Here is a 126,956-nt window from a genome sequence, read left to right as displayed (position 1 = left end):
CACTATGGAGTATTATGCCTCCATAGTGTATATGGACCACATCTTCCTTATCCATTCGTCCGTTGAAGGGCATCTTGGTTCTTTCCACAGTTTGGTGACCATGGCCATTGCTGCTATAAACATTGGGGTACAGATGGCCCTTCTTTTCACTACATTACAGAGTGAATTCTGATGGATACGAAGACATTTAAGATTGGGGAGATGAAGAAGAACCAACCATGGATACTGAAATGGGGTGCTGGTGAGGGAGGTGATGAGTCGAGAGAGAATAGTATTCTAGAAGACAAGCTAAGAAAGTGTTTTAAAAGAGAGGAATGAATGATCGGTTGTGGAGCAAGGATTGCTTCATGAACTAAACAAAACTTTTTAACTGCTATCTGTTTCTTCTTGAGGAGTTAGGTAACTGGTGGGTAGATCGCTGTGCTGAACTAGGTTGCAGTTAGAGTCTAATAAAGAAATCTGCCCCACCACACCCACTACACCTGCAGACACAGAAATGAACCGGTTAAGATTAGTTGACCCCAGCTGAAAACGAAATCTTTTGCTGTATTCATTCATTGATGGAGCCTGGGGTAATTTCCAATATTAGAGAGATCTTCATGTAACGAACACTTATTGGGGGCCTAGTTTTGTCAAACACTGATCAAAGCAATGAGGCTGTAACAGAAAATAAGGTAAGTAGCTTTCCAGCTGTCATAGAGTTTACATTTCAATGGAGGAAACAGACAAAACATAAATGAGGAAACACACAAATTAGTAAGTAATTTCAGACAGTGGTGAGTGTTGTAATGATGATAAAGCAGGATAATGCTTAGAGAATGACCAGGGGAATTACTTCTGATTGTATGCTCGATGAAGGCTTCTCTGAGGAGATGGTAATTGGCTAAGATCTGAATTACTCAAATTAGATAATTTTTCAGGGAGTTTCATTATAGCTCTTTGACCTTGCACCACTCTTTGACCTTGCACCACTCTTGAACTGCCCTACAGAATGGGGAGCCCAGTGTCATCCCGTTGTCCTCTCCATGGCCCCCTGAGAGCTGTAAATAAAAAGGAAGAGCAAGGATATCACTTGACTGGCCATATCCCTCTGGCATCCTGCTATCCGAGAAGTGAAGGGAGGTGCTGGGTGATATATGGACCACATCTCCTCGAGACTCATCAACAAATCAGATGGTAGGAATCACTGGGATGAAGACACTGGCTCAGAGCGCCTGAAGAACTTACCCAAGGTCATCTGGTTAATAAGAGACAAAACCAGAATATGAGCAATGAGAATAGGAACCGAGGGCTGGCTGTTTCCAAAGACCACCTTCTTTCAACTAAATGACCCTGCCAGGGTGCCAAACCAGACATCGGAAAATACAAACCATTAAGAGATACAGGGCAGAACCAATTCATTTGTAAAATTCTTCTAAGGAGGCAAGAGAGAGGGAAAGCGAGATCAATAATGCTGTGTTGTATTTTTAGTGATGGGCAGTGAGAACAGCACACAACAATTTATAGAAAAGGAAAGGAATTTGTATTCCCTGGGGCTGGGAAGTTGTTAGACATTAATAGCAAGAAAATTGTTAGGGAGATGACAGGAGGTAAAGGAAACGTCCTTGCTTTCTCCCCTGCAAAAACCTCACTGCAGGAAAAGTGGGAGAGAAAGTAGGATTGAAATTTGAAGCAAATTTGGGGTAGGGAAAAAAAAAAAAAACACAGGAGGGAAAGATGAGAAAATTTGAAAGAAAACAATATGAAATGAAAGAATTTCAGAGTAAAAAAATAATGAAAAAGAAGCTTACCTATTGTAAGAAGAGCAGAATGGCTAATTAACAAAGGGGATGAAAATGGCCTGCAGATAATATTTATCATCTTTCCCAGTTTTCCTGTGGCTTTATTTGTGCCCATCTGTCAGCTTAATCTTTTCCAAGTGTCTGCTGCCACAAACACAGGCCATTAATTTATTGAAAATATTACTGAAATTTGATTGCTTCTAGCCTTCTTATTGTTTCATTTTTAACTTAAAAAAAATGTGCCTATCTGTTTGCCTATTTGTGCTTTCATTTGACAAGTGGGGGTTATGCCCAGGCTCAGAAACATAGTCTTCCCAATCCAAATCAAAAAGAAAGCTTGGGAAACTTCCCTGTGGCCAGAAGCACACCCATCTAAAGTCTAACTCTTCACACACCCCTGGCGTGGGTCATCTAACGAACCTGAAACATCCTGACATAAACAAAGAAAGCAATGGCAATGTTGCATATATTTGCCTTAGCAAAGAACATAGGTCAGTGGCTGGGGCTTTCTACAAACCCATCCAGCTGACATTAACAAGGTCATCCATTAGACTCCCCTAAGATCCATTTAGAGGATACCCATTTTCATTTCCAAAACAGGGACCAAGAAAACCTTTTTATCAACCCTGTGACAGACTAATCTGAGTCACCCCAATTGAAGCCACTAACAACTATCAAAGGAAGATAATTGCAACATTTTTAATGTGGTATCATCAGATTTTTAAATTGGGCATTGAGTACCTATGACCAGAGTTGTGAAAAAGCAGCCCTGCAAAGGGCCTGAGGCCCTGATTTGATTTCTTGGGCTTGCCTCCAGGCTTGCCCCCAAAGAACACACAGCCCACCCAAAACCTCCAGTTTGTCAACTGCCTCTGGCCCCGGGAGGCATTGATCTGTGAGCCCATCCCCTCAAGGATTACCACCTCACACGCCCCCTCCACCCCCCAACCCCACCCACCCACTCACCCACCCACCCCCCCCTGCCCCTCCCTGGCTGGCTGGCTGCAGATGTGAGCTACCTGTGCTTTCCCAGTCCCTCCCCGGGATCTGGGTGGGAGAGCTCCCTCCTCCCAATGGGCACAATGCCTGTATCCCTGCTCATGCTGGGAGCTACAGCCAGGCCATCACGGCCACTCTTTGGCTCCCAGTCACTTGCAGGCAGTCTGGTGTCTAAGACAGGGAGAGATTGAAGAAGCGAGCAGCTTTCGGAGCCTTTGTGGGGGAGGGGAAAAACTCTTTTTCCCTCTATCCATCTTAGGTTCATTGGCTGAAGCCCTTGAATCAAACTGATAAAAGACAGATTAATAAGAGAACAACAACAACAACAACAACAAAACATTTAATTACGTGTGTATGCTTGGGAATTTCACAAAGAAATGAGACGCCCATAGGCAGCCAGTTGATGGAGGGTTATATACCACCTTAGGCTAAACAAAGGAAAAGGGGTTTGGGGCTTTTGGGTTGGGGAAGCAAGTTGTGGGAAGTTGACAAGTAAAAGTATGGTAAACAAGGGTGGTTTGGTATGGTTTGTTACACAGACTTTCGTGGGTACCTACTCCATGGATGAGAATTGTTAAAAGTTCTCTTCCTCCATTTGGCAACTGGTTAAGCGTGAGAAGACTCGAAGCAGGACTATACAGGATTCCAGATAACAGATGACTATGCCGGGGTTGGGGGTGGGCACTGAGCTAGGGACAGATGAGGAAGGCAAGGGGATGAAAAGGGACTGGGGCTGGGGAGGAGGTCACTGAAAATTAGTTTAAGTTTAGACATAATGAATTCAAGAAGGCGGTGGGACATCCAGGTTGAATATGTTCCACGGAAAGTAAAAATGTTAGACATGATCAGAAGTTACATATTGACATTCATTTCCCTTGTGTTGAAGTGAGGGCTGGAGCTTAGAAATGAGTGAGAGAGCCAGATGTGCAAATAGAGAATTAAAACTGAAGTATGAAATCCTGGTCAACACTGAGCATCAGGCACCTGGAGGAGGAAGAGAAGCCAGAAGAGGGGAGAGAAATTGCCAGAGATGAGACAGAGAGCCAGGGCCCCACAGGATTATAATATTTTAAACATGAGTGTGTTTATTTTCTAGGAACAAAATGCCATAAACTGAATGGCTTCAAACAACAGAAATTAATTGTTTCACAATTCTGAGGGCTAGAAGTCCAAAACCAAGGGCTCAGCAGGGCCATACTCTCTCTGAAGCCTGTAGGAGGGAATCCTTTCTTGCCTCTTCCTTCTGGTCATGACCTGCAACCTGTGGCACTTCTCGGCTCACCTCTGCAGCACACCCATCTCTGCCTCCATCATCACCGGGCCTTCTCCCTGTGTGTTCTGTTTCTTTTCTCATAGGGACACTGGTCATTTTGGATTAGTGCCCAACCTAATGATCTCATTTCAACTTGATTACTTCTGCAAAGACCCTATTTTGAAATAAGTTCCCCTTTACAGGTAGCAGGGGTCAAGATTTCACATAACTTTTTGGAGGGACACAACCTGTAAAAATTAGCAATCTCAAAGGAGGGGAAAATGACTGGTATCCTGTGCTTTTAAGGAGGCATAAAATAACAGAGAGAGGGTCATTTTGAGAGCTGAGGAGTCGACATCACAGTAAAGTGGTAGTAACAAAAGTCAGCTTTCAACAGCAGAACAATAAAGTAAAAGAGGCAACAGGTATAGCCTACAATTTAGAATGTGGCCAAGAAAGCCGTAGGGTAGGCCTGGTAGCATGAAGAAACCAGTCTTCACTTATGGTGTCACTATGGCCCTTAGCACAGAAGTGCCTTTACCCGGATCCCTTCCATGTTACTCTATCATTTCCCTGCCTCAAAGTTCATGCTCTCTTGGGGGCCACCCACAAACATCCCTTTCCCTGTCTAAAGGCCACCCTGGCTCATGTGTAGGGCCCAGATAACTAATGTGTCAATGAATAATGAGCCCTGGGACTCACCCACCACCACCTCCCCCCGACCCCTTTCATGGACGGCTTTTTACTGACTCTGGTATTTAAAGGAAGACAGAAGATTTCCTAAGATTATTATATTTTTAAGGTTTAAACATGAGGACTATGTAATTAAGGCTCTACACTTTTAGACAGTAGAATGAGTCAACCCAAAAATTCCTAGAGAGTGTTCAAGGAGGGGGGATCAGATGTACAAGCCCAAGCAGGGAAGTGTGGGAAGTGACTGAGGACCCAGACCAGGGCCATAAAGTAGGACCCAGCCTGAGGACGGAGACAGCAGCAGGATCCAGGCTATGAAGCAAGACCCATGCCCACAAGGTGGATACAGATTCTCCCCACAAAGGACCTCCTTCTAAGGTGGGAGGATGGATTACAGCTTCCATTGCAGGGTCATCTGCCCTGGTTTTCCTCCTCTGGGACCTAATTTGTCATACATCTTCCTTATTAAAAACAAAACAAAAAACCACAAACAATAACAACAACAACAACAACAGCCTTGCTGATACACTAGCCCCCAAATTGTGTTCATTCTCTCCGTGTAACATAAATGTGTGTTAACAAGGAACACATATCTGGTATATGCAGAAGACTCAAAAGTGAAGACCTTCAAGTTGGATCAAATCTTGCACAACGGTGGGCTCTGAAGGGATCCAGAATAAGCCACCATGGCCTAAAAATTGTTTTGAGCCAAAGGCATCTGGGTTCCTGAAATCCCTTATCTGCCTAAAAGCAGAGCTTCCCAAAAGAACTTAACTGTCATAAATCCCCTCCCCAGAGTGGCTCTTTCTCTTCTTAGAGAATAGAAGTTGGCATCACACCCAAGGAGGCATTGCCACAAAATCCTCCTATCTCCCAAATATTTTCCTAAGTGCCCATTTATCTTTCAAAAACTTCCGTTGTTTCTCCATAAGTGCCCTTTATCCATTCCCCACTAAGAAGTCAGTTGTTTTCCCAGAAGTGTCCCTCTATCTCTCCCCATTCCCTGTTAAGATGGCCTATCAGCCCCAAATTCTGACTGCCTCCCTGAGCTGCGTGTCTCTGTGAACTTCCATGGATACATATGTAATTAAATCTGTTTATTCCTCTTGCTAATCTCTTTGTCAGGTTAATTTGCAGGCCTTTGATGACTAAAGTTAAGAGGGTAGAGGAAAAGTTTTTCTTTCCTGAGAGTACTTTGGAAACATTTTCCTGCAGACCATGATAAAAGAGAGTTGCTCTTGGCTCAGGTTGACTCCAAGGATAGAATTAAGTCAACTTAGGAAAAAGCTTGGGAACTGATACTCAGGGTTAATCAGATTTCCCCAGAAGGAAAGGACATATTACTACCACTCTTCTCCAAGACCTCTAGGCTCTCCCAATCATAAAGCAGCTCTCTGAACACAATGATCCATCAGCTGTCTTGGCTAACCAAACAATGATAGCCAGACCCTCAAAGATATCTAGATCCTATTCCCTGGAAGCTACAAATGTTACCATATACGGCAAAAGGGTTTTTGCAGATGTGATTAAGTTAAGGATTTTAAGGAGATTTTTCTGCATTACCTACACTTTTACATGGGCACCGAATGTACTAAGAATCCTTATAAGAGGGAGACACAGAGCAATTTGACTGTGGAAGAGGAAGAAGGTGAGGTGAGATGGACAACAGAGATTGGAGTAATATAGCCTCAAGCAATGTAGCCTCAAGCTAAGAAATGCTTGCAACATCCAGAAGACAGAAGAGGCAAGGAACGTGTTCTCCCCTGGACCCTCCAGAAGTAACTAGCCCGGCCAACACCAAGATTTTACTTTCATAAAACTCATTTCAGACTTCTGATCTCCAGGACTTTGAGAGAATATATCTGAGTTGTTTTATTTTTTATTGTTATTTATTTATTTACTTACTTACTTACTTTGAGAGAGAGAGTGAGAGTGGGGCTGGGGGAGGGGAGGCTGAGGGGCAGAGGGAGAGGAATAGAATCTTAAGCAGACACTGTGCTGAGCACAGAGCCTGACACAGGGCTCGATCTCACAACCCTGAGATCATGACCTAGCTGAAATCAAGAGTTGGACGCTTGGAACCTCTCTGACTACTCCTCTTTTCCAGAGTCTTGACTTGCCTTTCCTCCCAGTGAGGCTGCTGCCCCCAGCCCATGCATGATAATGGCGACAACTGAGGTACTGAATATTGGTTAAAAAACAAAACAAAACAAAAAAACCTCTATGAGAATAAAACAAAAGAAGTCTATGAATTGCCAAGTAGTCCAGGAGAAGTCCTCCTACAGTCCAAGGACCAGATTACAGCAGGAAATGCAGCCAGAAAGAATCACCTGGAAGGAAAAGCTACAATCTCAAATGAAACTACCTGCTGTACTTTTCAGTTGTTAAAGGAAGCAGGTATCAAAACTGCTTTCCGCAGAGAATGTGGAAAGACAGCTTTCACTGCACCTAAGTGTGAAATGATTCCAATTGAATGGGTTTGTAGAAGACCCAGCAACTGGGTCTTTTCTCAAAAGAAATCCTGATGTCCAGGAGCGATGTAAGTCTTACCCACCTAGTGGAGCTGTTTTTCAAGGATGATGCCAATAGTGAGCCACAGTGGTCTGGGGAACAGCTAATTGCTGCAAAACTTTGCCTTGCTGGACTTGTTATAGGCCAGACTGAAGTCACACTACACAGGTTATTTTTTGTAGATTGGGGAAATCCTGGTTGCCCCAGAACTCTACACTGATTGATATCATGATGGAAAATATGTTGATGTAACCACCAAAGAAACTGTTCTTGCTGATGTTATCGACAATGATTCCTGGAGAGTCTGGCCATCAGGAGATCGAAGCCAACAGAAAGACACACAGTCACATCGTGACTTCAAGGAAGCAACGCCCGAAGGGCTCCAGATGGTGAAGACAAATTTTGAGTGGGCTGTAGAAAGAGTGGAGTTGCTTCTGAAATCAGAAAGTCTGTGTAGAGTTGTAATATCGATGGGCTCAACTTCTGATCTTGGTCACTGTGAAAAAACCAAGAAAGATTGTGGCAATTTTGGGGTTGCATGTGAACTTTGGGTAACATCTGCCTCTAAAGGACCACATGAAATTCTGAGGATAAAAGCAGAGGATGAGGGGGATGGCATTCCTACTGCATTTGTGGCAGAGGAAGGCAGAAGGAATGGTTTAGGACCAGCGATGTCTGGTAACACTGCATACCCCCTTATCAGCTGCCTCCACTTACTCCTGGGGAGCTCAGAATGTGTGGTCTTCTCTTGGACTACCCAGTGGTCTTGGCTGTTCAACCATATTTTCTCCAGAAGGATCAGTTCAGTTTGCTGCTCATGTATTGAGTATTAAATGTAGTAAACAACCATTTGGTATGGGCTAAACTGCGAGCAAGGATATTCAACACATGGATTTCCTTGAAGCAGGCTGACAAGAAACACCTGAGAGGGCAATTTATAAAACATTATTGCTTTGCGCATTTTTTAAAATAAAAACTATACTTTTCTTGTTTAGTTTCAGAAAAAAAAAATCAAGATGAAAAGTTTTCAAGTCAATCAAAGAAAACAATAAAATTTACTAGTGAGTTAAAAAAAAAGAGACAGTTGGACACTTAACCAACTAAGCCACCTGGGCACCCCTATTTGAGTTGTTTTAAGTCTTCAAGTTTGTGGTAATTTTTTACAGCAGTAATAGGAAACTAATGCACAAATTAGCCTCATATTTGGAGGCCCCCAAAGTTAACTTAAATGAAACTCAGGCTCTCCCTATATGTGATCACTTAATCTTGTCTGTTTAAGTTAAATGACCCAAGTTTCCAATTCTACCATCCTTGCTCTGGTGGAGTCTTCTCATTCTCCTTATCTCTCTCCGGTACACCCTACTTAATCCTTCTTCCCTTCCAATACAAGAAGATAGAAAATCTGTGTTCCACTTAGTTGAGAATGGAGATAGCAAACAGGGACAAGAAAGAGACAGAGTAAGTTGCTTTCAGGATGAATCCAGAGGGGGTGTTATTAGTAATTAAGGGCTTGCTGGTAAATGTTCTGGCACATTAGTAAAACTTTGGCAGGTTCACTACATCAGCTATTATATTAAACACCTTGTTTTATAATGTTCATAAAGAGGAGTGCCATTTAAACCTTGCCAGGACCTCTTCTGAGAAAGATTTGAGTTCTCAGATTTTTGGAAAAGGAGTCTTCCAAATTTCTAGCAAAACAAATTAAGGAAGAAAACAGAGCTGCTCAGCTACTTGCCTTTTTTCTCTATTCACACCTTCTGATTGTACAAGTTTATGTAGAGGAGTCAGGAGTTAATGTCTTAGATCAGTCTCTGGCTCATATTAGCAATGGTTAAATGTTATATTTTTATTATTACTATTATTAAAATTATTTTCTCTAATGATTCTGAATTAGCTAAAGAATTACCCCCTTCTTTCCAAAAGTTCCTTCAGGAATGTTAGAAAATCAAAAAGAGATGCACAAAGGTCAAACTGGGCTTTGCTTCTCTTTGGGAATTGCCTCCTGCTTCAAGAACAACTTTTTACATATGCATCTTGCATTAAAATGGGATTTTTCTTTCCTTCTCTCATCTAGGTGAGAATGAATAAATCTGTTGTCCTATCAGAAATACTTATATTGACCTCAGCTATAGATAACTCCAGACTCTTCTAAGTGATCTGTCTTGCCCAAAGACAGATCCATAAGACTTATTCCAACAAATATGATGGAAATCTGGATTTACCCAAAAATTCTAGAAGAAAAGCTCAAGGAACAGTGTTCTACTCTTGGTTGCATCCAGGATCAAGACTTACTGGGATATGTGAAAACCCAAGTGGTCTGGCCCCAGCCACACTTTGAATTTGACCTCTCACATGATGATGCTTTCCCATCTCTCGGCAGTACACCCCCACTTCCTCCTTGCCCACATTACTTTAGGATCTTCCCTCTCTCTACATACTCCCTTCCCCTTCCCTGAATTTCCCACCTCCAAGTCCACAGTAGGCTTCTCTGTGCCTTACCCATTTTCTTCTGAATGAAAAGAGTCTTGGAAAAAGGAAAAGGAAATAGTGCTACAAAGTTGGGATTCATTTTTGAAAACTGTACATACATACTATGTATAAAATCAAGGCCGGGAATAGAGTCACAACAGATCACAAGAATGATCTAATATACATTCTGTGTTATTAAAGAACCTAAAATTTATATACAAAGGTGATATTCTCAATGGTCAGCTCTTTTGTAGCCTTATTTAATCTCAGCCTCCTTTCCATCTGAGGCTGTGTTAGGGGCCAGGACTCCAGCCTTGAAGTATAACGTGGGCTCACGAGCTATCTCAGCGAGTATCACTGCACTTCCAAAGCACATGTGGCGGGAGCGATTACTTGTTTTTCCAGACACCATCTCTTTTCTCTCCTAAAGACAATTAAAATAAATTCTAAATGGAGAAATACTATGTATCAATCTACATCACCTGCCTTATGTTGCTATGTACTTCACTCAAGCGTGACTCCCACACTGCTATTTCCAGTTTTGTAGGAAGCACAGCAATTCACTGGCCATAACTTTAATGAAGGAAAAATTATTCTGGATAGGAGACATAGAAACAAACAATCACTGATATGGCCATTCCACTACTTCATGACGGGGTTATCTTTAAAACTTACTCTATAACTTGCTAATGCCAAGTATTTGCAGTACTCCATACTCACTAAAATGTTAGATGTCTACCTGTTTGAACTAGCTCTCCCAGCCCCAATATCTAAGTCTCTTTTCCAAATGCATTACTTATCTATTAATAATAGCGTAAGCTGAGTAAGCTTTCCTTAAGACTAATTTAAAGAAATCAGAAGATAAATGAACTATGTCCTTGTATTTTATGCCACATTGAGTAAATAACCATGCACAAATCTTCAGGAATACAGTTAAAAATAAGAATGAGTACACTTTCCCCAAAATGTTTCAAGGTTGTCCTTGACAATTGTTTCAAAAGATCAAGAGCACACATCTAATCCCAAGACTCTCCTGTCTTCAATAATTCAGCTCAGTAAACCTTTATCAATCATTTACCATGTACAAATGACTAGGCTTGTCGTTTTAGTGGGCATAAAGATGAATAAGACATGGTACCTGCATAAGAAGAACTTATTCATTTCTCATCCATTAAGATATTGACGTCTTTTCAGTATCCAATTTTATTTTCTGTTCCTGACAACACTTGAATTAGATAAAACCAAAGCATGTCTTGCCCTTTGTGGCATGAGCTGAATCTATAGTCAAAACACTAATCTTAAAATAGAGGAGGAAGAAAGTATTAACAATTTTCTTTCTAGGAAGTCAGTTTCTGTTGTATAGACTCTCTTTTCTCAGAGAAGTTTTTTTTCCCCCAAAAAAATTCTTAGGTGAGTTCTCAAATATTTTTCTCATTATAATTTTCTTCTGGTTTGCTCTAAGACCAATAGGTAAAATCTTGTGCTTTATTACGTGAGAGCAAGGGAATCTACCTTCCTCCTAAGGAAAACAGAAAACTGGTGAGAAAAAGCTGCTGAAGGAATGAACCCCATCGTGTCTTGGAGAGTTCCCCTTAAGATGAAATTTTGAAGACAGACAAAATGCTGAAGAGTTAATGGCCAGAGACAGCCAATTCTAAGGAGCTCTAAGGAGATTTGGTGTTTAAATTTGAATCAGAAGAGCGAAATAAAGAAAATGTGGCCTATGTTAGGAGGGCTGGGGTTGGAACAACATTCTTTTCTTTGATACCCTGGAGTCCTTTGCCTGTCTCAGCCAACAGTTCAGCTTAGTGCACTGTCATGAGAAAATGCTCTAGTTTGAGTCTGGACTTGCTTAAAGGCTACATACAACCTAGCGGACTTGTTGATGTATAGGGGAGGAAAACAATTTAACTTCTACCTTTCTTAGTTCTTAGCTGGGCCCCTATCACAAAAGACAGATTAGCAAGAGAAAAATTTTATAATGTATAATTCATGTATACATAGGAGATACCCAGAGAAAAATGAGTATCTCTAAGCAGTGGCTTACAACTCAAGCTTAAATACCATGGTCAGCTAAAGACAAAAGAAGAGAAGTATGGTGGAGAGGAATGTCAGCTATGGGGAGGTTACTAGGTAAAGCACAACAAACAAAGGTAAGGTTTGTTATTCAAATTTAAATCAATGCTTTCTCTACTGACCAAAAAAGAAGATTCTCTTATAATTTAGAGCCATTCTTCTGTTCCTGATATAGTGATACAGAGAGGGAGATAAACCTTAAAAATGGAGACTTCCTTTATAAATATAAATTTCCCTTTAAAAAGGGTAACTGCTACTGTGTTTTCAGAATTAAAAAAAAATTTTAGGGGCACCTGGTGGCTCAGTCATTAAGTGCCTGCCTTCAGTTCAGGTCATGATCCCAGGGTCCTGGCGTTGAGCCACGCATCAGGCTCCCTGCATGGCAGGAAGCCTGCTTTTCCCCCTCCCACTCCCCCTGCCTGCGTTCCCTCTCTCACTGTCAAATAAACAAATAAAGTCTTTAAAAAAAATTTAAATTAATTACTTAATAACTTTAATTCGGGAAGTAAAAGTAACAGAAACAGTGGTTCATAAGGCATGTCACACAAGGCCTGTGTGCAAGGACACTGCCCCAGTTCCACACTCCCCCCTCAGGCACCCTATTAAGTTGTCATTCTGGATGGTCACAAAATGGTGGAAACACATCCAAAATAATACATTAGTATTAATGCAGTAAACATTTATGAGGCTGGGTGGAAAAGACAAAGGGCAGAGAAGATAGCAATGTTGAAATGATAAAACTTCTACTAACAGCTAGCATCCTTCCAATTTTATATTAGGCTATTTGATTTGGACACTCTTTTTCAATGTAAAAACAGCACACATGAACCCTTTTCAGCTTTCTGCTCAGCATCTCCCAATGTTGTTCAACCCTATGCAATATTTCATAAAACAAATTATTTAAAATATTTTTCAACAATGAGAACAATAAAGAAAAGAGCCATGAAAGTAAGAACGTCAGTTGCTATATCTGAACGATTGATCCAGGATACCTGATCAATAGGAATACATTCATAAATATTCAGAACCGGAAGTGACCTTGAAATTTTTATTGCAACCATTTCATTTTATCAGCTTCAAATACCAAAGCTCAGAGAGGTTAAATTGCCCTCACTCGTGTCTCCAGTATGCAGTAGAAACTGCAGTAAAAATCAATGAACTAAAATGAAACCACTTTCCTAACATATATGCCCCCACCTGTTTACAACGAGAACAGCACTGCTAATATCACCAACGTTGCACCATATTCTTCTCTTCCTTGCTCCACGCCCCTCTTAGAGCTCTGAAGGAGGAACAGGTCATCAAGAGAAACAGAAAAGGAATGACAGACATCATCTCCTTCTCCCATCTCTCTTCTTTCAAGTATCCCAGAGGTAGCGCGAACGCAGAGAAGTCAGAATGTTATGCCTGTCAGGCATGGGGGGATGTCTCCTTGTGTGAGTGCGCTGCTTGGGGCAAGCAGTTGACACCAAAGAACAGCACAGGAGGGGAGACCAGGCACTGGGAGCCCAAAGTGGGCCCAGCAGCCCCTGTGCTACACAGTCCCAGTGGGCACCATGCACGATGGCTCCGGGAGTTAAGCTGGGGGTGGGGAGTGATGGGGGGGGGTGTATTTTGTGCTTTCATGGGACATTATGCATTGTCTAGATTCTAGAGGATTATTTTGGGTTATATGACTCCAAGGGGGCTATTTTACAACTGTGAATTGCATATGACTGATAGCAATGCAAAATAACACTTGGCTATAAACATACAAATTCAGTCCCGTCCCTAGAGGTTCCATGGACTTCCCTTCTATGAAAACATTCTTGTACTCCATAGATTGGTACTTTTTAAAAACTTTTCCATTGAACTTCCACTGATCTTTTCCATTGTAACACCTCACCAGTTTGAGTTAAAGAAAATCTTCAGCCATGTGTTCATTTTCATATCTGTATGAGAGTTGTGATTTTTATCCTTTTTAAAATATAGTCTTGGGCACCTGGGTGGCTCAGTGGATTAAGCCTCTGCCTTCTGCTCAGGTCATGATCCTAGGGTCCTGGGATGGAGCTCCACATCGGGCTCTCTGCTCAGCGGGGAGCCTGCTTCCCCCTCTCTCTCTGCCTGCCTCTCTGCCTACTTGTGATCTCTCTCCCTCTGTCAAATAAATAAGTAAAATCTTTGAAAAAATTTTTTTAAAAAAATAGTCTTTAAGCATCCAGAGGAAGAACCTACCTGGGTCCTTTCCTGTGATGCAGCCACAAGCATGCAAAACTTGATAGAAGGGAAGGCCCAGCTGCTACAGCTCACACCTGCTCAAGGTACATTAGCATAACAATAGACACGTCACCCTGGAGGCTCGGGCTTTTTTCCTTTCTCCCCCCTAGGCTCCTTAGAGGTGAAAATCTATTATCCTGGGGAGAGTGTTTTAATTCACATCTAAGTGACTAGACCTCAAACTGAGTTTGCATCTTCAATCCACTGGGGCCTGGATTCATTTGCAAGTAAATAATATTTAACTTTCCTTTCCGAGCAGTCCTTGCTGTCAGTGACAACAAGGAGCTCTGGCAAAATTTTCCCAGAACTAAAGGGTGAGCTTTGGCTTTAAATGCTAAGTAAGTTCTTTAAAAATAAAACTAAAGGGGCACCTGGGTGGCTCAGTGGGTTAAAGCCTCTGCCTTCGGCTCAGGTCATGATCCCAGGGTCCTGGGATCGAGCCCCACGTCGGGCTCTCTGCTCGCCAGGGAACTTGTTTCCGCCCCCCCCCCCCCCCCCCCGCCGCCTACCTCTCTGCCTACTTGTGATTTCTGTCTGTCAAATAAACAAATAAAAAATAAAAAAATAAAAAAATAAAACTAAAAATGCTGGCCCCCTTCCTATAATATATAACTTCCCAGCCCCCTTCCCCCTGCCTGGTCTCCTTCTACTGGAAGGCACAGTATCCTTTATATCCTTCACTAAAATAAACATATTTGGTACCTGAACAGACCAAAGCTTATCAAGAATCTCAGCCTGTTGGAGGTACCTGGGGGCTCCTGGGTCTTTTGCTGAAACTCAGCCACTCAGAAGAGAAGACAGGCTAAGAGAAGAACCAGGATCTAAAAATTAGTGGTTCCAAATTCATCCTCGGTTTTCCTACTACACCCTAAACCCGAGGACAGTGGTCTCCAGAGGGAAATGTAGGAAGCAATTATTCAAATTAACTTTTCTTTATTTTCAACTTCAAAATAATATTTATTATGGTTGTTTTCAAATGTTTTGTGTATATCTTGCAATATAATATAGCAGGATTATATGTATGTAATTTTTAAATGAGTGAATAAATAGATATGTCAGGGGTGTATGCTCAAAAAATACACAAGGATGACCAGTCAAGACTATTTAGAGGCCTTTTCTTTAGTGATACTATTGAACATTAACTAAGCCCTATGTTCCCTAATAGCAGGGATGGTAGAGGAATTCTCTCACCATTTTGTGTTCCCAGAAAACATAAAGAACCACCAAGGTAAATAAAAAAGAAAAAAAGAGAGAAAGAAAAAAAAGAAGAAGAAGAAGAACCACCAAGGGAAGAGCCGTCTCTGTCCGGTGATTTAAAGGCTATAAAATAATGGTTAGGACCAACTAGAAATAATTACAAAAACTGGAATAAGCAAAGGCAGGTTCTGAGATGCTCAGAGCTGATAAACCCTTAAAATTGAGTTGTTTTGGACTGAATTGTTTCCCCTAAAGTCCATACATTAACATCCTAATCTCCATTGTGCTTGTATTTGGAGATAAGGACTTCAGGGAAATAATTAAGGTTAAATGAGGTGTTAAGGGTGGGGCTCTAAGCCTATAGGACTGCGGTCCCTACAGGAAGAGATGTCCCAGGTATCTCTCTCCCCCTCACCCCACAACATACAAGCACAGAGAAAAAAACCTACAAGAACACAGTAAAAAGGTAGCCGTCTGCAAGCCGAGAAGAGCTTCAGGCATCAACCCTGAAAGCACCTTGATCTTAGACTTCAAGCCTCTAGAACTGTGAGACAATTCGTTACTATTGTTTAAGCCACTCCCCCTCCCCCCAACAATTGTAGTATCTTACTAAGGCAGCCTGAGCAGACTAATACACTTGTCCACTTAACCTCCACTGATCAAAAATAACTATTATAGGGTAACCCTCTTGGGTCCCCTCCCTCTTCAGGAGCTTTGCACTATCACTCAATAAACTTTGCTTTATTATCACCAAAAAAACCCAAAACAACACTTTCCTTACAGCTACTTCTTCTCAGTTGCCTTCAGCTCAAAACAGCCCTCCTGTCAAAGCGGCATATTTTGTGGTGACATGTTCCGCTCCCCTCTGCAGGAAAGTCTTTCCATCTCCAAAAAATATATGAAAATTCATTCCAACCTCCCACCTTCCAGCCCACAGTGCAAAACACTTGTGACCTTTCTTTCAGTAATTACAGGTTTCTAACATCAAATTAGAAAGTAGGAGTCCTGAAAGTCAAAAGAGCAATCATCTTTTAAACACTAGAAAGATACAAAGGAAGGGGCCGTGCAAGTGCACGTGTCTTTAAAAATATCTAAGCCAAGAGGTGCCTGGCTGGCTCGGCTGGTGGAACATGCTGCTCTCCGACTCAGGGTTGTGTGTTCAAGGCCCACGTTGGGTGTGGAGATTACTTAAAGATAAAAATCTTTAAAAAAATTTATCTAAGCTGACTGAACCTAGACTGTCTTTCAACTTCTTTCTGTCATTCGAGTCTACCCGTACCTTCTCTGGAGAGATTCCGGATTTCTCTGTAGCCTCCATGGCTTCCCTACTTCCCAAACTCTCAGCGTGTTCCTTTTTTTTTTTTTTTTTTAAGATTATTTATTTATTTATTTGACAGAGAAATCACAAGTAGGCAGAGAGGCTGGCAGAGACAGAGGAGGGGAAGCAGGCTCCCTACTGAGCAGAGAGCCCGATGCTGGGCTTGATCCAAGGACCCTGAGATCATGACCTGAGCCGAAGGCAGAGGCTTTAACCCACTGAGCCACCCAGGTGCCCCTGCGTGTTCCTTTCTTGCTCAGAATTTTTTAATGCCTCAACATCTCTACAATGGGGTTTGATACCATCTCCAACTTCCTCGGCTCACTCTCCATACTCAAATCCCACTCCATCAAGCCTTCCCTGACCTTCCTCTCAATTCCTATCACACACACTTGTATTAAGCATCAGGCTGTCTTAGTCCCTTCGGGCTTCTATAACCAAACACCACAGTCTCGGCATCTTATAAACAACAGAAATTCACTTCTCACAGTTCCAGAGGCCGGGAAGTCTCAAGTCAGGGTGCCAGTGTAGTTGTGTTCTCGTGAGAGCCCCCTTCCTGGTCATAGCCAGCATCTTGCTGTGTCCTCGCACAGTGAAAAGGGTGAACGATCTCTCAGGAGCCTCTTTTGCAAGGGCACACGTCCCATTCCTGAGGTTCCACCCTCACAACCTAAGCACCACCAAAGGCCCCGCCTTCCAGTACCATCGTCTTTGGGGTTTGGATTTCAATATATGAATTTTGAGGAGGCACAAAACCTTTTCATTGGCCTAGTGATTCCAAATAGAGTCACTGCCAATTGGGGAGGACGTATCTCCAAATGGCCCAGAGAAGCATACTGAGGGAAACACAGTGTTTCCCTCAGTGTGGACAAGGACTGGGCTTCTGGATGACCGGAACTGTTGAGGAGGCAGGTGTGTTGGAGAGAGAGGATGAGCTGGTCCATCTCTCAAACCTAGTGCCTCTCGTCTAGGGATTTCACTTTCAAGGATGGCTTGATGTCCATTTTAATAGCTCTCAGACCATTAGTCTGGGCCAATTTCTTGTAGCCCTTCTTGATCTGAACATTTATAATGTCTCACCCTTTGGATTAGATGCCATAAAGGGATGTTCTACAACTAGTATAAAAAATCAGGCTAGAGGCAAGGGCCCACATCATCTAAGAAGCTGCCTCTCTAGAGATGGTAGTAAAAGCAACTGAAATCTAAAATAAGAACCTAATGCCTCACCCAGGACCCCTCTTGGAGGACTCCTACCCAAGTCACAGGACCATGTTGTGCCTCAATCTTCTTATCCCGAAGAAGGGCACATTTACTCTTGGCCTAGAAGGAATTTTATAGGCTTGGGTTGCAAAGCCAGCCTGAGAGCACTATTAATTTCCCCTGGAACCCTGGTCTCCAGGCACATGCTAATGCTTGCCCATGGCCTTCGGTCTCCGAAGCCCGGCTTTTCAGAGCCACTGTCAACTGGACTGAAAATATTACCCTGTAGGAACTACAAGTTTCATGTTGCATTTTGAGCTCCTGAAATGGAAGTTGATAAAGCGGGTGTGAACAAAAATGACTGAAGATCTCCTCAAGAATCTCCATTCCCAGTTGGCAAGAATCCTGGAGGAGAGAATCTCTGCCTGGTTTCTTCTGACTCCCTTCAACCCCCTCCCTGGAGACAGGTTGCAAACTAGCCTTTGCCAAAGCCATGCTACCACATAATGCTGTTGCTGCAATGGCCGTGACCTTAATTACTATGGCCTATTATTCAAAAACACTAATTGAGTCATGGTCCCATTGCAAATGTGACTTAACTTGTGTTTTACTGCTTTGCTCAGGTGCCGCAAATAAAAAATAATGGCAGTTGTAATTAACTCAGAATAGCCATATACCCTGCCCCTCCACCCGTGACGGGTAAAAGTTCAATTAAAAAGTAAAGTTATTAACAGAGTAGGGTTTGGTCACACATCTGTCATACAGAGTGTGACAGGACACAAAAGTTACCCCATGCCACTAATGAGAGAATCCCTAGAGACCCGTGGTAACTTTACTTTGGGGCTTGCAAGATAAACAGCGCTCTCCATCAAGCACTTAAAATTACTTCCTATACGGGGTCATGGGATTGGTCACTTTCCCAAAAAAGTCTAAATAGAGGTGTCTATTTCAGAGTCATGAAGGACGCAGCAGTAAACTACTAAACCAAAAGAAACAAAAGGATCATGAAGCAAGGCCAAGAATATAAGAACCTTTGAGAAATGTCTGCACACTCCCCAGAAGTTTATTAGGAACCTTCAGAAAGATAGGCGATACAATGAGATATTTCTCACATCCGCGAGGATGGCTGTCATGAGAAGGAAGGACAGCCACGAATGTTGACAAGGATGTGGAGAAATTAGAAAATCTCACGCACCACCAGTGAGAACGTGCGATGGAACAGCACTGGGAAAACCGTTCAGTGGGTCCGAAAAAGTGAAATGAGAAGTATTCAAATGACCTAGCATCTCCACCTCCAGATTCATACCCAGGATTAAATATGCCCACACAGAAACTCGTATGTGAGTGCTCACAGTGGCACCATTCATGACAGCCAAAAAGTAAAAGCCACACAAATGTCCGCTGATCGAGGGCTAGATGAACAAAATATGGTCCATGCATACAACAGTCTGTTCTTCAGCCAAAGAAAGGAAAGAAGCACTGACTCATGCTACAACCTGCTGAGCCTTGGAGATATGCTAAGTGAAAGAGGCCAGTCAAAAAAAAGTGTCGGGGCGCCTGGGTGGCTCAGTGGGTTAAAGCCTCTGCTTTCCGCTCAGGTCATGATCATAGAGTCCTGGGATCGATCCCCGCATCTGGCTCTCTGCTCAGCAGGGAGCCTGCTTCCTCCTCTCTCTCTCTCTCTGCCAGCCTCTCTGCCTACTTGTGATCTGTCTGTCAAATAAATAAATAAAAAATCTTTTAAAAAAAGTGTCTGCCTTTGGCTCAGGTCATGATCCCGGGGTCCTGGGATCGAGTCCCACATCGGGCTCCTTGCTCAGCGGGGAGCCTGCTTCTCCCTCGGCTTGTGCTCTCTCTCTCTCTGTCTGTCTGTCTCTCTGACAAATAAAATCTTTAAAACAACAACAAAAGACAAAAGGTCACATATCATATGATTCCATGTAGCCAAAAAGACCAGAATAAGTAATCTGTAGAGACAGAAAGTAGAATAGTGGTTGCCAGAGGCTGAGAGATGGGGCTATCATGGAGGAAAAGCCTTTTTCATTGGCTGGGTCCAAAAATCATACTGATACAAGACGGATTAACCAGAAAAAAATTAATAATGTATGTACGCACAAGAGTTTCACCCAGAAATGAGACGCAAGGCAAAAGCCAAATGATTGAGGTTTAAGTAGCATCTTAGGCTAAACAAAGGAAAAGGGGTTTGGGCCTCTGGAACGGTCAGGGGAGAACAAGTTATGAGACAGGGAGGAAATATATGGTAAATGAGACTTGTCTCATTAAGCACACGGAGTCTCTAGGGTGCTAAGAATTATCTCTTGAGAGCAGGTCTGGAAGCACCTTTTCAAAAGAGGAAATTTATAGTTAATTTTAGGCAGTTAGGAGTGGGCAGTAAAGAACTTTTTTTGGTGGGTCTCAGTTGTCCTTAGCACAAAATAATCTTTGTGCCAAAGGGCACTGTCTTCACTCAGCCTGTTCTGTTAGTCCAGGCGCCCCTTATTACCTTAGCCACTCGAGGATTGACAGCACTGCCTTCAGGAAGCGGGGGGATATGAGCCAAGCAAATAACTGAGACGATAAAGACACAACTCAGAGTGAAAACAGAAGAATCGATATGGGCACAGCCCTTTATGTTCTTGCCTGGGTGTATATATTTTATCGGTATTGCAAACTTGAACCCACACGTAGGGAAATGTGCATCTTTCTTCCGGTCACAAGTAATCTGGCTTCTCAGAATTTTTAGGATTTAAAAAATTTTAGCTACATGTCCAAACTGGTTTAAAGTGAAATCCAGTCTGATAATGTACACAAGCCTTTCGGAAGTGTCCAGTATCTCTTAGATAAAGGTGCTCAGCTCTCGGATATCTTCCCTTTCCTCGGGCTGATCCCCTACAGACGCCTTGATGTTTAAGGGCAATGTGACAGCTCTGTCAGCATTCGGCGGCTCGTAGAGATGATGATCTGGACTTTTCTGGCTTGAGCACTGCTCTGGGGGTGCTTTCAGGCTCACCAACACCCAGATTCACTCAACCCTCGCTGCACTAGACCTCCTGCCTTTCCTGCAGCCAGCTTGCGGTCCCGATGGTCCTCTGTTCTCACAGACCTCCCCAGTCCCAGCCTCAGCGCTGATGTCCTGTCACTCTACCACTGTGTGTGGCCCAGGGAAATGTCCCCCGCTCTCAGCTCAGCATCCCACAGCAAGGATCCTGGGAAGCCTAAGGTAATTCCACCCAGGGCCTCCCTCCCTACTGGAACCGTCCAGGGTGAGCCAGGCAGGTCTGAGAATGGATCCAGAGAGATTTTAGGGTTCTAACGAGCATCTTGTTTTGACAGAACCCTTCCTCTGCCTTTGGCTTTTTTCTCTCCTTACTTCAGCCAAAGCCAAATGAGGCACAATTCTGGGCATATACAACCCATTTTGGGTATGCTTACTGCCCTCTACAGAGCTCTTCTCCACAGTCCCCTGGGGCTAAAAAAATCAGGCTTTCCTCACTTCTATAAATCTCAGTTCTCACTGTTCATACTCTGTCTACCCTCCTTAAGCAGAACTCTCTGCAAGGGGTTATCCAGGATTGGGCTGTGTTAAAGAGGAGAGGGGAGTGGAGGTGGAATGAATCCGAAAAATCTCTTCATTCTCCTTTGCATGTCAGGGGCTGAAGGCTATCCCACCTTTCCTGCACACACTCTGTCATGCACTGAATCTCCCTGTCCCACGCACTCTTCCTCCCTCGAGCCATGTCAAGCTGAAAACTTCGGGCCACCTAAGCCAAAGTCTGCCACTCAGAAAGGCAAAACAGAAACACACATTAACACTTTTCAAAACCTTCCCCTTTGCCATATGTACACACCTTTCAACGGGAGTGTTCAGTAGTTAAGACTATTACGGAATGAGGTGCCTGGGTGGCTCAGTGGGTTAAAGCCTCTGCCTTCGGCTCAGGTCATGGTCTCAGGGTCCTGGGATGGAGCCAGATTGGGCTCTCAGCTCAGCAGGGAGCCTGCTTCCTCCTCTCTCTCTGCCTGCTTCTCTGCCAACTTGTGATCTCTATCTGTCAAATAAATAAATAAAATCTTAAAAAAAAAAGACTATTAAGGAATTGTGGAATAGTTTTGAGTACTCAAGTATTCAAAAAATGATACCATAATGTATCATTTTTCTAGATCAACAAATGCATTTCATTGTGCTAATAGCCGATGCTCTTGTACTAGGATGAAAGGTAGATGCATATAAACGGGAGACATGTAATGTTACGTGTCCATAGGTGTGCTCTGGAACCAGATAGCCTGGATTCAAATCCTGACAGCCACTTTTTTTGGCAAGTTGCCAATCCTGTACTTTCATTTCCTCATTTACTAAATAGGGGTAATAATTTATTTAAAAAAATTTTTTAAAGATTTTATTCATTTGGCAGAGAGAGAGAGACACAGCGAGAGAGGGAACACAAGCAGAGGGAATGGGAGAAGGAGAAGCAGGCTGCCCGTCGAGCAGGGAGCCCAATGCAGGGCTTGATGCCAGGACCCTGGGATCATGACCTGAGCTGAAGGCAGATGCCCAATGACTGAGCCACCCAGGCGCCCCTATTTTTTAGATTTTTTAAAAAGACTTTATTTACTTATTTCAGAGAGTGAGAGAGAGAGAGCGAGTGAGCATGCAAGCATGAGCAGTGCGTTGGGGGGAAGGGGCAAAGGGAGAAGCAGACGCCCCGCTGAGCAGGGAGCCTGATGCATGGCTCCATGTGGGGGACTCCATCCCAGGACCCTGAGATCATGACCTAAGCTGAAGGCAGCTGTTTAACCAACTGAGCCACCCAGGCACCCCCAAGGGGTAATAATTTAGAAGGTGTTTTTAACAAATAACAGATGTAGAGATGCCTGGGTGGCTCAGTGGGTTGAGTGGCTGCCTTTGGCTCAGGTCTGGATCCCAGAGTCCTGGAATCTTGTCCCCGCATCGCATGGGCTCTCTGCTCAGCGGGGAGCCTGCTTCTCTCTCTGCCTGCCACTCCCCTTGCTTGTGCTAGCTTTTTCTCTTTTTCCCTCTGCCTCTGCCTGCCACTCTGCCTGCTTGTGCTCTCTCCCTGACAAATAAATAAATAAAAGCTTTTAAATATACAAATATAAACATATAAAGGAGTTAGAACAGTTCCTAGCACGTAGTAAAAAATATAATAAATATTGTTAGCATGTAATTGTGGTATGAATCTGACTCCCCTATATCCCAATAAATATGGGCCGGGTGCTGTGCTAAGCATTCAAATTCCATGCTGAACAAGACAGATACAGTCCGCCCTGGGTATGTACCAGAGCTCACGACAAGGACCCACACAAGCTTGTTGTAGCTAGACAAGATCAAGGTATGTTCCCTCAGGGATTTCCTCTGCTATAGTTATAAGCTTCCTGGAGGCCAGTGGGGTCACCGCACCTGAAATGTCGCCCCAGTGGGCATGTATGTTCTTTGCCAACGCTATGTGGTCAACAGCCTTTCCGCTCCCTGGCATCCCAGGGTCTTTGGTTCTCCCTAGGTGCGCGGACAACCCTGCGACCGAGTTCTTCCATCAGTGAGACACAAGGGGGCAGTAGCGGCACTTGGGCTTTAACGAGGAGTGACTTTTAAAACCGGGCCCTAAAAAGAAAGGGAAATAAAGATGATGCAAGGCCAGGTAGGAAGGGGGGAGAGGAGAAAAGAGGAAGAAAGGAGGGAAGGAAAGAGAGGAAAGAAGGAAGGACGAAGAAGCAGCGCAGGGTAAGGGCCGAAGACAAATAGTAATGTTTTGTCCCCAGCCTCGCTCCCGTCTGGACACGAGGCAAAGCGTGGATCAGTGCACCCACGTGCACACTGGGGGACACATCTGCTGTGGAGGGAGGAGAGAAAGGCCAGTGGCCTGGAGCCTGCCAGGAGGGCCTGCCCCTAGGGAAGGCTCACCCACCCTCCAGACTCTTAGAGCCCCCCTCCACCCCAACCCTCCACCCCCAGCAGCTCTCTTAGCACCCAGTTCGTCCTTCCCACTGGCCCCAGGAGGCAGCCTGGAAGCTGCCATCTGCGTGAGCCGGTGTCCCAGCCACCACACCCCACCCAGCCCCAACACGCCCACAGGCCATTTTCTTTCTAAGAGCTTTACTACCAGGAAACAGATAAGAGGTAACAAAAATAAGCAGAGAGCGAATTACCAAGATAAAGGCAATCTTTTATAGCGCCTGGAGGAGAACCTCTAGCTCTTACTTTCTTTTCAAAACTAGATTTTTCCAGAGAGAGCTAAGGTGGCCAAATGTCCGGGTTTGTCCTGGTTGGACCAGGATGGGGGGGGGGCGGTGTCCAGAGATGGGAAACCCTCCCCACTAAGACTGGAAGAGTCCTGCTCAAACCAGGAAGAGTTGGCACCTTCCAGGGGGCTCATGCCTGCCCCTCCGCTCCTTCTGACGACGATTCCAGACTCAAACTTGCGCAGTCACCCGGTCAAGGGCTTAAGGAAAGGTGGGTGTTCCGGCTTTTCCTGGCACCCATTGTCTCAAGTGTGTAGTTGACATTACTCGAGACCATTATGAAGGGATCACTCAGTAGGTGATTCTGTCTCCTGGGACCCCTCCTGGTTCTGTCCAGGTCCCTCACCCAGAGGGGAGGGAGGGGTAGGGCAGGGTTCCTTCAGCTCACCCGCCATTTTTTAGGGAGGGGTTACATTCTCAAACCCAGGAAACGCTCCCATCCCTGACTGCCGCACAGCATTTTGCAAACTTCTGTTTCCTGAAAGGCTATCTTAAAAACCATCTCCTAAGTTAAACAGGATTCTTTGCAGCAGGATTTCCAGAATGGTGATATGCTAACACCATGCATTTCCTCCAGGGACTCAAGGCTGCAGCCCCTCCCAAACCTCATCCCTTTGCTTCTGGGAGTTATAGAATGGCTTCTAGAACATGCGTTCTGAAGAGCATAGGACCCTGGAGTCTTTTTCCTACCGGAGCAACTGTGGGGCTCTCTCCTGGTGACACCAGCACTCTTTTTCATAGAGCAATCACACAGGACGCTGGAGGAATTTCCCTGACGTGGACCCAGGGCCAGCCCAGCCATGCCAAGCAGGGGTCCTGGTGTGTGCCTGTGTGCACACCCACACGCTTGTGTGCAATCTGCCCTACTCAGTTCTTTGCATCTAACCCAGTTGCCTGTAGCATTCTCTGCTGGCGTGGGGAGGGCAACATAAAGTCTTCTAGGGGCTTTGTGCCTGCCTGACTTCCTACACTTTTTATAAAAATTGTGGGGTCCAATTGGGTGCAAATTCCGGCCAGTATGGTTCTCCAGTCATCCCCTCGTGCACCAGCATATGTAGGATTTACTTCAGGTTCCTATAAGCAAACAGTAGTTTTGTGATACTCTTGCTTAAATATACTCGAGTACATATGCCCATGTTATGTTTTCTAATAACATTAAAGACTGTTGCCTTGAGATTAGTTCAAAGCAACACATATGTAATAGGTTTTCTTTTTCAAATGATGTGTCTTTTCATCCCCCCACCCATCCACATTTTGTTTTTGCCATTTTTTAAATGGCAAAAACTCCAACAAGTGCTGATTTATATACTGAGAACCAGCTCTGGAAAGTAAATCGGGAAATGCAGTTTGAATTCCTTAATTTATTTATTTCCCCCTCCAGCTAATGTTGCTTGTTTGTTATTCTGAATCTTGAGCGTTGATGCTAAGAAAGAAAAAGTGTGCCCTCCTGCGGGGCGTTTATCACCTGTAAATTTCCAGGAGAACTTGTGCCTCTAATCTGCGAATTTGTTTCCTCCAGAGCAAATTGACTTTCATCGAGGTGACTTTGGAGACAGGTCCGTTAGCAGGTTGGGAGAGGTGGGCTCTGCAAGCCCCAGGGTTGCAGAGGTCTGCAGAGCTCCCAGCTGGCTGGGGGGCCACCTTGCTGAGCACCCCCAACCCCCGTCTTCCCCTCTCCTCAGAGCTGCCTCCATAGTACAGTAGTCCCCCCACCAAACAATCCAAGTTGTTTAATTAAAAGATTACCAGCTCCTTATTTCCTAAGCGAAACAGAATGGTAATTGTTCCCACTATAACGTAAATAATGGAGATCAGCCTTCCCTCCCTGTCCTGGCGAGGGAAATCGCTCTTGGATGGGCTGTCAGCCTCTGCCGCGCAGCACTTCGAGCCTCACCTCGAACATGTGTGCTATTAAAGCTGATTTCTGGCAAGTGCTATTGGTGGTATTTATTTCAAAGGAGCCAACTATTTAAATCGGGTTAAAACAAACAGGTCTTTCACTCTCTGAGCCCCAACCTACAATCTTTGGCTCAACCTTCCCCGAGTTTTGTTTGGATTTTTAAAAAATTGACAACACCCTCTAATAAATTCCCTCCTTCTGTACCAACTGGTCTCAACTGGCACTGGAAAGGCTGAAATGCCAAAGAGAAGGTTGAAACTGTCCGGGTGGCAGCTGGCTGAGAAAAATTAACCTCCCCGGGTTTCCTCCCCAGGTTTCAGACTGATTGAGGTCACCTTTTAAAGAACAACCCGTCCCCTCTGACCACCTGCAGACAGGGTGGGGAGGTGGGGGGTGGCTCCTACCAGCACCTCCCATTACTAACTGTGGCAGCCGTGCTCTGGGGCTCGGGTGTTCTGCTGGCCCGGGGAGAGTGGATGAAGGCAAGGTTGCACGGTGAATGTCAATGTCAGAGACTGTGACAGCTCCAAGGGACCCTGGAGAGGATGGATTCCTGCCCTTTCTGGAAGAGGAAGCTGTGGCACTTTCCAGAGCCGCAGAGCTTGCTGACTGTGGGAAGGGGAGCCACGTGGCTGTGGCTTCTTGCCAATGCTGCTCTTGACCACGGAGACCTACCCACTGCATCTCCCCAGCTTGGATTTCTTGGGCGGGGGCGGGGCAAGGAAGGGGCCAGTGGGAAGGAGACCTGGCCGTTAAGGAAGGCAAACCAGTCCCCTCCCTAATCAGTAGCCAACACTGTAGGGGAGGAGAAGGCAGGACCAGAAATGACGTAGGCTTAAATGTGGGCTTTCTCTGCCTTCTCCTTTTACTTTTCTTTTTGAATTTACTGTGCAAAAGTTTCAGTTCATTACGCACCTCAGTTCGTGGCATGTTATCGTCTTTGTCCTCTCAATGGCCCTCTGTTGCTTTGTTTGATCTCTTTTTCTCCAAACTCCAGTCCCTTCCCCCGATAGGCCACCATTCTAATCTGTTTAGTGTGTCTCTTTTTATTTGTACCTGTTCTTGCAAGAACAGGTGTTGTACATGAAGATATGTGTACAACATGAACTTGTGATGTACATGAATATATGGATAGATTTCCCTATGATGTACATGAGTTTTTAATTTCATTTTGAAACAATTATAGGCACATAAGACACTGTAATCAGAAAAATAGTTGCAGGGGCACCTGGGTGGCTCCAGCAATTAAGCGGTCTGACCCTTGGTTTCGGCTCAGGCCATGATTTCAGGGTCATGAGATGGAACCCCAGCTCAGCCCGGAGTCTGCCTGAGATTCATTCGCCTTCCCTCTCCCTTCCCCTCAAGTCCTCCCTTCCCCCCCACCCCGCCCCCACCACCATGCTCGCTCTCTTTCTAGAACAAATAAAAAAATAAAATCTAAAAAAAAAAAAAATAGTACAGAGAGGCACATGAAAAGATGTTCAACATCATTGCTCATTAAAGAAATATCAAAATCGCAAAGAGATACCATTTCACACCCAGCAGAATGTCTATTATTTAAAACAGACAAAAACAAAACAAAACAAACAAAACCAAACAAGTGTTGGTAAGGATGTAGAGACATTGGCAACCTTCTGTATTGCTGGTAGGGAAATAAAATGGTGCAGCTACCCTGGCAAGTGGTTTGGTAGTTCCTCAGAAAGTTAAACATAAAGTTATCGGATGATCAAGCAACTCCACTCCTAGGTATGTCCCAAAAGAACACAACACAGGGACTCAGATACTTGCGCACCAGTGCTCATAGCATTACTCACAATAACCGAAAAGTGGAGACAACCAAATGCCCATCAAGATGAATATGGATTTGTTTTTAAATGTGGTGTGTGCCTACGATAGAATATCGTTAAACCATAAAAAGGAATGAAATTTCGATCCGTGCTATAACATGGATGAATGTTGAAGATGTTACGCTAAGTGAAGTAAGCCCCACATGAAAGGGCAAATACTATGTAATTCCACTTACATGAAGTACTTAGAGTAGTCAAATTCATAGACACAGAAAGTAGAGGAGTGATGAGCAGGGGCTGGGGGATGGGGGGATGGAGAGTTATTATTCAACGGGTATAAAGTGTCATTTTGGGATGATGAAACTGTTCTGAGAAGGATAGTGGTGATGACTGTACAGCAATGTGAATGTACTTAACATCACCGAACTATACTTTTCCTTTTTAATCACCACTGGTGACTTCTTCTTCTTCTTCTTTTTTTTTTAATTTATTTATCTGAGAGATTGAGAGAGAGAGGTCAGTGGGAGAAGCAGACTACCCGCCGAGCAGGGAGCCCAATGTGGCATTTGATCCAGGGACTCCAGGATCATGACCTGAGCCGAAGGCAGTCGCTTAACCAACTGAGCCACCCAGGTGCCCAACTGAACTGTACTCTTAAAGATGACCAAAATAGGGGCGGCTGGGTGGCTCAGTGGGTTAAAGCCTCTGCCTTTGGCTCAGGTCATGATCTCAGGGTCCTGGGATCGAGCCCCGAGTCGGGCCTCTCTGCTCAGCGGGGAGCCTGCTTCCCTTCCTCTCTCTCTATGTTAAAAAACATAAATAAAAATAAAAAATAAATAGTAGGGAGGTCCCATGTAAGCTGCACCCAGTGGTGACATCTTACCTGACAATCATGCATTCTCAAAACCCAGATATTGACAATGAGGTCAAAAAACCAACTAGACAACAGATCTTAGTTAGATATTACCAGTTTTTGCATGGAGTGTTTTTTCTTTTTTCTTTCTTTCTTTTTTTAATGTCTTGATGTATGGTTCTATGACATTTTATCATAGCTTTTTATAATTAACACCATAATCATGGGGTATGTATATATGTATATATTTTTAATTTCTCTAAAAATTATGGTGGTTTTTTTTTTTTTTTCAAAAGAATTCTCGTTTTTAGAGATGAGGAACTCACTGTTTTGTTTTGTTTTTAAAATTTTATTTATTTATTTGACAGAGAGAGATCACAAGTAGGCAGAGAGGCAGGCAGGGAAGGGGGTGAAGCAGGCTCCCTGCCAAGCAGAGAGCCCGACACAAGGCTCCATCCCAGGACCCTGGGATCATGACCTGAGCTGAAGGCAGAGGCTTTAACCCACTGAGCCACCCAGGTGCCCCCAAAATTATGGTGTTTTAGTTCTCATGTTGCTTCTTACTTTTTGTTGTTGCTGTTGTTAACTAACACTGCACTCTTAGGATTTGTCCTGGGTCTGTATCTGAGCCATTGCTTCTAACTTGAGTGATAACCTATAATATGTATCTATCACATTTTACTCTCATTTCTCCCACTGGACATCCAGGTGGCCTCCAATTCTCCATCACCAAAAATGAGATGAGAACAAACATCTTTGGGTCTATCCCATGGTGGTGTTGTGTGGGAATTTCTCTGTGATATATTCCTAGAAGCCAAACTGCTGGGACTTTTTTTTTTTTTTTTTTTCAGTAGGCTCCACACTTACCATATAGGCATTTTATTATCTCATATCATCACCTGAAAGAAGTACAGTACAATACAGTACAGTACAGTACAATAAGCTATTTTGAGAGAGATCACATTTGCATACCCCTTCTTACAATATACTGTTATAATTGTTGTATTTTATCATTAGTTATTATTCATCTTTCACTGTGCCTGATTTATAGATTAAGATTTGTCATAGGTATCTACGTATGTATGCAAAAAACATGGTGGTTTCAGGCATCTGTTGGGAGTTTTGGAAGTTCTTCCCAGTGGATAGGGAGGACTACTGTATTCCTTTGTCCTTACTTTCCAAACGACACTTGGGACTACCAACTTTCTAATGTTTGCAAGTCTGATAGGAGGGAAGTGTTGTTTTAATTTGCATTTCTCTGATTGTTAATGGTTTTGATAATCTCCTCATAAGCTTATTAGCTTATTTTATTATTTTTTTAAAGATTTATTTTAGAGAGAGAGTATGAGCAGGGGGAGGGGCAGAGGGAGAGGAGGAGAATCCCAAGCAGATTCCCCATTGTACACAGAGCCTGATGTGGGACTTGATCTCAGGACCGCAAGTTCATGACCTGAGCTGAAATCAAGAGTTGGACACTTACCAACTGACTCACCCAGGTGCTCCTTCATAAGCTTATGAGCTTTTTAAAACCGCTCCTCTGTGTCATGGACTGAATTGTACTAAACCCAGTTCCTCAGATTATGACCTTACTTGGAAACGGGATCATTGCAGCAGCTACAATCAAGTTAAGGTGAGGTCAGTGGAGTGGGCTCTACTCCAGTCTGGCTGGTGTCCTTACGGGAAAGGGAACTTTACACACAGACGTGAATATGTACACAGCATAGACTGTGGGAAAAGACACGGGAAAATGCTGTAGGAGATTGGAGCTGTGCTGCCACAAGCCAGCCAATGTCTGGGATGACCACAAGATGGAAAAGGCAAGGAGGAATCCTTCCTCTGCAGGGGCCAGACAGAGTACAGCTTCACTGATACCTTCCTGTCAGACTTTTGGCCTCTTGGCCTGTGAGAAGACACAATGCTGTTGTTCTAAGCCACCAGTTTTGGCATTTTGTTATAGTAGCTCTAGGAAACCAAACATTCTCTGCGATTTGCCTGTACATAGCAGTTGCCCATTTTCCAGTGGGGATCCTGCCTGTGGGCCGGTGGATGCTGCTTACGGCCCCGGATTTCCCTTTGTCGTTTGCTCTGCTCTTCCTCTCCCGCAGCCCCACCGCTCCCCCGGGCTGCTTTGAGAACAACATTTCAACAAGAGAAGAACAATCTAGACAAAGAGAGGCGAAAGGCGATGAGGGAGCAGGGATATTTTGGGCAGAGGAGGTTTTGTGACACCTCCAAACAAACACAGGAAGGCAGTCCCGGATGGGCGGAAAATCAGCCTGGAGACAGCAAGAATCCCCTGTGATTCCCTAAGTGCCTCGAACCCTTTATTTCCAACCCTCTCAATCCCCCCTATAACTAAAATCAGTGACTGAGTGTCGGCTGCATCCCCAAGCCATTCGGGGACTAGGACAGGTGCTTCAGGCCACTCGGTGTCCACCTCCAATGAAGCCGGAAGTTTGCCTCATGCCCACACACAGGGTTTATGCAATAAAACGAGTTAGGTCTTCTTTTAAGAAAAAAAAAAAAAAGATTTGAGAGAGAAAAAGAGAACTCGTGCATGGGTGGGGGTGGAGGGTGGGGGAGAGAGAATCCCAAGCAGACTCCATGCTGAGCGCGGAGCCCCTCGCAGGGCTCCGTCCCAGCACCTCGAGATCACAACCTGAGCTGAAACCAAGAGTCGGAGGCTCAAACGACGACCTCACCCAGGTGTCCCCATGTTAGGTCTTCTGTACTCCATCTTCTGGCTTGGTTTCTTTGAGCCCTTCAGAATATCCGACGAGGAAGGCCATGGAATATCCAAAAGCGGTTTGCTTTTTAAAAGACACTTTTGTTGCCCAAGCTGAGTGATGTTGAACAGAAAGGCTGAGGCTGTTTGGAAGAAGGCGGTCCTGGCAGGTGTGGGTGGGACCAGGGCTGCAGAAGCAGGTGCTGCTAAGTTACATTCTGCCCCAGATGTGGTTCCAAGACGGGCCAGTTTCATCCATCATTAATTTTTACTTCCTTAAACTGTGCCATCTCCTTGCTTTCTCATGGTATCTTCCCCAAGAGGCCTCTTCAACTTCTCCTCAAGTCCCCAAACACACAGCACCTGGATTTCCGGTGTTTGAACTCCCTAAACAGCAGCCCCCCACTTCCTGCCTCGAACGTGGTGTGGGGAGATGACCACATATAGGGTCCTACGCACAGGCTGCTCAGCCTTTACTCCACACTGAGAAAAGCAAGAAGACTCTCTCTATATACCTTTTGCATATGAAGATTTGAATTTTTTCTTGTTCCCCTTCTTCTTTTTTTTTTTCCTGCATGTTCTCTCTTTAAAAAGGTCCAATGACAGAACTGGGAATACTTACAGAGCTCTTGCAAGTTTCAAGAACTCAATTTAAGTGTAAGTGTTTTGGTAAAGAACCCTCCCTTTAAAGGATACCATTCATCAGTTTAACAATGAGTATTGCCTGTACTTCAAGGCACTTGGTGGCTGTTTTTTTTTAATAAAATATTACTGACGAACCAAACTGATTCACCCCTATTTATATGAAATTTAAGGTTCTGTATTAGGTTTTATAGTCTTGAGGTGGGGACTCCAGCACAGGACATAAAATTTAGAAGCCATAAAAGAAAATGTGAAGATGTGAATGTATAATAACAATTTTTTTTTTTTTTAAATTCTGCCTGGCAGGGCGCCTGGGTGGCTCAGTGGGTTAAAGCTTCTGCCTTCAGGTCCAGTCATGATTCCAGGGCCCTGGGCTTAAGCCCCAAATTGGGCTCTCTGCTTGGTGGGGAGCCTGCTTCCCCCTCTCTCTCTCCCTGCCTCTCTGACTGCTTGTGATCTCTGTCTGTCAAATAAATGAATAAAATCTTAAAAAAAAAAAAAAAGATTCTGCCTGACAACAACAAAAATGAGGCAAACAAAAGCAAATTAAAAGACAAGAGACAGACCAGGAGGAGATCGGGTATCACGTATAAGACACCAGGTCAACGGCCATGCTGTCTAAAGAGCTTCTACAAACTTGAAGAAAATACCAAAAAAAAAAAAAAGAAAAAGAGTGGGGGTGGGGAAGAAGGCAGGGGATAAGTACAGAGAATTCGTGAAGGAAATACAAGTGGCAAAAGGATTTGTGAAGAGATATGCAAGTTACTAAAGAAATAAAAATCTAAAGTAGAACACTTTCCTCCTTACATTGAGAGAAAAAAGTTTCAGTGTGTGGAGGAAACTGGAACTTTTATACACAGGTAGTAGACATATAAATTAGTATTTTTTTGAAGGCATTTTTGTAGTTTCTCTTAAACTTTAACATATAGGTACCTAGGAATTTAGAAATCCCTATCTAGATATGCATTCTACAATAATGCTTACCATGTATACACCAATACATTTACAAGGGGAATGATCAAATAAATTATGGTACATTCATTCAACAAATACCACGTACCCCTCAAGAATGGAGCATCACTGTAAATCCTGACCTGAGGGGTGCCTGGACTCAGTCGGTTAAGAGTCTGACTGTGGCTGTGGGACTGAGCCCCACATTGGGCTCTGTGCTCAGTGGGGACTCTGCTTGTCCCTCTCACTCTGCCCCTCGCCCTGCTTGTACGCGCATGCTCTCTCTCTCTCTCTCTCTCAAATAAATAAAATCTTTAAAAAAAAATACTGATCTGAAAGATGTCTGTGATACATTATTACATGGAAGAATCAAATTGCAGAATAAGAGATACATATGTGATGATTCCACTTTTTAAATAGGATCATTCTTAAAATCATTTTTTAAATGATTGCATTTTTTAAAAAGTGAAGACAGGCACATGGGTGAATGAATGGGTGATAGTAATCACATGGGAGTTTAGTAAAAGGGAATGATACATCGTAACATATTAAGCGGCAGAATTGTCCGTTTACAAATCTTATTTTATGATATCGAACTTCCCGTAAGATAACCTGTTGCAGGCATCCCATAACCCCCCAGATAACAGAGCAAGCTCTTCCAAGTCCTGATCTAGGACATTCATCTCTGTAGTCCCCAGATCTGGCTCAGGGGCTGGATAAATGCTTCGTTGGAGGCGACGGGCCTTCGCACTTCCCCACTCCGCGCGGCTGCACAGGTGCATGCGGCTTTCTCACGGTGCAAGCTCGGCTTGAGTCTACTCCCAGAACCAAGCTGCAGAGCAGTTTGCAGAAAGCGGAAGCCTAAGGGGGCAGAACCGCACCCCCCCCCAACCAGGTCGGGTCCGGCTTCTCCTCACTACGGCTGCCACAGTGGCCACCAGCTGTCCCAGGCTACAGACTCTCAGCCCCGTTCACTAGGAAGAGCCCAGAACTGAAAGACAAAGGGTAAGTTTGGTGAGGGCCAAAGAGGGGACACTGGGGGGACGGATATCAAGAGAGTTGAAGTGTGTGATGTGGAGGCGTGAGGATTTTCCCAAAAGCCGCCAGGAAGGAACGCACGAGAGGCGACATCTACGCACAGAACGAGACTCACAAAGGCTAGACGACCCGGTCTTGCCTTGTAACTGCTCCTGGTCTAGTCACGAAGCCCTCTTTGAAGATGACAACGAATATGCAAATCTTTCTTGAGGGAGAGCCGCAAACATTAATAAACTCCTGGAAAGAAATCTCCGAACTGGATTTGCAAGCTTTGGCTCCCGAGCACGCGCCGCTCGGTGGCCTTCAGACAGATGTCTGCCATCCCAGCGACTCGCCTCCCTCTTGCGTTTGTGGCATATTATCAAGAGCTAACGTTTGTCCTGGTCTTACTCCGTGCCGTTATTCTGAGCACTTTGTGCATGCTCTTTTCATCTCCCACCTCCCCCAAAACCCGTAAAGTAGGATCTCCGTTCTACAGTTGTCAGTGTGGTTCAGTAGTTAGTCTGACATCACTCTGTTACACACACCCCCGACACACCCACAGCGTTGCCTCCCCTACTCAGGAGCCCCCAAACCCCTTTCCCTTCTGCCTTTTTGCAATTTGATCTGCAGGCCCTAGACATTGCACCTGGGCGGGTAGAGCGAAAAAGATTTTTTTCCTCCCCTACACATCTAAGCTGGGACCTGATGGGTACATAGGAGCTAGCCCAGCTACAGTGGCCGGGGAGGAGAGGCACAGAGAAGGAGATTGAGAGAAAGCCCGGAGGTCAGTAAGGTATTAAAAGGTATCAAAAGAAATTGTGGTCACCTATCGGCGGAGGAGGACAGTGTTGGGGACAGACATGCGGTCAGGGCCCAGCTCACCGTGTATGTCAAAGGCCCAGCTTGGCTGGTGGTCTAACGTGGTGCAAAGTCCTCAAGGACTTTGAAGTGGAAATGGGCAGGCAGGGACCTCAGTTTCGGAGCGATAGTGTTTGGCATAGAATGGGGCTGGTGGGGGGTGATGGGGGCGCCTGGCAGGAGGCAGGGTATCACTTAGGAATCTATTCCAGTTAAGCCTGTGAAAAATGCCAGTGAGCCGAGCCAGGCGGCCAGCAGTGGGTTGCAGGGAAAGAACCAAATTGGAGGCATTTAAAAAGAGCGGCGAGCGCGTAAACGAAGGACGAGAAGCTGCGAGTGAGAAAAAGACGATGTGGAAAGACAATTTTAAAAGGAACAGAAAAAAAAAGGTAAAATCATGTCTCATAAGGATATAAAATGAACACATGTTAAAGATTTTATTTTACTCATAAAGAAGGAACCAGGCAGATGTTATAAGGGGTTCCAGGGAGAAATTGAAAAATAGACACATTTATAGATGAGGAATATTGAAATGAATAACCAAACGGAGGCGAAACCAGCTTCTTCCACAGGGAGGAGCGTTCCGCCCACCTCTGCAAGACAGAACAGGATTGCCCATCTACAGCTAAGGAATATTCTGCAAGCTCTCGGTTACGTCCAACTTACAGAGTCATACAGCAGGCCCCAGGCCATTGGGACACTCGGAGCTGTGTCCTCGGGGCAATGCACCATCTCCAAGGAGGCACCAATTCTTCCTTGCAGTGGGATGACTCCGCAATGTCCGACCTGGACACCCAGAGGTGTGGTTGTGACAGGGAATCTATACCCCAGAGAGAGAGTCATGGAAACGGAAGGAAGAGAGGAGGACCCATGGACTTGGCCACCTTTCAGGGGCTAACCCTTGCCCCTGATGGCAAACGCCTGAAGATACTAAGGAGACACCATTCAAAGGAGAGGAGGGATGAACAGTAGACAGGCATAAAGGGCTATAGGCCTATGGTCAGTAGTGGTTGTCCTGTTCTGATTTCAAGGATAAAATACCCGGGGCTCAGTGGCTTCAGATCTGGAGGGAGGCATTGGGTTGGAAGAGCCTCTCTCGCTCTCCACCACATTTGACCTTTATGAGCACCGTTTTACAGAAGGTTCTGGGTAACCACTGCAGTATATTCCAAACAGATCTTGCCCAGAAGGAACGTCCAGTGTGGCTGTTTCGAATTTGGAACGCATTTTTCATTGGAAAGAATGTCACCCGCATGACCACTTTCTGACCCAACAACTGTGCTCTGTTTGAAGACTCCTCAGTACAGGGCTGGCTTTCCAAACCCAAAGCGGAAAATGTGAAGGGCAGAGGATTGTCTTCAATATGTCAATTTATGGCAAAAGGCATATAAAAGTTATTTTAAAAAATTAAGTTGGTTTTATGACTTCCATGTATCGAAAGCAATAAGGTTGACTGCAGCTTGGGGCTACCCCAGACATTTTCAATACTATGGTTAGATGCAGAGTGTAGTTTTAATAATGTATATTGGATTTTGTTTTGTTTTGTTTTTTATTAAGTAAAGCAATGTGGTGTATTTGTAATAATTGAACATAACCAGAAAACAGGAAGATGAAATGAGAATAGCAGTAGTTTGTACAGCTTCTGGAAAGACTTCTATGTTTTTCGGCCTCTGTTCCTCTCCGTCCCTCTTAGCAAGTGACACCAGACCCTTACAAACAGGCTCATCCCTCCCCCATCTAGGAAGCTCTTCAAAAGAGGTTGTCTGGGTTCTTCTAGCTGTCCATGGTAGCTTCTGTGTCCTGAACTCTGCTACACAGACCTGGCTTTGGAAGGCATTGGAGTTCAAGGTCTATCAACAAGATCCGCCTTGCCCTGGCCAGTCCTCTTTTCTGAGTCCTCCCCCAGAGATTAGGACCCTGCTCCCTGCTGAAACTCTCCTCCACGGTTAGCTGCTGATCTTGCTGGACTTTGAGCACTGCCTCTACCACTCTCTGTGGCCATGTTCTGCTTGTTTGTGGAACATCCTGACCTTTGGGGTGAGGTCTACTTGCTTGCCCCAAGCTGAGAGCCACAGGACTCTGGCCTGTGCTTGTATCCTTCAGACACTCTGTTTTGGACTCCACCCCAAACATCAGCCCAACGCCAGCTGCTGGGCGACTGCCAAACAGCAACACAACCATGGTGGCCAAGTCCCATGCCTGGCTCTGCCCGGCCTACTTCTCTGTCCACACACCGCTAGGTCACATCTCTCTTCACTCCGAAAATCTAGGTAATGCTGGGTGTAGCACCATTTAAACTTATACCAAGACTGAAATCTGTCCATTCTTCATCGGTTTACTTACTATGGAAAACATCAAGGGACGTGGAGAGCCTTTGGCTCAGGTTGTCTTATTCTTTTACTCCGTTGTCCCTTTTGACAAACTGAAATTTCAGGCTGCAGAAATTAGACTCTGTGCTCTCCCCTCCTACTTTCACCCTGAAGACCCATGATGTCCAACATCAACAACATTGCTGAGCTTTACTTTCCATAGTTTGTGTTATATAGAAGACATGCCGTTTAGTTTTGCAAACATACTTTTAGATCAAATATTCACCCTTCTTCTCCCCAACATTAGAAATAACTATCCCCCATGCATGGATGTGTGTGTGTGTACGTGTGTACTTATTGATAAACAGACTGGCAGTGGAGTCCAGCTCCCCTTGATCTTCCTCTCCATAATAATACCAGAGACACTTACTGATCACTTCCAAAATGCCAGGTACTGTGCAAAGGGCCTTACGTGCACTCTCGTTCAGTCCTCCTCAGTCCCATGAAATAGGTCCTATGGTTAGTCCTAACTGTCACATAAGAAATCGGACACTTAGGGAGATAATCTGCCAAGTTTCCCTGTTAGTGTGGGGTTGGGGGACAGAGCAGGATGGGAATCGAAGTCAGGACCCTGCAGGTGTTTTAAATGTCAGCATCATCATTGCACCCCAACCCCTGGCATGGCACCAGGGACAGAGAGGGCCCTCAACACATGCTTGTCAAGTGAATGAATGTGTGACTCCTCCTTCCTTAGGATTCAGCACCAACTAGCACAGATGATGTATCAGTTTTGTACCAGTCACTGTGCTTTGACATGAAGAAACAGTTAATGGTTTATTTAAGATAATATCCATAATTAGAAATTAGAAAACAATCATCCTATGGCAAAACCAAGCCTGGAATAGACTTTTTTTTTTTTTTTTTTTTTTTTAAATAGAACCGCTATGATGACTCAATTGTCCTTTTTGGCTTGGAAAGGGAATGATAAAGATGAAGTTGGAGAGAAGGGTTTGTTTTTTAATGTAGCAGAGGAAAACTGAAAAGGAAAAGAAAATCAAAGAGGATGTGTAGCACCCCACAGGATGTTAGACCTACAAGTCTAAATTAAATTCAGGTGGGGTGCCAAAGAGGAAGTCCCTTTTTTCTCTTCTGGTGGTTTAAAATATCCCTCCCCTTGCCAAAGCTCATGCGGCTCCTAACTCACAGCCCAGAGTGGCCTCTGCAGAGAACCTTAGGCAATGGCCAAGAGCTCTGGCTCTGGAACCAGCCCCGCCTGGCTTCGGATTTCATCTCCACCCACTCACGAACTACTTGACTTTGACAAAGGACAACGACACCCACTAGTGAGATTAGTTCTAAAATTAAGCGCAGTTTCTTGGCATTCAATACATAGTAGCTATTACACTTGTTATCAATTATGACTACTTACTCATAAAATACACAACAAAGTTTTAAAAGCATTTTGGAGAGAAACAAAACCTCCTGTGGAGGTCAATTGACAAAGACCCATTATTCAAAGTGCACTTGACATATTTGCAGAAGCAGAGAAAGGAGTCACTCTTGAGAGTCTTAAAACCAAGAAATGAATATTCCTACCCAGATGTCCTGGGGCAAGCCAATATGGTACAACCAATCAAATAGACAAAAATATCCCCAGACCTGGAGGAGAAGCAAATTCCAGGCCAGAACCATTTCCTTGTTGATGCTAATTAAGAGTTCAAGCCAGTTCCTTGGTGAAGAGGAATTGATATTTGTAAGATAACTCATTATATATCTCTAGTAGGTCCTCACATACAACACCTGTGAATGATCACGATTACAGAGTGTGGTTTCAGTCACTTCCACATTATTTGTTTTTATCAGATCTAGAGTTTAAAAAAAATACATATATATATCTGGAGTATAAATATCCCTACAGGAATTCATACTGCCAGAGATACCTCCTGTGGACTTGACTTGCCTCCCCGAGTCAAAGTCCTACAGCAGAAGGGAAAAACTAGCTCAGTTTATTTCTGACTTGGAGTGAGACAAGTTGCATGGTGTAGGGGTGAAAACATTTTTCCTTCTTCCCTTCTAGGTTCTTTGCCTATTCAAACAATTAAAATGACATAAGACAGATTAACAGAAAAACAAATTTAATCAGGTACAATCAGGACCCCTGTAAAGATATGTAGACCCAAGGGCAGCCAGGTAATTGAGCTGAGGGGACGGGATAGTGACTGGGAATACAAAGGGGAGGAAGGCCATTCACTGGAAGGGAGGGGAGAGGTTTGAAAAACAAAGATGGCCCTATTATGTCCCTAAATTTCTTCCAGTAGAGAGGAATCTCTGCTAATACTCTCTTCCTGGTACAGGCTCCCTTTCCAGTGTGAATACAGGCAGTTGGGAATGAGAGGGGAGGGAGGGAAACAGTCCCCCCCCCCCCCCCCCCACACCGAACCTGTTGGACTTTGCCCTTAGCACAAAATAATTCTTGTGTTGCAGTGGCATATTTTGGGGAGACTTGTTCTGAACCCTTTCAATAGTCCTAGGAGAAACGTCACCTAAAGTGAAATTCACTAAGTGGTCAGGTCAAAAATCAGAAAGGAAGGAGTCATTTTTTAATATCTCCCTCTCTGTGACTTTCATATTTAATCTATCAGCAGGTCTTGTCAATTCTCCCAACAAGATAGTACCTGAATCCCTTTTCCTCCCTCCTCCCTTGCTCCATTTTTTATGGCAAACACCTCTCCCCCCTTAACCAATTCTCCATTCAGTAGCTAGAATGATCCCTTTAAACCTGAACTCCTCATTGCACAGCATCTGCTCTCACTCTTCAGTTAGCAAAATCCTGGAGTCCAGGCAGGGCTGTGTGGCTCATACTAACTCCTATCCCTCACCCTGGATATCTTCCAGTTTGTCAAACAGGCCCCTCCTTCTGAGGGCCTCCATACAACCTGCTTGCTCTCCCCATAATTAATTTTTCCTACTTTCTAGGTCCAACCTATTCTCAGGTCTTAACTCCAAAGTCATTTCTTTAGGAAGGCTGTTCCCAACCACCCCAATTTAAATTAGGTCTCGCATTTCTTTCCTTAATATCATTTACCACTATTTGTCATTTGTGTGTGTGTGTGTGTGTGTGTGTGTGCGTGTACGAGTGTGTATGTGTATGTATATGCACAACATAACACATGCACACCCAGATCAACATTTTAAGTACAGGTCTCTGCTCTAAGACTACATTCTCTGGAGGCAGGAACCATGCCCTGTGTTCACTACCATGCACCAAGGGCCTCGCAGAATGTATGTGACATGAACGGAGTCAATAAATATGTGCTAAATAAATGGATAAATTCCTTGAAAGGGAGAAAGGAAGAGGCAGGGATGAGCAGTTCCCAGCATTAGCTACAAGCATAATGATTCTCCGAGGAGAGGAGGCAATATTTAACCGGCTGTCAACAAGATGCAGGAAACTTGAAAACAAAGTATTTTTATTTAAAACAAATTCTACAGGCTTTCTTTAACCATTCAGTATAGTACGTACAATGAAGAACTCAAAAGAACACTGAAATGAAGCAATGCCATCACAATTCACAGGTGTAAATCCCTTTTGTGCACATTTCCTATGCTTATAGACTCAGAAGAGAGGAGGCTGGCCAGGACAATGAGATTGCTACTGAGAGACAGCTACATGCTGCTGATCTGTGTGTTTTCTGAGCTTTCTCAAGAACAATAGGCTATTTTTGCCTGAACTTGTGAACAGTAACCTAACACCCTAGATCTCATTGTTTTTATTTTCTTTATTTTTTATTTTTTTAAGATTTAGAGAGAGAGAGAGTGTACGCACACATATGCATGCTCCCAGTGGGGAGGGGCAGAAGGAGAGGGAGAGAGAGAATCTCAAGCAGACTCCCACTGAGTGTGGAGCCCAAGACAGGGCTTGATCCCACAACCCTGAGATCTCGACCTGAGCCAAAACATAGAGTTGGACACTTAACCTACTGAGCCACCCAGGTGCCCCAGATCTTAACCCTGCTAAGCAGAGAGCCCGATACGGGACTCAATCCCAGGACTCTGAGACCATGACCCAAGCCAAAGGCAGAGACCTAACCCACTGAGCCACCCAGGCACCCCGATCTTATTGTTTTTAATGGTTGGCTCAGTTTCTTCAATAAATGGTCCTGGGCAAATTGGACAGCCACATGCAGAAAAATGAAACTGGGCCATTCTCTTACACCGTACACAGAGATAAACTCAACATGGATGAAAGACCTAAATGTCAGACAGGAATCCATCAAAATCCTAGAGGAGAACATAGGCAGTAACCTCTTTGATGTTGGCCACAGTGACCTCTTTCCAGACACATCTCCAAAGGTGAGGGAAACAAAAGCAAAAATGAACTTTTGGGACTTCATCAAGATGAAAAGCTTCTGCACAGCAAAGGAAACAGTCAACAAAACTAAGAGACAACCCACGGAAAGGGAGAAGATATTTGCAAATGACATTACAGATAAAGGGCTGGTATCCAAGATCTATAAAGAACTTCTCAAACTCAGCACTCCAAAAACAAATGATCCAATCAATAAATGGGGAGAAGACACAAACAGACACTTCTCCAAAGAAGACATACAAATGGCCAAACAGACACATGAAAAAATGCTCAGTATCACCAGACAATGGGGGTAATCCATCTTACCCCTTTCACTAATAGACTTGGAAGTCAGCAGCGGTAAGTACAGGCCATGTTTAGAATACAGGATTCAGGCCCAGGAAGGTGGTAACAATGATTCTTTTCCCAGAAGAACCTTAGAAAAAAGAGAATTCTTTCCCAAATTCCTGCCCAGTGGTTGTATATTCCAGAAGCTATTAATTTTCTATGCTCCCACCATGGGAAAATGTTTGGTCTCAAGGGAAACAAGCCAATTAAGCAGTTGCTTAAGGGTGAAACCAAAATAAGTTAGGAAATTTTAATGGTACCACTAAGTGTTCCTCCTGAAATCTAAAGAGGAGGACACTCAGATGGAAACTTGGCAGATAGATACCCTCAGTGGCCGCTATGGAATGCAGCGACGTACAGCCTGATGCAATTCAACAGTCTGAGGCCAGGAAGGACTCTGCCCACTGATAATGGTTTGGGGGACATAAGGTAGAAAATGTGTGGAGTTCCAGAGAGCATGTTAGGTGTTAGGTAAGCTAGGAGCACATGGGCTGTTAGAGTCCATGGTCCACCATCTCCTTCATGGTAATGGGATCTCACAAGGTAGAGCGCTTAGTCCACTTTTGCTTTGTGGAACATTTTTGACCTGCTGGACCTCACATTATCTTCAATGATTTCTTGGAAGTCCAACCCTGCCCAGGCTCTGCAGGGGTTAGGATCACAGTGGTAGAGTATGTTCAGAATGCAGTGGAAAGAAAAGTTGTACAACTTTCGAAAATGTTCTGATGAAATGGAAAAGAAAATTAAAAATTTAAGCCTCTTACAGTGTAAATTGTGCCAAGCATGCCTTGCAATTTGGAGACCCTTGCCCATAAAAAAAAAAAAAAAGAAGAAGAAGAAGAAAGAAAAGGAATCTGGAAAGCTGAGCATGTAGGAGATGAAGTACAAAGAATATTGAGTGTACTAAGGTGGAAGTTAAGGAATATCTTAAGACTGTGATTCTGCTCCCAGTTGTGCACGATCAGCTCACACTGTGACCCACTGCCTCACTGTCCTCACTGCATTTAATGTCACCCATCCTCCCTCTCCCATGAAGTCAGTCTAAGTTCAAATCATGCTGATGACCCTAAAGTCCCCTTGAGAAGTATGAAGTACTCCTGTAAATGCCTGATATGAACCAGTTAGCCCTACCTGAACCGGAGGGACAAGAGAGAGCAATGTTTCCGGACCCTCCCACCTGCCTCCTCTCACAAGGCCCAACTTCTCACATCATAGGAAGGAAAACTATGACTCCTATCTTACTACTCTGTTGCACTAGTTCTCTCTTGCTATAACCGATCTTGGATACCCATGTGGTATCCTGCTTTCATCTTAATAGAGTAGGTGCTCTCTCGCACTGGGGTACCTACAGAAATCTTTGAAAGCAGAGCTCAGGGTCCTCACTTTCCTGCAGCCCATTCAGAATTAAATGCTTCTTCCAGAGGCACCTGGGTGGCTCACTCTGTTGAGTGTCTGACTCTGGATTTCTGCTCAGGTTATGATCTCGGGGTTGTGGGATTCAGCCCTGCATCAGGCTCCCTGCTGGGTATGGGGCCTGCTTAGGATTCTCCCTCTCCCTCGAGCTCTGTTTAATAAAACAAACAAATTAATTAAAAAATTAAAACAAACAAACAAACAAACAAAATGCCCTTCCAATGCAGCTCCACATCCTGGGGCCAAACTTCTACTGGGCCTGTCATCTGTGCATCTGTGTGTCCTGCTACGCTGGGGGAACGTGGGGACCCAAGGCAATGTCTTCTTTGACTCTGGTTTCCTGAGACTGGCCAGCCCAGTGTCTGGCACATAATTGGAACTTGATCCCATTTTCCCTTAATTGAGCATAATTGTCTTTTTTTTTTTCACAATTCTTTTGAGTTCTAGGCATAACAGCTAAAAACAATATTTTGCTGCTTCATAATTGGAAAACTGGAAATTTGCCACTGAGGTGAGCAGAAATTTCCACAGTTATTTTTCTTCCTCGACGTTAGGAAAGCAGTGTTTCCTGACAAATACTATTCTCCTCTGTGATGAAAGAATCGTGGAGCTGCAGCAGGAATGTGTGGGGACAAACAACATTTGTTATGGTGACTTTAAACAAATCAAAAGGACTTTTTTGGCTTCTGTAACCCAGGTGGCTTTCCACGGCTCACTTCTTTAGTGCTTGTGCAACCAACAAATGTAGTTCTCTTGTTGCTTAGCTTTTCCACATGTGTTCGATATTTACAGGATTTCCAAAATTCTTATTATTTAAAAATAAAAAATTTTGATGAAAATTATGATAAGAATGAAATCATAGAGTATGTGTAATATGATTTGCTTATGAGCGATAAGTTTTGGTAACATACAGAGCCAACTATCAATTCAGTGGGAGGAGAAAAGGAAGACTACAGATAAATTTTGCTTTCTAATCTACTTATATTTTTTTTTCCATTTAATATGAAAAACTAAAATTAAAGACTTAATACACGCTAGACACAGTCTTAAGTGTTGCACATATATTGACTCTATTTTATAGGTTTTATTATTACCCCCCCCCCATCTTATAAAGGAGGAAACTGAGGCACAAACAGGGTGGGAACTTGCCAAAGTTACACAATAATAAATGCCAGAGTTGTAGGCTGGCCCCGAAGCCTGATTCCAGAATTCACAGTCTTAATCATCACGTTATATTGCTTCATATTCTGTATTAATCATAAAAGACTATGAAGAATTACTGAGTGCTAATAATTTAAATAGGTTAGCTGTGCCATGTGACCTCAGTTGAGTCACTCAATTCCTCAGGACAATATAGGATAGAATTTAACCTTGTCCCCAAAGAGACCTGGCCTTGGCCCTTGGGTTCTAGGAAGTAATTGCTATAGGAAAGTCTTTGTTTAGAGTGGCGCTGGCCATGCCAGAAAGACCTAAGATGTGATTTAGGGTGGGGCTTTAGGTCACACCCAAAGGGGCTGGAGACCAGAATGGAGATCCACCACCTGGGCAATCAATCAATCACGCCATCGTAATGGAACCCCAATAAAAATTCTGAAGCCCAAGGTTTGGCTGAGCTTCTCTGGCTGGAAATGCTCCATGTGCATCATCACCCTTCAGTGCCAGGAGATTGATGTGCCTTGACTCCATGGGAAAAGAATATCAGAGGCTTTGCCTTGGAACCCTTCTGGGCTCCACCCTGTCTCTTCCTTTGACTCTTATATCTTAACCATATCCTTGCTCTGTAATAAGCCATAACCGTGAGGACATAGCTTTCAGTGTTCTGTGAGTCTTTCTAGCAAGCTTTTCAGTCTAGGAGTGGTTTGGGAGCCCCCGACCCTGCAGTTGATGTCAGAAGTGCAGGGTAGTCTTTTATGGAGACCTGTCTTCTTTACCCATGTCGTCGGCCCTAGCTTTGCTCGGTGCCTCTGTTTCCTCTCGGTCTCAGTAGAATTGAAAGCCTGTTATTTCCCAAATTCCAGTTTACTAGGTCCAAGTGGCTGGACCTCGCTCAACAGGGTTTTCGCTACATACAAGTGCACCTCTTGTGCACTCTAGTCCTAGGTGGAGACCATCAACCCCACACCCATCACCCTACAGACTCCCACCACCTTCGTTCACGACAACGGCTCCTGGCTCATGTCTTCACCAAAAGTGATAATATGACCAGCCACCTTCACCTACTTCTCCAGGCAACGAGCTCATCATATTCTTATTTGATCCTCACAAGGACTTAACAAGCTAGGTTAACCATTATTTGCCCATTTTTTAAAAAAAGATGATTTCTTTTAGAGAGAGAGAGAGGAAGCACAATTGGGAGGGGCAGAGGGAGAGGGAGAGAGACCCTCAAGCAGACCCCATGCTGAGCCCAGAGCCCAGTGTGGGGCTTGATCCCATGACTCTGAGATCATGACCTGAGCTGAAATCAAAAGTTGGGCACTCAACCCACTGCCCCACCCAGGCGCCCCTCCCATTTTTCTTAGAGCAGAAAAGTATGCCTTAAGGCAGCTAAGTAATTAACCCCTGAAAACAGAGTGTGGTAGACAGAATAATGGTTCCCTAAATATGTCCACATCCTAATCTTCAGACCCTGTGCAGTGTCGCCTTCATGGCAAAGAGACTGCCTATGTGATTAAGTCAAGGATCTTGAGATGGGGAGATCGTCCCAGATTATTCAGGCAGGTCTGACATAGTCAGAAGGGTTCTTAGAAGCAGGAGGCAGGAGCGCCAGCATGACCATGGAAACAGAGGTTGCAGTGATGGGAGGAAGGGACCACATGCCAGGGAATGCAGGTGGCCTCTGGAAGCCCGCCAAGGGCAGGGAACAGATTTTCTCCTAGAGCCTCTGAGAAAGAATGCAGCCCCACTAACACCTCAATTTTAGAATTCCAGAACTGTAAGATAACAAACTTTTGTGGGTTTGAACTACTAAGTGTGTGGCGATTCTGTGTTCGTAGCAAGGAGCAGCTAAAGCAAACAGCTGTTACAGGTGGTCGGGGGATTTGAACTCAAGCAGTCTGCCTCCAAGGATTGGCTTTTACTTCCATATCCCCACCCCCCGCATCAGCCCCAGCGGATCTGGAATCCTACAGACATTTTCAATGACCAGTGGTTACAGTTCTTCTCTGCAGTTTCTAGGGGGACCACACAGTCGTGGAGTCCTGTGGCCAACACAGAGATGAGGAGGTTGGCCGGGTCTGCCTGGCCCGCTTGCCCAGGCTCGCTGAACCCATTTCCTCCCTTGTAGGATGGGACAGTGATGGTGCCGGCCCAGTGGGGCTTTTGAAAGGAATTAATGAAACAGCCCAACTAAATCACTGAATGCAATGTCTGGTGTAGAAAAACACACTAAAAATATATTATTCTCTTAAAACTTTATTGAGTGTTTAATATAATATTCTAGCCTTTGCTAGGGAGTTTTAACTTCAGAATTCAGGTTTGCAATAGACCATCACAGGGATTTGTAAATAGAAAAAAAGAGGGGGATTTCTTCAGTTTTATATAACGTTTTAGGTTTAGTGTCCGGTTATTAGCTGACATTTCAGGATAAATAACATAGCAGTTGAATAGGGGCTCCCGGAAATTCAAGCCCATCCAAAACCTCAGAATCTGACCTCATTTGGAAATAGGATCTTTGTAGATGTAATCGAGGTACAGATTGAAATAAGATCATGCTGGATTCGGGTGAGCCCTAAATCCAACGACAGTATCCTTATAAGAGACAGAGAAGTGCCCACAGAGACATACAGGGCAAGGCTGTGTGACGACCAGGCGCAGACCTGGAAATGACAAGGATTGCTGGCGACCCCAAGCTAGGAAGAGGCAAGGAAGGATTCTTCTCCAGTTTCAGACACATTGTTTCCAGACCTGTAACCGTGACAGCAGAAGTCTTGCTTGTTTTAAGCCCCCCAGTTCGTGGTACTTTCTTATAGCCCCCCTAGGAAACGAATACAAATGGCGGTTTGGGGTGCTCCTTGCGTCCCCCGCTTATGGGAAGGACCACTGCAATCGACTCCTCTGGACTACATCCCTCGTGCCCTACAGGGAATAGCTCTTCCTCGTCACCACGTCACAGCTTGTGAACTGCAGCAAGAGATGGAGGACAGTAACGCGACATCAGTAAGGATTTCTCCCTCCAGCGCAGAAGGCGCTCTACCCGGCCAAGGAGTCCTGAAAGGGGTACCCTGCGGAGAAGCAGGTGGGTGACCTTGAAGGGGGAGGGGTAACCTTCTGAGCTTCCATTTCCTCAAAGGGAACTGGTTGAACAAAACATCGTTAAGGTCCTTAAATAATAGGATTATTTAGCAAACAATGGCCTTGCAAGCCCCACGGGAAGACTCAGGAGAATCTGAAGAATCCTTGGAAGCTAGGGGCAAAGAGCTCCTATAAATGCTTAGAGCCCCGTGTTAGCCCAGGGTCTGGGTCAGAGTAGGATTACTGTGGCGGCCATAGCCTGCTCTGCGGTACCGATATAGTAGCTGGGTCCCAACAACAGATTGCCCTTTGTGATGCAGACCCTCCTTTGAACTTGGTAGACTGTACCTGTTCTGAGGGCTCGCATCAACAGCAGCATCTCAGGAAAGCGCTGGCTGTGCCGCACTCCCTGCGGCTGCCCACTGCGTCCACCCTCCGCCCGCTACCCCAACACACAGCTACCCCAACACACAACTCCTGCTTCAGTAGCTCCCGCTGCAAATCCTGATAGAGGGCTCCCCTGGGTGCAACACACGGTCTCCCAGGCTTCCTGGGAATCCACTCCGCTCAGCAGGTCGGATCTTGCCTGCTCAACTCACAGGCACTCAGTGCAAGGTTAGAGGAGATTTAATTAGAGAGGAAATATAATCTTTCAATCTTTAGATTGCGTATCAGGGATCAAAGTCTCCAAAAACTCTCCCTGCCTGCTTGCAACTTCATAGGAGCTCACTGGCAGCGGGGAAGAGACCCAAGGTTAGGGAGAGTTGATGTCGGGTTCTGGGCCACATTGAAGTTGCTCTCCTGCTGAGTCCGAGATCCTCAGCCTGGGTTTACTACTTCCACAGCTGCACCGGCACCGTTACCCCCCTTTCCCCCAAATCCCATGGCCATAGCAACCAGCAAGCTGTGAGTTTTGTCTTGTTTATATGCTTTCACAGCTTAACTATTTCATGTCCTTTTACATGTTCTAGCCAAAGGATTGGTTGAAGTCACCGGTGTATTCCTTCCATGTAGATCTTTAAAACTTATTCTACTTTCTTTTTCTACTGAAGGAAAAGAACCAGGAATGTGTCTGCTTACACAGAAGGAAAGAAAGTGAGAATATTGATGTCATACATTGCTCAAGGCGGCCCTGGGTGGAAGCCTGAAGACAAAAAAAGCACACAAAGGACGACTTTTTAAAAAGTGATTCAAGTGTTATTACTAATTCTCTCAAGGTTTTGCTTTGTTTTTGAGATTTTTCTCATTTGTCTGACAGAGAGAGCGCATAAGCAGCGGGAGCGGCAGGCGGACAGAGAGGGAGAAGCCGCTCTCCAAACAGGGAGGCTGATGCAGGACTCAATCCTAGGACCCCAGCATCACGACCTGAGCCTAAGGCAGATGCTTAGCTGACTGAGCCACCCCAGGTGCCCCTTCCTTGAAGTTTTTAATCAACAACTTAAAACTCAAGACAGGTTAAAGTTAAAGAAAAAAATCCATAATAGCAAATGACCTAACAAAATTGCTTCAGAAGAAAAACCATACAGGAAGTGAAAATTCAACACTACTTCCAAGTGAGGATGGAGACGGAGCAGGTGGGAAGTTTGGGGACGGAAAGTGCCAGCTACAGATAGGGGAGCAGTCCCTGCTGCAGACATGGTCTCTTGGTCCCCGTTCTTCAAATGTTAGTAACGAAACAGGGATCACTGCCCAGTGTCCTCTCTGGGAGCAGCCCGAGCCCCATGGAAAGCTGGGGCCCCCAACCATCTCTCTCTTTCCTCTCGAGATCCCTCTCTTAGGTCGAATTCAGAATGGGTACATTCTGGGCCCTGGTCCAGCCCCAGTGAAACTCAGAAGAAAACCCGGGTTCCACAAAGGCTCCAGAGGCTCTCCAGTCTAGAGGCCAGGGTAGGCCAGGCGACAGCCAGCAGGGGCCTGATGACTAATTCCTCAGCGCTCTGAGAATCGTTTTTGAAGATATAAATAAATGAATGTCACTCTTTGAGCCCCACAGCTTCCCAAATATGCATCACTGGGCTAACCCAGCACAGGGCGCCAAGCAGCGCGGGCTGTGTTATTTGTCCTGCGCCCAAGGGAGGAAGTAATGATATATTTAAAGCAGGGTGTTTTCAGGGAGAGCATTAACACAGTGAATTATACCGAGAATGCAAATGAAGGAACAGTGAAAGTGACCTTGAGTTCTGCATTTCAAACTAGTTCCCTGTTAGCTGATGGGGGAGCTGATTGGAAACATCAGGAACAGAGGTTACAGATGTTCTGTTTATTAAACAGAAAACATTAACAACTTGGTTGTACATTGAAACACACTAAAGACAGGAAAACAAGCACAGGGCAAAGGGGAAAAGTTCAGTGAATTTCTCCTGAGCTTTTTTTTTTTTTTTTCTTAGCTCTGTCTCAGCCCTGGCATTTTCCAACTGTAAGCCAAAGAAGAAACTCATAGGAGGATTTTTTTTTTTTTTAAAGAGGTGTTTTCAGTCCTACCTAGTTGACAACGCAATCCTCTCTAGAAACTGCCTGTTGGGATACAAAGCTCTAGGTCATATGTCAGAGAAAGATGGTGGAAAGAGGCCATTCCTTTGGGGAACAGCAGGGACAGAGGCAATTAGAGCTGCAGGGGACATTTCCATTTTAAGGGACAGGAAAAGGAGAATGGATTCAAATGACTTGCCCGTGATAGTGATGGAGAAAAGTCTAGCACTCCGACTCTGGGCTGTGCATAGGACAGGAGTTGTCACCACCTTTCTCAGATTCGCGTAGTGTGTGTAGAAAATGGAAGAATGCCACTGCAATGTTGCCTCCGAGGACCTGGCAGCAAGCTTCCGGAATCGAATCCCAGCTCTGGCAAATATGGCTGACAGACAGTCTTTCCCTACAGGCCAGAAATGGTACCTACACCTGTGACCAGAATGCTTCACCTACCACCCAAAAACGTCTTCTGCTGCACGCTGACATCTGCCCTGCCCCCCTCCTTCACCCAGACCTCTGAATTGGATTTATGAAATGTGTTTCTGCTTCAAGAACAGGCTTAATTAAGTGCCAGGTGTCTGACGTTGCTCCCAGAGTCCTCTGGGAGAGAGTCTTTTCCCCTCTTGCTGTCTGTCACTCAACACATGGAGCACTGGTGGGCAGCTGAGGCAATGGGGGCCACTTCTGGCCAAGAAGATTCAAAATTGATTACAACGTGATCTCAGCCCTCTAGGAGTTCACAGCTCTTTGGCCTTTCCGTGAGAGATAGAAATCAGGCTGCCTGGCAGGCCTGGAGTTACAACCTGGTTCACCTTGACGGCTGGGAAGGCAAAAGTTTTTTTTTTTTCCTTCATGGTCATGGTTCCACTGAAGGGACCGAAGGGACTCAGAAGCACTGGCATCATTTTGTAGGATTCATTACTTGACTTAGGAAAGGTCAGAAGAGAAATCAGAGTTTGAGGCCACTTTTCCATGGACACAAAACCCATTGCTGGGCTTGAGCCAAAGACAAAGTTCTAAAATGTAGCCAACATCTGCCCGGAGAAAGTGAACTGCAGAAGTTGACTCCAGGGACGAGAAGATCTAGAAAGGGCCGGTCTTCCGAGCGACAGGCATTGAGTGTGCGGAGAGGGATTGGGGAGGGTTGTCTGCCTCCCTCCTAAGCCCAGCCTGCAACTCGGAGAATCCGAGCCTGTCAGGCCCTCGGCTGCCCTCAGAGAGCGCCTGAGAACATAAGGTGCTGAGGTTCTGAGGACAGGCTTGTGGCCTTGGTTCATCCGGGTTCAAGCCACTGTGCCTTTTGTGGTCACCGACAAAAGGGATTCATTCCCAATGCCTTCAGGGAAGGAGATTTTATAGCATCTCATATTGGTGCTACTGGTTAATAATCTTCCAGAGCCAAAAGAGGAAAAAATGAGAAAGGGATCCTCCAGCAGACCTAAATATGTTGCCAGATCTCCGACAGGTGGAAACTAGGAACCGAAAGACTCCGATTACGCTCCCCATTTCGCTTCTAAGATGGTACCTGAGCTAATGTTAGTCCCTTGGTCCCAGTTTTCTCATCTATGCAATGGGACTGTTACTTTCCCTGTTTTCCTCCTGGGGCTAGCATGAGGCTTACAAGAAACCTTTATATATAAAGATCTTAAAACATGGCCAGTAAACAAGAGAGAGACTTACTAACAATAGACTCTCTTCCCCCTCCTCCCATGGGTGATTCCTTGGCCCCAGCCGGCGTCCCAGAATCAGTCAGCCTGGTTATTGCTCACCTCTCCAGGACGCACCAGTTCCCAGCGGCTCAGAGATTTTGCTCAATCAAGCAGCTGCTAATCCAAGAAAGACTGGTGCAGAATGGACGTCTCCTTAGGACGTAACCACTCTGCAAGGCCTGGAGCAGAAGTCCTCTCTCTGAGCTGGTGATAAATTGGGGAGCAGGCATGCATTTCTTTAATGAAAAAGGTAAAAATCTTACCATGTTCTGAAAACCTTACTATATCTCAAAGAGGACCCTGCTGCTTTCCTTGTGTACTTGCTGAGTCAGCCTCTGGTTTACGTATAGATCAGATGGGTCAGAACTTGGAAACAACTGTGGTTGATGCAGAAATGAGGTCGACAATTAGCAACCATGGTCATTCATTAAGAGCTTCACCGGGCCGGCGTTCAGCTGTGTAATGAGATTAGGTAAAACCTGATGCTCACCTGGGCTTAATCAGACTCATTCTTATCTCTTACAGGGAGCTAATTCGAAGCCCTTAGTATATCTCCCCCCACCCCCAAATTACTCATTCTAAACTTGGCCTCTGTAGTGAGACCCTGGAGTATAACCTTGGGAGCTGGGTAATGGAGGGCTCCTCTTCCTAAAGAGCTACTCTGACTTGCTTGGTAAGGAAGAGACTAAAGGAAATTCGGAGAGGAGGAGTTCTTCTGAAAAAGGAGAGGCTCCCTGCTTGGTTTGGCTGCAGCTGCTTAGTGGAGAACAAAAAGGAGTCAGGATCCTTGCAGCCTGCCGGCTGTTCCCAAAAGGTGTGTTCCCAAAAGGCGTGTACAGGGGCGACTTGACGACAACCCCCATACCATCGTTGGCCAAGCTTTGGGCCATCTGTCCTCAGCTGGCTCTGGCCTGATGAGATGGTTGTGACCAGGCATGAGCAGGAAGGCCCCTCGGTGTGGATCAGATAAAGGCTTCATTAAGCAGCATTCACCCAGCATGCCTCCTTCGTGTGGACACCTCCCAGAGCATTTTTAGGGCAGAGGGCTCCTGCCAAGTAGAGGGAGACCCAGGCCCAGCATAGCATCAAGGAAAAGAGGACAGAGATAGAGACAAAGGCAGATGGAGATAGAGAGATAGAGATAGAATATATTGTGATGAATTGTGTGTGTGTGTGTGTGTGTGTGAGAGAGAGAGAGAGAGAGAGAGATGTAGAACTAAGAAAAATAAGGGATTGGGGCACCTGGGTGGCTCAGTGGGTTAAGCCTCTGCCTTTGGCTCAGGTCATGATCTCAGGGTCCTGGGATCGAGCCCTGGATTGGGCTGTCTGCTCAGCAGGGAGTCTGCTCCCCGCCCCCCACCCCCGCCTGCCTCTTTGTCTACTTGTGATCTCTCTCTGTCTAATAAATAAATTTTTTTTTAAAGATTTTATTTATTTATTTGACAGAGATCGCAAGTAGGCAGAGAGGCAGGCAGAGAGAGAGGAGGAGGAGGCAGGCTCCCTGCTGAGCAGAGAACCCGATGCGGGGCTCGATCCCAGGACCCTGAGATCGTGACCTGAGCCGAAAGCAGAGGCCTTAACCACTGAGCCACCCAGGTGCCCCTAATAAATAAATTTTTTAAAAAATCTAAAAAAAAAGAGAGAGAAAAGGGATATGTATAGATAGATAGATTCCAATCAACCTTCCACAATTCATTCCACAATGAAACAAGAGCCCGAGACTCTCCCTCCTTTTCTTTTATAAAATAAGGGGATGGCACTAAAGTAACCAAGCTTCCTTTAAGTTCTAACATGTAAACTGTCAGCTTGCAGATAAATGGTTAAAGCAGCCACAGGGATCCTGCAAGTGAGGCCATATCTGAATGCTCAAACAACTTTTTGCAAAATTCGTTGAGGCTCCTGCAGTCTGCAAAAAAATCAAATTCAAAACAAGATGAAAGAGTTGTCTGTGCAGGGTGGCAGACACTGGCTGGTTCAGACAATGCTTGGGGGGTGGTTCGCTAATGAAGAGGCTCCGTATCAGTGAGAACATCGGGCGGCAGGGGGAGCGTCTCTCGCAGCCCTGTGATTACAGCACACAATGATGCTGATTGCCAAGTCACTTTCTGCACAATAGCCCCAACACGGGCAGCGGTGTCTCTCAACCTGAGAGCAGATGAATAAACACAATGCACGAACATGCACGCTCAGTATTTCTATTCTTAGCCGATCTCTCCTGCGGTAATATTTCTGAATTCCTTCAATAATGCTGTCAACTTTTAAAACATTTTGTGAAAATATTCTCCTTCGAAAAGGAAAATTACTGCCCAGATGAGCTCATACACACCCAGAAGGTTAATCCTACCCGCGTCTAGGGCCACAAGTAAACTGCTTTTTCCAAAGAGGTGATAAGTATGTTTGAGACGGACTTGCTTTCAGTTCCTTTTTGTCACAAAGAGCACAGCTGCAAGTGATCACTTTGGGATCAGGGTTGTTTGGGGGCCCCTGGACAGTGGTTTCATATGAAGCAGCGGGTCTGTGTGGTGGTCGGACCCATAATTCTGGAATCAAGTTGGATTATACTACTTGAGGCTAAAGGCCACTTGGCCAACGCTCCTTAGACTTCATTAGTACATGCTCTGGTCATCAGAACTTGCCAGCTGAAACCACAAAGTTAGGTATTACAGGATGATAAAGTGGATGATTTAAAGCACATTTTCCTTGATCAGCAAGCTTAATGGACACATTTCCTGGGAGCATTCAGCACATGCTGGCTCAGCTCTGCTGTTCTGTCATTGACCCTAGTGCCAGCTGTTTGTGTCTGTCTCAGCTGACACCTCCTAGGCCCGCACCGCCGCCGTAGGAGTCTGACCTGCTGGGGTGATCAGAGTCACTATCGCTTCCTCCTTGGTGAAGAGCCAGGCCATGGTCTGGGAACCTCTAGTTTTGAGCTGAATGTAACCTGTATCTTAATTTTGGGCTTGAAGGGCAAGCACCAGAAAGGGACAATGCGTGTGTACCCATAGCTACGAGAACGGAAGACCAACTTCAGACCTTTGGGAAGTAAAATTCTGAAGTTAATACAGAGATGTTCCTCAGAAAAACTTAAAGGACAGTGTCTTCTCTTGGCTTGCTTTGCTGGCCAGTTTATGTCTAGAAGTATTGTCTCCTTCACCTCTTTATCACCACAATCCTCATTTTTTCCCAACATTGCACTGTAAGAATTTTCCAACATACGGTAAAGTTGAAAGAATTTTAGCCAATGCTCATATACTTCCCACCTGGATTATACTATTCTGCTCTACTTACTTCATCACATATCCATCCATCCAGTCATTCCTCTACACTTTCTTTTTAAAAAAAATATATTTTAGGGGAACCTGGGTGGCTCAGTTGGTTAAGTGTCTGACTCTTTTTTTTTTTTTTTTAAGATTTTATTTATTTATTTGACAGAGAGAGAGATCACAAGTAGGCAGAGAGAGAGGCAGAAGCAGACTCTCTACTGAGCAGAAAGCCTGACGTGGGGTCGATCCCAGGACCCTGGGATCATGACCCGAGCCGAAGGCAGATGCTTAACCAACTGAGCCACCCAGGTGCCCTGAGTGTTTGACTCTTGACTTCAGCTCAGATCCTGATCTCAGGGTCATGAGATCAAGCCCCAAGTCAGGCTCACTGAGGGGGAAGCCTGCTTAAGACCCTCTCTCTCCCTCTGCCTCTGCCCCCACCCCCACTTACACATGTGCACGCCCTCCCTTTTTATACTTTAAAATATACTTTAAAATATATACTGATACTTTAAACATATAAAGTAAACTGCAGATGGCAGTCATAACCCTCCTATTTAAGTCTCCTTTTTCTCTTCTCTGTCCAGTGCTTGTTAGCTTTCACTAAAGTTTTCCTTCCTTTTAGGAGGAACTTAAGAAATGAATTTACACAGAATTCCCCGAGGTAGAAAGTTCTGTTCAAACCCATCCAGGTGCCCCAGTTCTGAGTAGGTGTTTCTTACCACGCATTTGCTTTTCTTTTTCCCTTATCCAAATGAGCTAGGTTTCCCCTTCCATGGGTACCTCATTACTTGTGTTTTCTAAAAACTAGAAAGCTGAATAACCTTCAACAGAGAAAAAAAAGAAAAGTTCCCTATCTGTCCTTGGTATTAAAGATCTATTTATATATCTAAGAACATTCCTTGTCAAACAATAGCATTCTGCTTCTCTGTTTATCATTTCCCCCCCACTTTTGGATACTCTCCACATCACTTCATTGCCAGCATCAGTTCTGACATAGAATTAGAGTATTTGAAAGACTTTAGAAGGTTAGTTAAGAAATCTATTTAAATTTGGTAGACTGAAAAAATGTATCTCCGTCTTCTCCTGAAATACCATCAATATATAAGTAAAGGAATAAAAAAAAGAAGACATAAAGTCAGAAGGACAAAGAGAGCAGGAGCAGGGATGAAAGCTGACAACAGAAGTCTCCAAGTTTGGGAAGATTAAAAATGGATAGAGGCATGAAACTCATCTACCCCAACAGGGAAAACATAAATCCACTTGCCCTCGTGGGAGGCAATGATAAGAAACAAATCAGTTTGCTCTACAAAATTCAAGAAAGACTCGGGGCTTGGGTGGATAAGGCATCATGCAAGTCTGAGGCATGGCTTAGAGCCGAAGACCCAAGGGTTAGCCAAAAGACTATATTTGGGTACCCTCAAGCCCATCTCCTCCCCTTCCTGCCCCTACCCCCAGGAGATTACAGACTTATCTGGAGAAAATGAATCAGTGTCACCTCTAAAGCAGGGAACACTAAGCACAGTGGAGAGAAGGTACGAGGCATGATTTTGAAAATAGGGACATTCAGTGAAAGTTTACATACTCAGTAGTGAAATACCATTCCTCTCTTTCTTTGCCTGCTCTCACAATACTTGTTTGTGGGAATATTTTAGGATTTGGTCTATGGAGAAATCAAGGTACTAGAGAAAAAAGAATTATGGATGCGGACATTTGGGTTTTCCCCAAAGAAAGCACCAAGTCTCTATCGAAGCATTTATGCACAGCTCACCAGTCCACAACCAGTACACACACACACACACACACACACACACACACACACACACCCTCCAATCAGCTTTTTATTACTCTTCAATATAAATTCTTCAAGAGTCAAGGATCAACAGATATTTGAAGAAACTCTATAACAGAAAAGGCAAAAATCAAAAGAAACCAAGAACACAGAGAAAAAATAGAGGGAACAGAGAATGTTTCCCCCCAAATCTATCATTAACATCGTCAGAAAGATAACAGAAAACAGTAAACCATAGTAAAAGAACAGGAGTCTACAAAAAGGGAATAATCAGATTAAGAGGAACTCTTAGTCATTTTATAATAAATTGAACAGAAACATGGGAAAATACCCAGAGACAAATCACAAAGTAGAACAAAAACAAGCCAGTAGACAATAAAAATAAAATAAAATTAGAAGATCAACTGACAAAGTCCAGTATCCAAATAAGAGTTCCATAAAGAGAAACTATGAAAATAAAAAGAAAATTATTGAACAGTAATATAGGAAATTATCTGTATTTTCAAGTACAGAAGACTCAAAATGGAAAGAACATATTAGCTGAACAAGGCAATAAGTAAAGATAAACATTTTTAAAGCAAATCAATCTAAAAAATTTAAAAATCCAATCTAATCATAAAATTTCAGCTCACTGGAGATAAAGAGATGCTAGTAGGAGCTTCCAGAGAGAAAAAGATTGAGAAACGTACAACAGAGAGGGAATGAAAATGGCACTAGACCTGTCAACAGTACCACTAGACACGAAGAGAGTGGAATGCTGACAGCAAAATCACCAGGGAAAATTATTTTAGCTTAGATTTCCATTTCTAGCTAACACAACCAACAATGTAATTTGTGGGGCCCCAGTGAAAAATAAAAATGTGGGCCTCTCGTCTAAAAATTAAGAGTTTTAAGGTGATAGCATTAAACCACATGTGGGCTCCTCCAAGTGGAGAGCCCTGTGTGACTGCTCAGATTAGACACCTGTGAAACTTGGCCTGCTGGTTAGTTACCAATCACACCTAAGGGTAAAATAGAGACATTTACTATCCATACACCCTGACGTGGAAGACGCACTCCAGCAGGATAAGGAATAAATCAAAAAAGAGGAAGACAGGACCCAGGAAACCGGAAAGAATGCTGCAGAAAGCAGCGCCAGGAAAACACACACAGCCTAACAAGTATTCAGTATGGATCGGAACAGGACAATGGTGAGGTTCAACACGGAGGTTTAAGGGAGATGGGCAGAGTGAGTAGACGCGGATGTATGCAGTATTCGGAATGGCACTTAGACATTGGGAAAAATTTTCCACAGGTGTGTGATAGCTGTCACAGAGTTTGGAAGAAATGTGGCAATATGCACATGGGACACTCAGAAAATAAAAACAAAAGCTAACCCCACAGAGTAGCTCTACGGGATACTGACCTCAGGGTCCTAGGATCCAGCCCTGCACAGAGTATCTTCCTTATCATTTAAATCTTAACTTGAAAATATGTTTAAAGAAACCTAATGACTGTATGGTGTGGGGTTTACAACATAAGAGAAAACAAAGAGTAGGACAACGAAAGTCTGATGATTAAGAGGCAAGAAACAGAGGTGTGGTATTGTAAATGGGCCAAGGTCAGGTCCCCCCCAAATATGCCGCTTTGGCATAAAGATTATGCTGAGCTAAAAAGCAATCAAAAACCTAGTCGATTCAAGAGAAGCTCCTTACCTCCCCCACAACTACCTAAAAAGAATTTAGAGGACCCGATCCAGGAAGAAAGTGATCACCAGGGGTGCCTGGGTGGCTCAGTGGGTTAGGGCCTCTGCCTTCCGCTCGGGTTGCGATCCCGGGGTCCTGGGATCGAGCCTGGCATTGGGCTCTCTGCTCAGCGGGGAGCCTGCTTCCCTTCCTGTCTCTGCCTGCCTCTCTGCTACTTGTGATCTCTGTCTGTCAAATAAATAAATAAAATCTTTTAAAAAGAAAGAAAGAAAGAAAGAAAGAAAGAAAGAAAGAAAGAAAGAAAGAAAGAAAGAAAGAAGAAAGAAAGAAAGAGCAAGCCATCACCACAGAGAACCGCAGTACTCTGCGAACTAGGTTTGGTAGACAGGGAAGAACCCATCAAGTACTGTCTGATCAAATCCTCTGTGTCCCAATGTTTCTGAGAGGCCCAGCAAACATGTGCTTACCAAACATTTACTTTTTTTCGTCTCCTTGTGAATTGCAGTCCTTCCCTTGGAAGTCCCAGACCCCCACCCCTTTCTCCTTAGTTCAGAATAACAGATACATCTCATTGTGCCAGACTGTCTTTGGAATTTCCATGTGTGGTGTGAATTACCTGTATGTATGCTACTAAACTTGATTTTCTCCCATTTATCTGTCTCATGTCAATTTGACTCTTTGTTTGGCTAGCAGGACATTGAAGGGGACAGGACATTGCTCTGCGACATAAGTTTCTTAGAACAAGTGGTTTAATAGCACTTGGAGGTAGACGGTGGTAACTTAAAGATGTACATGAGAGACCCTAAAGCAACCACTGAAATAACAAAAGAGGGGTTCCTGGTGGCTCAGTCAATTAAGCATCTGCCTTCTGCCTTCAGCTCAAGTCATGACCTCCGGGTCCTAGGATGCAGCCCTGCACTGGGCTCCATGCTCAGTGGGGAGTCCACTTCTCCCTCTCCCTCTCTTCTCTCCCCTACTTGTGCTCTCTCTCTCTTTAACAAATAAATAAAATCTTTAAAAAAAAATAACAGCAAAGAGTTACAGTTAAAAAAATAAAATAGAATTGTGGGGAAAAAAAAGTTCATCTAAAAGAAGACAAAAAAGGGGGGGGGATTAAAAAAAACCCAGAAGGCAAAAACAGAAAATACACAGTAAGAAGACAGAGTTCAACCTAACCATACCAATAATCACATTAAATATAAAACGTGGAACTATCCCATGAAAAGGCAGAAACTTTCAGGTTGGATTAAAAAAAGAAGGCTCGAACACATGCTGTCTATAAGAAATGGATCTCAACTATAAGGTAAAAGGATGGAAAAAAAATACATATTTTATCAAAGGAGACTTCGGAGCAATGATATTACCCGGCATAAGGAAGTTCTTTTCAAAACAATCAAGGGCTAAATTTATCGATAGGACATAGCAATACTAGAAATGTATGTGCTTAATAAAAGAGTTTCAGAATATATGAAGCAGGACTGATAGAGCTGCGGGAGAAACAGACAACTTCACATTATATTTGGAGATTTCTGGACGGAACTGACAACTGGTTCTGGGACTCCTGGCAGCCTGGCATAGTCTGCCCTTCCACGTTAATACCATGCACAGATCAAGAAATTGATGGACCTTTTGAGAAGTGAGGGAGATCCGAAAGAGAAAAACCTCCAGAAGGGCTGGACCAAGCATACTCTGTCTTGCCTAAAATCAGGGAACTCGCTCACTGCCAAGGAGAGAAGCAGAAGTCCATCTTTGTGGAACCACATGGCCGAGGACATGAAGGTTCTCCCTTATGTCGGAGATATCTCGAGGCAATGTTTTAAATGTTTAGAAATCTGTATGTAAATAAAACCAGTTGGAAATTACATTTTTTGGTAACTGGTACACACATTTATTGAGCATCCGCTGTGTGCAAAGTATCACGCTTACCACTGTAGGGCATAAGGGATAAATTACTACTCAGACGAGCATAGAATGTTCTACAAAAGCTTCCCTGGTCTTTGCCATGACTTTTCAAACACTCACTCCAAGGTAGAGAAGAGATTAAAATATCATGTGGTAGTTTTACACATTTGTCATTTGGATTGAATAGCAGGTTTTCCTGTTTCCATTTCAGAGTGGAGTTTTTGCCTGTAACCCTCTGAAGACTGTCTTGTTTACATCTGTGCCCAGGACCACCGAGCTTAACAAAGGCAATAAGGCTGGGAAAAAAAAGAACAACAACAACAAGAAACTATGAACATGGTCTGCACTAAATTGATTCTACCTTTTTATTAATCATGGCTCTGGATTAACTTGTAAAAATGTAATACCAGCCTAGGGAACGTCTACCTCCAGTTCCCATTGTTTTCTCTCCTCTCCTTTGTTCTGCATTCAGCCTGGGGAAGCTTACACTAGAATGTGTTGAAAATAGCAATGATGTTCCACTGGGAGAAACAAAGGAAAGAAATAAAAGTGGCATTTAAGGGAGATAGAAAGAAATGACTTTTCTTTTCTGCTTCAAATTGAGGGGGGATGAAAGTGTTGAGACTTGAAATAGTGTTTCTATTTCAAGCCCCAGTGGCTTATTTAACTTGGGTGGATTAATTTACTGGGGGTAGGATCCTGGTTTATCATCCACGGAGAGGTCATTTTAAAAATCTTTGACCTTGTCAGCTCAGGGGTCACTTCAGGTTGGAAGTGTTGTATCTGCTATGTCACCTCCAATTTTCAGGAATCTTTCTTGCCTCGAGATGTTGACCTTGCAGATTCTCAGTATTTATTGCTCAGAGTTTTCTTCCTATTACAGTTCTTCCAACCCTTTGAGTCTTTCCATTTTTTTAACTTGTGAAATGCATCGTATTTTTCAATAAAGGGACTTTGCTTTTAAGAGAATAGCGTGGAGAGGGAGAGAAGTAACATTTGTTACAGTTAGTGTGTGTGCAACAGGGCCCCTATGTGTTTTGTATATGATCTCATTTAACACTTAATCAAATGTGTGGCCTTATTCCTTCCTACAAATTAGCTCAGTTAAGCAACACACAACCAAAGATGCACAGAACTAGCATCTAAGTCCAGGTCAAAACTCAAAGACTTTTCATTAGAAAAGATTAAAAAAAAAATCTATGCACTTTTTTAAAAAAAGATTTTATTTATTTATTTGACAGAGAGAGAGATCACAAGTAGGCAGAGCAGCAGGCTCCCTGCTGAGCAGAGTGCCCAATGTGGGGCTCGATCCCAGGACCCTGAGATCATGACCTGAGCCAAAGGCAGAGGCTTAACCCACCGAGCCACCCAGGTGCCCCAATCTATGCACATTTGATATGAGTCTTTCTGAATTTAAAGTCCTCATGAAGATATATAGTGGTGCTGAAAATGTTTTACACCAACAAGGTATTTTTCCCTTTATAGATTATTTTTCCAAAAAGCTCCCAAGAAACTGCCTTGGGTGATGAGCACCAAACCATTTAACCTCTTGGGAATTTCAATCTTCATTCCCTTCCAGTCCCTTCCAACTGGAATATCCACATCGGGGTTTACTGTGGACTGAATTGTTGTTCTCCAGATTCATAGGTTGAAGCCTAACCGCCAATGTGATTCTATTTGGCGATGGCGCCTTTGGGAGGTAATTGGGTTTCGGTGAGGTCACGAGGCTGGAGCCCCCATGATGGGCTTAGTGTCCTTACAGGAAGAGACACTGGAAAGCTTGTATGCACCCTCCCATGCTCCCTCTCAGTCTATCTTTCTCCTGATGGCTCTTTCTCTGCCCTGTGAATGCACGTGATAAGGCAGCCACTGCAAGCCAGGAGAAGAGTCCTCTCCAGAACCCAACCGTGTGGGCTGGCATCGTAATCCAGGACTTCCAGCCTCCAGAAAACAGTACAAAAATAAATCCTATTAAGCCACTCGGTCTATGGTGTTTTATGGCTGCCTGAGCTGACGAATACAAGGTTCTTCAACATCCAATCCGGGGGATGGTACTCTGCGGACATTATTTGACTTGCTTAAATCCCTCAACCTACTGATTCTGAGTGATCCCCTTGATGGGCCAAAGCTGAACCAAAAATGCAACAATGTTCTTTCGAGTGTTGATGAGTAGTTATGAGTTAACACTAGTAAATTGCTAAAAGAAGGAGTTACTGAGGTTAGGTATTCCTGAATTAAATGAATTAAATGACCATGGTAGAGTTTCTCAGGTCTGCATAGTAATGCCAATCGATTTCAAACAGCAAAAGCTTTAGGACACATATCTACGCGGATGCATAGAGTAGAGGATATTTTCCGAAATGACACTTCATTGTAAGTTTTGAATCAGCTCTGGTTTTGTTATTTTTGCTTTAGAAATTCTTTTTTTAAATAATTATAGATTCACAAATGGTTCTAAAGCCAGTACAGAGAGGTTCCATGTACCCTTCATCCAGTTTCCCCCTTGGTTACCTTTTCAGTAACTACAGCACAATAACAAAGCCAGGAGACTGATATTGGCACACTTCTCATGCAGAGTTTTGTAACATTGTAACTACTGTAGCTGTGTGTAACCACCACCATGATAAAGACACAGAACAATGCCATCAGCATGAAGATCGCCCTCATCCTCCCCTTTGTAGGTATATCTACCCACTTCTCCCCACCATCCCTTACCCCTAATGACCTCTAATTTACTCATCTTTATAATTTTGCCATTTTAAGAATGCTATGTAAATGGAATTATATCGTATGTGACCTTTAGGGACTGACTTTTTTCACTCAGCATAATACCCTCGAGATCCAGTCCAGCTGCTGAGAATCTGTTTCCTACTGCACTGTAACAAATCACCACAAACTTGTGACTTACAGCCCCACAAATTTATTACAGAATGGAAGTTTATCCCATCTCTTACAGTTCTGAAGTTCAGAAATCGAAAATCTGTTTCCCTGGGGTAGAATCAAGGCATCAGTAAGACTTCACTCCATGCCTTCCAGAGGCTTTAAGGGAGAATCTGTTTCCTTGACTTTTTCCAGCAGCTAGAGCCACCAGCATTTCTTGGCTCTTGGACCCACATCACTCCAAACTCTGTTTCTGTCATTACTTCTCCTACTCTGACACTCCAACCTCTCTTTCAAGGGCCCTTGTGATTAATTGGACCAACAGGACAATCCAGAATAACCTCCCCATCTCCAGATCCTTAATTTAATCACATCTGTAAAGTCCCTTTTGCCATGTAATATGATGTATTCACAGTTTGGGGATTTAAGGAATAAATATCTTTGGAAGGGACATTATTCTGCCTACCACAGTGACTCTAACAATAGCTTGTTCCTTTTTACTTTTATTATTTTTAAAAGATTTTATTTTACTTTATTTTTTAAGATTTTATTTATTTACTGGAGAGAGAATGAGCGAGAAAGCATGAGAGGGGAGAGGTCAGAGGGAGAAGCAGACTCCCTGCTGAGCAGGGAGCCTGATGCGGGACTCGATCCCAGGACTCCTGGATCATGACCTGTGAGGAAGGCAGTTGCTTGACCAACTGAGGCACCCAGGCACCCCTAAGGATTTTAATTTATCGCTATACCCAATGTAGGGCTCAAACTCACAACCCTGGGATCAAGAGCTGTATGCTCTACTGACTGAGCCCCAGTTTCTTCCTTTTTACTTCTTAGTATTCCATGGTATGGTAGCACAGTCAAACCCTTCACCTATTATAGGTCTCCAGTTTGGGCTATTATAAATAAAACTGCTGAACAACTGTGTACAGATATTTGTGTGGACATGAGCTCTCATTTCTCTGGGATAAATGTTCAAGTACGCAAAGTGCAAGTTCAGATTTTTTTTTAACTGCCAAACTATCTTCCAGAGTGGCTGTCCTATTTAACATTCCCACCAACAATGTATAAGAGGGTCAATTTCTCTGCAAACTTCCCAGCATTTGGCATTGTCATTATTTTTTAACTTTAATAGATACCTAGTGACATATCATTTTCTTAATTTTTATTTCCCTAATGGCCGATGAGATGAAACCTCTTTTCATGTGCTTATCTGCCATCTGTGTATCTTCTTAGGTAAAATGCCTCTTCATGTCTCTTGCCTATTTTCTAGTTGGATTATTTGTTTTACTATTGAAATTTTTAAGCACTTTATGTATATTAGACAGAAATCCTTTGTCAGATATGTGGCTTGCAAATATTTTCTCCCAGTCTGTAGTTTGTCTTTTCACCTTTTAAGAGGGTCTCTCTCAGAACAAAAGTTCTTAATTTTGATATAGTCAAATTTATCCATTTTTTAAAAAAGATTTATTTGTGAGAGAGAGAACACACAAATGCATGTGCAAGGGTTGGGGGGCAGAGAGAGCCCACGGGGCTCCATGCTAGGAGCCTAAGATCATGGCCTCAGCCAAAAGCAAGAGCTGGGTATTCAACCCATTGAACCACCCAGGTGTCCCAAATTTACACTTTTTTAAAAAAATGGAACATATGTTTAGTGTTGTCTATGAATTTTCCACAAAGCTCTAGGCACTCAAAATTTTTTGTTTTCTTTTGAAAGTTTTATAATGTATGCTTTATATTTAAATCTATAATTTATTTTGAGTTGCTTTTTGTATAAGGTTTGAGGTTTAGGGTTGTTTTTTGTTTTGTTTTGTTTTTGTCATTGAGATCAAATTTTCCAGCACCATTTGTGAAGAAGCTATCTTTCTTCCCATTATGTGACTTTGCACCTTTGTCAAAAATCAGTGGGTTGTGGGACACCTGGGTGGCACAGTTGGTTAAGCATCCAACTCTTGATTTCAGCTCAGTCATGATCTCAGGGTCATGAGATCAAACCCCTACATTGAGCCCCACATCCGGCTCTGCACTCAGCACAGAGTCTGCTTCTTTCTCCCTGTGCACCACCACCCCCACACCCCTCCCACCCTGCCTCTCTACTCTGATCACATGCTCTCTCTAAAATAAATCTTAAAAAAAAAAAAAAAAAAACTGGTTGTGTGGGTGTGTCTATTTGTGGGTTCTCTATTTGTTCCATTGACCTGTGTATTCATCTCCTTAGCAATACCCGGTCTTCATTAATATAGCTAATTAATATAATCTGTATAATAAAATTCATTTATTCATACATAATAAATTATATATTTGTTATTTATATAATTTTTATAATAAATCTTGAAATCAGGTAAATTAACTCCTTCAAACTTACTCTTCTTTTTCAAAATTATTATAGATATCCTGGTTCCTTTGCCTTTCCATATAAATTTTGGAATATTTCTACAAAAAAAATCTTATTGGAATCTTGATAAGAATAGTGTTAAGGGGCACCTGGGTGGCTCAGTGGGTTAAGCCTCTGCCTTCAGCTCAGGTCATGATCTCAGGGTCCTGGGGCCGAGCCCTTGCATCCGGCTCTCTGCTCAGCGGGGAGCCTGCTTCCTCCTCTCTCTCTCTCTCTGCCTGCCTGTCTGCCTACTTTTGATCTCTCTCTGTCAAATAAAAAAAAAAAAAGTGTTAAAACCAAGTCAATTTGGGAAGCACCAACATCTTCATTATACTGAGTCTTCCAATCTATGAGCATGGTATGTCTCTCATGGATGTTTTGTAGTTTTCTGCATACAAATCCTTTACATAGTTTGTTAAATGCTTAATCTTTCATATATCCTTTTTAATGATAAATTATTGTTACAACTTTATCATCATTAATTGTGATTTGCTTACTTAACCTTTGAGCAAAAATCATAAATTAGACTCCCTTGGGGAAAATTCAGCCTGTGGAAAATTTTAGTGGGGAATCCCTTTTTATTTTAAAAAAATCCACATTTCTACTTTCTTTGGAAAAATGGGGAAATCTGGGAACACTGGAAACACTGGGCTTCACATTCCTACTCAGCAACATTAGCTAGAGCCCTGTAGCTCCCACCCCTTACAAGAAGCACACTCTTTAGGTAACCACCACCCAACCCCCCCTCCACACCTGGTGAATACGTAGGCACTTGTGCCTGGCCTAATTTCCTGGCCCTGGTAAGCTCCTGAGTTTTCACTTCTGCCTTAAATTACCTGGTGATGCATACTGGCATCAGCAATATTTCTGGCTTTTTAATTAGGCTTTTACAGATCACCCAAAGAGCATATAATACATGTTAATCATCTGCGCGCTACGTATTTACTATACATGTTATATTCTCCCCCACTCCAAACTGTCCCTATTCTGTGACATTTCATCATCACCAACTATTTCTCCCAGCTGGAGAAAGCAGAGGAAGTGTGGTCTCAGAGGAGAGTGGAGATGGAAGAACCAGCCCCGGGGACATTTCTATAGGGAAGCTCTTCTCCATGGGTTGATACTTTGTCACAGAGACTCGCTGTGCAGAAGTAAACCTCTGGTAAACAAACAAAGGCCATTTTTCTTAGAGTGGTTTTTCTGCTCTGAACTTGTACTTTCCAAAGGTATTTTCCCAAGAATGAGGGTGGGGAGAGGAGGTTACGCTTTGAAGTTTCACCAGTAAGACTCAATTTTTCTCTTGGGAGTGAGAGAAGTGGGTTCACTTGGGTTGACTGAGTTCATTCTGCTTATCTCTACTGTTCATTCAAGTGTATGACAGAGTTAACCTAGTCCCTATATAACCTCTTAGCACCATCTCTATAGGGCTAGGGAGGAGAGTTCATTTTTAATATCCCACTTCTCCAAATCCATTATCCATGATAATCTATTGTGTCCCCTGGGTACTTAATCATCAAAGCAACCATAAACCTCTTTTTGAAGATCAAATGGTTCTTTAATCCATTTACTTACAGCATCCTAAGTTACAGAAAATTAATCTGAAGTGTAAGTGGGCCAATATTCCAAGTTTCTTGTGTAGCCGGTTAACCAGGTAACAAATCGGTAATGGCTTATGTGCCAGGTGGGTCAGAATGTGGAACAAATCACCTTGGTTGGTTGCTTTTCCCTGTGCTCTTCATTCTAACTTAGCTCTTACTGCCTGCTTGGCCTGCCCGCCTTCCCAGAATCCCATCAATGAATTAACAAAACTCAGCCAGCCTGAGAGCTAATTGGACTTTAAACTTTCCAGTGAGGGTGCCATTAATTCTCATCTTTCCTTCTGCATCAGGTTAGCTGAAACCATTTGGGGAAATCACCCTAGGTCTTTGAACTCTCAAAGAAGTAAGAAAGCGGTAATTTTAATTAAGCAAAAGCACCATGTTCCAGGCTAAGTTTCCTTTTGTCCTTATTTGCGTCCTCTTCCCTTATTACTGAGGGACTGTATCACATTACCCCAAAATGGCCACAGACATGGGTGGCCACAGACATGGGTGGCCACAGTGAAGCCTCTTTGCCTCAAAAAAACTCCAAGGTCATTACTGTAGTTCCCTTTACATTTTTCATTTACCCAGTTAAAGGATAATCATTTCTGAACCATTCAATAAAAGAAATTGAGATTCCATATTAACTAGAAATGCTATATTGGTATTATCCTTTATAAGGATTTTCTTTTGCCAGAGAAGCTGGATTAACTTGAATATAGAAAACTCCTGACTCTGATCACGAGAAGAGGCTTTTAAATTATTCATTATGCAGTAACTAAGTGTTCTTTGGTTAAGAAAAAAAAAAATGCTTTTTTTTTTTTTTTTAAGATTTTCTTTATTTGAGAAAGAGAGCATGAGAAGGGGGAGGGTCAGAGCGAGAAACAGACTCCCTGCTGAGCAGGGAACCTAATACGGGACTCGATCCCGTGACTCCAGGATCATGACCTGAGCCAAAGGCAGTCGCTTAACCAAATGAGCCACCCAGGCGCCCCCAAAAATGCCTCTTCTAAATAAAAATCTGTTCATAGGATGGATGAAAAGCCTTGCATTTTCCATGCCTTTCCTGAGTGTCTACTCCACGTAGGTTTTCTTCATGTGAATTATATGTGGTGTAAGCACGTTAATGATGGTTGAGACATTAGTCAGGAGACTGTAAGAGAGACAAAGAATAATATAATGAACCCAGGGACCCAAGGAGAAGGACTGGTAACAAGGGAAAAGCAGCCCAGGGGAAGAATGTTGCTGTGGACTAAAGAGTGGGGAGAGGGGCACAGCAGGATGAACGGGATTCTGTGCACTGGAATCAGGATGGTTAGCATTTAGCACTTGTACTGCCTGCCAGGGATGGGCGGAGTCCAGCTCAGAATGCGAGCAGGACCCAAAGAAAGACTGTCACTTCCTCTCAAGAAGGACATTTATAGGACCCTCCTTGGGACTTAGCAGAGAACCAGGAGAAATCAGATGCACAGAGGAGAACCTAAGATAGGAAGAGGCTGTTATGAACTGAATGTTTGTATCCCTCTAAAGTCCCACGTTGATATCTTTTCCCCCAATGTGACTGGGGTGGGGGGTGGTTTGGGAGTTGATTAGGTCACCAGGGTGAAAGCCTCACGGCTGGGATTAGTGCCCTCATAAAAGCGAAGAGACTCCAGTAAATTCTCTTGCTCTTTCCACATTGTGAGGACACAGTGAGATAACCACCCTCGTGAGCCAAAAAATGGGTCCTTACCAGACACTGAATCTGCTGTCACCTTGATCCTGGACTTTCTAGCCTCCAGAACTGTGAGAAATGAATGTTTGTTGTTTGAGCCGCCTGGTCTATGCTGTTTTTGTTAGAGCAGCTGGGACAGACGAAGACAGCTGGGTGTGAGGATCCGGAAGAAGCAGGCAACCCTTGAGAATGTCTATGTCAGATCCCTTCTCCCTGCAGCCGGATGTGCCCTAGTCTTGCAGAACTGGGCTGGCCATGCTGTATTCACCGGGGCTTCTCACACCGGATAAAGATTTTATTGTGCCCTAAGCATTAGGCCTGAGAAAGACATTGTTGAGGACTGTTAAGAACTGAATTTATGTACCCCCAAATTTAAAAGTTGAGGCCCCAATCCCCAGTGTAATAGTATTTGGCGAAGGGACCTTTGGGAGGTCATTAACATTAGTTGAGGTCATGAGAGTAGAGCCCCCGTGATAGGATTATAAGAAGAGATGGGAGAGAATTTGCTCCCTCTCTCTGCCATGTGATGACATAGCAAGAAGGTGGCCTTCTACAAGCCAGGAAGAGAGCTCTTGCCAGAAGCCAAACCCACCAGAACTTTGATCTTGGATTTTCCAGCACCCAGAACTCCAAGAAAATTAATTCCCATTGTGTAAGCCACCCAGTCTCTAGCATTTTGTTATAGCAGCCTGAGCTAAGAAGTGTTTGTGATACAGGGTGCACTTGTCAGCACAGCCAAGGAAGTAATCTGGAAAAGCAGGTCTAATGAATCATATTTTCCCTGGTACGTATTCTGACTAAAAAGTAAACCTTTGCACACAGCTTATTCTTCCCATGTTTAAACTCTACTCCAGGGAGCAAGACTCAGTGAAAATTTCCATCAGGGTAAAAAAACCAATGAGATAATGATAAGCCTTCAGGAAAAGGAGTACAAGTATAAGTTTATTTCATGACCTTGATCAGTGCTCTCCGTACAGGAGTGCCCAGCCAATCTGTGGTCATGTGGCCATCCCTCATGTGAACCCTTCTTCACCCTCAGACGCCCTTGCTAGAGGATTCTAGAACCCCTGCTCTTGCTTAATTCCTGCTACTACAACATTGCTCAAGAGGGTTGCTCTGTCATTCTGTGACTCAAGGATTGGATTTGGACTCTGGCTTCCACCATTTACTGAGAGTATAACCTTGAGTGAGAAACTTATTGACATCTATTGATAAAATGAGTAGAGTAGCTTCTTCTTAGGTTTCTAGTGAGAATAAAACAAATGTAGAAGACATCTTTGTACATTGCTTGGCCTAGTGCTCATTTGGTGTCTTAAAACGGAAGAGGAGAGGGAGTCCCAGTATGTAACCAAGAGTTGGGTCTTTCCAGCTGGGAACGGAAGCTCTGGAAGAGAGAATAGAAGAATAACATGGTACCTCCCTCCTTTAAGAGTAAGATTTTGGCCTCGTCATCATGCTATTCCCTGCTGACCTCTGCAGAATCTCCTGCTGTCCGGAGCACGCCTGCTTCTCTTCTTGATTAAGCAGGCAAGAGAGGATATTCACAATAAGCATTTTCTAGTTGTTGCCTAAAAGCAACAATTTTTTATTATTGCTACTTCCCTTCCAATTGCTAGTGCTTTTAATGGAATTCCAACAGTAATATTGTCCCAGGGTGATGGGCCACTTCGACTGAATAATATCCCTAGATTCTAGGTCTTTTATTAAAAAAACAAGTGGGACACAGGCCCATCTCATGAATGTTAATGTGATCAAGACCGTTGCTCACTGGAAAAAATGTGTTTTAATTGAGTCGTGAGAAAGCGTGCCTTGCCACATCAAACAAAAGGAAATCAATAGCCTTTAAAGGATTAGAGTTCCCAGAGGCTGGGTGGGACAAGACAAGTAATATTTTGTCTAAATAGTGTTTCTGAAATTATTTTCTTTTCAAAAAATCACCTCCATTTATAGGACTGGTTCAGTTAAGCATTTTCTTGTCAATGAAGTGTCAAAGCAGTTTGACCCAATGTTGAGTGAACACTTGGTTTCCGTCTCATTACACATGCTCTACAAGCTTGCTTAATGACCAGGATAGGTATTTTCCTCAAAGACTTGGAATCTTCCTAAATGGGAATCAGGCCAGAGTATCTGATCTTTACAGACTTAGCTCTCTTCCTCATCTAACCCCCCTCCCTCCTACCATAGCCGCCCCTGCCGAGTGACTCTGACTGGCCATGGGCCCCTCACAAAGGAAAAAATCAGATTCCTGCCTCCTTTCTCTGTCCTCCCATCTTAGCATCCAGAAGAACTCCCTGCAATTTATCTCAATTGTGCAAAATGAGCACCGCCATGGTCAGAGTGGGTTAGCAAACGCTCCCCGTGTAAGACAGACAATACCGTGAAGCAGACAAGGGAGGTGGCACTTGACCAGGATACTAAGTGAAGTGCTTCCACTGGGTTTATTGATAAGCACAACCGCCTTCTAATGCAAACCAAGTAGTAGCATTGCGGACTCTTCATGTCAGATGCCAACAGGTTGCTTGACTACCCTTGGCCTTCGTGACCCTGGGAAAGAAGCAAGTCTGAGAGGAGGAGACTGTGCACTTGCTCAATCACAGATTGGCTGAGAACCACCATATGCCAGCTAGAAGTTTCCATGATGCAGACCAGCTCTTATGGGCAAGAAAATATTTATGTTCATTCCTCCTGGCCACTAGCAGGAAGGCACAAATTACTAAAAGTTGTACTGTTCAAATGATTGCACCCAGGGTTAGGAGCAGGAAATCTTTTGTGGACAGGGAGGTGGGTGTGACCAGGTATGAAATCATTTTTTTTTTATTGCATGTTTCAGCTGATTATTAGCATCAAATTACCCAACTCTCTGATACCCATAAAAACATTTCAACTGGCTGTCTGCTCTAGAAAAAGGCAGTTGTTCGAAAACCCAGCCAGAGATACACAAACAAGAATGACAAGGGACACTCAGAGCTCCAGATATTACCATGGCAGCTCTGTGGACTGGAAGTCCAAAATCCATTCACAACCTTTTTCCCCTTGTGTCCCTCCTCTAAGGAGGCCAGAAAGAAAAGATTTCAGTGGCTTGTCCGTGGCTAACCGTGGCGAGGTCACACACTTCTAGCAGACAGATCTAATAGAAGTGACTAAGTAGACCTTTCAGAGGAAATTTTTTTTAAAGGGAGTGACTCAGCTAGCACAGCTCCTTGGGCCACTGTGCCTCCTTTTCTTCTCTAAAACCAGTATGGTATCAGGGCACCTGAGTGGCTCGGTTGGTTGAGTGTTTGACTTTTTATTTTGGTTCAGGTCATGATCTCAGGGTCACTGTGCTCTGAGCTGGGCATGGAACCTGCTTAGGATTCTTTCTCACTTGCTCTCCCTCCACCCCTGGACCCCCAGAGTGCTCTCTAATAAATAATAATGATAATAACAACAACAACAATAATAATACAGGTAGGATACCTGGGGTGCAGCAGCTCTCTGGAGATCATGAAAAATAAAAGCCACTTGCTAAGGCTAGAAGAGAAAGATAAGCAGAACTCGGTGCTTGGAGACATTTAGAATTGCTTTCCTTGTCCAGGATGGTCTACCTCCACCCCTTTGTTGCATGTGATAGATGGGGCAAATCCACCCCTTACGTGTGGGGTCCTGTCGGCCAGGCGGTCTGCTCTTTGCAGCTCAACGCCATTTTAATGGACACACTGCCTGGGAGCATTCAACGCAGGCTGACTCAGCTCTGTTGTGCTGGCGTGAGCCCTAGTGCCAGCTGTTTGCATCTGTCTTGGCTGACACATCTTGGGCCCTCACTGCTGCTGTGGCATTAGACAAAATCTGTCCTCTGCCAAATTTTCTGAAGTTAAGGAACTGCAATGGTTCCTCCCAGTTCGTTTGGGCTTTAAATGATGAAATCTTTTTTTTTTTTTTAACCATATTTCTTAACTTGATGAGATAGAGTTTGTGATTTTTCTGGGTCTGTTCTAAAACTCCCTTCCTTCCTAATACCCCACATCACTCTTGTAAACAGAGTTCTTACAATTTCCACCTGCAGACGGCCATAGGGGCCAAGCCAATCTACTCTTTCAATCACAAAGCTGAAAAATCTTTAAAGATCATCTTCTACACAGAACCCGCACCAAAGGCAATAGTTTTCATCCAGAACTCTTATAATGGACTCCACAAACTAGTTGAAGGACAACAGCTCCCACGAAAGGCCCATAAATATTTGATGGTCTGATCTTAACTCTTCTTAAAGAGGAAACCACTTTGTAGAGTATCAAATTGTCCCCAGAGACTCTTCTGTCTGAATAGTTGGCTGTAGCCACTTTACTTATCATTTGTGGCATCCCACCTTCCCCTTGAGGCATCCAACATAAATCAATAGGAAGTAATTTGTCAGATGTAAAACACGCAGTTTATTTGTAATTATGTGTACCCCTGTGTGCACATCCTGTGTGTGTAGAAATGACGGAGAAGCGCCGCTGCTTCAGACCGTAAAGTCATCTGAGAGAGAAGGTAGAGCTCACCATTGTGCTGCCCCCACCTTTCCAGAAAGAGCACCAGCAAAGAGAAAGTGACAGTAGGTAACCATGACTTGGCGCTGTGTGCCAGGCTGTTCTAAGAACCTTAAGTATAGTAACTCATTTAATCCTCACAACGACTTGGTAAGGTAGGTACTGTTAATACCTTTGTTCTATAAATGAGGAAACTGAGGCACAGAGAAGTAGAGGTACTAAATGTTGGTGCTGAAGCTTGAAAGCAGACAGACAACTCCAAAGTCCAAGTCTTAACCACTGTGCTTTACTGCCAGTGGTTGGCAGATTCTAAGATGCCCCCCGCCGCCCATCCCTGACCCTGTGGAACTTGGCCTCCCGATATTAATATCTGGGTCATCCCCTCCCCTTGCATAGGGACTGGACCTATGCCTTGCTTTAACCAACAGAATATGGCAAAGGGGACAGGATGTTGCTCCCACAACTGCATCACATAAGGAACGGAGAATAACCTCTGGTCGCCTACCAGCAAGGAACGGAAGCCCTCAGTCCAACAGCCCTCCAGGAAATGAATTCTGCCAACACCACCTGAGCTTGGAAGCGGATTCTTCCCCAAGCAAGTTTTCAGATGAGACCAAAGCCCTCACCCACATAGGTTGTGAGAGTTCCTGAAGCAGAGGATCCCATAAATCCAGGCCCTGACTCCAGCCACAGAAACTGTGGGACAGTAAGTGTGTGTTGCTTTAAGTTGCTAAGTTTGCGCTAAATTTTTATGGAGCGGTGGATAACATGTATTGCCTCTTGCTGTAGGTAACTCTTTGGAATATAAATCTGGCCCATCAGAAGTTGCCACCCAATGAAAAACCAAGATAGCCATGGTTTCTGGGTAAGAGACTGCTGTTAAACTACAGAGGAAGGGAATCTAGGCGGAGATGTGGAACCAAATCAACATTACTATTTTTGTGAGAAGCAGTGTGTTGACTGCTCTCAATCACAACACACCCCCCTCTGACCTTGTTAATGCCTGACCTTGGGTCTATGGAGAAGATTACCAGAACAGACCAATAAAGAGAGGTACCTCATACTCTTTTGCAACAACTTGCTACATCTCAAATAGTTTCTCAAGTCCTTAAGAATTACATGATTTTTGCTGTCACGTTGTATTATGTATAATAAGTGAGCATCTGGGACCTAAAAGCTACCAAAAAACTGACAGCTCAGAATGAGGGAAAAGCACAGGATTAAAGTAATCCCACCCAGGGAGGTGTCAGCTGGGGTGGAAACAGTCTTCTAAAAGCAGGACATGGGGCAGAGGTGTGTGATCTGGGGTAGACTCCATGAGTCAGGCAGGTATCAAAGGTTGGATTAAGTCACTGGTTCAGAATCCAGGGAGAAAGGCATTGAGTGGGGGGCAGGAGGACCAAAAGAACATGCAACACAGGCACGAACTGCTGGGACACACTGAATAATAAGCCCAGTGTACCAATAAGGAAGTCCCTGATGACCAGAAGCACCCCTTGGCTTGAGCCCAGACACTGGGACCCACCTGAGGCCATGTCAGGAAATGGCCCCTGTTAGAACAGATTGCATTCTCCAGAGAAGGCACTTTCAGACCCAAAAAACAAAGTAAACCATTCCATAGCATTGACAGTTACTTACTGACAAGGGAACGGAGACCGTGTCGACAAACAACACTGAGGCCACGTAGTCACTCCCCGCCAATTACAGACCTGAATCCCCAGCTTTTAGAGTCATTATCTAAAAATGGCACCATCTGTGTGTCAGGCCTCTGTACTGGTTATCTGAAGTGGTGCCACCTGTGAAGCACTTCAGGGAAGATGAGAACAAGCCTTCCCTCCTTCTGGTCTGGGCATGTGTCAACTTCCATGGGCCCTGGAACACAGCCCCAAACAAGATGGAGGGCCAGAGATGGAGTCAGTGTTGTCAGAACTCCTCCAGTCCCTGAGCAAGCCTGGCTGAGAGTCCGACAGAGGAGAGGAATGAAAGCCCCTCACTGGAGAAGAGGTGCTGTGATATTTTGCTCACTGGCTCTCCCCAGAGACCGATTCACAGGATGATCTTTCTGGACAGTTCTTCTCCAGGAACCATAGGACAGGAGTGGAAGAACCAATCGTAGATTGGTAATGCTGGAATAAATCTTAGGGGCAATCTCACCGTGTCCTCTCATCAGACAGACTGGTAAGAGAAAACAGAAACCTAGAGAGGTTAGTAACATGTCCAAGCTCACAATGGGACTCAGTGTCTGAAGCAGGGCTTCAGCCAGGCACCTTTTCCTTGATGCCACGCTTGCCTGTTAATCATTGTGGGTTCACGAGCCTGAGCACTCAGCACTTAGCGGACAAGCAACACCGCAGAGTTCAGTGCTAAATTGCACGGACAGGCTTTAAGTGCTGGAAGAGTCGAGAAGATAAATGAGTAAGAGGTAATTAGAGAAGACTCGCGGAGGAGGTTCGGTCCCATGTAGGCCATGAGGGATGAGGAGGAGTGGTGAGACTTTCTAAGCAATTCCAAATCGAATCAGCATCTCTAACCTCCTCCTCATCAAGACAAGGACCTTCAACACTGTAACATCTTCCCAAAGTTCCCCCACTTCCCATCTTCCCAATATTTGTCTAATATATTATTTGCAAGGGTTTCAAAATACAGAGAAGAATTAGCTTACTATTTTTTTTTACACTTTTCTTTCTCTAATTTTATTACTCAGAAAGAGGAAGCACTGGCTAACCAATTAAATTTGGTGGTGGCGGATAGCTCACTATTTTTGACAGTCAATCCAATACATTTTGTTTTGTTTTAAAGATTATTTATTTGAGAGAGAGAGATAGAGTGAGAGAGCATGAGAGGGGAGGTCAAGAAGGAGAAGCAGACTTCCCATGGAGCCAGGAGTCTGATATGGGATTCAATCCCAGGACTCCGGCATCATGACCCGAGCAGAAGGCAGTCACTCAACCAACTGAGCCACCCAGGCACCCCAGTCCAATACGTTTTAACAATCTATTCACCACTGCTTCCCGATTCCATACCTCTGGTTTCATTTTCTTCTCTGTGAAGTACGTATCGTTCAGTGGCTCTTTCAGTAAGGGCTCTGAGAGTCAACACTCCCAGCCCTGTGTTCTGCCAATGCCTACTTTACCCTCAGTCCTGAGCAATGCTTTACCTGGGGAAGGACTCCTTCCAGCATGTACCCTTAGTGCTGACACGGCTGCTGTCCACGTGATGGCTGTTTGTTTCTGGGTAGCAGATCTTTTCTTGCTGCTTGCTTTTCTACAATAAGTGGGTTTTTTTGTTTTCTTTTTCACTTTCACAGAGTCCTGTTTGGAAGCTAATTGCCACCTAGTTAGTCACTTAGTTAGAAGCTCAAGAGCGTGAGCTTCTTGAGGATAGAGCCTGAGATCTCTTTGCCTACAGGCCTCAAGCACACGGTGCCTGGCACATAATGAACATTTCAGTGTGTGCTGAAAAAAAATTAATGAGTCAAACATGGGAATTGGAACAGTTATGAAGGTAGCAAGAGATCAAAGTAATGAAATATTTATGAAACCAGAACTTCAAGGAGGATGCTTTGAGTAACAGAATCTAGTGTTCCAGGGAAAACAAGACTGCAAGAAATAAAATGAATGTGCGCTTCTTGGAGACATGGCTAATTCTAGGTCTGGGGCCAGGAAATACAAGACCAGCATGGACTCTCTCTGGTCAGAAAGCAAAAAGTGCTGAAAGATTAAGTGAGTCTATGTCATAAGAACGCAGAGACTGGTATAAAAGGGCTCCCACTGGCCACATTTGTGTGGATTTGAGCATTAAAAAGAATAATGAAGGCTATGGGTTAGAAAACAGAATAAAGGAAAAAGAAGTCTTGGATTTGTACTGGTATTGAACAAAAAAGGAACAGGGAAAGCTTTCTTTTACATAATAACACCAGCCAATAAGTGTAGAAAGAACTAGAAAATGGCCACGTTGCTGCCATCAATGCAATAACTGGTCGAGGCTGGCATAATCAAAGCATACTAAAACCACTTAGTGAAAAGGTGTCAGGAATGGGATATTTGCATGGTCTCAAAATACTTGTTTATTACAAGTGGGAAAAAGACAGTTTTATAAGGGAGAAATTTGGCAGACAACAATATATAGTTACCAAATGAATAATGGGATAAAATTGACTTATACCTCCTGGTGTGATGCAACTAGAAGAACATAACATTATTTATATGATAGTCTTGCCAAAACACACAACAAAACAACATTTAACCTGAATCTAAACTTGAGGAACCAGATAAGTCCAGAATGAGAAACAATCTATAAGACAATTGGTCTGAACTCTTTGAAAATGTCAGTGATCATGAAATTCCACAAAAGAGGATGGAACATTCTAGAGTATAGATTAAGGGAGTTTGGAAAAACAAAATAATCAAAGACAGTTCATGAAATGTATTTGAATTCTGGATTTAAAAACCAAGACAACAACAAAATTTCAAAAAGCATTTTGGGGGACAATTTAGGGTTTTGAATATGAACTGTTTATTAAACAATCTTATGGAATCAGTGTTAAATTCCTTGGGAACAATAATGTATTCTTTTTGCATTCTTTTGTAGTATTGTAGTGAATAACCTTTTTCAAGGAGATACCTGCTTAAGTACTTAGAATGAAACATTTTGGTGAAATGTCATGAATAATACAAGCTTCTATCAAATTGCTCTGGCAAAACACACACACACACACACACACACACACACGGACCTACAAATGCAGCAAAATGTTAGTTATTTGGTAAGGTGAGGTGAAGGGTATATAGACTCAATGTATATGGTTCATTGTATTATTCTTTCATTTTTAAAAAAGATTTTATTTATTTACTCATAAGAGACAGAGAGAGACAGAGAAAAGAGAGACAGAGGGAGAAGCAAGCTGCCCACAGAGCAGCTACTCAGTCCCAGAACCCTGGGAACACAACCTGAGCTGAAGGCAGATGCTTAACCGACTGAACCACCCAGGTGCCCTCTTCCAGTTTTTCTATGGGTTTGAAAACCCAAAATAAAAAGAAGGGAATAAAGAAAAGAAGGGAGGGAAGAAGGAAAGAAGGAAGGATGGAAGGAAGGAAGGAAGGAAGGGAGGGAGGAGAGGAAAGAAGGAAAGAAGGAAGGGAGGGAGGGAGGGAGAGGAAAATCCTGGAGGAAAAGCCAAGTGGTGACAATGAAGAGGGCATCTGCCAAGCTTCAAGGGGTCGTTGAATTGGAATGGCAGAGAGAAATCAGTTGCCACAGGTCAATGAGGGAACAGATTAAAAAGAAGTAATAACTGTCAATAAAAATGGAGCTGGAGAAATAAGAACCAAAGGAATATCAGGACCACACACAATTTTTTGGCTATTTTTTATAGGAGAGTTGTGTAATGGTTTGACGTAGAGGCATCGAGGGAAATGAAGTGGCTGATGGACTGCGGAATGGCGGGATGTGCCATGTCAGGAGAACATGTGCGCAGAAGTCCCTGAAACCTTCTTCCACTGGGACTGATGGCTGGAAGCCCGTGGCCTCTCCCCAGCTGCCTGCCCCTAAAACTCCACCCTGGTATGTCCTCTGTAGATGTGGAGGGGTCATTGCTCGTGCCCCTGAGGCCACCATACGCAGAGTAACCACCACCCCATCTTCTGCAGACTTCTACAGGGCTTCATCTAATGCTTGTTTATTAATAATTCCCTGAAGAGGTGGCTTATACCAGAGATTCACGGAGGGGCCCCTAATCCCCATTTCACCTTCCTGGTTCTTCTTTTCTCCAAGGCAGCCATGAGTCTCAGCAGAGGGTTCCCAGCACCATATCCTTCATGCCAATTCTTCCATTTCTACAACTGGGAGTTGTGATGGAAAGTCGGAAGCAGAGGGCATGAAGGCAGGTTGAAAATGGAGGCAAGCATATCTCTGGGGGGACTTTGTGATTTAAGGCCTGTTGTCATCTTCCAGGATGCTTTCTAGAGGCTTCTGATGACACAATAGGTTTTATGGAGAGATTTACCTTGAGGAAAGAATAAAGATTGGACCAGGAGATTTTTAAATTAAACTTTTAATACTTACCCAAAGTAATATATGTAATGATATGTGTATATTATTTTATAAGTCGAGTATTATTAATAAACTTGTGATATAAAAAATAATATTCTCTTCCTTTCCTTTCTACTCCTGAATTTCCATCATTTATCAGCTGCTTCTGGTATTTACAGTTGTATTTCTAAATAATATGCTTATACTAATACTTCTTGCATAATTTTACTTATTTTCTGTTCATTTCCTTCCATTGAAGATAAGCATTTAGTGATTAGATTATCACTGCCCCCATCCCATCCACGTGAACAAACGCACGCCAAATCCACTGTTCGTCTTTGTATCGTCCCCAAATAGCTACATCCCAACTTCTGGTTAAATCAGTAGTCATTGTCTATTTTTTCTTTATTGCATTACTTTAATAAGCACTTACATAATGCTTACTATGTGCTCGGTTCTCAGTACTCTATAAATATTAATTTTAAGTCCTTATTAGAACAGAAGTATTATTAGCAACTAAACCATAAGGTTTACTATGATGACATTTCATTTCCTGTATGATGTTTTGCTTCATAATTTTTCCAAGAAAATCTATTCCCTTCCTTATTAGAATTCTTTGTCTTTCTATTCCACTTTGCAGGGGACTTTCTCAGCTTTACCTTTCTTCTGTCTATGGATTATTTCAAACCAGTGCTGTCATAATTTTGATTTCCATGTTGTTCTGTTTCTTTTTTATGGCATTCTGATCTTATTTGGTAAATTCAATATTTTCTCATATGTCTCTGAAGATATTAAGGCTTTGTTAGCCCTGTTGCAAAGTTTTCTTTGCTCCCTGCCTTGTATCTGGGTGTGTGTGTGTGTGTGTGTGTGTGTGTGTGTGTGTGTGTGTGTGTTTGATTGTTTTGGGCTCTTTATGTTAAAAGATTTCATCAAATGTCTGGTGGTCTTTGGCTGTTAAGACTTAAGAGTAGATTACCAAAATGTTGATTTGAAGTCCTCTGTGTATGGGAAGGGCTTAACTAATAGTGGGCCTCAACCAGTCATTGTCTTGTTCTCCTTTCCAATATTTGTATCCAGGTATTTCTTCTTGGGCCAGTTACCTTTCCTGAAGATGATTCCACCAGTCTCCTGCCTGGGGACCATTTTGTGGGGAGATTTTCATTTAATTCCCCCCCTGGTCCCTCCTGTGTTCTGCTAATGTGGGTTTGTTGGGGCGGGAGATGGTAACCTGCTGTGGGTGGGGGGAGGCAGGATGCCCAAATATATGTGGGAAGGGGTCTCAATATACCTTATAAAAATTTGCAGCCAAGGCTCCTGTTCCCAGCTTGCCCCTCTGCTTGCAGAGAACCTGGTGCTTTTCTATTGACCCTGAGTTTCTGTAGTTATAATCCCTGCTTCTTGTGGCTTGCCCTAGTTCAGTCTTCAGAGGAGGAGATGTTCCTGTCTCCATGAACGGCCTTTAACTCCATGAGAATTGTTTTCAGATCGATCGGATCCTCAAAGTAAGCAAGCACAGAATTTGATGAATTAGTTCATTTGGAAATAAACTCATGATGACTTCAAACCCACTCTAGAAAATCTTCTAGTACCTTCCTCCCACATACCATGAGGCCCTCGTGAGGAGCAGGTTAAACACAGCTGGGGTTTAATTCAGTCCTGAGCCTCAGGACAGTTTTCCTGAGGAAAATGTACATCCCCAAGCAGGGGTTTCCTTACAGAGGACAGAAACTATACCCCCTCCCCCGCCCCGTTCTTCCACAGAACGCCAGACTTCGGAGGCTTCCCTCAAGCAGGATTTTAGAAATCGCAGTCTCATTACCTCAGAAATCTGTGCCAAGATGAGGTTTTTGCTCTTTTCTCAGCTGGGACCCAACTATGAAGCTCTGCTCTGTGGGAACCATGGTCTCACCCATTGTCTGGCCCCTCTTCTCTCCCTCACAATCTCCTTTTCCTGTATAAATTGGTGAAGGGGGCTAATTTGCATTTATTCAAGGTCAGCAGATACTAAGGTAAAGATCAAAAGTGGCCTGTTTGAGGGGCACCTGGGTAGTTCAGTCCATTGAGCATCTGACTCTTGATCTCAGCTCAGGTCTTAATCCTATTTAAAAAGCCTACTTAAAAAACAAACAAACAGGGGCATCTGGGTAGCTCAGTGGGTTAAAGCCTCTGCCTTCAGCTCAGGTCATGATCCCAGGGTCCTGGGATCGAGCCCCACATCAGGCTCTCTGCTCTGCAGGGAGCCAGCTTCCTCCTCTCTCTGCCTACTTGTGATCTCTGTCAAATAAATAAATAAAAATCTAAAAAAAAAAAAAAGAAAAATTAAATTAAATTAAAAGTGGCCTATTTGAATATTAAAGGATGTTTACTATAGAGGTTTTGTAATGGCAAAACTGCAACACCAAAAACAGAACCTAACCATCCATCCATGGGGCACAGACTAAATGAATTAGTGCACAGTGGCAAACCGGACAGCCATCTATAGTGAAACAAAGTGCAAAAATCAAAGCCCAGAACAGAATTCAGAAGAATACACACACATGCACATATACACAAACCTTGTATATGCACAATAAAGTCCTAAAAGCACACAACCAGAAAGGTAACAATGTGACTTCCGGGGTGCGGGTGGGCACGGATGACATAGCTAGTCAGAAGATCTACCTTTTACTTTATACACTTCAAAATTTTTGTTTCCAAAAACACACACTACTTTTTACCATTTAATTTTTTTTTCATTTTTAAAAACTGCAATAAAATACATGCAACATAAAATTTACTTTCTCAAACTTTTTTAAAAAATAGGTTCAAATTTCTTCTAAAAGTGTTACTTGAATGGAAATCTGATATCACTGAACATCATTGTTTTCACTAAAAAGAAAGTAAATGCAGTGCCCACAAAGAGAACAGACTATGTAGGAACAGCTGGAACCTGGTACCCTGGGTGGCAGGCCTGGGGCAGTTAAGTGGGTTATCCAAGCAAAGGCAAGGACTCCGGGGGAGACAGCACCAGCATGGAACCCAGCATGGAACCAGCATGGAGCACAGCATGGAGCACAGCATGGAACCCAGCACGCAGCGCAGCATGGAACCCAGCACGGAGCACATAAGGAACCCAACACAGAGCACAGCATGAAGCACAGCACGGAGCACAGCAAGGAGCCCAACACGGAGCATAGCATGGAGCACAGCATGGAACCCGGCATGGAACCCAGTGTGGAGCACAGCATGGAACCTGTCATGGAGCACAGCATGGAGCATAGCATGGAATCTGCACGGAACCTGGCATGGAACCCCGCATGGATCCCAGCATAGAGCACAGCATGGGACCCCGCATAGAACCCCACATGGAACCCCGCATGGAACCCAGCATGGAGCACAGCATACCAAGCTATGGGCGGGCCAGTTGCTCACAAAGTTTGTAGCACCTGATTGTTCAGAGGGTGGGAGAGTGTGAATTCCAATTTCACTCTTGTAAGAGTCTATGCCAGGTAGCCTGGGTTTAGATGGCTGTTTTGTTGCTGACCAGTTGTGTGCCCCGGGGCAGGATACTCAACTTCTCAGGCCTCCCATTTGCTTATCTAAAATGGGAATAAAGGTAATACAAATTGCCCAGGCTGTTAAAAGGATGGAAAGAATCCATATACATGACGGACCGGCGCATAGCAAGCTCCATGTACCTCTCAGGGGTTGTCTTCCCATCATTACATGGATCATGAGGATGATGATGATGATTAGATGCTTCCTGTTTTAAAAAATCTTTACTTCAGACAACATATGCACTCAAATGGGTAACATCATATTTCAACAGCCCAATATGCGCTACCATGTTTATTCGTTCTAAGACACACAAAAATAGCTTCTTCTACCAAGATATCTGATTAAGATAAATTTAACAGAATAAATTACTTCTCACTTTACATTATCAGGTAGATGGGTTTTCTAAAGCTTATACTAATATAATTATTCAGGATACAATGACCGGCCCTATAGAGTGAAGATTTGATAAGGAAAGAACATTATGGTTTCTATAAATCCAGAACACTACAGTTGAGCAGCATGCTTAAAATAATTGTGACACTGTACCTGAACCATGTCTATCCTGATCACGATTACATCGTCACCACTTTCAACAGTGCCTGGTACCTACAGTTGGTACCTACAGTGAACTTGACAGAGTTTGGCTGGAGACAAGAGGAATGAGTTCATCTGATCCTCAAAAAAACCCCAAATGACATCTGAGTCAGCATCAGCCCCAAAGCTCACAGCAAGAAGAGGGAAGGTCCAGGCCCACAGTTCTGCCTGTGTTCCCAGGGAAGAGCGGCCTGACATTCTGGGCCCACGGTGCGCAGCGCCATGCCTGGAAGTTTCTTGGATTCCCCAAGAGTGAGGTCAGCCTGCTTGGGGAACATCTCTGGCTTGTGGGAACTTGACCTGAGGTAGCAGAACCTCCTGGTGTTGAGTCACAGGCCTTTGGCACACCTGTCTTGGTTTGGTGGCCATAACCGGAGCTCCAAGTTACCAAAGGAACAAAAAATCCTTGGAAAATCAAATAAATGCAGATCCTTATTCTTTCCTAAACCCAGAATCCAGCTTTTGTGCAGCTCCATGCGGCTCTAAGTAAATGACAGAAGGAAAGCAGGAACCAGTTGGCAAACTCAACTATAGCTGAGCAAACTGAGCAAACCTCAACTATAGCTCAAGAACATGCAGTGAGGATCCCATTATCACCCACAGCGCTGGTCAAGATGCCTTACATGTCACCAGAAACACAGGAAAATTGCCATTTTAGATAGTAAGTGCCAAACAATCTGAAATTATTGTCCAGATTCTTGGCAACAGTTGACAATTTCAAATGTTTCAGATTGCTATGGAAACAGAACCAAAAGAACAGTAATTGTCCATAATTTCTTACCCTGAAACTCAAACCCAGCTCTGATTTCCATAATTATCTAGACATAGTTCTAAAAGGTGCTCATAAAACCCAAGGATCTTGTTCTGCCCAAGGCAAAGTCAAGTCTGAATAATCCCTCTGGATACCTGCCTGCCTCCAGTGCCTCAGCTTGTTCTCGGGACTCCCGTCCGGGAGAGGAAAATGCACTCATTGTGCTGCACAAGACACTGGAATGGAGAGGAAGGATTGCATCACAGGTCAGAGCCAGGGGAGCCTCACACTCCCAGACAGACCTTGCATTGTGTGCGAGCGGTTCTTAAAAGGCGTGAGGGACAAGCCAGCAAGTCTGTGCCTTTCAGACTGAGGGTCCTATGTCACCTAGCCCTGTGCTCCGTCACTGAATGCTGGCCTGAAAGTCAGAAGAAGAACGGCACTCCCAAGGCTCTCTCTCCTCTCCTCCAGAGCCATCGATGTCACCTCATGGCTCACCATCTCCCTGGATTCCTGTGATAAGGCGAATCCGGTATTGTTCTGTCAGAAAATAAGTGAGAGTCTAGGTCTGGAATGTTCCTTGGTCAGAGAATTCAGGGTCTTCCCTCTGGCACCTGCTAAGCCTCCTACCGTGGCTGTTTCTGTCTACTAACTCAGGGCCTCAGATCTTTGCCCTGAGGGTAAAACCACTCTCCTCTGATCCCATGCTCTCCCTTTCCTGTCTTCCCAACCAAGTGTCCGGAAGTGGAGGGCAGTACTAGCTCTGTGCCTCCTCTCCTCCAATGCACTCCTAGACCACAGGATTTTCATTCCCCAGGGCTGCACTGAAATTACCCATGATAATGAGGGTGACTTACTAAGGAAGGCTGGGGAAGAACCCATTGAACTTCTTGGTGAGCACTCTTTTTTTCACCTTTATGTAATAATTCAGATTGTTAATGACTCCTTGCTTTGAAAGTCCCTTTCCATTTAGTTTTTCCACTTCTATTTCTCCTTCTCCCTCTGACACTGGTTCTGTTTCATCTGCTGATTCTTTTTCTTCCATTTATCTCCCCCTATGTTACAGTTCCCTTAGGTTCCATGCTTGGTCTTCCTCTTCAGGTCCTCCAGATACATCCTGGATAATATCATCCATGCCCAAGGTTTTCTCTACCACAAGGCAGCTTTGCCAATGACAGACAATCTCTATCTATGATCTTTCCCAGCTCTACACTCACTAGTCACCTGCCTATAGGAGGTTTCCCCTTAGATATTGTACATACTCAACAGAAGCAATGACATGTTCAAGGCTAAATGTTCTCTTTCCCACAATGCTCTTCTTCGAACGTCCCCTTTTCCTTGTTTATGGTAATAGTAGTCAAGTCATAACCCTGGAAGTCCTTTTTGACTCCTCCACCAAATTTATCTACCTCTTATCTATCCCAAACTGATCACCAACTCGACTTCCTAAAGCAGTGAACTGAGCCCTCCATAACTGTCTCCGTTCCAGTCTTCCCAATTTCTCACTAATGACTACAGTTGTGTCCTGGAAGCTTTCTCCTCATACCATCTGACTTCTTCTAGTCTATATTGCCAAAAGAATTTGATTTCTAAAAATACACATTGGTTTAATGTTACTGTTGGCTTTAAATTACTCAGGGGCTCACCTCTATTTTCAGTATATAGGTCAAAGTTCTTAGCATGCCTATCAAGACCTTCATGATTTGGCCCTTACTACTTTTCTGATCTCATGCCTCAACGTCCCCAAATGCATCTGCATTCCATCCCAACAAAACCTATCTTTGTGGCTTTCAACATGCCCTCCAAATGGTGTCTGTGACCAGTTCCTCTTGGCCAATGACTCAGCTTAAGCATCACTTCCTCCAAGAAGACTTTCTTTTGACCCCCCTCCAAGATGAGGTAGTGGTCCTTTTTCTTTTTCTTTTCCAGCTTTATTGAGATATACTTGAAAGATGACATTGTGTAAGTTGAAGGTGCACATGTTGATTTGATACACTCATACATCGCAAAATGACTACCAGCATAGTATTAGCTAAAACCTTCCTCATGAATTCTAATTACCATTTATTTTTTTGTGGTGAGAACATTTAAGATCAACTCTCTTAGCAACTTTCAAGTATATAATACAGTATCATTAGTTATAATCACCATTCTGTATACATTAGATCCCAGAACTTACTCATCTTATAACTGGAAGTTCGTATTCTTTGACTGACACCTCCCCATTTTCCCCACCCTCAACCCTGGTAACCACCATTCTGGTCTCTGTTTCTGCAAGTTTGGTTTTTTGTAGATTCCACATGTAAGTGAGATCATACAGTGACTGCCTTATCTCACCGGTAGCTGCCTTTCTTAGATACTAGACACCCTGTCCTCATCCATGTTACTGGATATTCACCCTACACTGCCATCATGGTCTGGACTTTCTTCCTCCACTAGAGTATGAGCAACTTGAGGACAGGAATTGTATTCTGTCTGTCCGGCTGTCCACCACTGCCTAGCCCAGTGCTTGGCACAAAGTGGTATGGAGTAAACCTTTACTGAAGACAGGAGCAAACAAAATAAATATGGAGAAGTATCAGTAACTGAGACCAAAAAGGACAGCAGTCCTAGACACTCTAAGAAAAAACAAATAGAAGATTCTACAGAAGGTGTGTTTAGAGAGTGTAAATCAAGCTACTAGATGTGGTGATCGAGTTCATTACATAAAGAGACTATATATCAGATTGCAATGATAGCTACATGCATTGGCTCTCATTCCATACACAGTTAAACCTTAGCGTAAAAACCAGGCTGGCACTGTGGTAGCAGGTAAAAAAAATCAATAATTCTGCCCTCCCCACCTGCGCCTAATTCATGCAATTTACCATTGATTATGTCCATACCTCCTCACTATAGCCCAGGCATTACCCTAAGTGCTTCATAAGCATATGCATTCAATCCTCGTAAAAGCCCCGTATGGCTGATGTTATTCCCATTGTACAGAGAAAACGAAGATTCGTGAAGGTTAGGTAATTTGCTCACGATCAGACAGTATGTGGTAGAACAAGGATTTAATCCAAAGCATCTTCAATGATATACTTTCCCTGTTCTTAATCATTATACTCTAACAACAACACAAAATTAGCTTGAAAATCACTTGTAGTCCATTCAGATATTTGGTTATTGGGGCCTCCATAGAATCCTAACAGTATATAGGAAGTTTGTTTCCACTCTCCTTTTATTCAGAGTGCTATTAGCATGGGGAGGAGGATTTGTAATAAAAATTGATCCAAGAAAATATAGAAGTTTTGCAAGTGAGCATTCATGTTTCAAAGCCATGAAAGTATGGCTATTAATGTGATTTATCACCCTTTTCTGGTCTTTGGAGCCTAGAGAATGGGGGAGAGGGAATGGTTTTGAGAGGTAAGAATTTTACCTTGAGCAAATGCTGTGCTTTGGGTGAGCTCTGCCTCTTCATTTTCACAAGGGCGATGACACTCAGAAATGGCAGCATGAATACGATGGGGATTCAAGAGGCCACTTGCTACTTGGGGCAGCCAAGTGATTCAAGGTGTTCAGAAAAGTAAATCTGTATCCCATCGAAGTGTTCTTTAACAAATGTATTCTGCAGGGGGAAAGAAGATTTAGTGCAGTGTTCACTTTGAGAATATAGATGGAGCCTGAGAGATCAAAAGAAAAAGAAAAGGCAGCTACTTTCCAGTGTGGTTCCAGGAAGCCTTTCCAGAACCCCTAGGGAGGGAAAAATTTGTACTGCCCTGGAAAACTGGATGTTGTCTACAGCATACCCGGCCCCGCGATCTGGTTCTGATTCCATGGGAACTATCTGACATTGCACAGCATGTAGGTAACTGACAGCAGTGCAAGACAGTTCTTGTCCAGAGAATTGTCTGGTGGAAGAATGCCCCTCTTCTTTGTGGAAAAACCAGTTTCCCCCATTTGCACATTCATTTCAGTATTCCTTTACTCTTCCTCCTCCTCCTCCTCCTCCTCCTCCTCCTCCTCCTCCTTCTTCTTCTCCTTCTCTTTCTTCTTCTTTTTTTCTTTATCTTATTCCTTCCTAGCTCTAACAGCCTGGTTTTCCCATTAGGAGTAAAATAAAATCCTTGACATAAGATCATGTTTACATCCTCTTGAGAATACTTCCTTTTAGTACCTTTTTGAATTTATCTTCATGACCCAGAATTCACCAGGGAGGCCATGCCTCTGATTCTGCCCCTTCCCCCTTGACCCAGTTCCAAACTGAGCTCCTAAGCATGGAAGTTCCCAAGTGCCAAGTCTCAGATTGTGAGTCTTGTGCTTGGGAACAGATACTGTCCACCTTCAGCCACAGGCTGACAAATGGCTCCCTCTGATGTCCCATTCAAAAGGCAAGGTTTAAAGCAATGCTCAGAAAGGTATAACATTTTCATCAGCTTTATTAAAGTGTAATTTATAAACAATAAAAGTCATCACCAAAATGACTTAAAAGTGTGCTGCTTGATGAATTTTGACAATTATGTATCATTGCCGACCATCGCCACAATCAAGATATAGAACATTTCTATCCCCTCAAAAAGTCCCCTTGTGCCCCTTTACATTCCATCCCTTCTCCTGCCTGTATGTAGCTCCTGGCAGCCATGGATTTTCTTTCTTTCACCATTAGATTGGCCTTTTCTAGAACATTCTATAAACAGTATCACACAACATTTAGTCCTTTGTGTCTTATGTCTTTCACTTAGCTAATGCTCTTAAGATTCCTTCACCTACATTCATAGTTCATTCCTTTTTATTACTGAGCGATATTCTATTGCATGGCTTCACCATGACACGCTTTTCCAGTCCCCAGCAGATGGACATTTGGATTTTTTCTAGTTTGGGGTTTTTATGAACAATTGTAAGTGGAGACACTGGGTCATATATACACTGGATAAGTGTAGTTTTAGTTTTAATAGAAACTTCCAAACTTTCCCAAAGGGGTTATACCATTTTATATTCCCACCTAGAGTACAGGAGAGTTCTAGTCGCTCCACACCCTCACCAACACCTGGTATTGTCAATCTTTTTAATTTTAGCCTTTCTGGTGGATGCGTTGTGTTATCTCATTATAGTTGCAATTTGCATTTCCCTGATGATTAACAGTGCTGAGTGTTTTCTCGTATCTTTATCTGGCATCTGTACATCTTCTAGGGGGAGATTTCTAGTTAGATTTTCTGCCCGTGTTTTAATCAAGTTGTTTATCTTCTTATTGCTGAGTTTTTAATGTGCTTTATGTATTCTGAATACAAGTCCCTTATGAGATGTGTGTCTTGCAGATATGTTCTCCCAGTCTGCGGCATGAGAAAGCCATTACATTCTGACAAATAAGAATTTTCTAATTCAAAACCCCTGCAAATGCAAACCAGCCCATCACGTCTAGTCCACGGACGTCTGGAGAGCTGCAGCCAGCCTAATGGGGGAGAGAAATAAACGATGTGAAGTGCCAGAACCTCGCCTCAAAAGAAGTTGCTCTTGGCTTTCACCCCATCCCCCACCCCTTGATTTTCCTGCTTTTTATGTATTGCAGTTATTTTCCTTCTTCTGTTACTTGCTTCCTTTCTTTCCTTTCCTTTTTTTTTTTTTTTAAGATTTTTATTTATTTATTTGTCAGAGAGAGAGAGCACAAGCAGGGGAGCGGCAGGCAGAGGGAGAGGGAGAAACAGGCTCCCTGCTGAGCAGGGAGCCCAGTGTGGGACTTGATCCCAGGACTTTGGGATCATGACCCAAGCTGAAGGCAGCTGCCTAATGGTCTGAGCCACGCAGGTGTCCCTATTCTTGCTTTCTGTAGTTATTGTAATTGTAGGCAGAAACGTGCATATAGAACATCCTCATCTGTCTCTCTCCCTGCACAAATGTGTATCGTAGCTTCTGTGTTTCCTACTGAGCCCAAAGTATAGTCTCACAAACTACAAAGTTATTCATGTGGAAATTGTTCCTAATTGCTCCCAGTGCAACCTCTGGATGTTACACCTTTATTCTTCTAGGGACGGCCTTCTTCTCTCCTGGTGGCTTTTTGGACAAGACTGGAAGGATATAAGGGTAAAGACACAGACACCCTGGAAATAGCATGGGTTGCGCTGTGAGAAACCCCATTAGAGCCCCATAAACGGAAAGCGAAAAGCCTTTCTCTTGGGAGCTGCTGTCTCCCCTGAGCTCTTGCTTCATTAGTCTCTGCTTAAGCTTAGTGTGTGTTTTCATGCATAATGCAACCTTCTTCACGCTTCTAACATGCTATCATCACCTTCTGGAACAGTCCATGTAGGTCAGATCTGCCTTAGTCCCTGTTAGTGGCACTTGGAGGACAGCTGCACTGCTCAGGAGGAGAGCCCAGGAGCCTTGTTCTGAGACTCTCCTTAGCCTGTACCTGAGATACTAGAAAGGACTGGAAGTTGTTCTCTGGTATTTATGAACGACCTTATGAAAAAGTATCCATTAATAGCCTGTTTATTTTTAACCATCATATTAAAGATTCCAGCAGAAAAATACAAGATCAAACCCCCCAAGGTTTGAATGCCTGCTTCCTAGCTAGAGTTTCAGGACTGCTTAGAAGCCTAAAGCCACCAAATCCCACGGTATTAATATCCTAGGAAAGCGTGGAGGACACTGGTCCCCGGGGGATCCCTTCTTGGGTTTGAAGGCATTTTGTACTCTATCAGGCGAAAGGAAACACACATTAGCCGAATACAGGCAGACTGCTCAGATGCTATAAAAGATTCCCAGTAGAGCTCCTTAAAGCTTTTCTGACTGATCTTCGACTTCAAGTTTCTGCCCAAGCAGTCGGCCCTGGAAGCCGATATGTTCGAATGGGGCTGACAGCTGGCCAGGATCAAACCAGCCCGGACCTTTGACAGATCTCTTGCACAGGCTGAGGCGAGTCAGGGGGTCCAGGCTCCAAGTGTCTAAACCCTCGGCCCAGGGATTCCTGGGACTCCTGGGCAGGTCAGAGCCTCAGGGATGGGCAGCCAGAATCAAAGGGGATTCATTTTTCCTCTGCTGACTATGATACTGCCATTGCTGATACTATCTAAACATTTAAGCCAATATTTAAGTAAAAATCAGCATTAAACTCAAAGAGTAGGATTTTGTTTATATGCCTAGAAATGTCATTACCAAAGAAGATACAGTGACCTGACCTTCTCGCTCATCTCTGTGTCTATAGGCTCCTGACGGATTGTAGATCTACTCGCTTCATAAAGTCCTTAACGTTCAGGGGGCTCTGGGCTCAAAATCAATGGGACCTAAGTCTGCCGAGAAAGAGGACCTGGGAACAGACCCTCAGAGGGCATGCAAAAGTCTGCCTTCTGCCTTCCACACCAGGTTAAGATGGAGATGTGTCAGCAGTTCTGAAAACCTCTGCCCTAAGGGACTTCAGACAGGAACAGAAAATGTAAGGGACTTTGGACACTGTTACCAGCAGAAGTCTGGGAAATGACTAGGTCAGGTGTTTGCTAAGCTATTCAATGAGGCTACATAAGCAGTAAGAAGAGGTTCATAGGGTTTTAGTGTCACTGAGGTTTCCAGGGTAAATTAAAGAAAGCAGTGAAGTAAGAGCAGTGGATTTAAAAATTAACCTGTGTGTGAATGTACTGTGTTTGGAACAGGAATTAAAAAGCAAACAAGGATTAATTGATTCCCCTCCTCCCCCAGAAGCAGGACTCCGGCATTTCGGGAGCGAAATTGATTGGTTGGGAATACACTCTGCTGGGTAATTAAACAAGGAGGCCGATCAATACTCAGTAGCTGGGATTTAGATACCCACTGACAAGCTAACAGAGGAATCCAGAAGGGAACAGGAGAATTGCTATTTGGCTCAGACAAGGTTGGAGCTTAAGGTTTCTAAGTTAAATAAATAAATAAATAAATAAATAAATAAAAGTGCCCTACTCCCCCGCAAAAAAAAAAAAAAAAAAAAAAAAAGTGCCTTGCTTTAAAAACTCCTTTGATTTAGTATGAGCCCGAGCAAAACTAAGGCTCCCCATTCAGAGCATTTCTCTTAGTGGCAGGTGACAGATGTAAAGGGCCCAATTTGTGATTACATGGTTCACTTCTGCAGCTGCAATTAAGCTGCCTGTTATGTTTACGCAGCTAAATAAAAATTACAACCAAGTTACTTATTAGCTACCTTGAACCTGCTTCCCTAAGAGCTCGAGGGTTAGTGAGAGAGCCCGCTGGAATGGTCTGCCTTGCTATCTGCTGCAGTTTTAAGTCAGCTGGGTTGTGGGCCTCCTGTGTGTGTCTGACCCACCAGAGCTGCCCAGAGCTGCCTCAAGCATAATCAGATGAGGGGCCCACCGGTCACCTGCCAGGATGCTCGGTTCCTAACCAGGGATACGGGATCTAACTCTCCTACAAATAAGTGCTGGGCCCTGGACCCTTCAACATCCACCCCTGAAGGTGGAAGATGTCAGGCAAAGGACAAGAGCAGAAGCAGAGGAGCTTTTCTTCAAAGCACTTGGAGCCTGTTATGGGGGAGGGTTTAGGGCACAGACATGACCGAAGCTGTCCCATCTGCTACTGTTTCTTGTCGACCTTGGGGTCCTCTGGGAAGAGGGGGATTGGGAGGAAAATCTAGGGGCACCAGCTCACAATTGGCCCAGTGACCCAGAGCCACCTCTCAGCCACTCATTTGGGATTTCACTCTCTCTCTCTCTCTTTTTTTCTGATTTCAGGAAAGGATCTCATACAGTCATTCACACTGAAGTATAAAGGTCTAAGAAGATCTATCAGCCTATTCAAGGATATTTACATTTTACCTGGAAGCTAAACTTTGAGCAAGAAGAATTAAAATATAGAAATGGGAGCAGACTTCTCCATCTCTCCTCCTGTCCCCACCGCCCCCCGTCTGTGGTTTTTCATGCCTCAAAGGCGGATGAGGCTTTCAGGTTCTGCCTGCACATCTCACATAATCTTAAGAAATTTCTGTTCCAAAGTCTCTTCCTCTGGTCAGTTTCTTCTTCATACATGACTTTCCAAAGCCCAGGCTGTACTGTCACCTATCAGGGGGCCAGAAGCCCCACGCCAAGTTAAGTTCACTGGGCACAGAAAGGTCTCCAAGGCACCTTCTGAATCTGTCAAAGCCAATTTGAAAACAGGAGTCTGAGGCCAAATGGGAAAGTTGAGGGGCGCACACAGAGAACAGACTGAGCCTCAGCCTGAAGGCAGTTCATTACTAATCCAGTGAGTGGCTCCAAACAAGCCAGACCACAGGGATGTTGGCCAAGAGCACAAGGAAAGTTCTCTCTTTACTCAAGTCTGTAGCCTGCCCTAGAACAAAGGAGCAAAGGTTCCTCAAAACATAAACACAGCTGACTCTCTGGAGGAAAAAAGAGTCTCTCTTTTTTATCTGTAAAAACCAGATCCCGTGGGGACCAGGCCCGGGAATCTGCATTTGTGAAAGGCTCCCCAGGAGAGTCGATGGTCTAAATTAAAGTGATGACAAACAAAAACGCCAAAGTAGGGCACTTTTTGTTAGCTTTTGTCCTATGGTGTTGTGAACATCAACAATAAGGAATATGATATTTATCTTATTTATTGATTTAGTTTTTAAAACAGCAGAAAGATGCTGAGATAGGAGACCATGCTCATCAAGGCAGCTTCAATGCCCACAAAAGACCTGTTGTTTTCATACTCAAAGGGTCACCAACGGTCAACAGCAACAAGTCCAAGGCAAATATGGTCATGGCTTCGCTTTACTTTGCCTTTCCCTCCATGCATAAAAAGCCCTTTTACCCAAGGTAAATTATAGGGCAGAAGGCCCTTTTGTTTCTGCCTGGGGGCTGCTCTTGGGGTGAAACAGAAGGTCCCAAGCAGCCGGGAGGATCTGAGACGTCTACGAGCTGGAGAGTGAACTTTGGGCACACCTGCGGACCCCACAAAGAACTGTCCTGGGACATGGGAAAGGCCAACTCTGGTGGACAGAGAAGCTGTGTCTGGCTCACCATGGAGCCCATGTCAGCACCCGGGGGACTAGGGACTTAGAATTAACAGAATACCACCAGCTGGGGGACTGGGCTGAAAGTTACACTCACAGTCTCGGAAGCTAGAAGTCTGAGCTCAGAGTGCCAGTGCGGTTGGCTGGAGGCCCTCTTGTGGATCTTGAACTTCTTGTATCCTTAGTGATGGCAGGGATGAGAGAACTCTCTGGAGTCTCTTGGACAAGGGCACTAATCCCTTTCCCAGGGGCCCTACCCTCAGGACCTGATAGCTTCCCAAGGCCCCACCTTATATCATCCCCTTCGGGTGGGGGTGGGGGAGTTTGGATTTCAACACACGAATGGGAGTGGGAGACAAACCTTCAGGCTATTCGCTTTCCAGGCCAACCTTCCAATCTCACAGTCACCCAGCCTTTGAGTACTGGATGAAATTGGATGAAAAGAGAACTCAACTTGGGGTCTGAAAACATGGGTCTGTATTCTGACCCGGACACTTCTTGGCCACAGAGACAAGGCGAAGTCTCTGTGCTTCTGTTTCCGAGAACTGCCCAATCCTCCCTCCCGGCTCTAGCGGGGCAGTAAGGAGCCGAAGGAGGTGTATTCTGTGTCTATCTCCAAGGCCATCAGCTCATGTTCTTGACACTCCCTCCCGCTTGCCGCCACATTCTACCAGTCACCAAATCTTGCTGATTCTGATCTCCTTGGGGTGCCTCCCAGACATTCTTGATTTTCTCCTTTCATCAGGACCACCACCGTCCTATCCTCCGTGTTCAAGCTGATCGGAACCACTGGTGGCTCACTGTGACAGTATTCAGGCTCCGAGCCTTCTGGCAGTCTTCGGTGGTTGGAGGGAGCAAGCGCCCTAAGCCTCCTCTCCCTCTACCTGTCGACCAGGTGGCCCGTTACAATGGAAGCAAGTCTCAGACCGAATCCTGACTCGAAGAGACACTTACCAGGCCGCAGGAACAAATACCAGACCACCTGTTTTTTAAGCTGGGCAGAGCCCCAGCTCTCCATCTTTTCACTCGGAGCAGATGTGACAAGAAGCTAGCAGCAAGATACGGTTAATTGGTCCGATGACAGGATTCTCCTTAAGCAGATGGACACAGGATTTAGCGGAATTCTCAGAGTTGGAGGCCATTCCAAAGGATTTGAGCTGCTTAGACTCAGCTCCTGCAAAGGCAAAGCTGCCTGTATGGCTTGTCTAACCGATCCAACACACATGGCTTATTCCACCAATGAAAAGAGACCGTCTAACATCCTGATGCTAATTAATACACCTTCTGATGCTCACTGGAAATAAATATAATGAAGTGGAAGCATCAGCCTCTGCAATATAATAGAAATACTCCTAAATAGCCCAAGATACCTAGGAAACTTCAAATATTACATATTAAATAACTGTGCCTAGGGTAGCAATTAAACACACTTATACACACATCATCGCCTCATTGTTTAAAGAGTTCCTTTTTAAAAATTAAAGATAATATAATAGTGCCATGCCCAGACTTTCACTTCTTAGCAAATTGTCCTTCCTTCCTTTTGAACATGTTCCACAAGCATGAATGCGTTTCTCCCCTTCCTCTGACCTCAAGTGAGGCCTGACTCTCTGTTATAGTCCTTTATCCCATAAATGATGCAATATGACCTTCCCATTCATTTATTCAGCAAACACTTGAGCTCCTAAGACAATAAAAATCCTGTAAGGTGGGAGGGGAGGGGCCACATAAAACCACGCCCTGACTTCCTGCAGCGCCCAATCTGGCCAAGGGGCAGGCGTCGGAGCTGACAAGGATGACACAGGACGGCAGATTCACTGACAGAGCAGTGCACAGGGTACCCCGGAAGCACAAAGGAGGCATTCATGGGCGGGAGAGTGTCTGAGGAAACTTCCTTCCAGAGGAGTATTATAATAACTGGATGGAACCTTGGAGAATGAGTGAAGGGCAAGGCTGTACCTTTCAGGCAGAGAAGACACAAACACACACAAACACGGGCACACACACACTCACACACTCCAATAATACAGCTAATAATAGCTAAGCCCAATTACATTCCTCCCCCTCTTCCATGCAGCCTTTTGGCGTATCACCTACCTCATTTCACTTAGTCCCCAAATAATACTCAGAGGTAGATACAATTATTATCTCCATTTTACAGATGAAAGAGTGAGGCTTCAAGCATTTAAATCACCTGCAGAAGGGCATACAGCTAGGAAGTGGTGGTAGAGCTGGGATTTGAACCCAAAGCTTTCTGATTCCTAAGACATCATATTATTCTCTGTTCAGGAACTACCTGCCAGCAATTTAGTGGGTGTGAGACTGAAGTCGAAGATGGAAGGTGAGGGGCGCCTGGGTGGCTCAGTGGGTTAAAGCCTCTGCCTTCAGCTCAGGTCATGATCCCAGGGTCCTGGGATCGAGCCCCACATCGGGCTCTCTGCTCAGCGGGGAGCCTGTTTCTCCAGCTCTCTTTCTGCCTGCCTCTCTGCCTACTTGTGATCTCTGTCAAATAAATAAAATCTTAAAAAAAAAAAAAAAAAAGACGGAAGGTGTAACCAAGCTGGAGACGTAAGGCCAGAACAAAGGTTCATGATGTATTTTCTCACCCAGAGTGGAACTATCCAAGTCAGCTCCGTGTCTCTGTTTCTACTGCAGAGTTAAACACAGCAAAGAGACTCCGCAGAATTGAGTGACAGGATTCAGGGGGAAAGAATTTCTGGAATAGATCCTTGCACCAGCCGCTTGGTAGATCCACTCCTCCTTTGCAAAATGAACTGGTTTGCCTTTAAAAACAGGGCCTTTGGCGTGCCCAACATCAACAGTTATTTGAGTGTCTTCCATGGTGTCTGTGCTGAGACGGACAGTGGGGATTCAGCTGGGAACAAAAGAGACAAGGTCCCTTCTGTTAGCTTAAAACAACCTTCTCCTAATCTGACCTCCCTGGTTCTTGAAAAATGCCAGGGAAATACCAGCCACCAGCGGCAGTGGCTCTCCCTGCGGGCACCCCCAGAGGGACGCCCTACGTTGCATAGTCCCAGCATCCCGTGCCTGGCCCACACACCCCCCACCCCCAATCTTCGCCAACTCCTTCGCCAACTCCTCTGCCAACTCCTCCATCATGACTGCTAGATCCCTGCCCCCAGCATGCCCAGGACAGTCACTCTCTGGCCACCAAGAGCTCATCCAGGGACCATCCTCTGACTTTCTAAGGTGGTTGCCACCAGGAAGCACCTGCTGATTGGGCCTGGCCGCCCAGAGCACTGTGTGCTTTGGCCTAAGAGCTCAGCCTTGGGCAAGGTGGCAGGATTTTTCCCCTAAAAAGAAGGCAACTCTATTCAAACTCTATTCTGCAGGAATGCCCACTGTGCCAAAAAGGAACAGGAAAAAAAAAGGGGGGATTTATAAGCAGAGCATTTTGTAAGCATTTAGTAGTCAGACCTCATTGTCTTTCTTATGCTGAACCCCAAACAGGCTGAATATGAAGATTGACAAAATCCTCCCGATTGTGTGGGAACAAAGGTGGGCGGGGGGAAGGAAGGCCCCTAAAGGCTGGGTGTCCTTCCTTCCCCACAGCGTGGCTGGGCCAAATGAGAGCTATGACCTGAGCACTCAGACAGAAGGCGGACGGAGGCCGCTTGAGAGGGCCTTTCATGGCTGTCGTAGGACCGCTCTGACCCAAGGCTCAGGTTTCCATGGAGAATGGCCGTCTCCTCAGCCCACCCTCAAGGAGCAGCTAGCTGAGCTGGCTGAGGCCTCAGACCCCACAATGGGCTCCTGTCGGTGTCCCCCGCCCATCTCCAGGCCTCCCTTACAGATGTGACCTTGTCCCCAAGTGTCCCACTCCTGCTCCTCCCCCAGGCTAAGTCAACTGTCCGTGCAGGTGGCTCCCTCCCAGGGCTTCTGGGGCAGACGACGTCGTATAACCTCTGCACCAGCATCTCCCAGCCTCAGATCTGAGACTCAAGCTCTGCTCCATGGGGCTGTGCTGAGGATGACTTGATCCCGAGCTGTCCGCTTAGACGAGACACATTGCCAGATTTGGAGCACAAGGTGTATCCCTGGTGGGTGCTTGTGACGCCTTCCCCGGGGCCTCTCCCCTTCTCCCCGACTCTGGGCCCTAGCGACCTGGTGCCCTTAGCCAACGCACAGCAGACTTTCTGTAAGGGGTCAGAGAGTGAATACTTCAGGCTTTGTTGCTCTCATCCAATCCTCGTCACATATTCCTTTTACTTTTTAATCCTTTAAAAATAAATAAAGCATTCTTAGCAGGGCTATCATCCAGCTTTGGCTGTAGTTCACCAACACCTTTGTGCTGTTATACTGGCCTTTCTCCAGGATGATGATGATCTCCTCGAATGTCTCTGACATTCAAACAACCTGCTCCTAGGTGGTGGCTTCGCCTGGGTTAGGACAATGTCATGACCCCACAAGCAAACAACTGCCATCATAATTAACCAAGAGAGACACTTAGCCAAGAGGGAACAAGATCTGCCACCAAACACTTCTTAAATGAGAATTCCTTATCAAAACAGATAGGCTTAGCAACTTATAAAACAACAGTATTCAACAGCAACCACCACACTAATCATGGTTACTAACAGTTGAGGACCTACTATGCGCCAAATTCCGTGTGCTTAATTCACATGAGTTTTCTGCTTTGATTCCTATGGTTGCACTCTGCTGTAGAAACCAATGCAATCCAGGGGTTGGCTGAGGTCATTGTGTCATTGGAGATTTGAAATAAAGTTGGCTTAATGTCCCATCTTAAATTCTGGGGGAAGGCCAAGATTCTGGCAAATTCTCGGGCAAGTTCCAGCTTGTCCTGAAGGCATTACTGGCTCCCGTTTCCACTGTCTGTCTCCTCCCACTGCTCTCCTCTTTCCCCCATCCGCTGTGGCCCAAGATCTGGGACATGGCTCTTTCTGTGATTTCCTTCCAAACACATTCATCCACTTTGTGTTGAAGCTTTGTGTTGAAGCCCACTTCACTGTAGGATTAACACAATGGAGAGATTTGGCCTTGAAACAGTATAATGTCAAAACTACCTGTATCCAAAAAATCCAGCATGAGTCACCTCGTTTTCAAATCTTTTGTCCACTTCATCAAATATCAGTGGTTTCCCATTGGCCCTATTTCTCCAATTCTGTTCCCTCTCAAGACATTCTACATTTGATTTTCCTGCTAGGATAAATCCAGTTCTCCAGGTTTTTGTACAATCATATGAATCTATTTTTCTGCCTAACTTCCAATCTTTGCTGTGGTTGCTTAGTTGTTGTCTAGGCACAGTGGACATCATTGCTGACTCTGGAAAGATGCTAATAAGTATTAACGTACCTCTTCCTCAGTAAGAGGTTACCCTGCCTGATTACAAGTTTGGGAAGCAACCCTTTAAATTTCCTTAGAAAGTCTTGTACAAACTGAAATTGAATATGACCATCCAGTTTGGCAATTCAAAACCTCTAATACAGAGCCCGGAGTCAGAAACCATTTCCTCGGGGCGCCTGGGTGGCTCAGTGGGTTAAGCCGCTGCCTTCGGCTCCGGTCGTGATCTCGGGGTCCTGGGATCGAGTCCCGCATCGGGCTCTCTGCTCGGCAGGAAGCCTGCTTCCCTCTCTCTCTCTGCCTACCTCTCCGTCTACTTGTGATCTCTCTCTGTCAAATAAATAAATAACATTAAAAAAAAAAAAAAAAGAAACCATTTCCTCAAAGCACCTGTATTTTTTCCTGGATGAAAGTTTAACCCATGAATGTGAACAAAGACACATGCAAATAATCAATGTCTCTTCATAGATATGTAGAGGGGCTTTCAGACCCTTCAAAGCACAGAATTTCAAAACCAAATCACAAACTTTCTAGGAAGCTGAGGACAGCTGCTGAAAATGGTGAGTTTACGCTCTTCTAGCGCCTTCTCAAGAAAGCCTGTCTACCCATATGTCTCCTCACTCAAGAGTGACCTGGGATCCACCTCAAGTCAGAAATCTTCTTTGGCCTTCTGGGCAGATTATGGCACGGTCATTATCTAGGGCCACCAAGAAACCAGTACAGAGGCAAAACCGTGACAATAACCAGTCATTTTTTTCTGAACAGAAGATAAATTTCTTTGCCCAAGCAATAATTTTTCTAGCTTCTGTGTGCAAGTCTTCCATTCGGAGAATTGTCACAGCGTTGGCACCAGAGAAAGGGAGAACCATCTGGCCCCTCTTATGCTCCTTGGCTGGAATTCCTGAGGTCATTGTTACTCTCCTTTGGGAGGTCAACCACAAAGGCATTCCCTAGTGAACGAGAACAATAGGAGGTAGGTAATAACTTGGAGCTGGTAATGGGCGGAAACATGTGAGCATTTAAAATCCTCCTTTTGCATATCCAGCCCCACAGCTGTACAGTCCCAGTGCCAGGACTTAGGACGCCTGGGCGGTAGGAAATCTGGTCATTGTCTGGCAGTAGGGGGACTGCAGTGTTTACATAAAGGTTTCTGAATCAGATGCTCTCTAAGCGGATGGTTCTCGGCCCATATGGAAGTTCTATGACCTATATTTAAAGGGGCAACTGTTTTCCCAGTAGGGGAAGAGAAGAATAGATTCCTGCAAGGAAGTGAGGGGCAGAAAGGACAGCTTTGGAGTAAATGCTTTGGAGTGGCTAGATCCTCAGGGGCGGGGTGTCTACAAATAAATTGGTTTAGAACCTTGGTAATTAGCCATGTCAGAAAAAACCGCCACAGAGATGGCCTTTCATAGTACGCATGCGTGGTATGGTTTTTAGGTGGCAGTTCTATTTTCCTTAAACCCGTTGTGTGAACCCGTTGTGTTTCTTGACAGCCAGGGTCCCAGCAACACAGAAATGAAGCGTCTCCTTGTAGCAGCCAGTGTGGACTCGTTTTTCATTTTCTTTGATGAGGTTTGCCTGTGTGCTTTGCAGGAGTAGTGGGGCTTCGCTCTGGAGCGGACTCAGGGCTCCAGGCAAGAGTAGTAACTAGCTGATCCCATCTGCGGGGGTGCGGGAGGTTCCGCTCTATTCAACATCCCCCCCCCCCACAGGGGTTCAAGCACCGATATGAGGTGTCACTCCCCCGTCACCAGGGTGGCAACTTTTTCAAAGAGAAATTGGCAAAGAGGAAACTCACTCTTCTGGAACACAATTCTGGAACATGGACCCCCCCACCCTGCCAATTGAACGCTTCTTTGGTGATTTCGGGGCTACTTCTACTCGTGAGATTAAATTACGTGCATTTCCTTCCTCCCTGCTCATTGACCGTGTTTGTGAAACAAGTCCTTAGGAAGTCATTATGGCCATGGGGCAGGGGCAGGAAGCTTGGCCACAGCTGTAGATAGTAATAGTTCAGGCTAGGAAACAGGCTGGAAGAGCCAAGATTGGGAGCATATCTCTGTGGAGCATTCCAGAATGTGCCAGCCTGGCACTATGAACATGATGTCATGAGTCCTCCGCACAACCCCTCAAACCCACGCACAAGTTCAAGGACACCCAGGAATAAAGACTGAGGGTACAGAATTCCAGTCCCCTTTCTGGACACATAAAAAAGATGCACCTTTCCCAAGTTTATTATAAAAGCAATTGCCAGTCCCTCCATTCTCAGAAAGGTTATAAGGGACCAGACGGTACTTACAGAGGACAAACAAATATTTTGCAGACATTCACAGAATTTCCTTCATTGGTGTTCTGTGCACTAAGAAAAGGGGGAGCTGAGGATCTAACCGCAGTTTGTTACTCTGACAATGGTGACTTCTCCTGCTACTTGCTGATAGTGGCTTTAAAGGCAGGAGAAGATGGCAAATACATGTCAACCGTGAACTGAAATAAACCCGACTCACCTTAAGTGCTTACTGTGTGCTCTGCTCAGCTCCACACACTTTACCTTAACTCATCCAACATTCACAGAAACCCTGTGGGATAAGAATATTTAATAAATAAATAAAACAAAAAAACCCACCCCTGTGAGATAAGTACCATCCGCAGTCCTATTTCAAAGAGAAGGAAACTGAGGCACGGAGTGTGAGCCAGCCACCAAAAGTCGTAAGGTCAGTGAACAGCATAGCCAGGATCAAGCCCAATCTGGCTGCAGGGTCCTTGCTCTTGACGACATGACTTTGCCCCTTGTCGTCACTGACATTCTTTTCACCCTAAAGAAACACAAACTCACTCAACAGGCCAAACCGAAGAAGAGGCAGCTTCTGCCTTACTCACCGTCCCATGTCACGGCCAAGAAAACCTAGACTGACTGCTGTTGGCACCAGGGGACATGTGACATACATGTCTAATTAAAAATATATATATCGTTTAAACCTAGCACTCGATTCTCTTGGGCGGGTTGTGTTCAATTCATTAAACAAAGAGGCCATGTACGGAAGCGGCCCTAATACTTTGGTGTGCCTCAGTTTACTTTTGACAGCTCTACATACGGCAGGGTGAGGGTTCACAGTTTAAGCTGGAAATGGCCAGAGGGGAAGCAACTGTCACTTTAATGCGGCCAGTGTTCTGCTTTACGTTTCATCCGAGTATAGGAGACACCCCCGAGGTCAAACACTTGAATAAACTTGATGTTTGCTCGCCCTCCCTCGTCAAGGGGATGATGCCCACGAGAAGCGCGCACATCCTTAGCAGTAGGCCAAGCCCCAAGCAGTGCCTGTCAAGACTTGTTCCAGAAACAGCCTAGCTCTGCGGCTTCTGCACGTGGAGTCCAGGCACACACATAAAGAGGTGTCAGGGAGCCAGACCCTCAGAGGGACTGGCCAGCGGGCGCCCAGGACAAAACTAGTGCATCCCCACTCCCCCACCCTCCTACTATGGGACCATCTCCCCCTCTTTGCTTCTTGAGCAGGGACTGGGTTTGAGCGGCCAGTGGAATGGTTGGAGATTTTCATTCTTTCCTTGTCCCTATATAGTGAATGTGGGTCTCCCCCCACCCAAATTCATATGCTGAAACCTAACCCCCGGTATGATGCTATTAGGAGGAGGAGCCTTGGAGGTGATTAGGTCAAGAGGATGGAGCCCTCACAAACGGGGTTGGGGCCCTAATAACAGAGGCCCCGCAGAACGCCCTTCGCCCCCTTCCCCCACCATGCGAGCTCACAGTGAGGCAAAAACCAGGCAGCAAGCCTCCCCAGACACTGAATCTACTGGTGCTTTGAGCTTGGACTTCCCGCCTCCAAAACTGAGAAACAAGTGTTTGTTGTTTAAACCACCATCTACGCTCCTTTCGGTAGAGGAGCCTGAACGGACTAAGACATTTGTCTTTTGTTCTCCCTCTAAGGTAGGCGCAAGCTCTCCTCATGGGAAGTGGACTCATCCTTCCCACAGATGGGAAGGCAGCTGCTCAGAGCGGAAGCCAGGGAGCCCAGGAGGGCCACAAGGACTGGCTGGCCGGCAGGGGTGCACCCTGCAGAGCGCCCCCCCCCACGCCTCTGCCCTTCCCTGCCAGCTCCCTCTTCCTCCCTCTGCCCCCCTCTCTCCTGTGGAGAACTTTCTGCTGGGCTCCGCCCTGTGGCAGTTACAGCCTCTCTGGCCCCCTTGCAGAGTCTGAGGGCTGCAGCCAGCAGCGTCCGCCCAGAAACGTCCAGGAAGCCCTTCAGGGGCCCACAGGCCCACAGCTTCGTCGGAGGAGGTTCCCACTGAAAGGAAGCATAGAACTGTGGAGCTGTCAAAACGGTCCCTTCCACTGCCTGCCACTGTCCCCAGCATCCCCTACCCTGGAAGGCTCTAGATCATCTGTGGAACAACCATGCCTCCAGACTGAGGATCCCCCAGGCAAAACCACCCGGCTTGCTGGTGGAAAGAGGCAAAGCCCCAGGCCTCGCCCCAGACCTCTGAAAGCCAAGCCTGGGAGTCGGTCTCAGAACTCTTGGGTGAAAAGACGGAAGCCCGGTTCCAAATGCCTCAGTTCAAATTCAAGCCTGAGCGACAGCAACAGAGGGACCCGTCGACCGTGGTGGCGCCTGAGGGGAGGGGACCCAAGACTGGGGAGGCCTGATGGAAGGAATCACATAGTTCGGGGCTCAGTTAGCCCCATTCCTTCCCCGTGGGGAAGCTCAAGGGCTTCGGGAGCTCAAGGGCTCTTCTTCCTGAAGCCCCAGCCTGTTCCTCTTCCTCGGTCACTGTGTTCTTATCTGTCGTGAGGAACTAGGGGGGCCCTGGCTGGGATCTGGGGGTGACACTTCTGCCTCAGAGGTGGAGGGAGGAAGGGGAAGGGGATCCCTGGGCTGCTGACATGACCTCCTGCAGTCGGCCAGGGTAGGAGCTCAGACAGGGTCACAGGGCAGAAGCCCCTATAAGTTCTGAAGTGTTGCACCCCATGTGGCACACCCCCGCCCCCCAAGAACTGAGACTCTCATCAGGAGCAGCACCAGCCAAGGGGCCGGTTCACGAAGGTACAGAACCTAGGCAGAGAGGTGATGACAGCACGTGGCCCTGTCCTGGCTCTCTCTGCCCTGCTCCCCAGGTCCCTTCATCTCTCCACGTTTCCTCGAGCCTCACCGTGGATCGAGACCTTGCAGAAGGTGGGTCCAGACTCGACAGAAAGCCATCTGATGTGGCCCTGTGCACTGCTGTATTTCCAAGCAAGTGCTGCCCGTCACCCGTGCCAGTCCCCTTGGCCCGTTCTGGCTTCCTTGGGTTGCCACACAAAGGGCCACAGACTGCGTGGCTTCCAAAACAGAGTCTGACTGTCTCACAGTTCGGAAGGCCGGAGGTCTGAAGTCAGGGAGACAAGAGCCTTGCTTCCTCCGGGAGGGCCCCTCGGGAGGGCCTGTCCCGCACCTCTCTTAGCTTCTGGAGGTCACGGGCAGTCGGTGGCCTTCTGTGGCTTATCGGCGCATTACTCGGTCTCCGCCTCCATAGTCGGGTGGCCTTCTTCCCCGTGTGTGTGTGTCTCCTGTCCTCTTCTTACAAGGACCCCAGTCATTCCAGATTAGGGGCACGCCCTATGTTAGTGCGACCGCGGCTTACCCTGACATCTGCAAAGACCATCCAAACAAGGTCACGTTCACAGGTACCGACAGTTAGGACTTGAAGTATATATTGGGGGTGAGGGGGCAGACACTACTCAGCCCACAGCACCCAGATAACTAAGACAGAGACCAGAGTGATTTCTGCACAGACTCCACAGCTTGCTGCAGGGTCGTTTGACCTCCTTGGGCTGCCGCTTTCCCGCTTGTACAGAAAGGAGTAAAACTAGACAGTGTCTTCCGGGCCGAAAGGTCTTCGAACCCGTGTTCTTCTCTGCTATTCCCTCTGGTTCCACCTCCGGCCCGAGGTGAGGGGCTGGTGCTCACACAGCTGGCCTCCCTTCCTCCTCTCTGTGCGCTGGTGAATCCTAAATCCGCAAGAGCTTGTCCAAGGTGGTGGGTCCTACCCTCCACCTGCAGCGGGATGTCGGAATGAGGGTCTCCGTGTGCACACAAATTCCCCCCAGCTCCCTCCTGGCGGCGTGGCCGCTTACCAGCCAGCTCGCTCTGCGCCTTCTAGCAGGCTCTGCCCTGACCGGCACATCTCCCTGCTCCTTGGATTTACCTCTCAGCCCCTTCTCTCATCTCCCTGACACATCAGGTTTCCAGCCTCCCTTCCCCCCCTCCTTAGCTGCCTGTCAGCCCAAGCTCTCTATTTTCTGCCTTTCTCCCCACAAATACCTTTGTTTATAGAGCACACACAGAGCTGGACGCACTGTCTGCGGACAAACAGGCCACGGGCTGCAGGTGTGGTAAAGCAAGCCGCTGGCTGAGGCCGGAGCCCACGATGTCACCAGCTGTGCTGTGGCTGCCCCTGCCCCCCTGCCTCCGTTTCTCCCGTTTCTCCGGGACTCCATGGGAGCGACAGGCTTCAACCAGTGAATAAAGGTGAGCGGGGGATGTCAGCTGTCTGCTCTGGGACCTCATGGTTGCCCACCACCCACTGCACGGTAACAGGCCCAATGTCACCGGGTCTGTGGCTCCCAGGACGGTGAGGATGAGGCTTGGGCTTGCTTCCGATCGACCCAGCTCACTCCCTGGGCACTGGCATCCCAGCTGTGCGGGAAGGCCCCCAGCCCAAAATAAGGTTTTCCAGAGTCCCAGGGACCCGAGCCCAAAGCTGCGGGGGCTCTGAAGAAGCAGAGCTGTCTGCGCTGAGTCCAGGGCCCTCACCCTCTATTTTAACTCTACATTTTAAGGGGAATTCTGTGAGTTGTTTTGTCAACCGCAGAGATAACGCTGTGTCATGGAAACCGGTGCGGGCAAGATTGCCAGGCAGAGGCGGTGTTTAACCTTGGCACATGGGCAGAAGGTCGACAAACACGGAAGTCCCTCCAGAGCCCGAGGAGCAAGGCAAGGTCACGATAGGAGAGGTGGCAGGTCCAAGCACGATGCCAAAACCTCCGGCCACGCACGGAAGAGACCCCAGTTACCTCTGTGTCCTGGGTCTTTGGTGAGCACTTCAACGCATGATCTCACAGCAGCCTCATAACTCTCCCAGGCATTATCATCACAGTGTTTTTGCCGCTGTTTCGGCTGAGGCAAGAGAGGGTAAATCACTTCCCCAGACACACAGCTAAAGAGAGGGGAACATTTCAACCTGACTCCAGCCCCCGCTTTTCCTGACATGCCTTGCTCTCTGCGCCAGGGGAGGGGAGAGGGAAAGGACAGCAGTGCCCTTGTCTCAAAGGGGGTAACAAGTTTCATCAAATGACTTTGTTTTTCTGTTAGGAGAGAGTCATGCGTCTTTGTCCGGGAGAAAAGGGTACTTGCAGCAAGAGAAAGAGGAAGGACTCCGGGGTGAGGAGGAAGGCTCGTCTTTCCCAGGGTTGGGGATTTGGTGGGAAGGACGGGAGAGACGCGATGGGACAGAGATCTCTCTCCGTTTAGAAGCAGAGACTCATGCTTGGACCTTTTCATGGCCTCAGACTGGCCTCTTCTGGAAGAGGTTTAAACCAGTGGGGCTTCCTTGCTGAGTCCTGGCCAACTCCGCCCTAGGGAAGCTCAGATACTACGTTTGTGCCATTCTCCCTCCTGCCCACCACCCTGATTACCCCAGATGAAGGGGTGGTGGGAAAACGAGGGAAATCAACAACATGGAAACAGACCCAGCCTATACCCTGGGCCAGTCTAGGTCTGAAACATTTGGGAAAATGGCACGTTCGTGGTTCTGATTTCTCTGCCATCAGAGCGATTCTTGGTCATTGGGGCAGAACATTAGAGCCCCAAGATGGCACCTTTCAGGACAAGTGTCACGTGAAGCCGGAACCTGGCCGATATTACCAGCTCCACTTCAGAGGCGAGGACGCTGAGTCTGGGAGAAATACCAGACCGGCCTGGGCTCAGTGTAGACAAACCGGAAAAGACTCGGTTGAAGTAAGAGCATCAGACAAAGGCTGAATTTCAGTCTTCCCGCAAGGGGCTAAGTAAGGTGTCTTATTTTGTCTAGAGTAATAAAAATCAGGATTTTAAAGTGCGTTCCCTTACTTACCCTGGAGGGCTTAAGAACTCTTCTTGCTTTTTATGACTCTGGTTTTGCCTATAGAAGTAAGTGGAGCTATAAATCCCAAATCGTCTCCTACCTGCTGTTCTTCCCTAGTGAGATCTGAAGCGGTTACAAGTATGGTTTGGGGCTCTGCAAAATGATAAGAAACTTAGGGAGTTTGCTTTCTGCTCGGATTTACCAGGGAGAGAGGGTCATTGAAATAGCATTTCATTATCTCAAAAGAGGTGACGGTAAATACGTTCTGTTACCGAGAACAGACATTTAACTAATTTCTTATTACTGGAGATCCCTCTATTGGAATTAGAGTAAAACTCCCAAGTTCAAATACTTTTGCCTTTCCTGATTAGGTAGTCTGGCACTAAACTGCCCCTCTTTAAGGCCACTTGCCATTGGAAATCATCATTCCTTGGAGCAGGTAGGGAAGCAAGGCTTCAGTACGATATCTGCCGCAGCTCTCTGGTCCTCATGCTGGACCACGGAGGGCTGTCTCCTCCCTTCCAGATGGGAAGAAATTGGTTGACAGTCTGCAGGTTGTCTTTTAAAGAAGACAACACCTGCTCCAGGCCCCAGGTTGTTGAGAAGGGCACGTCAAGCCACAGTCTCATCGCAGCTGTCAGAACTGCAGTGATTGACAGCTGGGAAATCTCACTGATGCTGCAAGATTGCGGCAGATCTTTGATTAGTATCGAGGCTCTCACATTTGCAAAAGCAGCGTTTGCCTCTGCTCTTTGAGAATGTTTGCGAACCCTCACGCCCAGCATGGAAGTTCTGTATTGTGTTGAGGATGAGGCCAGTGCCATGCAAAACTCAGATGGGTTTTCTTTTGTTTCTCCTTGATTTTATCTTGGCCAAGTCAACTCTGGTTTTCCTTCTCTTGGACAAAGGAGGAGCTGAACAGAAGTTACTCAGCCTGTGATTCGTTCCGGAACATGACTCAGATTTGCTCCTGACCTCCGGAAGACATTTCTAAATTCCTCTATGTGATAGGAATGGATGGCAAAGCAGGTGTTTTTAAGATAAATAAATCACCGTGTCATCTTCACTTGCAACCATGAAGGGTCATGTGTATACATTTGGTTAAATAACACTCCACAGTTACAGGAAGATTAGTCTGTGGTCAGTAAAGATATTTTCCAAGAGTCTTGATGTGTGAAGTCAGTGGTGACTAGTAGGGAAAAATGGGATCCCCCCACAAAACTACTCCTTGTAGCAGAGCATATGGTACTGTTGTATCATAAGGGGACTGAGTTCCACTCACTGGAAGATTTTTTGGAAACAGTGATTGTGTTAGTTATTAAGCTATTGCTTCTCTGCCCCAAGTCTACTGTTTTGTGCTCTGTTTCATGATTCTGGGGCTGGGCTACTGCAAATCCCATTTCCTCTTTTTTCTACTCTTTAAAATAAGCTTTAACTGGATAGAGAGTTTTATTTTATTAATATCTATTCCAAATAAAAAAAGATTTTTGAAATCCATTATTTGGAGTGTTTCATTCCCAACAAAATTCTTTCAAATGGAGCGTTTTATAGAAATGGAATGTTTAATGAAGCCTCTAGGGTCAGAGACTGTATTCTGGGTTAGACTCCTATCAGCGATAAGGAGCATAAAGTAGATGCCAACATAGCAGTTCTGAGAAAGACCTGGTTACTTTACTAATCTCATGGTAGGTAGATAATTACAAAAAAACTATTGCAAATCTCCAAGGCTGTATAAAACTATGTTCCCTACAATATCTACTGGCCATAGTCTGAATATTTGCATCTGCCAAAATTCATTTATTGAAATCCTAATCCCCAAAGCTAATGGCTTAGGTGGTGGGCCTTAGGGAGGTGCTTGTCATGGAGCAAGGGCAGAGCCTTCCTGTATAGAATTAGTGTTTTATAAAAGAGGCTCCAGAGAGATTCTTAGCCCCTCCCATCAGGTGAGGATGCAGAGAGAAGGCCCCAGTTATGAACCAGAAAGAGGGCTCTCACCAGAACATGATCACCAGAACGCAAGCATACTGGTGTCTTGGGTTTGAACTCCCAGCTTCCAGAACTGAAAGAAATAAATTTCTGTTGTCCTAGTCTGTGATATTTTGTTATAGCAGCCCAAAGAGACTAAGAGATTATGCCAACTAAACGTTCTGAGTTAGGAAGAAGTAACCGCTGAGAACTCTGGAAACCCACAGGGCCCTGTGGAATCCCCTTGAAGGTCTTGCATAACAGTACATGACTGTTCAAGTTTCCATCAAAAGTGACCCATACCAGTGTCCTAGGCCCCATTCCTAAACCACGGAGAGAGAGAAAGCAGTAAAAGAGGCTCTGATGAGTCAATGGCCAAGAGATGTGAACCACTAGGTCAAATTCCCTCCCCAAACTGAAGTTGATAACTCCCACATTACGCATCATTCACACACTGACATTCATGATGGCCAATCCCTGAAGCTTTCTCTGGAAGTACCAATATCGATAACTGCCACGGCTGATTGGCAGCCCACCGAGCATTTTCACTATAAAATACATGAAGGAAAACATACAAAAAGAGAGCCACACGGAAATGCAGATGCTTGGTGAGCCCCTCAGAACCGGAGGGACGGGCTCCGCACTGAAGCCTCTTAGGGTAAGGGATTTAGGACTTGTGTTATAGCCTAACATATGATCTATCAGGTCATTTCTCTGCAATTCATATTCCTAAGTCATGGCTCTTCCAGGTCACTTGCAAATAGTTCCCGAGAAGAGTCTAGCCAATAGTCAAAGCCAAGAAAGTTAAATCTGCAAATGCCAAGAGTTTAGTCTGTATATTGACTTTGGTTCATCGATTCTGATGAAAACCTAGTAACTAAAGTTCATAAAATTGAGAATACAGCATGCTATATCGGAAATAGAATGAAATTTAGAAAGTAGGTTTTACATATAAGTCCTTGGGCACAGCCATCTCCCTGAGTCTTGGTGTCCTTATCAGTAAAATAAAACTAATAATGATATTTCTTCTCCCTGCTATTGTGAAGATAAATGTAACATTCTATGCCAAAACACTTGACAACAATGAGAAACCATTTTAGAACTCTTGGATAACCCCTGGGGCTAACATGGCGTTCTAGCATGTAATGGGTGTTCAGGAAGTATTTGTTGATTGACTAACTGAATGAATGAATGCCATGATTTATTGAAATGTCCTGACAGCACTTTTGTGCAATGAAGGAGCTGATATAGTTCTTAAAGGAGCCCGTGTCAAGGAAGAAGCAATCCACACATTTGAAGGATCTGGACCATTTAAGTTCTTAGATTATGTTGTATTTCATTTAAATGTGAACCTTATCCTGAGAAGCTTTAAGAACTTTCTGGGAATTATATCATGAATCATGACTCCTTCTGATAAAAAAAAAAAAAAAAAAGAGTGCAAGGGAAAAAAAAAAAAAAAAAGGCATGCCAGCTTCAGCAGCCGTGTAGCAGCTGGAAGAAACTGAGGCACAGCCCACTTACCCCAATCAGCGACCCTGGGCCCTGGGCTTTCTAGCACTCAGAGACTGGCTGTTTCCAGAAATCAGGATAAAGAATGGCAAAATCCATCTTTGGCTATAGGTAACCTAACTGTATTTCTGTGGGCAGGCCATAGTCTTATTTCTTCTCATCTCTTCTAGAAAGAGGAAAAGAAACTGATGCTCTCCACTGATACCCCATATGTATAATCTGGCGGTGAAATTTGTTCAGGAGCTGCAGGTACTGGCTTTTCTGTGCAATAGACTCACTATTTAGATAAAATAGGTCATGGAGATCATTTGACCAGTAACCAGTGAATTCTCTTATTAACATCCATCGCCTCACCACTGTGCTTTTCAAATGCTGCAGGGAAAGAGAAAAGATGTGCTTTTTGCTGGCTTCCCCTTGCCTTGTTTCGCTACCACTCACAGACCCATTACAGGCCAGATAAGTCTCTTAAGTGCTATTGGTGAAAATTTCCAGGAATCCAAAGATGCTTTTTACATTGCTGAAAGCACTGGGCATTACTCTTAAATATTAGGCAAAGCTACAAATGAAACTCAAGCCTATTAAATGTGGCATTATTCTTTCTGCATCTTCTTGCTAAGACACCAAGGAAGACAGTACCACCATGTCCCTCCCAGCACCGGGAAAGGATGGTCTGGTCCCTCTGTCATCAAAGGTCACCTAGAGCATGAAATGTCACATAGAGATGATTCACTGTCAAAAATACAAAGAGGTAAGCAACCTGTGATAAAGGAATTGCAGAAAAGGATTAATTTTTTCTGACCAGCTGGGAGGCAATCAAGGATGTTAAAAATAATAGTTTTGGGGGTTGTATCTTACGAAATGAGACATTTCACCACTAGGAAATCATTACAGATTTCTTAATAACACACCAAATCTGTGACTGAGTGTACCTTTCTAAGGCACATTACAATGGATTGTCTGGTTGCCTACCACTTCCACTGGCCATGACCCCTTGAGGCCTCAACATCTGGTAGATGCAGGAAGAACGAAAGGAAAATTTAAATAATTTCTTTAAGGGTCAAGGTGGAGAAGATCCTGGAGATCTCCAAAGCAGCACCTCTTCTGAGGATACAAAGGGCCATCATAGAGGGCTCCGGCAGGGGCAGAGGGAAACACAGGTGGGGCACATTATCAAAGGTGACCAGCTCCTTTGGAGAAGATCAGAGGCTGCTCAGAAAATCATATTTATGAATAATATTTATCACTTACTCTACCATTGTCTTAGTCCACTTGGGCTGCTAAATTACGAAAATACCATCTATTGGGTGGCTAAAAAAAAAAAAAAGAACATTTATTTCACACAGTCTGGAGGCTGAAAAATCCAAGATCAAGGTGCCAGCACATTGGGAATCTGGTGAGATTCTGCTTCCCAGTTCACAGACAGATGTCTGCTCACTGTGTCCTCACTCCGCAGAGAGAATGGGAGGCTCTTCGGTGGTTCTTTTATGAGGGCACTAATCTCATTGCTAAGGGCTCCACTAATCTCCCTAATCACGTCCTGAAGGCCCCACCTCCTAACACCATCACACTGGAAGTTAGGATTTCAACATACAAATTTGATGGGGCGGGGGTGGGGGGATGGGGGGGGCGGGAGGCACAAACATGCAGTCCAGAATGACCATCTTTTCCGGACTCCATTGATCACCACTTCCCTCGGGCTTTCTAGACCTCAGTGTTCTCTTTCAACCCCTTGGAGGCGGAGCAGTGAGTGGAATCCTTGGAGAGTCCCAGGGAATCCCAGACCTGTTGTTTGCTAACTGTGGGGATGTGGAAGCTTTCCTTTCCTTGAACTTCATTTCTTCACAAGGATAATAATAACTACATGGGGATTCTGTGAAGCTTAAGTGTCCAAGAAAGTCACTGTCGTGATTTGTGGCACTCAGGCACTCGATTAAAAAAAAAAAAAAACTGGATATACCTTATACTTCTCTAACACCCTCCTACTCGATAGGGGTGATAGCTGTCAGATCCGGTAACGCACTAGGGATGAGTGGGAAGAAGGGTGGCCCAGAAGTGTTCAAAAATAAGGATCACTGTGGTAGAGTACATATCCTCTCCTCTGAATACCCACATAGCAGCATAGCTATCACTCAGCAAGTATCTGTGCTTTCCTTCTTCAATTACAATAAGTGACTATTGTCAACTATGACTTTTTAGGGTCACAGAATGGTGACTCAGCAGAGGAAAAGACTCATAGTCACACCAAAGCCCACCTCTCCAGAGATAAGTCAGAAAAAATCAGATGGGTCTTGTCTAGCAGAGGCAAATAAAAGAAATCTCCAAAAGAAGCCTCTTTAATCCATATCACTTATCATCACATATTTAAATGATCTCAAGGGTCTGCTTAAAAGCACTGGGGAAGCACGCAAGGATACGACTGGATCCTGGGAGGATTAGGTCAGAAGCAGTAAGCAGCAGCTGTGGGAAATGCATGGGCCCCAGAGACCAGACGTAGCTTCCTACTCCAGCTCTCCTCTTACTGGTCATGTAGCTGTAGGCAAGTTCCCTAACTTTGCCTCCGTTCCTATCTCTGTGAAAAGAGGTCATTAATGTCTACTTTGCAAGGTTGCAGGGAGAATGAAACAAAATGAAGCCCAATAAGCCGTTGGCCATAAACATTTCTTTTTCCTCCTTCCTGAATTCCTCCTATAATGGTATATCAGGCTTAGGTCATATCATCAATGATTAGCTTATTCCATTCATTATAACATAGACTGACAATTCTCACTTGGGGACAATGTATGCCACTATACAGCAGGTACACTATACTCATCCAAGAGGGTGAAAACGATCTGCCAAAGTTCTCAACTGCCCTTTTAGAAGATAAGCTACTGGAGGGCGAGGAATATGTCTTACTCATCTTTATACCCTCCAGAGTCAATGTACAAGTGTTCTGTAGGTGTTGTGGAAACTAGTCAGTTTGTCTGAAAACATCCAGATGTTCCATTTTATTAGCGCTACACAGCATCCCCAAAACAGATCATGGGGAATCTCAGGAATTGTAAGACACACCCTGTTAGGAGTTGCCGGCTTGAGTTTTTCAACTCTTGAGTTTCTGAAGGGATCTATGGAGGCAAGAAATTTGAAAAACATGCTGTCACTTGTTCCTTCTGCACACTCCCCGCCCCCCATTGGTGGGCAGGGCACTGAGGAGAATCATGGGGTGTCATGGGGTAGCAGATCTGCCATTTCTTATCTGTGCACCTGCATCGTCTTCTCCCACCTAGATTATTATTTTTGTTCTCATCCAAATGTACTGAATTAAAACAAAATGGCTGGAGCTACTATTCCAGAGGTAACGGCTGTTTCTATTTCTGTTCATACTCAGCCAGGCAGAACCATTTTTAAGTGTAGGTTAAAAAGGCAGTGACTACAGGTCTTTGAAGTGTTCCCTTCAACCCAACTCACAAGGGAATATTTCCTTATTCTCACTAGCTTACCGAGACCTCTAAAATTCCCTGCACTAAAGGTGAAGGCAATGCCCATCCGCCATCCTCTCTGTCACCATCAACAGGCTCTTGGCTTATGAGTGTCCATAACCACGGAACAGAGATCTTCCTTCAGATCTCTGGAGGCACCCACCATTTTTGATCTACCAAACTTTGAACTTCTTTCTCTCTACCTGGAAAACTATGTCATTGCCATCCTAAGCTCTCTCATCAGCTCTTCCCCAGTTTGCTGAGTGAGTCCCACTTCTTATCCTACAGGTTCCCTTTGCTCCAGGAAGTCCTCACTGTTTCCTACACATTCTCATAGTCCCTGTTGGTTTCCCCATCATCATCAATTAATACTCAATGAAACAAGTGTTATTTATGACTGTTCAGGTCCCATTACACTGTAAATCTCATGTGGCCAGGGATAGGTCTGCATTACTAATCATTGTTTCCCCAGTGCCTGCCACAATGCCCTGTACTGTTTATAGCCCTCACCCCTACTCTTCTTCCATTTAGCAAGCATCTCCCTACCCAACCACATATATTAAACAAAAACTTATTTTTTTTGTATTAGTGACATAAATAAATGTATACCAACCTCCAATCAGCACAAATTAGGTTCTTTTGGTTATAAGCGATAGAAACTATGATTACAACAATCTATTGGCAAGACATCTGCTGGCTCAGATTATGGAAACCCAAGTCCAGAAGCCTGGCTCTAGAGGGGAAGTTCAGAGACTTCACATCGCTACTTACAATCTTATCAAAGTGCTGTGTCTGTTAACCATGGTGCCAAGTGTTCTTAGTCTTTCTCTCATTCTGCCCAAAATTTAAACTCCAGGGCCTTGGCCCCCTATCCCATCTTTTGCTTAGGGAAAGACAGGACATCTTGAGCAACAGTCTTACCAAACTATACGGAATGGGGGAGAAATCATTTTCCACAAGGACCTGAAGTGCTGTTACTAAAAATTGATAGTGGATGCCAGATAGCCCAAAGTATTCTTACTTTGATAAAATATGCACTGTCACCCCAGTCAATTAAGTGATAATCAGAAGCAAATAAATTTAACATTTTTTGTTAGCCTGAGTAAGCTTATGATGGATAATGTTCTGGAAACAAAAATCTATTCTAATGCACTTTAAATTGAGCCTTGAGAAGAAAAACTCGATAGGGTATAAGCAGAAAACAACTCTGTTCTTTCCCCTCACTGTCTGTTGCGGGTATTTCTGCCCCACACCCTCCTGGATGAAGCGCTGGCTGGCTCCCATATCTTTGTCAGGCGCCCTTAGATAAGAAAAAGCTCTCTAGTCACTTTCAGAACCAGGGAGAGCCTCCATTCAGTAAATGTCCTCTTCAGCGTAGCAGATGAAACTGCGAACTTCATTGGAAGTTCCTGCCTCTGGATTAGCTTTGCTACTGGCTGGGAGCCTGCGGGGGAAGGGGATGGCAGGATTGACTTCTTTCTGGTTTCTCCACCTTTTCTCTTGCTCTCTGTCTGAATCCTTCCAGATAAAACTTGAAGGTGGGACTGGGGGTCAAGCTACTGGAAAGAGAAGCTCCAGAAAGATCTTTACTTTCCTGCTACTGACATCATCTGCTCAAGTGTTCTATGAATATAGGTGATTCCCTTGCTGACTTTCTCTCATGCAGCCCCGACTGGAAACATCTACCTGCAGCTTTCTTGATTGAAAAGATGAAGCCTCTCTTCCAGCTGTCTTATGACATTTCTATTAGTGTTTGCATCCAAAGTGCACCCCCATCTCTTCCTGGCAGGACGCCGTCTTGGGTGAGCTCCCTCTGAGTGGCCTGTGTTTCGTGTAGTGTGCCTCTGCCTAACCATCAGTGGAAGCCCAGTCTTCTCCCGACAGTGCTACCAGGGAGAAGGGAAAATGTCATCACACTTCAACACCCTTGTTTAAAGGACTCTCCTGATATCTTCAGCTTCAGTCCTTTCCTGTACTTAAGGTCACAAGATAGACTTACAGAATACCTCATGTGTAAGTCCTTCATAGGTGATCTAGCACCCCACTTTGCAATGTGAGCGTACTTGCCATCTATTATTTTGCTCCAGGTCATTGATTTTTGACCCTTTTTGACACATTGATGTACAAACATCTATTACATTGCTTGAATGTTGATCCTGCTCCAGGCACTGCTAGGCATGTTCAAGCAAACATGAATTAAGTTCCCTGCCCTCTAGAAGTTCTTAAGATACACTTGAAGGTAGAAAGAAGCACATGTTTAAAAAAATTACAGTAATCAAATATTCTTAATAAGTATGATCTTAAAAAACAGTTGGTCCTTCCTGATCCTTAGTTTCCTTATCTTTAAAAATGAGGGGCTGGGGCACCTGGGTGGCTCAGTCAGTTGAGCAACTGCCTTCGGCTCAGGTCATGATCCTGGAGTCCCAGGATCAAGTCCTGTGTCCGGGCTCCCTGCTCAGTGGGGAGGCTGCTTCTCCCTCCGACCCTCCCCCCTCTCATGCTCTCTCTCTCTCACTCTCTCTCTCTCTCTCAAATAAATAAATAAAATCTCTAAAAAATAATAAAAATAAATAAAAATGAGGGACTGGTTCCTCAAAACATAGAATCACCATATGATCCACCAATGTCACTCCTAAGTATATACCCCAAATAACTGAAATTTAGGGCTCAAACAGATACTTGTACACCAGTGTTCACAAGAACCAAAAAGTAGAAACAACTCAAGTGTCCATCAGCAGATAAAATGGATAAATGAAATGTGGTATAGACATAGAAGGAAATATTATTCATCCATAAAAACATGTGAAATTCTCATATATAGTAAAACTCTGCCACAACATGGTTGAACCTTGAAAATGTTACACTAAGTGAAATAAAGCAGTTACTGAAGGCACAGATTACATGATGCCGCATATATGAGGTATCTCAGATAGTCAAGTTCATAAACACAGAAAGCAGGAAGGTGGTTACCAGCGGTTGAATGGAGGGGGACTGAGGATAGCTTAAGGGGCACAAAGTTTCTGTTTGGGAAGACGAAAAACACCTGGAAAGAGATAGTGGTGATGGTTTGCAAAATACATTGTAAATGTATTTAATGCCACAGAATCGTACACTTAAAAATGGTTGAAATGGTAAATTTTATCTCATAGATATTATATCACAATAAAAAAAAAAGAAAAGAGGGTCTGGGCATGAGAAGCCCTCCTGGTTCTGTTGGATTCTAACTAAGTTCTCTTAAGTATGGAAATTGCTACTACGATGAAATCATTTTCAGTTGATTAACAATAGAGCTTAATTTCCAGCTTCTACCAGGAGAATCAGGAAACTGGATCCACCCTTCAAGTTCACCTCAACCATAAGAGGGAGGGTGGGAAACGGAGTCAGATGACTGAGCCAACGGCATTCCGAGCCTCAAAGAGCACAGCTGTCCGGGGGCTCTTCAATTTATTCTTGTATTAACTGTGAAAACCATGGCCAAGGTCTGAAGTGCAACTTCTCAGCCAGAAAGTTCCATTATAGAGTGTGAAGTAAAGCGAGGCAGTGTTTTCTGGGGTCGGGGGATGGTGGTGAGGGAACCGGGGTTTCAATGGTTTGGGGAAATAAGCAGAAATTAGAGAGTGAGACTTACAGAAAAACCGAGAATGCCACTGAGTTGCCTCCTCGGATCCGGGCGGTGAAGAGGCTGTTGTGTCTTGAAGGAAATTCCGAGAGGCATGAGATCCCAGGAACTCGGCTCTCCATAGAACCCGAGGTTTCACCACCTGGATGACGTAGGCCATGGGCCGCTTGAAGGGCTTAATCGACACTGAATACTTCACAAGTCTCTTTTCCAAGGAGAAGCGTGTGAAGGCCGTGGTTTTGTGAAATGTCACACCTCTGCTTCTCAGCATGAAGCGAGTTTTGATGAGGCAGTTCCCAGGCTCAGGGTACGGGGGGAGGGAAAGTGGGAAATGTGGAGTTTCTGCCAGCATTGCACACAGAAGAAGGGCCTGCCCAAAGGAAAAAGCTTCTGCAGTGTTTCTAGTCACCATGGCCCATCAGAAATCCCTGCCTCTCGCTGAGTTCTTCCGCCCCAGATCACCTGCGCGGAATTGTTTCTGCCCCTGCTCACCACAGAAGGGCTAAATTCTGAGAAGAGGCTTTCTTCTAAATGAGTGATGTTAGTTGGCCTCATCTGAAGGGAAGGGGAATGGCCGCATGGCAGGGCGGCCTTATCTGTGGAGAGCAGCCTCCTGACAGCAGGCAGGATTTGTAGTCTGTCCAGCCCAGCGGCAGCTGGCTTTGCTGGAACGCCTGCCACCCCACACCACGTTAAAAACATTGCTCATCTTGGAAGGCTCACACGAATGACCCCGTTTTGTATTTCCACTTCCTCATTCACAGATCATGCTCTATTCTATTCACTTTGGCCACAGGTTCTCCCCTTTGGAGGCTGCACAAATCCATTTGGACTGGAAATGGCTTCCATTTTCCTTAACCCTGTTTTCTCTCTCCCTCAGGAACCTGCCCTTTGGGCTGACTGAGGTGACAGTGCCCGCATCGGCCTCTCCCTGATTAAAAAGAGGCCCCTGGTTCTCAAGTGCCTAAAAGGAAAGCAATGTGTCCATTTTCACCACCTGATTAGTCTTTAACAAGATTTTGGAACACAGGTTTGGAACGAGAGACAGTTGGTTTCAATTCCCGTTCCATCATTTACTACTGATCTTGATCCAGCTACTTAACCCAAGATTCAGTGTCCTTTTCTATAAAGTAGGATAATAAGACACATCCCACAAGGATTGCTGAAAGAATTTAATAAGATGATGTGTGTCAAATGCCCACAACAGCTTAATCCATAAATGGTAGGTCAATCTCCTTATCAGTCAAAGCCATCAATACATTGCCTGCCTTGGCAATTACTGGGGAGATTTTATATTTGTCGTTTGGTGCTGTGTTTTCCTTCATTTCTAATCGTTTAAGTAAATGCCCTGTATTTGCCCAAAAATATGTGTCTGTGTAAGGTATAAAGAATAACAATACAATAAGCCATGAACCAGTTTAAGAGAAAGATGGCGACCATTACCCAGAGGTTCTTAGGCTCCACCTCCACCTCATTGTCCCCACCCCCCGATTATTTTGAACTTGGGACTCATTCTGCTTTTTTGGTTTATAGTGTTAACTTCATATTTGTACCTCTATGCAATATACCCAGACTAGCCTTTTAAAACTTTATATAAATGTAACCATACTTTGGATATGCTTCCGAGACTTTCTTCATTCAATATTAGGTGTCACTCACATTGCCATGTATAACTACAATTCATTCCCTCTTATTCCTTTATGGCAGTCGATTATACAAATATACCACAATTTAGTTAACCATTCTACTGTCAGTGGAAACACTGGCTGTTTCCAGTTTTTTTTTCCCATTATGGGGCTGCTGTGAACAGTATTACGGGAGTTCCTGTTATCCACATGCAAGGGTTTCTCTAGAGGAAATCCCTAGGAGCAGAATGGCTGTGTTATTGGATATGCACATTTTTTAATTGACTAAATAATGCCAGTTACTTTCTGGTGCAGAACTTACCTGCCCACGAGCACCATGTAAGTGTTCAAGTTATTCTATATACTCATCAAATTTTGATCTTTACCTTGTTAGAGAAATTTTTCCTCATAACAAGGTCATAAAAATATTCTCTTACTTTGTCTCCTTAAAAGTTTTATGGTTCTGTCTTTCACATATAAATGTTTAATTTATCCGGAATGGGTTGTTATGTACTATGAGATAGTTTCATTGTTTTTTGGGTGAATCACCAACTGATTTTATTTTAAACATTTTATTTATTTATTTGAGAGAGAGAGTGAACAAGAGAGAGAAAGAGAGAGAGAAGAACAGGGGGAGGGGCCAAGGGGGTGGAAGAAGTAGACTCCCCGCTGAGCGGGAGCCCGACATGGGGCTCGATCCTGGGACCCCAGGATCAAGACCTGAGCCAAAGGCAGACACTTAACCAACTGAGCCATCCAAGTGTCCCACCAACTGATTTTTAAATTACCAATTTAAAATAATCATTGTAGGGACACCTAGGTAGCTCAGTCGGTTAAGCGACCAACTCTTGATTTCAGCTCAGGTCATGACAGCAGAGTCGTGAGATCGAGCCCCAGATAGGGCTCTGTGCTAAGCATGGAGCCTGCTTGGGATTCTCTCTCTCCCGCTCTGCTTCTCCCCCCATTCCCCTGCTCAAGCACGCACTCTCTCTCTCTCTCTAAAAATACTAAAAAATGAAATAAAATGATCATTTTAAGTAATCAATCCTTTACCCACTGACCAGCACCATTTTAAATAATTCTTATACCCACCCACCACAGTGTCTAAAGTTTCTGTATATGTATCTGGGTCTGTCTCTGAGTATTTGATTCCGTCCCATTGGTCAATCCGTCTTTCCAAAGTATTTCAAATAATAATTCTTGCTATGTTCCTGGTAAAGCAAGGCACCCGGCTTGTTCCTCAGGAGTGTCTGTGCTGTTTTTGATCCTTTCCTCTTTGATATAAATTTTCACATCAGCTCATCAAATTCAAACAAAATAAAACAACCCAAAACCTGGGGTGTTTTGTAGAGAATTGCATTGTCCCTAGATAAATTTGGGAGGACTTGACTTCTTTGCTAAATCATTTTTTTCTCCCACCCATTTACACAGTACATTCTTCACTTACTGGCATCTTCATAAACGTGTTTCAGTGAAATTTAATAATATTGAACATTAAGATCTTGCTCCTTTTTTCAACTGTTTTCTTCTTGGTTGCTTTATCTATTTTCAATTCTATCATAATTGGTATCTTTTATTAAATTACATTTTCTAAATGTTTATGGCTGGAATATACAAACGGATTAATGTTCATGTATTAATTTTGCATTAGGCAATCTTTCTAAAGTCTGGTTGACTATAATAATTATTAGAGATCCTTTTGGAGGTTTTCTATGTAATAATTGTATCATCTGCATGAAAAGAAAAATGTGCCTTTTCTTTTCCAAATCTCACTGGTCTGACCAGGACTTTACCTTTGTCTTCCTTCTGCTCTTAAAGGAATTACAGCCAAACCTCATTATTCCTGGATTCCGCAGCTGCAAATGCACCTGCTTGCTAAGACTTCTCTGTAACAAAGGAATCAATAGAGGGCTTTTGCGGCCATGGGCGGCCATTTGCAGGTGTAGAGTGGCGAAAAATTTGAGTCACTCTCCCTGCAGGCTCCCAGCTGAGGGCCAGCAAGGCCCTGCTTCTGGCTTCAGCTCTCATGCTGGAAACATGTGTCCTTTTTGCGGTCTGTTTAGTGTCACGTTTTTCACATTGTGGCGCTTCTTGTCGGTGATTCCACTGTCTAGTGCCCTACATGCAAGAAGGCTGGCTCGTGACTTAGGAAGAAAATACATGTGTTCACGTAAGCGTCTCTCGGGTCTATTTGCTATTTCTAGTTCTGCATAAATTATATTTTCCCAAGCACGTGTCTGTTTTGTTCAAGTTTTTGAATACAGTTGAATAAGATTGTTCACCGTATTTTCTTATATTTTAAATCTTTGAAACACCTATGGGTATGTCCCTTTCATGTTTCTCCTGTTCTACTTGTGCCTTTTCTCTTTTTTGTCCTCCATCGACATGATGACAGACGTTCGGAGGGGGCTAGTGACACCCCCAGGTGCTAGGGGTGCCTGGCAATGGAGGTCCCCGAGAAAGAGCTCCTACCTCCTCCATGGAGATCGGTGTGCTCAACCTCAACGTCCCAGAGGACCCAGGGGACCCTTGTCGTCGGCCCCAGTCCACCTTCTCACGAGGGCACCCAGGCTAACCCCTGTTGATCTCAGACTCCTCCCCCACGCGGACTGTGGGTCCCTAAGCCCTCAGTTTCCTGCTTACCTAATGCTTTTCTCACCCTTGCAATTACAAGGCTGAAGAAGAGCAGGTGTAACCGTGTCCCCATACTGGGGCAGTTGCCCTCACTCAGCTTCCATATACCATAAATGTTCTGAAGATGGGGGGATGCGGCTGTGACTTAAGGAGCATGAGCAGCCTCTAGTACCTGTAAGAGGCTCCAAAGCAAATTTTCCCCGGGAGTCTCCAGAAGGAGCATGGCCCTGCAATGTCTTGATTTTAGCCCATGTTGGACTTCTGACTCCAGAACTGAGTGTGTGGTTTGAAGCCACTAAGTTCATGCACTGAGTCATAGCAGCCAGAATACTTTCTTTCTTTTTATTTTTCTTTCTTTCTTTCTTTTTTTTTTTTTTTTTTGGTTTGTTTTTGGTCTTAAAATGCTTTGTTTCACCTTGTTCTTTTTTTCTGTTGACTACTTTCTCAGGGTATGGTTTCAGTACAGTAAATCACATGTACTTAGAATATACCATTTGGTGAGCCCAACAGATGTAAAAACCTGTGAAACCAGAGCCACAATCAAGATACAGAACATTTCCATCACCCCAAGGCTTCTTCATGCCCTTGGCGCTCCATCCTTCCTGTCCCCACCCCCGGCTCCGGACAACCATTTTGTTCACTGCAATTTATAGATTAGTTTCCTTTTTTCTAGAATCTTATAAAAGTGAAATAATTCAGTAAATAGTTACTTGGATCTGCCTTCTTTTGCTCAGCATAATTATTTTGAGATTGATTCACATTATTGCATATATGGACAGTTCCATTTTATTATTGGGTGGTGTTCAATTGTATAAATATGCCGCAATTTGTCATCCCTTCCTTTGCGATGGACATTGGGTTGTACCTAGTGTTTGGACTGTTATAAATGTGCTATGGACATTCATGTACTAGTCTTTGTGCAAACACCTGTTTCATTTCTCCAGGGTAAATACTTAAGAGAGGAATGACATATGGTAGGTGTATGCTTAACAATTTGAGAACTGCCAAACTGTTTTCCAACCTGTGTGTACCATTTTAGATCCCACCAACATTTCCCATTGCCCCCTATTTTTGTTAACGTTGATATTGCATTTTTTAAAATTTTAGCCATTCTAGTAGATGTGTAGCAGTATCTCATTTGGTTTTGATGTGCACTTCATCGATGACTCACATAGGCAGTCTCTGAGACGGCCTTTAACAGTCCTTACCTCCTGGCATTCACACACTTGTGTAATTGTGCAATGGACCAAACCCAGTGATTTGCTTCTAACCGCAAGAATACTACAACACTGCTAGGTTATCACTTGAGCAATGAGGTTACCAAAAAACTGACTTCCCTCTTGCGCGGCTTCTCCCTTCTTCTCTCTCGGGGAAAGTTCTCAGGCATTATCTTTTCATCCATTTCCTCTGTCCCTTTTTTTCCACTTCCCTTCTGGAACTCAAACAAGATTTAATTAGAACTTCCTCCTCTAGCTTCCATGCCATCTTAACTTCTTTAGATATTTTCAATCTATTTCTTGTGCTGCATTCTAGATCATTCCTTGAATCTGTCTCCCAGTTCATGGTTCCGTCTTCTGTTACCAGTACTCTGCTGTGAGACTTAGAGTGTTTTTCTTCGGGAGGACTTTCATTTTTAAGGTTCTACTGGCTCCTGGCTCCTTTTTTTTTTTTTTTTTAAGATTTTTTTCTGTTTATTTGACACAGACAGAGATCACAAGCAGGCAGAGAGGCAGGCAGAGAGAGAGGGGAAGCAGGCTCCCCACCGACAAGAGACTCCGATGCGGGGCTCTATCCCAGGACCGAGATCATGATCTGAGCCAAAGGCAGAGGTTAACCCACTGAGCCACCCAGGTGCCCCTATTATATTTCTTACTTTTTGTTCATGCCTTTAATCCATTCTTTTATTTCTTTGAATATTCAACAAGCTTGTTTTCTGTGTCTGAAGGAATTTTATATCTGCTTCTGCATCTGTTTGCCTTTGTTTCCTTATTATTTTGTAATTTTTCACTGCGTCCTGATATTCCTTAGAACATTATCTTTGGGAATTCTTGGTGCTTGCTTTGAAAATGATTCCCTCCAGAGAGGATTCCTATGTCTTTCATCAGATACCTGCAGCACCGATCGATCCTAAACTATTTTAACCTGTTTTTGCCTTAAGGTTTAGGAATCACCAGGTATCATAAGTTTTGGCAACAAATTTGCATGAAGGAAGGCTTATCATCTTGAATTATCAAGAAAGATTTGTTTTCTGCTGCTCCAAGATGCAAGAGAGGCAGTTTCCTTGCAGCCCTTCCCCTTCCTTAACCTAGGTGCAGATTTAGTTCCAATTTATTTCCAATTCATCGTTACCCTCAGGAAACAGTGTTTTGGGTCTCAGCTTTATGCAAGAGACCTATAATTAGACATTCCATGGGCAGTCTTGGCTTTTATCAAATATCACTGTCCCCGCAAGGCTCTGAAAGCCAAGCTCAAGTTCACTGGATTTCAATACGGACACTCAAGGCAAAGGTTGATTTAGCGCTCTACCTACTTCTATAGGTTAAAGCTTCTCCATAGCTTGTGGTATGAGAGTATCTCTACCTTCTTGCTAGTCCACTGATGCATCTGGAAATAATTTTTAAATAGTTTCAGAGGCAGAGTTATCAAGCCCAGCATGCTGTCAGAAAAGGAAAGTTCCTTTTAATTTTTGCAGGTTTCTAATGAAGTGTGAATTAATTTAACAATGTTCAACCATGCATCTAGGAAAATAATTCCAAGCACTTTGCCTTAGTCATTTCAGGCTGCTGTAACAGAATACCATAGACTCGGTGGCTTAAACAACATAATTTATTTCTCAGTTCAGGAGGCTTAGAAGTCCAGGATCCAGGTGCGGGCAGGTGCAGTGACTGGTGAGAACGCCCTTCCTGGTTTGCAGTCAGCCATCTTCTTGCTGTGTCCTCACGTGGCAGAAAGCAGAGAACAATCATTTCTCTCAAGTCTCTTCTCATAAAAACAATTAATCACACCCATGATTAACTCTACCCTCAAGAGTTAATCACCTCCCCAGGGCCCCAACTCCTAACACCATGACACTGGAGATGAGGGCTTCACTACGAATTTAGGGAGAACACAACATTCTGTCCATAGCAGGTTTATTGTTTTCCAAGACTTCAGAGTCTGATCTCAAATAGCTACCTGTGTAAGTCTGGACGTGAAAGGTCAAAAGGAGGTCACTTGGGTTTTCTTGTCATCTTAAGTAAATTTTTCAGCAAGATACCAGTACTACTCCTCAACTTCGTCTTGAGTCCCTCCCCACACAGAAGGGCTATTAAAATATTTTCAGACATCCCCAACATGGATAGAATTACTTTGAATCACTCTATTTTGCTGAAAGTGAATTTATGTAGGAAGATAGAGAAGATATTATTCTAAACATCTTTAGACAGTTTTTTAAGAAACCTAGCTATCCAAATCATCCTTATTGGCCCTATTAGGCTGTGGAATCACAGAGGTTTAGCGCCCAAGGTCATTACTCAAATATCTTATTCAATAGTTAAGGAAGTTGAGTCCCAAGACCTCAGCTGGGGCTAAGCCTGTATCTTGTACATTGCTGAGCTCATAGGAAGCAGCTGATTTTGATTCAAGGGGCCTGAACCCCAGTCCTCATCTCTCTCTTCCAAGCCCCACTGCTAATAGCACTATTCACAAAAATCAAGACTTGTTCTTTCAAACAATCTTGGGGGTTTTGTAGTGCAAACATCCAACCCATCCCCCGCAACCAGAAACATCTTTCCATAGCCTAATAAGACATGCAGAAGTATTGTTAATTTAAGACTTAACGTGGATTTCAGCTTCTAATAAGTCCCATCTTTGACTGGACCACTCATAATTTTTATGTGCTATTTGTGCACTTTATAGCCCATTGGAAGCCTGTTGTACAATGTCCACAGTACATTTATGCCCAGTTTGTTGCATTACTATTTTAATTAATTGAGGAGGTTAATAGTTTTATATATTTGATTTTATAGCACATGTTTTGCATATCCATTGCATATTTGATATTGCATTGAGGATCAGAAATGTAACCCCTAATTGTAACATGGTTCCCAGGCAAGACTATAGCTCACTTTATGACAGTCACTTTATGACAATTTCTAGAAATGAATTATGGTCTACATATCATCTGTAGTATCAAATGTATGAATAATGGAATTAGAACATGTGATCTGTGTGCTTTCATTTGAGGGGAACTGTCAATAGAAGCAAAATCTTGAGAATTTTCCATGGAAAACTAACATGACTCCAACATTATGATTTTTATGATAACCTATAGAGGAGAGAGGATGAAAAATAAAGCATTTAAAGAAAGATTTATACATAATTAACTAATGTGACATAAAATGTTCCCATCCCACTAATAAAAAAATGTTGAATTTATTGTTTTATAGCACACTGTCTGTCTCCTAGAGAATAACAATATTGGTGATTTTTTTTCATGGGGTGACTAGAACATTTTGCTTACTTACATGATTTACAAGGCTACTTTAGGAAAGGAACAATAACAACTCAGATGTGGATTTGTTCTAAAGAAGAGAAGTTACATTAGAG

General features: G+C 44.4%; 1 pseudogene; it reads left to right on the top strand.

Annotated features, from left to right (window-relative positions):
- The first annotated feature begins 6,867 nt into the window (after positions 1 to 6,867).
- On the top strand, positions 6,868 to 101,043 carry LOC111154282 (annotated as a pseudogene).
- The last annotated feature ends 25,913 nt before the right edge of the window (positions 101,044 to 126,956 follow it).

This window comes from Enhydra lutris, unplaced genomic scaffold (assembly GCF_002288905.1).
Source record: "Enhydra lutris kenyoni isolate GAN:26980312 unplaced genomic scaffold, ASM228890v2 scaffoldscaffold36, whole genome shotgun sequence".
NCBI classification, from domain to species: domain Eukaryota; kingdom Metazoa; phylum Chordata; class Mammalia; order Carnivora; family Mustelidae; genus Enhydra; species Enhydra lutris.
This window is presented reverse-complemented; position numbering and strand designations above follow the sequence as displayed.